This window comes from Pomacea canaliculata, linkage group LG1 (genome assembly GCF_003073045.1).
Source record: "Pomacea canaliculata isolate SZHN2017 linkage group LG1, ASM307304v1, whole genome shotgun sequence".
NCBI lineage: Eukaryota > Metazoa > Mollusca > Gastropoda > Architaenioglossa > Ampullariidae > Pomacea > Pomacea canaliculata.
The window spans coordinates 11,957,112-12,099,000 of record NC_037590.1 but is presented as its reverse complement, the minus strand read 5'-3'; the positions used below and the strand labels follow the sequence as shown (position 1 = coordinate 12,099,000).

At 37.5% G+C, this 141,889-nt stretch overlaps 12 protein-coding genes, 2 non-coding genes and 1 pseudogene across 21 annotated transcripts in view; 8 read left to right on the top strand and 7 right to left on the bottom strand.

The window, feature by feature from the left end:
* The window catches only part of LOC112559105 (ADAM 17-like protease), an 11,091-nt gene extending 4,956 nt beyond the window's left edge, over window positions 1-6,135 (bottom strand). Inside the window, exons 1-7 of the mRNA XM_025230038.1 lie at window positions 5,912-6,135; window positions 3,469-3,560; window positions 2,434-2,555; window positions 2,090-2,238; window positions 1,644-1,745; window positions 1,327-1,389; window positions 218-315 (exon numbers count right to left, since the gene is read on the bottom strand). Coding sequence (XP_025085823.1) covers window positions 218-315; window positions 1,327-1,389; window positions 1,644-1,745; window positions 2,090-2,238; window positions 2,434-2,555; window positions 3,469-3,499 — 565 coding nt within the window. The 5' untranslated portion in view covers window positions 3,500-3,560; window positions 5,912-6,135. The remainder of the gene's footprint in view (window positions 1-217; window positions 316-1,326; window positions 1,390-1,643; window positions 1,746-2,089; window positions 2,239-2,433; window positions 2,556-3,468; window positions 3,561-5,911) is intronic.
* The window catches only part of LOC112559955 (ADAM 17-like protease), a 130,702-nt gene extending 104,792 nt beyond the window's left edge, over window positions 1-25,910 (bottom strand). The window contains exons 1-11 of the mRNA XM_025231511.1: window positions 25,873-25,910; window positions 25,575-25,722; window positions 24,759-24,894; window positions 24,337-24,470; window positions 23,682-23,770; window positions 23,375-23,484; window positions 22,602-22,654; window positions 22,155-22,282; window positions 21,511-21,600; window positions 21,000-21,092; window positions 11,081-11,083 (exon numbers count right to left, since the gene is read on the bottom strand). Coding sequence (XP_025087296.1) covers window positions 11,081-11,083; window positions 21,000-21,092; window positions 21,511-21,600; window positions 22,155-22,282; window positions 22,602-22,654; window positions 23,375-23,484; window positions 23,682-23,770; window positions 24,337-24,470; window positions 24,759-24,894; window positions 25,575-25,668 — 930 coding nt within the window. The 5' untranslated portion in view covers window positions 25,669-25,722; window positions 25,873-25,910. The remainder of the gene's footprint in view (window positions 1-11,080; window positions 11,084-20,999; window positions 21,093-21,510; window positions 21,601-22,154; window positions 22,283-22,601; window positions 22,655-23,374; window positions 23,485-23,681; window positions 23,771-24,336; window positions 24,471-24,758; window positions 24,895-25,574; window positions 25,723-25,872) is intronic.
* A 1,766-nt stretch (window positions 25,911-27,676) lies between these two features.
* LOC112566624 lies at window positions 27,677-30,942 on the bottom strand. Its single transcript, XM_025242890.1, has 6 exons — window positions 30,736-30,942; window positions 30,349-30,439; window positions 29,662-29,874; window positions 29,312-29,530; window positions 28,726-28,935; window positions 27,677-28,374 (listed from the first exon to the last, which is right to left on the bottom strand). The coding sequence occupies exons 2-6, from the start codon at window positions 30,431-30,433 to the stop codon at window positions 28,106-28,108; spliced, it is 996 nt and encodes a 331-aa protein (XP_025098675.1). The 5' UTR covers window positions 30,434-30,439; window positions 30,736-30,942; the 3' UTR covers window positions 27,677-28,105.
* A 2,306-nt stretch (window positions 30,943-33,248) lies between these two features.
* Window positions 33,249-41,630, top strand: LOC112569529 (deoxynucleoside kinase-like). The gene is made up of 10 exons (XM_025247341.1): window positions 33,249-33,675; window positions 33,832-33,878; window positions 34,650-34,724; window positions 35,422-35,475; window positions 36,085-36,174; window positions 37,863-37,936; window positions 38,347-38,435; window positions 39,691-39,770; window positions 40,178-40,258; window positions 40,840-41,630. Exons 1-10 carry the CDS (start codon window positions 33,477-33,479, stop codon window positions 40,870-40,872), a joined length of 822 nt encoding a protein of 273 aa, XP_025103126.1. The 5' UTR covers window positions 33,249-33,476; the 3' UTR covers window positions 40,873-41,630.
* A 769-nt stretch (window positions 41,631-42,399) lies between these two features.
* Window positions 42,400-55,304, bottom strand: LOC112569443 (protein FAM227B-like). 2 transcript variants are annotated; one of them, XM_025247228.1, is made up of 16 exons: window positions 54,900-55,304; window positions 54,296-54,463; window positions 53,585-53,638; window positions 52,420-52,493; window positions 51,935-51,982; window positions 51,680-51,793; window positions 51,065-51,127; window positions 50,444-50,584; window positions 49,500-49,626; window positions 48,988-49,092; window positions 47,574-47,750; window positions 46,881-47,152; window positions 46,452-46,609; window positions 45,741-45,818; window positions 45,203-45,350; window positions 42,400-44,146 (listed from the first exon to the last, which is right to left on the bottom strand). In XM_025247228.1, the coding sequence occupies exons 1-16, from the start codon at window positions 55,018-55,020 to the stop codon at window positions 44,081-44,083; spliced, it is 1,914 nt and encodes a 637-aa protein (XP_025103013.1). In that variant the 5' UTR covers window positions 55,021-55,304; the 3' UTR covers window positions 42,400-44,080. The 2 variants fall into 2 exon arrangements, with proteins under 2 accessions (XP_025103013.1, XP_025103022.1); XM_025247237.1 differs by having other exon boundaries at window positions 46,881-47,092; window positions 54,900-55,085.
* A 4,743-nt stretch (window positions 55,305-60,047) lies between these two features.
* On the bottom strand, window positions 60,048-64,132 carry LOC112569554 (ribonuclease P protein subunit p21-like). The gene is made up of 4 exons (XM_025247368.1): window positions 63,877-64,132; window positions 62,123-62,223; window positions 61,808-61,890; window positions 60,048-61,093 (listed from the first exon to the last, which is right to left on the bottom strand). Exons 1-4 carry the CDS (start codon window positions 63,940-63,942, stop codon window positions 60,975-60,977), a joined length of 369 nt encoding a protein of 122 aa, XP_025103153.1. The 5' UTR covers window positions 63,943-64,132; the 3' UTR covers window positions 60,048-60,974.
* Window positions 64,133-64,275: 143 nt separating this feature from the next.
* Window positions 64,276-73,306, top strand: LOC112569465 (protoheme IX farnesyltransferase, mitochondrial-like). The gene is made up of 7 exons (XM_025247259.1): window positions 64,276-64,696; window positions 64,980-65,267; window positions 68,732-68,930; window positions 69,769-69,893; window positions 70,016-70,086; window positions 70,840-71,072; window positions 71,631-73,306. The coding sequence occupies exons 1-7, from the start codon at window positions 64,577-64,579 to the stop codon at window positions 72,062-72,064; spliced, it is 1,470 nt and encodes a 489-aa protein (XP_025103044.1). The 5' UTR covers window positions 64,276-64,576; the 3' UTR covers window positions 72,065-73,306.
* A 4,492-nt stretch (window positions 73,307-77,798) lies between these two features.
* LOC112569499 (testis-expressed protein 47-like) lies at window positions 77,799-89,290 on the bottom strand. 4 transcript variants are annotated; one of them, XM_025247332.1, is made up of 9 exons: window positions 89,142-89,290; window positions 84,517-84,629; window positions 82,934-83,006; window positions 82,121-82,224; window positions 80,713-80,826; window positions 79,958-80,107; window positions 79,151-79,214; window positions 78,739-78,840; window positions 77,799-78,306 (listed from the first exon to the last, which is right to left on the bottom strand). In XM_025247332.1, the coding sequence occupies exons 2-9, from the start codon at window positions 84,613-84,615 to the stop codon at window positions 78,263-78,265; spliced, it is 750 nt and encodes a 249-aa protein (XP_025103117.1). In that variant the 5' UTR covers window positions 84,616-84,629; window positions 89,142-89,290; the 3' UTR covers window positions 77,799-78,262. The 4 variants fall into 4 exon arrangements, with proteins under 4 accessions (XP_025103117.1, XP_025103109.1, XP_025103101.1 ...); XM_025247324.1 differs by lacking the exon at window positions 89,142-89,290 and adding an exon at window positions 89,042-89,060; XM_025247316.1 differs by lacking the exon at window positions 89,142-89,290 and adding an exon at window positions 88,290-88,344.
* Window positions 84,767-87,492, top strand: LOC112569472 (G patch domain and ankyrin repeat-containing protein 1 homolog). Its single transcript, XM_025247274.1, has 2 exons — window positions 84,767-84,890; window positions 85,345-87,492. Exon 2 carries the CDS (start codon window positions 85,369-85,371, stop codon window positions 86,605-86,607), a length of 1,239 nt encoding a protein of 412 aa, XP_025103059.1. The 5' UTR covers window positions 84,767-84,890; window positions 85,345-85,368; the 3' UTR covers window positions 86,608-87,492.
* Window positions 89,291-89,469: 179 nt separating the features above from the next.
* On the top strand, window positions 89,470-101,122 carry LOC112569456. The gene is given in 8 exon segments (XM_025247248.1): window positions 89,470-90,016; window positions 91,054-91,283; window positions 93,476-93,640; window positions 95,581-95,652; window positions 95,654-95,719; window positions 96,097-96,427; window positions 96,940-97,074; window positions 97,519-101,122. Coding segments are annotated over 8 exon segments (1,695 nt in total). The 5' UTR covers window positions 89,470-89,577; the 3' UTR covers window positions 97,776-101,122.
* Window positions 101,123-101,372: 250 nt separating this feature from the next.
* On the bottom strand, window positions 101,373-106,649 carry LOC112569541 (uncharacterized protein C16orf52 homolog A-like). 2 transcript variants are annotated; one of them, XM_025247352.1, is made up of 4 exons: window positions 106,472-106,649; window positions 105,111-105,218; window positions 104,628-104,840; window positions 101,373-104,089 (listed from the first exon to the last, which is right to left on the bottom strand). In XM_025247352.1, the coding sequence occupies exons 1-4, from the start codon at window positions 106,629-106,631 to the stop codon at window positions 103,902-103,904; spliced, it is 669 nt and encodes a 222-aa protein (XP_025103137.1). In that variant the 5' UTR covers window positions 106,632-106,649; the 3' UTR covers window positions 101,373-103,901. The 2 variants fall into 2 exon arrangements, with proteins under 2 accessions (XP_025103137.1, XP_025103142.1); XM_025247357.1 differs by having other exon boundaries at window positions 105,111-105,234; window positions 106,472-106,610.
* A 154-nt stretch (window positions 106,650-106,803) lies between these two features.
* Window positions 106,804-117,773, top strand: LOC112569480 (peroxisomal membrane protein PMP34-like). 3 transcript variants are annotated; one of them, XM_025247302.1, is made up of 10 exons: window positions 106,825-106,962; window positions 107,706-107,766; window positions 107,987-108,053; window positions 110,663-110,814; window positions 112,996-113,150; window positions 114,766-114,888; window positions 115,378-115,526; window positions 116,169-116,267; window positions 116,459-116,520; window positions 116,669-117,773. In XM_025247302.1, the coding sequence occupies exons 3-10, from the start codon at window positions 108,024-108,026 to the stop codon at window positions 116,817-116,819; spliced, it is 921 nt and encodes a 306-aa protein (XP_025103087.1). In that variant the 5' UTR covers window positions 106,825-106,962; window positions 107,706-107,766; window positions 107,987-108,023; the 3' UTR covers window positions 116,820-117,773. The 3 variants fall into 3 exon arrangements, with proteins under 3 accessions (XP_025103071.1, XP_025103079.1, XP_025103087.1); XM_025247286.1 differs by lacking the exon at window positions 110,663-110,814 and having other exon boundaries at window positions 106,804-106,962; XM_025247294.1 differs by lacking the exon at window positions 112,996-113,150 and having other exon boundaries at window positions 106,804-106,962.
* A 3,434-nt stretch (window positions 117,774-121,207) lies between these two features.
* Trnaa-agc lies at window positions 121,208-121,280 on the top strand. The gene has a single exon. It is a non-coding gene; the product is annotated as a tRNA-Ala (tRNA).
* Window positions 121,281-123,545: 2,265 nt separating this feature from the next.
* On the top strand, window positions 123,546-123,618 carry Trnaa-agc. Its single transcript has one exon. It is a non-coding gene; the product is annotated as a tRNA-Ala (tRNA).
* Window positions 123,619-124,620: 1,002 nt separating this feature from the next.
* Window positions 124,621-139,313, top strand: LOC112564246 (annotated as a pseudogene).
* The last annotated feature ends 2,576 nt before the right edge of the window (window positions 139,314-141,889 follow it).

Here is a 141,889-nt window from a genome sequence, read left to right as displayed (position 1 = left end):
GATTGATGATTGATGATTGATGATGATGATGATGAAGAATGATGATGAAAGAATGAATGAATGATGATTGATGAAGAATGAATTGAATGAAATTGATGATGAAAGAAGAAGAAGAAGAAGAAGAAGAAGAGCACGTATCCCTGTGTAGGCCATGCGATGCCAGGAGGCGAGCTCGGTGTTAACAAAATTAATTGTTAAGGCAGTTTAAAAATCTCACCGTCATGATCACACATGCAGGCTCTGTAGCGCCGATTATCCTTCTCTCCAAGCTCCTTACAGTATGTGGTAATACATCTGCCGTTAATACACTGGCCTCTGAAATAAAAAGAAAAAAATCATATTTTTGCTCACTTGGAATTTTGTGTATATTTGCATTTCATCTTCTCTTCTGTTTTACGTTTTAGTTCGAATATAAATTTTTGTTGGTATTTTTTGTTGTTTTTTTGTTTAGTTGGTTTTTTTGTTTCTTTTTTTTTTTGGCTTTCGTTCCAGTGAAAATGTGAGCAATTAGGACTGACATATCTTACCGTCTCAATATCTGAATCCTTACTTCTTTGCCTAATGTTTCGCACTCACAGAGCGGAATGGAATAGTCAATGCTTCGAAGAAAGTTCATGACATGCCAAAGCCTGGTCATTACTAATGTCACTGTTTCAATTTTTTTTTTGCTGGATTTTTCCAGTGTAGTTGCTATCTTTGATGGCTCCCACGTAATTGCTGCAACTGACCTCCGCTGATTATGGTCCAGGAAGAAGTCTGATTTGCTGTGCAATTTTATTAGTACTGATTAGTCTTTGTTCTTGCTATTGGTGATTTCCATCCAAACACGTAACTCATTTGTCGGTCTGTGAGTAAGGTCTAGAAGAGCGTTGTTAATGCCTATCATGTGGTCGGTTAGACTGAAAAGCGCAAACTCAATAATGTGTTTACAACAAGTAAAGAAAATCATGGAAGGTTTCTTGCATAATGTTCTCCAAGATAAAGTTGAGCAGTACAAACGACAGAGGGCAGCTTTAGCACCGCCAGCAATAGTTTGAAAAGAGGTTTTACTGTGGAGTACAGCATGGTGCTGTATAGCACCTCGGGTACTTGCATCAAGCCGTCTTCTATTGAATAGTCTCATGATGTGTCATCCCTTTATGACAATAAAATGTCATTTTCATGCCAATGACGTTGCAGAAGTCAGGTTTTGACTCCTTCTCTAATTTCAAACATTAATTACATTTATATCAAACTTAATCAAAACATTAAAATTATTTTTAAAAAGAACCCTTAATGAGATAAGAGTTATAGATGCAAAATATTAGAACCAAACATATGACATACTGGCCACGGCAGGCTATTCCATTCTCTTTTGTCACAGCAGACGGACAATCAGTGGAAACACCACTCATCAACCGTCAAGGAATGATTTGCAGAAAATCAAACACAGACGAAAATGCAATCAGAAATAACTGCAAATATACGTTTTGCTGACATTAAGCCACTGCTCAGTCGTAAGGATCAGTGTACAGAGAAAATCAAGCAGACAAATAAATCAGATAAATATATGTTACTAGTACTATAACATAGGCATTTGAGGTGGAAAGCGAGATGCGTTACGCATCATAGATTATTCATTTGATTGAACATCAAAAGGATACTCGCATTTTGCGCTCTCCATACAGGGAAGTTCAAAGTTATCCTCACAAACAGCTCCTTTTGGTACGATTCTGCAGTCTTTACAGCACGGTTTGTTGAAATCGCTGTAAACACAGAATTATTACTTTCAGATGTCCTGTTTATGATTCTTCTTTTTTTTTTCTTTTCAAAAAGTACAAAACGCAAGGGTCGCATGCCATAGTGGTTAACGTCACTGTTCACTGGTATGCAAATAACTGAAGCCAAACCTTTCATTTCTTCTAATATCTTTCGCATTTACTGATACGTGCTACCAGGCACCACTGGGTGACCAGCATAGATTTTTCAGTTACTGGTCCAAGAGAGCTAGAAACTACTGAAATACTAGCGTTGATCGAAAAAAAAGCTTAAATATCATCTGATATGATCAAAATGTCAGCACGTAGTGAAATTTAAAAACCCAGTTTACCTGCATTGCGCAGATTCTCTGAGATGACAAGTTCCGTTACAGCATTTATCTTGGTTTTTCACGACGCTCTTTCCCACGTCGCATTCCTCTCTTTCATCAACGATGCCATTGCCGCAGGGAACATCCTTCTCTGGCACGCACTCTCCTTGCTGCAGATAGAATGGAAACTACACCAGCAGAACCGCGAATATGTTGCGACCTTTACACGCGACTTTTAGTTTAAACGAGATCTCAGGCTTCCGACCCTTGATTGATATTCAGAATTATATATATACATCATCAGTCCAACTGAAGTCATTAAAGAAGTAAAAGAATTTTCCTTACTATAAACTCTTTACACTCACTTCATTGCATACACCTTTGTAGCAGGGTTCTCGAAAGCCAAGCGACGTATTGGTTGGGAAACATTCATCGTTTCTTTCGAAGTACATGACCCTCTTACAGCAGCTTTTGCAGGCAGAAGTATCTGTGTGAAATGACAGACAACACAAGAAGTAAAAAAATTGTTGGCAGGTGCGCCACCTGTCCTTTAAGGGTAAAATTCCATCATCTGAGAACGCCATAGATGTATATTCAATGATTTATTAGCGGGTTATTCCGATTTATATTTTACTGTTATTCGTGCTAGGTTATGTCCCTTTAGTTTTATTGTGAACTGTCATTATTCATATTATTCCTTTGGTAAATATCGGAGATTCTATTATTATTACAATAGCCTCATGGAATATATTTACAAAATGCTTTGATATTCTTGTACCAATTGACAGATTATTCACTAAACATTACTCAGCCCTATAAAATGATATAAAAAAAAGCTAAGCTATTTTCTAGAAAACTCATTCCTTCCGCAAAGAAAAATGTAAAGAGTAGTTGGCGATTACCCTGCGGTGAATTATAGTTACTATAGGCAGAAGATGCAATGCAGCACCAGCAAGTGTGCTCTGTGATGATTGACTACAATTAAAGGTGCTGACTAAAGTGGACCTACATGAGAATCACGAGAAGTTTAGCCCTGCGAGGTGTACATAAAGGCGGAGCTGACACGAGACGTGCTGGAGACATGATCAGTAGCGACACTACAGAACAAAGGAAAGACAGCTTCCGCCCACGACTCCACCCTGTAACCTACTGTAGAGGAGTGCAGCTGTGGTATTTCGTTCAGACCACTTCAGCAAAATACATCTGCCAGCTTTCTTCCTACATCTGCTTGAGTGTGTGGTAGCACGTTTACTACTATCATCATGCAACCGCTACCACTCTGTTACAAACTAAATGCTAAACAATTCCATTTTAATGGAACAATAGTATAATTTAGATCGCAATAGTAATCCATCAGTGAGTGGCAAAAGCCACTTGTTTGCACAATTTTACAGCCTCACCATTTTGGCACTGGCACGGTTCGTAGGTCATCCCGGTCTCTTCTTGAAGCACTTCACATGCAGAAAGACACTTGCCTCGAAAACACACACGACTGACACAAGAAAAAAATCAAAATGATCAAGTTGCTGACTCCTGGGATAAACCGTTTTGTATGCACATAAATCAATTCACATGAAAGATCACAATGACCTTCTATTTTATTTATTTGATAATAAGTCACCTTAACTTCGTCCTTTCTTCCACGCTCTTTCTCTCTAGTGTTTGCTGCTCACTGTCATTATTTGCTTGTTCGTTACTCTTTTCACTATGCTTGACTCGATGTGAGGTCTGATATGATCCTTCTGCAAGTTTTCGTGCCGGGTCACATTCCCATCTTTTTCCCGTCGCTTGGCTGTTGAAAGTAGATTTCTCCTTTACGTTTCGGCAAGCAAAATTCCTGTGTCACATCCGTAGAGCAGGATCGGCACTACCAGCGATTTCTACATACTGAACTTTGTAGTGAACCTTAGATAGATCCTATTCAGCTTAGCCATTATTGATGTTGCTGCTGCGATCCTGATGCGGATATCTGGTGTAGTGCTGGCGTTCTTGGAGAGGGTAAGTCACAAGTACCTAAAAATGCTTGCTTCTTAGTGTTGTCCCCTGTTCATATAGATTTTTGCTTTGCCCAAGCCAATGATCATAACTTTGCTCTCCATTCCATATTCGTTCGAACTGTCTGTCAGTCTGTTGATGAGGTCTTGAAATTGTTTTATTTGTGCCTGCTAACAGTTCTTTACCTGCAAAGCAGAGGTTGTAGATCGCCCTTCCAGCAATGGATTTGGAATCATGTGGTCGTGGAGCGTTTCAATCATGATGTTCCCCAAGAAGATATTAAGCAGCTTCGGTGACAGGAGACGTTCTTGACGTACGCCTATTGTGGTGCAAAAGTAAGCTCCTATTTTGTTATTGAGCAGTGCTGAACTCGTTTAATTAGTATATAGCACTTCGGTGACTTGAACAGTAACTTCCATGTTAACATTGCATCACATGACTAAACATGACCTTGCTTCTATCACTGTTTGCTGTTTCCTTTTACTTTGCAAGGAGTATGACTAGTTACTTGGTCCATTCTGTGGGTCATTCCTTACGTTACCAGTCCCTTTGGCCTTTCTATTTTCTTACCTACACTGCATTAATAGCTCAGATGGCACGTCACCAGTGCCTGGCGACTTTCCCCCTTGAAACTGTGTACAGCACCTTACAACTCTTCCCGTAGGACTGCAGGCTCATTGTTTATAGTCTGGCTGCTTTAAAAGATGTTTGCGTTGGTCTTCAGATGAAAGTTGTACAGGTCCTTGCAGTACTCACTCCATCGGTTGAGTACAGCATTGCTTTCTTGAGAAGGTGCCAGTGCTATTGTCGATGACTGAGGTCTTGTGAGATCTTTCTTAGTAAGATGATTCGTAGTAGTTGGTAGGCCTTTTGTTACCCACTTCAATTCCATCCTCTATGTACCGGCATTTTTCTCCTGATCCAGTTCTTCCAGTTGCCTTCATTCCTTCTTCATGGCATAGTTGACTTCTTTGTATTTGGTATCTGCCTTGGGTTTTTCTTTTTTCTATTCAAGGCCCCGCTTTGGTCACACAGATTTATGAAATTCGAGACCCATGGTTGTTTCTTGTTCGCCCTTAAGTCTCCTGGGCTGTTGAGAGCATCTCCCTTTTGATGTTCCCAGTGAGGTTGTCTACATAACATTCCATCAGGTTCCGTGCTGCTCATCTCCCCCCCAACTTAGGTCTTTCACCTGCAACTACGGTCTTGAATACGTCTGCAACGTTTGCAGTTTCTCCAAATCAAAGCGAATTCGGAAGGTGATTGATAGTCGTTTCGCTTTCAGCTTCGATTTCACATTCATTAGAACAAGACCGTGGTCGCTACCTAAATCAGCGCCTGGATATGTCCTTATCTTGGCCTTGTTGATGCTGGATTTCAAGCGTCTCAGCAGCAGGATAAAGTCGATTTGATTATGAACATATCCGTCTGGTGAGTGCCACTTGGCCGTTGCCGATTTCTTATGTGGGTGTAAGGTATGCTAAGTCGCTGGTTTTGTGCATATTCCTGACCTTGTTCCCCTTCCAGTCCTTTGCTGGTAGTTGTCTGGGTGTATCTTTGAATTTCAGAAGGCCGAGTGCAACGATGACGTTTTTTTTCAGTACTGCCTTCACAACTTTGTCTAGTTGTTTGTAAAATCTTCCACTTCGTTGTATTTATGCGTGGAAGTTAGAGCGTATAATTGGACAAAATAGTGACATTGTGGGACTTAGCTGAGAAACGTATGGAGATCAGCATGCTGGATACGGGTGTACAGCGAGATCTAGACCAGGTGGAATTGATACTAATCCCCAACTGTTTTGTATGTCTATATATATATAACACAACTAATGCCTAGTTTTTACATACTTGTCTTGGCAAGCGGCGCCATTGGCTACAGGGACAGAAGGAGGACAACGAAATGTGAAGCCACTGATCAGCGGTTAAGGTCTTAAAAGAAGAAAGTAGTTTACCCAAGCTCTTTGTCATAATGCTATATATGGAGAGAGATTTATAATTGACAACAGGTTTCTGTGAAATCTTCATACTAATTATATATTTTTTATTTATATCTTTTTGCTGTCTGGTCACCACAAAACATACCTTTCGTGCGTTAGTCTGTTGGTAATGTCATTGTTACTACTTACTATGAGATCTATTTGTAGGTCTACAACCGTTTAAAGGGTCATGGAGAGTTTCTTGCAGAATGTTCTTCAAGATGATGTTGAACAGCACTTACTAGGTCACTTTTGCACTACAGTAGGCGTGCGTCAAGGATCTCGCTTCCACCGGTGCTGTTCAATATCTTCTCGCACAACATCCTGCGTAACACCTCCACTACCTATCAAACTTCCATTTCCATTGATGAAAGGCCTACATATGGTATAACATCTGTTAAATAGACTGACGTGTACCTCTATAAAGAAAAAAAGTAAACTGTCTCACACACAATGTCAATGCTTCGTAATAATATTATTTTCATGATTTACTTGTTAAATAAAACTCATTCGTCCTTAATAATCAAACATTGCTCCTACTTGACTTACGAAGCAACAAACAAAAAATAACAAATAAAAGGATACTCGCACATTTCACTTTCTAAACACGGATTGTCGGGGTCTCTTTTACATTCGGTTCCCGCTGGAGCAGTAGTGCAGTTTCGGCAACACTGACTGTTGAAATCACTAGAAACGTCAAGAAAAACATGAAGAACTATACTGCATATTACATTTTGCACTCGTACTTTTATTATCTTGCTTTCATAAAAAGATCAAGGATGCTGGTACAGATATCGGGTGTTTTGGAAATGGGGAATTGCAAGACACTTCACAAACCAACTTGCCTGCAGCGAGCGTTTTCTCTGAGCAGGCAGATGCTGCTGCAGCATTTGTCTTTGCCCTCCAGACCGTCTGCGCCTGCATCGCATTCTTCTCTAATATCAACGACTCCATTGCCGCATGGAATTTCCTCTTTATCACTTCTGAAACATGCAGTTAGCAAGAATCATTGCTGCTCACTTCTTCTTGTCTTCTTCTGTCGAGTATTTGTCGATTTTAATGCATAACTTAACTTCTCTGGTTTCTCACACCGCAAATCCTTTCAAATGCTCCGGCATCACTATCCCTCAAGGCACCGCAGTGGCCAAAAAAGAACTGCCGTAAGATCGTCAAAGACTAGACCGTTCCTCCTTTACATGATCTGCCTACTATCATCCAAAATAAGCAAGAGTGGCAAGCCCTGTCAGGTGCCGCGTGTATTCATGTAGTCCCCACAACGACAGGTGCCGATATTTGAAAAAGTCGGACTTCTTAAAAGTCTTTATACACTATTCTAGTTCGAGCAGTCACAATATTTCTGGTGCTCAGAACTTCTGCAGACAAAATACAAACAGAAATAAACAGGCAAAACAAATTAAACTGACATCAGACTTAGTCTGGCATTAATAATATTTAATCTCTAACGTTTGGTTACGTTTTCATTTCTTCGTTCATCTCTTTGATACTATCTGACCACCAGTTAAACTTATCCTCAAGTACCATCCATTTGGGAGACCACGTCAGACGCAATGGCTGTCATGTTCGCCACTTGGCACTGTCTTGAAAGGCGCTGAGCAGCTCCTTCGTGAACCGATTAATCTACTACTTTTTGTTTACTAGCCAGTTTTTCCCCCACCTTGGCCCAGCCAGCCAGTCAGTCTGGCATCTGTCATTAAGGATAGCACACAATGACAATGACTATGACAATGACAATGACCAACTTTATTTGTCCCAGCGGGCAATTTGAACATGCGAAGGTGCTCTAGTCACAAAGTAAAAGTCAGAACTAGAAATAAGAAATAAAGTTCGTTGCTAAATAAACTAAATGCTAAATAAAACATGGTGACATTAAAAAATATTAGCTGATGAAAAAATAGGCAATTGACAATTATATATATAAAACAAACTTACATCAAGGATATTCGTGTGCACACCTACAACATCTCTCTCTCTCTCTCTCCCACTCTCACTCACACACACACACACACGCACATACACGCACGCACACATTGACATTTCATCTGAGGTTGAACAGCTGTACAGCAGATGGCACAAACTATTTCAGGTGTCTGTTACTTTTGCATGTAGGCATGGAATAATTTACCTGAGCTTAATAATACAAATGGATGGGTTGGAGACAAAATGTCATTTTTTTTTGTGTTTTCTTATGACATTCAAAGTCCCTCAGGCTCCCTCTATAACCCTGATGTTATGGTTATACCATATTTTATCCATCTTAGCCATCACCATTGTTTCTGTTCCACGGATATTTGTCGTGGAGCTGCCGTCCTTGCAGATGGTTGCTCCCATTTACTTGAAGCTGCTAACCTCTTCAAGCTGTGCCCCATTCAAGCAGATCCCTGCTTTGTCGTTGCCAACGATCACAACTTGCTTTTATCAGTACTGATATACGCATATGCGTATACAGGTAAAATCTTGAGTTCTTTGTGAATACCTGCTAACAGGTATATGTTGGATGCAAAGGGTAGGTTGCAAATCAGCCTCCCACCGATGGCAATGGAAGTGCGCTTGTCGTAGAGAGCATGCTATTTTCCAAGAGGATGGTAAACAGCACCGATTTGCCTACTTCAGAATTAAACTGAGTTCCTATTCAGCTATTCAGCAGTTTAGAGCTCGTTGATCTAGTATACAGCCCTTCGATAACTTGAATGAGGACATCTTCGATGTTGAATTTTTTACATCACATTCCGGAGCTTTTTCGTTGTAGACTCTGCGAAATGCTTTTTTAAGGTTTATAAAATTTTGATAGATGCTGAAGATGATTCTCTATGACCACTCTCCAAGGAACCCTGAATGACGGTTGGTATTAAATAGTCATACCGGGTCACGTGGTCGAACCAGACCAGCTTCGCGTCACTCTTGCATAGATAGGTTTAGGGTGCTCTACGAAGGTGGCGACCGCACTTTGTACAAAGTCGCTTGTCAAGAGTTCAAAGTTGGAAATTTGGAGTAACATCCTCATTAACCTGGATCTCGAGTACCAAAAAGCTCTAGCCTAGTTATTGCCACTGTCGCGGTTACGATCACGATGTAGATGATAAGTCTCTTAGTTGGTTGTTTAGTGCTTACTAAGTTTTCTCACGGCGCTTCTATGACTTTAAATAGGCCCATCCAATGTTGAATTTTAAAATCATGTCACAAGTTCCATGACACAGTGAAAGACTCTGTCAAATGTTTTTAAGTCAATAAAGTTGTGGAAGAGTATTGGAAGAGTCAGTCTTCAAATTTCTGTTTTACTACGTAAGTCAAGCGACGAGCAGACGTTGGCAGTCATCACTACCTCTTAGCCGCAAAGCTGAAACTCGATTTGATACAGGCAAAGATTGGACAGAAAAGAAATCAGCGTTTGGACATGGTCAAGCTCAGGAACCCAGCAATCAAGAAGGCCTTCGGTATTGCGTTACAAAACGATTTTAGCATCCTCCAAAACGAAACAGCATCGATATCCTTTACAAAGGCACAAAAGAAGCAGCAAATGCATTGGCCACAGGAAAAGCCCCAGAACCAAATGGATATCTACTCATACATGGAATATGATCGAAGAAAGGAAATAGATAAAGAAGAAACTCCTTATTGCGAAATCCCCCGAACTGAAAGAGAGGACTGCAGCCCAATGCAGGGAACTAAACAAACAGATCAAGTCCTCCTCAAGGAGAGACAGGAGATAGTATGTAAAACAGCTCTCAGCTGAATCCGAGGCAGCAGCTGGACGGAAAGACATTAAGATGACCTACCAGATCATAAGAAACCTACGAGGTAACCGAAGGCACAACCAGGACCTCCCGGTTAAAAGAGCACATAGCACATACATCACTGAAGAGCAAACCAAACTGATTCTAAACCACCTGAACTCGTCAGCGCTACCTCAAATGACCGAAGACAAAGATTTAGGTATCAACACCTGCCCCATAACATTACAGGAAACTCCATCATTCGACAAGAACAAGCCGGCTTCCGGAAAGGACGATCGTGTATCGACCATATCTTTGTGTTGAGACAGATCCTGAAAAAAAATCACAGGAGTAGACCAGTCCATTGTATATGGCCTTCATTGACTTCGATAAGGAATTTGACAGCCTACACCGTACCTCTCTGTTGAAGATTCTAAGAAACTGGTCTACGTCATTAAGTCTTTATACAAAAACTTTGAGTGCAAAGTCATCCACAACAACAAACTAACAGAACCATTTAGAGTAGAAACAGGTGTCATGCAGGGATGCTTCCTGTCATTGATTCTACTCTCACTGGCCATTGGTTGGCTTATGCGCATTGTCACTCGGGAACATGAACAAGGCCCACAGTGAACTACCAGTGCCTGAGAAAAGAAAAGGAAATGGCACGTGGTAATAACTGCCTACCAACTACATCATAAGCACCAAAAGACCTCCAACAAAACACCGAAAAAACGCAAGACTGCCAGTATGATAAGACTCAGAGTCAACAATCGAAAAACACAAGTCCTAAGGAACAACGCGACAAATAATAACTCTTTCACGATCAGCGGGAGGCCACCCGTTGACGTAACCCTGGCAGAAACAATCCAATTGCGGTGCTAATGATGGCTAGGTCATGTGTGCTGCATTCCTCTAGACTCCATTCCCAGAACAGTCCTGCGATTGACACCGCAAGGAAAGAGTAACAGAGGGCGGTCCACAGTGACATAGAGACATGGAGACGAACCATTTAGAAGGACTATCACTGAAAACGGACCCCACAACAGCAGCAGACAATTAGATGGAGGTCCCTTGTTACCGCCTAAAGGGCCAGACGGCACAGAGAGGATGGATGGATGGATTGATTGATTGTGTTCAAATACTTGAAACTTTCTTTTAGAATTTATTTAGGAGGCTAATTAATTGGTTCTGCAGTTTTCACACTGCATAGTGATTTGTTTTTGACTTTGATGACCAGTGAGTTGGTGCGTTGGACCATTCTTTACGTTGCTATGTTCTTTGGAAAGAATTAAAAAGGTCCAACGCACATACTCACTTTTTCAAACAACATTTTCATTCTCATCCTGCTTGATCAGCTCCACGTGAATATTGTCAATGCTACGTGATTTCTCTCTTCTCTCTCTCTCCCTCTCTCTCTCTATCTTCAGACTATGTAGTCCCTCTCATCCTTGGACTAACAGGTCTGCAGCTTTGCATTCAAGTCGCTGAAATAGTCTATTGGTTTAGTATAATAGTGTTTTCTATGAGAAGGTGGCCATCGTTAACTGAAGTTGTATTGACATGCTTGACCACAGTCCTCAATAGTTGCTATGCTGTTATCACCACGTGCCATCCCTTTTCTAAGTTCGGCAGTGGTACTTGATTCCCTTCTCCTTATGTGCCTTAATCTCATTACTATGCCCTGTTCACAAATTAGTACTCGGTAGCTGCTTCGGAGTTGCTGCTTTTCTTTTGTTTGTAGTCCTTTCTTTAGGCACAAAGCCTAGAACATAATGCATGATCCAGCGTTGTTTCTTCTGCTGCTCTACAGAATTTCTGAAAGAAGCACATTTTTTATATTTCCAGCGAGAATATCTGCATCAAAATCCACCAGGTTTAGCAAGACTTACTCTCATTTTGGACTAAAAAGATGTCGACAAAATTTTCGTCTCGCATATTTTCTCTTAATGAATACGGAAATAGGTCATTCAGATAGTCTTCAAATTCATTTTCAGGCTCGTTAAAACAAGGGCCCTGCAATGTCGACGCCAAAAGATTACTTTGAGATGGATTTAAAGCAGAATGCCATAAACTTGCTTATGGACAAAATTATTTTGAAGCTGCAGAGTGGCCGTCCTTTGTATGTTTGTATGGATGGAGAATATTAGCAAAGGAGAGTTTATGATCCAGTGAAAATCATGTTTCCTTTACCACTTCTTTTTTGCTTCGTCCAGGCCAAATATTCCCACTTTACCTACCCATTGATAGGATATGTCTGTGAATATCTTTGCGTTCTAATCGGTCAGCGAGTATGCCTTCTAGATGGCTGTAGAGCATCTTTACTTCGTCCTCTTCATGTTTGAAAGTGTTTAGCTTCATATTTTTATAACTGTGACATTGTATGGTCTGGTAGAGATGTGACTGGAGATCAGACTACCGAGAAGAGTTCAATCAGCCCACCACTTCTCTACGAACGAGGCTGACGATGTTAAGTTTCCTCCTCACTGCATCAGACCCTATGGCCTTTGTCTGCTGCTGTTTTCTTGAATCCTGATCATCTGACCTTTACCCGTCCCATGTCTCTAGCCGGACAGTGAGTTTTCTCATCTTTCCGCACTGTTGTAATGTGTGTACGCTTTGTTTCAATCTATTTAATTCCAAAATTATAGACTCTATATTCACTAGACAAGAGAACAGTCATCAAAGAGTGTGCTTCAAACAAACAGATAATAATATGCTCGTTTTAACAGCTTACCTATAAAGCATTCCTGGCTTACTTCTCTCAACAGAGGTGAAATAGATTTTATGCTGCATGGCGAAAAGCGCTGAAAATTTGTAAAAACAGATTGTAAATAAAATATTCAGACTCAATCTTAACAAAACATGAATGATTTATCTCCATTATCTAGAATACTAAAATAAATAGTCAAAAAGATAAAAAAAACAAAAAGATTTAGAAAAGGGTCGAAAATGGGATGTATGACGTTTAAACGCATAAAGTAAACAACAAACAAAAAATTTTGAACTTAGATACAGATTATGATCTGAAGACATAGATAATATCCTTTAAATAAATACCACATTCAATAAAAGAACAATCAATGCCATCACATTCGGCAATTTTAACCGAAAACTTTTCATCTCAAACCTTTTGTAAAATACACATTAATCACGGTGATTATAACAAAACAAAGCAAGAAAATACAAATAAAAATAGCTATCCTAGTGAACACATGTGGTATAGGATTCCAAGTGAACACGTAAAAACGGCAGAGATCGAAGTATTGTTCTGTCTTAGCTAAAATTTGAAAAAAGGCGGGTTGCATAGAAGTAGTAGGAAATGAGAAAGGTGCAGAGCAGTTAAAATTTCGAATACCATTAAATATGCTTCTACGTTTAATGATGCTGTCGATCTCAGCATCACAAATAGCGAATGTGTGTGTTGTACAAGTTAATGCAGACAAAGAAAACTGTATTTGGATTGAACTGGATGATATGCAAGCTGTAGTCTTTTGCAGACGATCACTAACATTTCTTTCACTTTTCATTTATAGCCAATGATCTAAGCTAGTGAGAGGATAACAAGTAATAATATTAATAGGATTACTATTGACAGACAAATGTTTACATTAGAATGCTTTAGAATAATTCTCAATAGAAACTGTCAATTAAGCAGATACATTAATATTAGCTGGCTATACATGTAGGCTTGTTTGTCTTCTCTGCTCGTCTGCTACAAATTGTTTTAGCTAGCTTTATGCATATGTCATGTTTTCATTAACGTCTATTACCTTGAATCTGGCAGGAGAATAAAAAGTGAATTTAATGATTGATAAGACTAAAGTGGATAGGAGTCAAGTTGAGATCTTGTTTCTCTCATGATGGTCTTTTAGGGAGAATAACAAGCATATAAAGAGAAAGTGCTGCATGTATTATGTAGTATGTACTAAAAGTTCTGGGCACTTACTGATATTACTAGCAATGATGGTTTAAACATTTTGTGGGAGCTTTCAATACACTAGTGGAAAAGGCATATGCCCCTATTCATACATACCTAATAACAAGATATTTCCCGTTTACCTTTGCTACTAGAGCATGCGCAACACTGGATTATTTATTTATTAGTTATGTCAGCAACATTTAAATAAAGCAATTTCTTGGAAATAGGAGTTTTTCGGCAAACACTGCATTTAAGAAGTGGATATACGACGTCTAGTTAGCTGACTGGTGAACTACAAAATATATAACCAATAATCACGAATTCAAACACACATAAACATAACCTGTATATGTACCCAGTTATTGGGCTGGTTCCTGGTAATACAGACGGGAACATGATGTAACGACCACTTTTTGGGTCGTTAGGAGAACATTCGCCTTCTGGATCGTGTGGAGAACCCCAGTTGTGCCCTGTCGCAGCAGTAAGTAGAAACGTTACCACTCGTATTGTTGTAGGACTGTACTCACTCAGAGCACTATACTTACTTAAATACTACAGTAAAAACCAAAAACAAGTCATAACTGGGAAGGTCTCCAGCGGAGGAAAAATCAGCCAGTCTTCTTTCATTCCACGAACCATGATTCCAACACCTAGAAATTATTAAAGTTCGAAATTATTTAATTGTTGGAAAAAATAATTTTGAAATCCTTATCATAATGATTTTCTTTGTCGTATTTGCGGTCCTGCTTACTTCTTTTACTATTGTTCCGCTTTATTAAAGACTTAGAAGGGTATTAATTTTCTAGGAAAGAGCATTTGATCAATGCGGGTAAACTGGTAGACAACGATGCTCTTTTCAAATGCATTATTTATACTTTAAACGTGTTTTATGCAAAAGTTGTATTGCAACACATACAATCGGTCATCAGAATCGTATTTTTATAATCACGTAACTTCTGCAAAAAGGTCATTAATGAACCACAACAGAGTTGTGTGTTATGGTAAACAAGAGACAACAGTGAAAGTAGGCCGGTCATTTCCGCCACAACCCATATCGCCCCAGCCATATCGACCTCCTGCTTGAGTCAAATGTTCCCAGCCATGACTATAATTATCTTCCCACGTAAGACCACAAAGTCCTAACACTGAAAGTTCAATCGACACAGGCTCAAACTAAATAAAAGCCCAAGTAGCGACACCTTGCTCATATGACTCAAAAGTTTGCATATACATTTCACATAAACTTCCACACTAAAAATGTTTTTAATTGATGAAAGATATGAATGTGAATTGCCAAGCGACTATTTTTGTTAAGTAAGATAAACTCCAAGGCTTTGTCTCTACACACGAAGATCTGCATCTATAACACAAATGTAAAGTCAGTCCTTCTGTATGGATCTGAGACATGGCGGGTGACAAATGCCGTCACCAACAAGATACAGACATTCGTCAACAACTGTCTGCGCCGCATCCTTAACATCAGATGGCCTGAGAAGATCTCCAATACAGACCTGTGGGAGAGAGCCAACCAAAACCCTGCCAGCCAAGACATCAAGAAGCGGAAGTGGGGCTGGATTGGCCACACTTTACGAAAGCCAGCCGACAATTTAACAAGACAAGCTTCTGGGCTGGATCCCACAGGGGAGGCACAGGGTTGGGAGACCCAGACAGACATGAGGAGATCAGTCCAAAGAGGCAGAGACTGTGGCATGACATGGTCCCAGACTGGAAAGGATGCCCAGGACCGGGTCCGATGGCGGGGTGTGGTTGCGGCCCTATGCTCCACTGAGGGCGTATAGGAAAAGAAGAAGAAGATAACATGTGAGCTTCTCGAACAACGCCTGATATTTGACGTTAACAGGTACTTGTGCTATCGGTGATCCAGTGGCCGATTCGGGTGGTCGATTCGGCTCAGGAAGGTTAGAGTGAACTGGAGTTATAATTATGGTTTGGAGTCGAGATGATCAAGGTACAAAGATCCAGCAGTTTTTTAAAATTAAAATGTACTTTATTCATTTTATTATTTCTCCTGAGAGTATTAGTATAAAGGAGTAGTAGGCCACAAGTTTACTGAATACTTTTTAATTCGAGCTTATTTTTATCTGTGCAGCTCATATAGCAAGACTACTCTCAGTCCCGACTGATCGACAGAGCACTAGCTTTTTAATTATGTTCAGTCTGAAGAAAACTTTGAAAGATGACGTTCTCTTCAAAAGCCATGAACCATACAAAAGAAAACGTTCAGAATTTTTTAGTCGCATATCGTTGTAATCTCGCTTCACGAAACTCAAAATTTCCACGACTCAATATTAAAAAAAAAAACTTGTATCATATCATGCCTAAGCATAAGACTATAATATTTGACCTCATTCCAGTTTGTTTGTGTCATGCATCATGCTGCTCACCAAGCTCTTGACAGTCGCAAACCCAGTAGAAGGGTAGAAGGAGACGTCAGCATGAACAGAGAAAATATTCATGATGTACACTCTATCACAAATTGCAATGTGTGCTTAATAACAGAAAGGAGATCGACCAAAAAAACCTGTACGAAATTTTAATCATATAAGAACGTACTTGCTTAAAATCATAACAAAATTCAAACAATTTTATTTAATAGAATGTTGTACTGAAAGATTGTTGTCAATGAGTTACTAAACTTGTTTGAGTTATCATAATATTGTATCTCCTTTTAAAAGGTCGTTTCGACTGACTAACGTCGTCGTGACATATTTGCTGAAACTTTATACCCTAAACGTCAATGTTTGTAAGTGTACGTGCAGCTTGTATAAGTGAATAATATGGTTTATTGTCCCAGTTTTGCTAGCCCCAGACAAAGGAGTTACAACAATTAATATTTATTACCTCCTAGCTCCTCTATACTCGCTTACTCTATTGACAGTACAGTTCTTGTGACACAATCTGTTTCGTTAGTAAAGATGTTTAAACAGGTGCGCGCATGAACATCTTTAATGTAAGTTTGTTGGGTTATATATATATAAATGCGATTTTTAATCGGCCAAAACATTTTTTCATCTGCTAATATTTTTCAATGTTGACATCTTTTAACGCTGCACCTTTCAACCTACTTTATTTCTTTTTTTTTCTGGCCTTTACTTTGTGACTAGAGTACCTTCGCATGTTCAAATTGCCTACAGAGACAACTAAATTGTCATTGTCATTGTCATTGTCATTGTCTTTGTCATTGTCAAGTCTATCAATGGTTTAAATGGAAACCATGTCTCCAAAACAGATTCGTATGATTATTTTGATGCTTCCTGCAAGTCAAAAAATCCACTATCCACAAAATCAGTTGATGTGGAAGATTACAATCAGAAATCAGTCTCCAACCCAGGAAGTATGGTTGGACTGTTTGAATGCAGAGCTAAAATATGCGAAGAGCAGTCTAGCATGCCCCAGAAAGTTTTCTGATCTTCTACACTATTCTTTAGTGTATTTAGATGTTGTGTTTTATGAGCTATTTTCTTGAGTGCAATAAAGTTTTATATTCCTGTCTTTTCTGTATTAGCTCAACCTGTCAACTGAATTATTTACACTGAATCCAGGGAAAAGTTCTACGAAACCGAGCAACAGCCAGGACGTAATACAGGGTGTTGGTGTGTGATACAGGGAATCCTCTGTAAAAATTAGTTCCTTGCCTAGACAAGTTTACAGGAAATATTGTATAGTATCGAAATATGTTTTGAGCCCGAGTGCATTACCTTTCCTTCGGACCCACCCAGTGGTGTTTGCCGTCGTAACGAGTGCCGGAATAGGTGTGATAGCCGTTGTTGACTGGGAAGACCTTAGAGATTTTCGCATGACTAGTGTACGACGATGAATGTTTATAATCTACCTTAGCAAAGTTCTTCAGCTGGGTGTTCAGTGGCTGGGTTAGACTACTTGTATTAGTATTCGAATGTAATAAATGCCACAGTGTTTTTCGAATAATTGGAAGTGTGTGTGAGAGTACTGCTTTTTTGCAACCTCCTATACGAGCTGACTTGTGAGGACTGGTTAACTGACACAAATTCGTCACTGTACACTGTATTTTGTTTCCTCTGACTTGTAAAAGGCTATACCAGACCGAAAGGTAACGAGTGTCAGAGTATACCTTAATTATTTCGTGTACTCCTTGTTGGTTAAACCAGGAAATAACCCTTATATTATGTTATGACCAGTATTCTATGGTTGGGTTTCTTTCGCATCTTGTGAACTATTGGGGGTGGAGTTGATCCGCTTTGAAAAAACACACAAAGCAGGAATGAACATTTGGGCGTAAATAGTAACAAACGAGAAAACATTGACAGGTCGTTGTCTTTTGTATTGAAAGAACGCGCGTGGACGTAAAAAAAAAACGTGTATTTATTTTTCAATCTTTTTTTCACATTTCGAAGTGCTCCGAGCCTTGGTGTCTCCGTTGCAGCCGGACATTCAGAAGGTTGGTTTCGGGAAAACAACTCAAGATCCACAAACCAACTTGTTTCTCTCTTTTTTTTTCCTTTGTGTATTTTTGCGGTGAAGTGGCCCGCGACACGGCTGTCCGAAATGGATATGGCCCGCAGGCCGAAAAAGGTTGGGCATCACTGGTGTAAACCATCCATAAATCTTGATAGCCAGTATTAATATCCTTGGGTATTAACATTTCATAACCTCCTCGGATTTTAAGTTACTGGTAAACCCATTCAGATGTTGGTCATACTATTTATAATTATCAAATTTATATTTTCTATTTTCTAATTTGGAGCAGAATTTGTATTTCGTTTCCAAGGCTAAATACCAACTCTACGGGCTTATGTTTACATTCTATCACAGATCTGACTATAAGTGACAGTACATAGTCTACCAAAACGACTCGACTGCAATCTTATACTGTTGTCAAAGTGTACAACAGTGCATGTATCATAGTATTCGTGTATTTATATACCTGTAAATATTAGTCTAGTTGGGTAAAAGGGAGGGAGTGAGATTGTCGATGTCCGTATTTTCCTTGGGTAATTTAGTTCGTCTACTGACACCCACGTTATTGTCTTTCACTAGTTAGCAGTACCGTGAGCTGTGATCATCTGATGCTGTACCCCAATAATAGTATGTCCTCCTGTGTACACAGAAGACGTCCAGCCGGTTCTAGGATAGTTCCTGAATCCATTCCCTGTAAATAACAAATTAATAGGTGTGAAATTTGCATGTGTTAAACATTTCCGTGTCACTCTTTCTGTTAACAGAAATAACTGTTGACATGAGAAGTGTATGAGCAATTATAAGCACTCAGCTTAAGTAGTAATCAAAGAAGACTAAGACAATGAAAGCAAAACAGAAGAAGCCCAGTATGTAATTTCAAACGGTTTTCTCTCATCGTGCTTACCGCAGATTTCTTTCAAATTTACAATTATTACAGTGTCCTAAAACAAATTAGCGAACTGTTTCGAAGGAAGCAATATAAACTAATGTGCTAAGCAAGCAACAGCATTAACATTTATGTAAGTCCAGGTGGCAGAACCACTCAACACTACGTCTGTTCACGCAGAAAGCAAGCACGTGATCACATGCACACAAATGGCGCACACTGGCACTCGGTACTGCTCTGTTATACACACTGCTACTCACGCATTGAACATATTCCTCCAACCCCATACCAATTGCCTAGGTATGCTAAGCCAACAGTGCCAGGACTGTTCATGAAAAGAGTGTGTGTAAACAAGTGCGCTAAGCAGAACTGCATGATGTCCCTGTGATGACTGAAAGCCTGATAGAAATATGGAGACAAAAGATGTTAAAAAATCACACATTAAAACACATTTCAAAGCGTAAACAAAGTCTGTGTGTTGTGTCTTGTCAGTTAGTGTCAGGATGCGTTACTCAAACGCGTGAAGTTGAGAATGTCTGTCATGTCAATAGAATCTATTCTACTGCCACCATCAGTCATACATGTATAAACTACCTGACATTTTCCACAATTTTTCTACTCCGATGTTCCCCTTTCACCCCATCCTCCAAACAGCTAAGCACGCTTCATTACGTCGTGTGTCAGACGTTTTTCTGTGCCTGCATTTCTCTCACTGCTTGGGACGCACAGTTAGAAAGGCAGCTTACAGCAGACATTTGACTTCCTACTCAGGCTATTTTTATCCGGCTCGCTGACTGTAGCAACGTCTGACGTCATGCCCTTGTTACGTCACGCGTCGTCTGCTGGAGTGCTCAGTTTACTGCTTGTTCTAGCAATAGGTTCGCTGTCCATTGCCCCTCCCAACCCTGTCTGCAGTTTTGGCGCAGAAAGCCTTCACGTGCTATAGCGTGGCGTGGGTGTTGTGGGTGCTGGCCATTGGTTCCAGTTGCTGGGAGACAAAGTAGCGAACCCCAGAGCGTAGCGTCTCTCGGCGCATCTTCCTAAGAGACTGAGAGAAGCGAGTTCTTTATGGAAAGTGGCGAGAGACCGTCTAGGCAAGGTGGCGTGGTTTTGCACAGTAGCCAGGAGTGACCACCAGGAGCTAGTGGATATCGGTGGGGCTGGTGCAGGGAACTGGGTTCAGTAGCCAGTCGGTGACCACAAGGGTCTGTGTGAGACGTAATTAGGTTCCCGGTACAGTTCGTTGTGAGAGGGTAACCGCCGGACACTTCACAAGCCGTGTGGGCTTATTCCCATTCTTCCTATCTTCTTCTTCTTATATTCATCTTATTCTTCGTATCTTCGTGCGATCCTTTTGTCGACCTTGTCCTTCCTCTTCTGTTGTCGTCGCTGCATTTCTTCAACTTCATCATCTCATTCTTCTGCGCCCTTTCCGCCCGTTCTACGTTTCGTCCTCCCTGCATTTCTTCGTTCCGTCGTCTTCGTCGTCCTGGGTTGTGTGGAGTGTGATCAACGAGGCAGCTCGGACTGTGGACCAGCCTTTCACCCCATTTTCCAAACAGCTAAGCACACTTCCTTCTACCAGTCTGTCTGCATGCTTAAGACATACAGACCTTGCTATCGCAAAAGTCAGCCATTCTATCAGTTTTTTATGTCTTATTGTCCTTTCATCAAAATGTAAAAATTCCCAACTTTGAGAAGGCAGCTTTTGCATTTGTCTCATCCTGTTTGTAGGCAGTAGATCATACATGTAAAAGACGCAAAAGAAAAATTAAGATTAGAGAGATCTGTCCTACCAGTTTCTACATCTCTATACCTAACTAAAGACAACAAACAGATGTCTGTCAGTTCCATATTTGCAGAAATCGCAATATTTCGGTAGATAAAAGAAAACAAATCACAAAGAAGCAACTCAAATGATAGAATTACTTGATAGGTTACGTAGTTCAGATATACTTACTACAAGTTTATCTGATGTATTCCAATGATCCACTTCATAATTATAGCTGAATGGTCCTTCGCTTGGCCCGGTTGAGTATTCCGTGTGAACCAGAACCTGAGACATTATACAGGCGTTAGTAGTGTTTAGCGACCGATACGACTGAGTGCATAACTTTTTGTTTACAGTTTAGTCTTATAAAACAGGTGAAAATATGTTGTCACAAAATTAGATAGCATATAAATGAGCTTTTCTCAAATAAGACATGGCTGAATACTTCTGAGCTAGTCGATTGATTCCATCTTTATTTGACCTTTCTGATCAAAGTACGGCCCCAGCTATTGACTTGTCCAAGGCTTTCACTAAGCCTTTAGAGTTAGACCCGGATATTAAACAACTCTTTGGCATCATCTACAACGGAGGATTTTAAAAACCCATAAAGGAACTGTTGATGTGAAAGTCTGCCATATTTTACAGCTTTTATTTTAAATTGTTCATAGATACAACAACGTGTAGAAAATTATGTCATTTAAACCTGTTTGATCACAAAGCCCCAGCCAAGGCTTTCCGCTGTTTTCCACTCTGTATGTTGAAATAATCGGTTCGCCTCTACAATAGAGCTCACCTGCGACAATATTTTGTTTATATATATCAATGTGCGAGCATTTCCTTACAAACACATAAAAATGCACATCAAACCTGCAGAAAAAGCCTGGAAAAGCCTAAAGTGGTTAAACTCGTAGTTTCTTCTTGGGTGATTTTTTTCAGTGTCATTGGTGCAGGTGGTAAAACATTCACGTCCTATGTAGATTTCTACTTATAGTGTGTTGTACTGCTTTATAATGCCTTGGACCATGATATGCGTTTTTCATGCGGCTTTTACGAGACAAAACATACACTAGTGTTTCCTGTTTTTCTATGTATCCAGACAAAATTCGATTGCATATTTAGCTATTCAACCTTTATACTCGTGCATTCAAGTGCCTTCTATAAAATTTAGAAGGTTTCGTATTAAGAACAGTACCTTGTTTCAATAGAAGTTTTAAAGAAAAGCTTCATGAACGAATAGACGACAGAATTAAAAGGACAGTTAAAATTGTTCGTACCACATTTACAACAGTATCACCACCATTCATCCTAATCTGTGCAATCAACAACCAGAGTGTTCAATTTACTTACCATTATCTTTATAGCTTCAGAAGCACTAGACCTGGCATACTGGCTATAAAACGAATAGTCGGCAACCAGTCGTAAGGAACACTTTTTCTTTAAGCCATTATTCTGTCGTTTTTGTCTGATTCTGCTGACTGCAGAAAATTAATGATGTAATTCTCTTAACTGTTTTAATTATGTAGACAAGTTGTGTATTTCTTGATATAGATAGATTATTTTAAAACAATTATAAATATCACAATGATTTGTGTTTGCTATTTTAGCAGCTTATCTAAACTTATTTAAACTAGTTTAAATTAAGATAATGATTACATCCAAAATAGATTACATTCAGAAATATCGTGCGTATTCAGTTCGCTCAACTTAAAACGTACTTGTCGAGAAATATTTTGTCTTAGAAATGGAAATTATTTCCTAAAATGTTTACGAGTAAACTATGATGTCATCACTTACATCTCTGATGCTGCTCATCGCTTGAAACTGACTCGTCTGAAGACGGTCGTTGGCTGTAAGCAAAGATGAAGCAATGGTTTGTCAGAAGTTTAACAAATTATATCTGCAGGACCTTCAATAATAGCTCTCTACATCCGTTTATTATTAATACGAATATGGGCAGCTGATTTGTAAAGCCTTTAAGCAAATTCAGAAAGACTGGTAAACAACATATTACAGGGAAAATATACACAATAGAGGATGAAGAATATGTTTTAGTGTCTAATCTTTGATAGTATTTCTTCTCTTTGCCTTTAGATATAAAAACATTGGCATATTACACAATTTTATTTTATTTCATTTGCTGTTGACGTCAGCATCGGTAGTTTAAATTATTAAATCTGTTGTAACACGTCTTTGGAATAATTTTTTTATTTGTAGATCTGTTAGACGTGAACAGCATTATAGAAAAGAAATTCATTCTTTCCATTCATATGACAAGAGTGCGTGTCTTACTCATCGTCAGATTATCGTATGTGACATAATGCCTGAAATTACAAATCGAAGCCGCACTAGAGCATTTCTATTGAATCTTTTCATCATTAATAAATTAATTATAAATTTTTTAATACAATTACTAATACATTATGAATAAGAAACGTAAATGTAATCTTCTAAAAAAAATGCATGAAAATTAATTCGAAACGCATAATGTGAATCTTTCCACCAAAGTGAAATTAAGGCAAATCATTATTAATCATCTCTGTTAATCATTGTTATAGAAAGCTACATACAGTAATGTTAGAGGATCGGAAAAAGGACCCGTATGATTCCAGTTGACATCAGAAAGCCTGTAACTAATCAGATCCCACCCACTTGATGAAGGGAGGTGTCTCCACGACGGCTGGTGAAAACAAATGAACAAGTAAATAAATGTAATTTTATACTTTACATTTTGGTCATATTTGTGTGAATGTTTCTCGGTTAAAAATGTGTCACTAAAAAGAAAATGTAAGAAAACAAAATGAACAACAGAACAAATGATTAGTCATTTACAGCTGTTAACTTCATTCTTCATCAAATAGTTATTACAAATAGTACCTCGGTAAAGTAAGTTTCATTTGGGAAATAAACTGCTGTGCAGAGAATGTCCTCCTCATAATGAGCATACACATGCATAGATTCATTCTCTGAAGAAAAAAATGGGAAAAAAATTATTGTTCAGTGGTTAAAAAATTTCATGTGACCTTTTTCTGTTTGTAAGATAATTTCCTAATCCCACCAATCATGAATCTCTCACGCATTGTAACAATGAGCAACTTTTTTATTTTTTATTTTCATATGCTCCACATACATAATCCAGACGGGTTTTTTTAAAACTCACCATGCAATATTGTAGCGACACAATACGTGTTCTAAATCAAATCTCTGACAAAGTGTTTATATCCATCTCTCCTCTGAAGAGGGATAGCCATATGGTTCTAAGCATACATTACAAACAAAGAAACTAAAGTATCGCAAGAAACGACGTGAGGGCAGTAAAAAATTCTGTAAACGCTTTATTTTACTTTGTAAAAACAAACTGGAAAAAATATCAAAGGAAACCAACAGACCATATTATATATAGATAGATATTTTACACACTGTGTTTGAGTTTTGTAATGCAAAAGTAGTATAATGCAACCAAACAATATTTACTCTACTACTTTCATAGACGATTCAAGGCAGTTTTACAAATACAACAAAAATAGCAAACCTTGTAAATGCCCTGTGAGGAAATCGTTGGAGTCTACATGAAGGGGCTCATACTTGCCGTTCCTGTCTACAGTATAGGCTCTAAGTCCAGGGGCCACTACAGGAGAGCCTGCCTTTAAAACCATACTGAAGTTTCTGAGAAAAACAGAATTGCTTTCATCTCTGAGCTTAAAAGATTTTCTTAATTTTTTTCTTATTTAGCCAATAATTATAGATAAACTTCATTTGTACGTGCACACATAGAGAGGTCGCTAATAACTCACAGACACGCTAATTTACATCATCAAAATAGATCTTTGAAACTATTAAAAACTACTTCACACATATTCTTCCTTTGATCATAATATTTCTCAGCTTGACAATTTCCTGGCATGTGTTACCTTTTTTTCAAATATAAATATATGTTTGTAACTTGTCTCTCACATTCCTAGTGTGAAGAACGTGATGTAAGTTCTGGCCGTTACGTGTCCAGTGTCAACATCCCGATGGTGGCGGACGTGCAGAGAAATATCCGACTTCTTCAAGGTCTCGTAGTGAAACAGCTGTTTGTGTAGATTATCTGTTGTTGTAGTAGTAGTAGTAGTAATAATAATAATAATAATAATAATAATAATAATAATAATAATAATAATAATACGAAAAACACATAGACACACCAGATAACAAGAACTGAAAATATCACGATAAAGACGAGCAGGGAAGGGTTTAAAAAAGAACTAGCGTGGTAGTAAAGGGTGCTCGGAGCAACGTTAACAACGTTTTCAGTGAACGTTCAAAGGATTCAATAGTAAGTAGGAGGCGGATATCGAAAGGGAGAGAGTTCCATTCAAATGTGTGCGAGTAGTAACAGCAACAGGAAAAGAATCAAACAAGAATTGGCTGCTCCTATCCTACCCCTTAGAACACAAAACATCACATTATTTACAGAGGTTTTATGTTCTACTTTTGAACGTTTCCATGGCAACTCCTTCAGTGATGAGTAAAACCAACATTTTGGGGTCTTTTAAGCAAGGGCAAAACAAATGATATCCAAACAATAGGGATTACCCGAAAATCTTAAATGTGTTTCAACTGAACCGTGTATTTATTCGAAATAGTGAGGTCAGTGACATGAACCCTAGGCCAGAGATTTTAAATCAAAGCACTGATTAAAATTACTTAGATTCTAAGAATAACTGTGTTTGTGTGAGTGAAGTTATAATTAGACAACTAGTGTGTATTCCAAATCGCACAACTTACTTTCTTCTATTTTTAAATCTCTATTTTCCAACGCAATCATTGTATGGGGGACGACGGACTGAAATAAAATCAAAAGTTTCAAAGAGCAAACCATCTTTGACAGCCAGTCGTGTCCTTGAGGCGTTGACAATTTTAGTATAGGTATTCACTGCAACAAAAGAAGAAAACTAGTATTTACAGGCGTGTGAGCTTTTACTTTTTTAACTGCGGTTCTCTGCAAGTAATTAAACCAGGATGCTAGAAACCGAATTCCGCATACAGTTCAAATTCCATAATGGTCTTTGTGAGAAAAACTTACACATACATGTATCGCCGTCTGCTTGCTATGAAATTTCGCAAAGCTTGACGTCATCTATTTATGGAAAATCGAGGTGTGAGTTTTAGTTTCGTACTAATAAAAATAACTGTTAATTTTGGGGAATAAACCCGTTTCTTCTTCTCGTTTATTTAATCTCTCCTTAAACCTGCTGAGCGAAATCATTTTCTTTATTTTACTACAGTCATCACAAAAGTAAATTTAGTCAGGGGCACATTCTTGCCCATTCGATCGCTACCTTAAAATATCCAAGCACTGTCATGTAACTACGTGTCATTCTCCACACTCAGGTTTCTCAGATTCACTTTGTTATACATGTACCTTAGGGTGGGACGACATAAACCGCATTGTACTTTCTCTTTCTTTCTTACTTTCTTTCTTTCTCCCTCATTAAACTAATATAATTTTTCGATGTTATATTTTGCCTCGAGTAATTTTTGTCGTACACTACATAAGGAATACGCATTTACTCGCTTCTATCAATCGCTTTGGTGCTAGTATTACTATGCATATACTCTTTTCGTCACTTTCCATGTTTTGCTTGGTCAAATTTCAGAATGAATGTGTCTCGCTGGGCTATTCTCTGAAAACGAATCAGTGTCTTTACTTACTTCGTCTGGACGGTTGGAGAGTCCACAAAACCGCCGGTCCTTGTGCATGACTATATATGCAAGATAGCATAGACGTGTTACTGAAGCGTCTCTCTGTCTGCTCAGACAGGAAATATAATCCAACAGGAAGTTACTGAATTCATATGCGAGCTACACTTTATTTGAACCTCAGTATTTCGTTGACTGCTCATTTCAGTTTTCGGAAATGTGGCAATTTCATAACTCGTGTCGTCAGCTCATGTCTCAAATTTGAGTTTATTTCCTTTACAAGATGTCAATGTCAGAAAATGTCAAAAAATCTCCTATAATCCGTTACTGCGCATAACTATTGCCAGGCATATCATTTTTCCACAAAAAATCTTAATATTTGAGTTTCCTTTAAAAATGTTTTATTTCCTTTTCTGAGTAAAGATTTTTTTTAATTCATCTAACTATTAAATAATATAAAATATATTGTCAATAAGATAATTTGTATTGAAAAACGTAGTTATGTTATCTGTCTCCAGCAATATATATATATATATACTGTATTCCACGGCGTGTGCTTGTGACATTTTAAAAAGCGATAGGAATATTTGATCCGATAGGAGAAAATATAGACTAAATGTTAGGTCTTATTTAATCTATTGGTGTTATCCCAGACTTTATCATATTTCGTGTTAATATTGTTTCTTAGCAGGGCTGATGCTTTTTTTTTTTTGGTCTTCTGCAGATCGGTCCATTCGTTGGCTGGCCATTGGACCTTTTGGTTTAGCGGGCGGATCGACTGAAGATCCTGCCGGATTCACTTTCCTCTTTTCATACTACTCGGGATCCAGAAAATGCTTTTCCTTTGAGTGGTTTTTGGTGTCCCTTTAAAGAACAAAATATGACCTAGCTCATACAGGCTTACGAGTTTCTTAATATCAAACAGCGAATTCCCTTAACAGAACATTCTATAATTTATTATAATAAAAAAAAGAAAAATATATGTAACAGAACATGCTCTGTTCACAGAAAGCCTTCATCTTATTTCAGGTATAAGATTTTAATTTTAATAAAGTGAAATTTTCAGAACAAAGCAGCTAAAATAGTATTACAGGGTCAAAAATAATTACCGTATTTGATTTCATTTTTTTCTGCGTTTACAATGAAGATAAAAAAGTAAAGTACCCTATCCTATTTTTAGAAAATCTCAATAAGAATGCGTGCAAGTGTACGAAATCTGTTTTTCAATTGTAAGAAGCATTGCTGATCATTTTCAAAGATACCTCCTCTCTCGTTGTAAGCCATTTTTGCAACGTCATAGCTCCACGCATTAAATTCAAGACAGAAAAGAAAAATTAATTAAAATAAAGATATTCAGTAGAAATTGCTATAAGTTGATTTCTGCGACTGTTGCTCCAAAGGTAATTTAAAAACTGTGGCACAGATATAAAATTAGCATATACAGTTTCCAGTCAAACAAATAAAACTTAACGTTAATATGCGTTGAAGCGACGAACTGATTTGCGATAACATAAATAGGTGATGGTGAAAAACTATACAACCTTTAAAACATTCACAGCTCCTAAATAGCTTGATCAGAGTAGACAACACTGTAAAACCATAAAATAAAAAGCAAATTACGAGAAAAAAAGGAAAATTAAAACCGTTGCCATGAACATCAAAAGTTTAGAAGCAAGTCCAACAGCAGGTCTGTTGCTCGCGGAAGATGATACTGTGACGTTACAGCTGTGTCCAGAAGAAACACATGTGCAGCTGGCTATAACGTTATTGACAATGGTCAAGTTTACACCTTGCTGGGGGCAGCAGAAAACAGTGTCACCATGGGGACAAACAAACTGTGAGTTTGTATCTCGGCAGTCGCTTCCACTTCTACATGCGTGAGTACCTTGGAAACGAATGGAGAAAAAGTGTGACAATCAACTGCATATTGCGTGTTGGAGAGGGAGAGTGCGTGCCTGCATGAGTGAGTGTAAGAAAGAGTTAGAAGATATCATGCTTTTTAATACCTGTAACATACTTCATAAACTCTACATAACATGATCTATTTACAAATAATTGAAACATATAATTTATTATATATATATGTGTGTTTTATTTCTGAAGCTCATACCTTTTTTTAATTATACTCTTATTACAGTAGTAAAATATTGTCTCACTCACTCACTCACTCACTCACTCACTCACTCACTCACTCACTCACTCACACGTGCGCGCACGCGTGCTCAGAGCAACATACCAACATCTGTTGTGTTCGGCACCTGGTACGGGTCACTGGCACACTGTGCTCCCACGTAATCGTTAGTGCACGTGCAGCGTGTCACGTTCAGAAAATGGTCGTTGACAGTCTGTATCCCCCGGCTGCCATAGCAACAGAATGTAGCTGTGTCGGCCCGGCACTGGACACTCGGAAAATCCGCACACCCATGATTGTATGTACACATCTCACCTTGTTAACATAACAAACATGTAATAAAACGTACATAAGTGTGTATGTCATCATGTATGCGTACATAGGTAGTTAGATAGGCCAGTGTTTAAATTCCTTGTTCATTCGTTCACTTAAGTTAAAAATCAAGCCCCTTGTCTGTTTTAAAGCTGGGGGGATTTTGAGAATGTATTCGCGACGAAACTAAAGGGAAAGACAACGGATCGCTAAATTTGTTCTGGTCTGAACTCCCCGCCAGACAACACACACACTCTTATTCGACACCTTGACACACGGGACAGTTAAGAACAAGTGATAAACAACGTTTAGCATTCACACCGACAAAGGCAGAAAAACTCACTTAAACGTGGTAACTAGTCATTCTTGCCTGCCTCACCTGAGTTTCTCGCCATGTTGGTAGTCGGAAGAACGTAATCGCCTGGGTCCACAAGAGGAAACGAGCCACTTTGACACCGGCATACCGACTCGTTTCCAAAATGTGTGATACGAGTATGTGGATAGCCTGCTCCCAGACAACAGAAGACAAAGTCGTCGCCTGTCGTTCTGTAATCTTGTGCAGAACAGTCTGCACCCCAGTTGCACGATCGGCCCTGACCTGCAGATCATTGTGGGACAACGTGTAAGCACTGTGCATGCGTTTATGGACTGACAGGAATGTTGATGCTGACTGGCTGAGTGGGAGGGTGGGTGGACGGATGAGAACCCGAGCGAGATTTCGGCTCTTACCCATGGTCTCGTCGGCGTACTCCGCTGCCTTTTGGTTGGCGCTCTTGCACTGGCACGTCACGTTGCCAGAGGAAAGGTAGTTGAGGTCAATGTAGTCCGAGGAGTTTGGGCAGCAGTATGTCGTGTTGTCTACTTGCTTCTTCTCTCTTTTCATCATCACACTCCCCATGTTCCTCAGGCAATCCTCATTGCTGATGCAGGTTGAAATATCCGCTGACCAAAACAGACTGTCCTTCTTATGGATTCTTTCACTTCATTCTTTCCAACAAACCCCGCGAAAATAACAATAATGCCGAAAACAAAGAAATGAAGAGTGGACAGAAGAAGAAACTATTTAGGTCAGCTATTTCCTACTCCTGATCCAAGATTCATAAATGTTAGGGGGGAAAAAAGGTAAAATAAAAAAATTAGCGACTATTTTATGAGCTGTTATTGATATAAGACGTTCGGGAAGCTTAGTTTTAAGAAAGAAAAAAAAATGTGATGTTAAAATGTTGTTTAGACTTTGATACTAATGTCACCAATATTAAGAATGTAAAATGCAATATGTCAGACAGGATAAAATGAATGTATGTGCATGGACTAAGAAGACAGATAGACGTGAAAAAGAATGGGAAGAAAGCAAATAATTGTTCCTTCTTCTGTGATGTCAGGCTCATGAAGATCTTGAAAATCTTTGTCACTCACCAGATGATAAAGGCGATAAGAGTAGCAGCAACAGGAAGATTTGGAGACCCGGACACAGTAAAGCATCCTTCATGGAGTGCGGCATGTCTGTCTGCAAGTAACGTAGTTTGTGATGGCTACACAGCCACAGAACAAAGATGCAGATTTATCATGGTTCACGATAACTAGATGTCTAGCTAGCTATTAGCTGGTTACCCACACAAATACAAATCTCAAATAATTCATCAAATAAAGAATACAGTGGTGGTCATTATGTAATGATAGTCAATTAATAAATCAATCACTTATATACAAACGCGCGCACACATATAAACGCGCGTTCACTTGTATAAAAGCATATGCACACGCATACACTCACACACTCCTTTCACCTTACTTTATCTGTACCTTTCCTTCCCTTTCAACAACCTTTGGCTTTTTTCACAGAGAAGTTTCGTTGACTGTTCTTTGTATCGTGTAATGCGTATCTACTATAAAGAGTCATATCCGAACGTTATCAACTGTTTACAACATTCCGTGGTTACTGGAAGCAACTGAGTCCCACACAATACTCAAGATTCAGGAGTGTACTTCAGTCGCCGCTTCGTGTGGATGGAGAGGGTAGTGTAGATCCTCAACTGCCTATCCTGTACATCGTCCTGCGTGAAAACACCATCACGTGACTCTCCATCCCCCATCGTTAAATGCAGGCGTGCCATCAAATACTGACACATACTCGTACGTTGACAAGTTTGACGAAGCTGATCCTTGACTCTTTCGTTTACTGACTGGATTATTTCAGAAAGAGATCTGCTTCCTACGGTGCTGCAAGATTAGTTTCTTTCAGTGCCGTATCATCGTCTTATGTTCTTATGTAAATAAGGGCAAAGTGGTTAAATGTTAAACAGTTCTTGATTGGCCCAAGGTTTCTAGAAGTCTGTCCTTTGCAAAAACATGGAAACCAAGCTTGTGATTGTGCTTTCAATGTTTTAATACACCACAGCTTAGAAGTTTGGACTATTTAAACGACTATTTTTTGTCATCTATCTGTTTATCTTGTCTTTCGTTTCGTTTTGCTTTTTTCCCGGTCTGTTCATCTCTCTCTCTCTCTGGTTATTTAAAGACGTATATTCACTAATTTTGAACATTACTTTGAGTGATCAATATGAAATCAGCCTGATAGAGGAAGCGTTAATGAACAGTATCCGCTTTTTAAAAGAAACAACTTAACTAGCAATCCTGAAAAGATTATAAACTGTACTTCAGAACATCGCTCAATCTCTTCCTGTCAACTAGCACTTCGCAGTCATCCAAACTTCAGACCGTCAGTAAAACTCACCTGCCTTAGCCAAATATTTGATCTAGTCACCTGTTCAACTTTCAGTCTTGAAAAAGCCTTCGTAGACGAAGATGACCTCAGCCTGTGGCCGATTTGTATTTTTTTAATGTAGCCCGGTGTTTGTCGTCGAGTAACGCACAACCAGTTTTAAATTTAATTAGTTGATGCTCCACTTTGAAGTTGCTTGCATCCGTGGTTTGCGGAGCATATATTAGAAGCCCGCTACCGTGTCTTTTTAGAAGGAAAAGAAAGAATGGCTGTGGTTCTATTAAGTTTGAATGGATTGATACTATCTAGCTGTGCAACAGAGGCAGGATTTTTTTTTTCTTCCTCAAAAACAGTGTGCCTTATGCGATCAGGATGTTTCACAAAATCTTTTGCGACTTTTTTTCTTGAATGTGTTTTAATTATCATTGTCATGACTCGTGCCAGGGATTTATAATTTTGTTTAGTGTTAATATGTGGTTGCTGTCCGACTACCGCTGATCAAGTCCTGTTGTTTGTTGCGGTACAACTCACCTGTACCCACATAGGAAACACATGTACACCTCACGCAGTCATGTTACTTTAATTCGGCTCCCCGAAACTTTAGCTCTGTGCTGCAGACATGAAAGCCATCGCTATTGTCATTTGAAGGAATATTGTGATGTACCCGTCTCTCGGACTGGTATAGCGTAGTGAAAAAAGGTTTGCTTTTAATTGCTGCAGAGGCGATCGCAGGGTCCTGAAATGACGTACCTACTAATGAGGTTGGCCTGCAGGTATTTCCTCCGGGTATTCTGCCCCCACCCACCAACCATGCAAGGCCTGATGAGAAGAAGGGATCTGGAGTATCCTGGCCAGCGGCTGTGAAGGAGGATAATTTTTTCCTTCTTATCTTTTAAAGAAAGGTGGATGACATGTTCCTCCCTCTGTGGATTTTTTTCTATGGAGCGTGGTATTAAAAGTATGAGCCTTTAACATATTTTTTCCTCATTTACTAACCATGCACTGATTCTTTGTAAACAACTATCTATGTTCAATTAGTGATGTAGATCTTATATAGCTTGCACTTGTCCTAATGTTTGCGGTCAATATGCATATACTACGTCACTGAATGAAATAAAGATATTGACAATCGAATTGTAAGTAATTATATACTGGGAAAATACGATTACAATTATAAGGCACCGTAGAGGTCGTCTGCCCCAGGCCTCGTGCTGGCTCTCGGCGGCCCTACTCGCACCCCCTCCTCGATCGACATCCTCATCCTGTCTCTCAAGGAATGAGAAATTACCATCACTTAGTGGAAGCACTTTCCTATCAGATAAACCAATTCTTTCTTTCTCAATACATATATACATGTATATATACTTGCTCACATTTTAAGGAACTGTCACTTTAATTTCCCTCGGCCCATGGCTGAAAGATTCGTTACCTGCTTATATTTCGCGAGTGAAAAAGTACACCATATGTATACTATGCAGTGTGGAGAAAAGGATCTCACAAGATGAAAGTACACAAAATACACTATACTATAGTGACTATACAGTAAAGGGAGAGGATCTCACAAGCGGAAAACGCACGAGGCTGGCAAGGGAAAGAACTCCATCTGGCGGGTTTTGACGCATATAGAAAAAAACCACGAACTGTATCAAACCTTCGCCGCCTGTTTACGATTTCCAGTCCTCTTTGTTGTAGTTTTAACAACAGAAGTTTAGGTAAAGCCTTTCATTTTGTTCCTCAGTTCAGAGGTCTGTCTAATCATGCTCCTGATGAAGAGACGGGATCAAGAGCACATCAAACGGAGTAACCCAGAGATGTCACACTGATGATAGCTATGTCTGTCATTTGGCGGATTTTTCAAGTTACCTCGCAATTTAAATCGCCAGCGGTTTCATCTCTCAGGAAATACTGTTTAAGCTTCAAGACTTTTAACTCCTTCAACGATCAAAACTCATCGACGTGTTTTCCTGACAATCCGTTCAGCATGTTGGGATCTTTTAAATTAAGTGATTTTGGGTTGAAAGGTGAGGAAATAGTAATTCAGCACTACTGTGAATTATTTTTATTGGCCAAGAAATACCATTAGACCATACAGATTAAATTTTGATATTAAATTTTTTTCTAAACCACACTTTTGCTGAGCAAAATGTTTATATGAAGCATTGGTTTTGTATTTTCAGACTCAGATTTTCAGGGTTTGTCATTTAAAGAAAAAGATGCATACACGGTAAATATTATCTTCAGCTTCATGTAATTAATGCTTTTGTGAAAATATGAATATTTATTAGATTAGTAATGTAGTTAGTGCTTTTTGTTAAAAGCAACAGATTTTGTTGAGGTTGTCTTGTTTTCATGTAACAGTACAAAGGGTTAGTTTGAGTAATTTTATGGAGTAACTTATAAAGTTGAGAAACTGATGCCAGCAAGAAAACAGAGAGAGCTGAAAAAACTAGGTGTGCTTTAATTTGTGGTGTCGTGTGTATATATATATAAGAGAGAGAGAATTGGGTGGAAATAAGAGTGTGTACTCTAGCAAATAATGAAAAGGTGTCTTTCTTCTATTAAATTTGGTAGATGACGGTGCAGAAAAAAATGCACATGAATAGTTAATAATGTGCGTAAAACATGCATAGCTCTTTGTGAACCTCAAGTCCATGTACTAAGGTACAGATGTATTGTGAACATTATTCTCTCATCCTATGTTGCTGTAAAATGTTTTTGATTCAGATTTCCTACCTATTTTCATGTTAGTACTTTCTCATGAAAAAAATAGTCTCAGAACTCAGTCTTCTGCATTATTTCATTTCTCCTCTAAAAAGGATTTCTAAAAAAGAAAACATTAAAAACTTTAGTAAAAGAGAAGGTGTTTAATAATTTTTAAACTTAGTACTTGTTTCCTTATGTTTGCATCAGATTTTCGTTCATAATGAAGAAATCCATAGCCGTGGCCAGTCTATATTAATTAGTAATATTAGAGTTACTGTGTTTAATATTGCAGGTATCTATTGAAGGCAACATTGGTAGTGGCAAAACTACTCTAATTGAGTACTTCAAACGTTATTCTTCAGTAGAGGTAAGAAATCTATTGTGTTCCTGTCTCAAGGCACAGCACAATTATCCAGCATGTGAATATTTGGCAGCATTTGATTAGTTATTATTTACTTTTTTATATTTTTAATCACTCTGCAGCAGAAAATCATTTGACCCTATTTGCAAAGTATGCTATAAGACTGTATAGGTGGGCTTGTTGGATACAGAAATCCCTGAATTAGGATGTATAAAAGCATATCAACCACATATAAATGCATTATAGAGTCTGGATTATAGTTTTTCAAATGAATTGTACATACTGGGAGGAGCTTCTGGCTACATACCTTTCATCTCTATGCTTGATGCATGTGTCCATGTATGTCTGTGGATGTGTGACTTTTTTTTAAAGGTCCATGAACCTGCCCGTAGGACTGGGATATGGTGCTTTATAGGTTCACTGTATTATTATGACCTCATCACCTGCCTTTGTGTGCATTTACTGCCCCTTACCCCACCCCCCCAATGAATTCTAAGAAGCTGGCGAACTCTGCATCTTGAACCATTTCACAAGCTTAGTGCACGATATGTCTTCTTGGCCTAACTATGCTTTATGTTTATCATAATTTAGAAAAATAAACATTAGAAAATTTAGTGGAATGTAGCTCTGTCTATAACCTTTAATTTTTGCTGATCTGTATTAAATAAATGCTAATTGTTATAAAATCATTTATCTTTTATAGGCTTTTCCAGAACCTATTGATCAATGGACCAATATTGAGGGACACAATGCTTTGGTAAGCTGAATAGTTTTTCTTTGTGAGAAAACAGTTTCTTCTTATCCTTTAACTGGTACCAGAACTAATGCCAACAGGGCCTGTCTTACATTGAAAACAAAAGCAATGACAGTTTATTAATTTTAAAAAAATTAATAAAACTTTAAAACAGCAAAAATTCAAAGCTTGCAAACCTGAGAAAAGAGGGAACGAGTTGCTTATAAATATTCCGAGAGGCATTCATAGAAGAAATATGTTTTTAATTTGAACGTGAATGCCACTAATTGTTATCTATGGACAATTTTTTAGTATACAAGAGAAAGAAGTTACAAATAATGGAGTCAGAAACTGACAGTAAGAAAACCTTAATTAGTCAAAGTCTAATGTAGAACTAGTATTAGCTTTACAGATGTGAAATAGCATTGTTTTCAGCTTTATTAGGCTTGTCAAGGAAGCAGCTGCTGAGTCTAATGAGTTGTGTTCTACTGTCTGTTTCAACCAGCTGTCAGGAAAAAAACTTCCTTTAAAAAATAAAATTGGATCTTGGTGAGATAGTGTTTTTAAATACCTGCTCTGAAATTTATGTTTAGTGTAGACCATTAGAAATAAGAACAATATTCTTACTTTCAGCAATGCCTCTATGAAGATCCTAAGAGGTGGAGTTTTGCGTTCAACATGTATGCTCAATTAACTCGGGTCCAAATGCATAACAAGAAGCCTGTAAGTTTCCCATTAAAAGCTAGTTACATTGTAGCACTTTGCTCATGTTTTCTGCTACTCTCAGTGCAATTATTCTGAAGCAGTTTTTTTCTTTCATGATTTTATTTTTCTTGTGTGTATTGATATCATTTTATTTAACTTAGTGGAGTTTTGCAACATCTATTCTGGCTATCTGTGGATTCCAGTCACATTCCTGATATTTGGAAACTTTCGCACATTGTGCCTGTTCCTAAAATCACTAGGCCCAGTCAACTCAAAGACTTCAGATCACTCTTATGTCAATCATCATGAATTCGCTTGAGAACATTGTAAGAACCAAAGTTATGACTTCTGTTGATCCACATCTTGACCTGCTGCAACCTGCAGAGCTGGAAGAGGTGTCAATGATGCTAAGCTGTTTATACTAAATACTCTGTACAAACATCTGGAGAAACCCAAAGCTCATGCCAGGCTTCTCTTTGCTGATTTGTCTTCTGCTTTTAACACTGTGCAACCTCACGTGTTGTTGGAAAGTCTAGTTTCAGACTTTCATCTGTCTCACCAACTAACTCTTTGGGTCTTGGACTTTTTTACAAACAGAGAGTTTCTGTTAATGGTCTTCTCTCGGATCTTGTTGTCACCTGTACAGGTTACCCTCAAGGCTGCAGCTTGTCTCTGCTACTGTTCATACTGTATACTAACAGTTGTAGAAGCACTATGGATAGGAGATTTTTTGTAAAATTTGATGATGACATCATTTGTATGATAGTGAACATGATCATAGTGGTTCCCTTCCTGACTTCGTTCGCTGGTGTGATGAACAGTCTCTTGTCTTGAATGCCTCAAAGACTAAGGAAATGATTTTTGACTTTCGGACGAACAGGTGAGGCAGTCATCAGTATTATCTATGATAATGCCATCAGAGTAGTTGATTTTTACAAATATCTAGGTACTATTTTTGATAACAAACTTAAATGGGGCATCAACTCTGACATGATTCTCAGTAAGAGCCATCAGGCCTGTACCTCCTAAGGAAACTCAGATCTTTCTCTCTCAGTTCTGTAATCCTCACTCGGTTCTGTCAGTCTTTCATTGAAAGGCTCATCATTTTTTCTTTCATCTCTTGGCTCCACAAATTCTTCCTGGGGAACAGGAACAGTCTTGTCTCCCTTGTTAATATCTGTTTCAAGATCACCGGAACCAGGCAGCCTTTTGTCATCAGCAAATCTTCAGGAAGGCATCGTGCATCCTCTCTGATCATGTGTTGGCATGTGAGTTTTCACTCACGGTCTGCCTGTAGGTACACGATGCCTGTATGCAGAACCAATCGTCACCGCAACTCATTCATTCCACATGCCATTCACTTTATAAAATCTACTGGTCTTGATCTTGTACTAGCTTAAGATGGCCTGGGGTCACCCACTGTATCTGTTGTTGTTAGGAATGTGTGTGTGTGGGAGAGAGAGAATGTGTTTGTGTGAGAGACACTACTTCAACATGTACATTTATATTATATCTTCCACATCATGTATATGTATATATTATTGTTAGTACAACCACTGTTTTGGATTGCCCCTGGGGATCAATAAAGTTGCATTGTTTTTGCTTTTGTTCTGCAACATGGGAATTATAGAGTCCTCAGTTTAGCAGAGAGGAAAAGGGGTTTTTTATTTAATAAATATGCATGTCAGATGTTCTGTATGCTGTAGGAAAAGCCTATCAAAATGTTGGAGCGGTCACTCTATAGCACAAGACACTGCTTTGTTGAAAATGATTACCGAAAGTAAGTTCATTTTCTAAGATTCTTGTGTGGGTAGAGTCTGTTCTAAGTATTTGATATTTCTGATTGAAAATTTTATTTGGAGTGCCTTTTTTATATATATAAAACCTTTTTTCACGAGCACTCATTCATGCATGCAGTGGGCTATTAGAAATTACAGAACATAAACTTTTGAAACATAAGGTTTATTGTTCCCCTGTCAATAAATATACTGTAACAAATTATCACAGAAGCCATTGATTGTGGATAAATTTGCATTCTGACTACCAGCTGTCTGCTCACTGACAAAACTGTCTCCTTCCATTGACAGGTTGACAGCTAATCTGTACTTTTTTGGAGCAAAGTGTCAAAAAGCATTAGTTCAATGATAAGGTTTTGCATTTGGATAGTATTTGTTTTGTTTTTGTTTTCAGTAATACCATTAATGGAATGGAATATGCAATACTAACAGGCTGGTTTGACTGGCTAGTGAAATCGGAGAAGGCCTCTCTTGATCTCATTGGTAAGTTGCATCTACTTCCAGCAGAGTTAACTTTCTTAATTTAGTTTGCTTATATTTTTATTCACCTTTCAATAAAAATGAAAGACATCTTCTGTATTTCAGTAGTTTATAGACAACCCTAAGAAAAAAATCCTAGATTTCAGAGGATACTCAATAGACGAGGATTTTCTAGTGTAATATTTCCTGTTTTCCTCTTCTGTCATCACTGTGGTATTCAATCTATTAACACTTCAATAAAATTGATGAAATAATATGATAATATGAAATAACAGAAAATCAATAATCGGACAGTATACTATATGAGAGAAATAAAGGTAAAGTGAGATTTTTCTCATTTTTGTTGTTGTTGTTGGTTTTGGTTTTAATATTGTTTTAATCTTGCAATGTCTTACACAACTATGGCAACTTTTGACAGAGACTGTCAGTCTGGCATTAACATTCACAAGTTCACGGGGGGGATTGGTTTTTTTACGCCGTGCCAGCAACAGAGGCTATATTACGGCAAGCAGCCAGCCCTGTAAACAGATGCCAAGTTCACCAGGGACTAAACCATTGATCAAATCAAGTGCATATCGACACAACCGTGAACAAAATTATTAGCTGAAAAAATCTGACACAATCTAAAGGAATTAACATTGCATTAGTCAAAGAACTTTATGGACAACAGTCAAGCACAATTTCCTAAAGTGCAAAAGCTTTTGCCACAAATGTTGAGCAACACTCTGGCACCAACTTCCAAAAAGTGAGGAATTTTCAGCTGGCTGTGGCAATCACAACACTGGAATGCTGATGTTTTAGAAATATAATCAGTTACAGCTGCAGCAAGAAAGGACATTTTACCCCAGTCAGTTCATACCAACACACCTCTTTGACTACAACTTCCCCTAGATAGGAGACCTGATTGACTGGTCATGCAACGCCCTAGCTTTGCTAGAAGGGTGTGGCCGGCATCAGTTTGGTCTATTACTTTGTAAGCCAGAGTATATTCCTTCTGTAGCCCTGCTTGAAATGCCCTTTATGATACCATTTGGTCACATCCCATCGTTGGTTGAAGCAGGAGGAACAGACCCCTCATTCTTACAATATGGCAGAAAAACTCTAAACTGTACAGGCACTATCACTTCTTGCTGGCATGGAGTACAAGTAATCATTGTTAATTTTTGTTTTTCCTGCAACTTTTCTGTTTCCATTTTTATAGATGTACTTGTTTTAACTATAGTAAATTGATATGTTTGTAAATTCCTGTTTCTTTCAGTTTATGTAAAAGCCGACCCAGAAGTCTGTTATGAACGCATCAAAAAGCGATCTCGAAAAGAAGAGGCACTTGTTCCTTTTGTGAGTTTGCAATGATTATAATTTCTTTGATTTTATGTTAACTAAAGAATATTCATTTTCAAATAATAAAGATTTATGAATCATATTTTAAACTCTGCGTTGTCAAACTTCAAATGCTACTATAATGCTGGGGTGTCTGGACTTATTCAGGACATAAGGTTATGCATATTGATTGTTAATGTTTGGGGAGGGGGTACCATTGTGACGGAGTTAAGTCCTGATTGCAATGTAAATTTTTTTCTAGTTAAGCAGAAATAAGTTGTTACAAATGGCAGTTTTTGCTTTTATTCTCCACCACTTCATGTAGAAATAAAACAGTTGGTTTTGTGCCTGATTTTAATTCTCATTTTTTGCACTTTTTCAGTGTAAATATATGTATGGGCTTTTATGTGTTTGTGTGTACATAGTCTTTGCTAGAGAATCTGCACGCACTACATGAGGAGTGGCTGATTGAACAAAAGCATATGGCACCACATGCACCTGTTGTGGTAAGCAGTTTAGAAGTGCAGATTTATTGTATCATCAATCCATTAGATGATGTAGTAATATTTATCACAACTGTGAAAGCTTAATCCTTGTACAGTACTAGAAATCTGTAGTGTGAGTAATATGCTATTCTGTGAGTTGTGTGTGTGTCAGTCCCTGCCTGTGTTTTCATTAAGCTTTGGTAGAATTCAAATCTTAGTTTTTTTATGTAAGGAATCATTCTTATTTAACTTGTGTTATATTTCTCCCATGTCTTAATCTTAATGCTAGCAGTGTACTTGCAATATGTTTTTTAATTTCTTTTCGCTTTTGCAAAAGTTGTCATATTCTACTTTACGAGCTTTACAGCTAGTAAACTGAAAGCAGACCATAAAGCTTGAGCTTTTGTACCTCCATCAATATTGCCTTTCCTCTTGATGTTGCTGGTTAAACCAAAGTATATTGATTTAGAGGCCGCATTCTAGAAGTTAATGTGGAAAATGTTTTCTACAAACACTCCAGAGATATATTTCTGTGGTTCTCAAGTATTTTAAGATAAGACATGCAATATTTGAACATCTTTTTTCAATATTTTGAATCGCAGGTTCTGGATGCCAATAAAATTATGATGGTATGAAAGAGCTGTACGAGGAAAATCGTCGACAGATCCTGTGTGGTTATGCCTAGTTTGATATATAGATTGTATTTGAATGCATGAAAATGTACATGGTATTTTATAAGCATTTTTTTGTGACAGTGTGGCTTTATTACCTTCTTGGGTTTTTCCTACTCTGTATGAAAGTATAAGGTAACCAGCTGCAATATGACTAGCATTTTTTGTAAAACCATCAGTCCCTGCTGAGATTATTTTTGTGTGGTTTGGGAGGGTGGGAACATTTCCTTTTAAGACGATATTTTGAATTTTTCCTACTCGGGTCATTTACATTATTTGCTGAAGACATTTACACTGAGCATGTCATGTTTTTGTTTTTGTTTTTGTTTTTGTTTTTTTTTCTCTAGCACACTGATGTGCTATCAAAACATTTGTTCACCTGTTTTGGCGCTAATAATGACAGATACTATCACAGTTCTGATATTAGTTTATGTACATCCAGTTTTCATTTACCTTCTTTTAAATTGGTTTGTGTTGTACAAACTTGCACTGCCTTGCTTATGGACTGAATACTTTGTTACCGAAAGGGCATTTCAATGACTTGTATATGATAGCCTTATGGAGCATTTACTTTATTACTTATCTTTCTATACTGCCTGTCTCTGTTCAGGTAGGCGATGCTGATGTTCCTTTTGTAACTTCAGCATGTAACTTAGGTTACATAATGTCTGTTGACATGTCTCTTGATGAACATGTTTTCCACATTTGTTATGCTGCATACTATGAGCTCCAGAAGATCAGCTCCATTCGTCATACTCTGTCCATCTTAACCATCAAAATTCTCATCTGCTCATTTGTTCTGTCTAAACTAGACTACTGCAACTCTCTTCTTGCTGGATGTCCACAGTACCTCATTGATTAATTTCAGAAAGTCTAGAACTCAGCTGCTTGTCTCGTTTTCCGGACTCGCAAATGTAAACATGTCACACCACTTCTTCACTCTCTTTATTGGCTACCAGTTAAAGCTAGAATAGACTTCAAGCACTCAACTCTATGCTATGGATTTTTGAAGGCTCCTCTTTCCACTACTTTACTGAAATCTTGTCTGTCCACACTCCTGCCCGAAACCTTCGCTCCACATCAGACTCCTGCATTCTGTCCTCCCTCCCACAAAGACAGTCACGAACAATGAACGCTCTCCCTCTGTGCTGCTCAGCAGTAGAACTCTCTTCCACATCACATTCACCACTCAGACTCCAAGGCTACATTTAAACATTCTCTCAAAACATATCTTTTCTCAAACGTACTATCCCTGAAATACTATCCTTAACTTCCTTTTAATACTGTCATGTTAACCATCAAGTGTGGCTCCAACTGTTTACATTATCCTTTATGCCTTCATCCATTGCTTTACATTCTCTGCCGTTCTTACCATCCACTATCTTTTCAGTTATCATTACTGATCTGTGCAGTGAGCGCGATCTATTTTGGTCATGGTGCTGCGCATTACAAATACCCATTATTATTATACTGGCCACATTTGTACATATCGTGTGTGATGACTGCATAATTTGTTTTTGGTTGAGGGAGGAGAAATTTGTTTTTAGGTTTCAGACCTCTGTATATGCTTGTTACAGGTTAATGTATCATAGATTCCAGAATTATCAATCATTTATAGGGTACTTTAGGCTGGAACATCTGTACACAATGTTGTAAATAACTTCACATCTGTTAGCATTGTCTTCATCACAGAATATCAAGCCAGCAACTTCCAAATTACTGTTAATACTACTAACAAAAGCAATGCCATACTAATTTTAGCATCTTTCTTACATAAGGTCCTTTTCATTTTGGAATTAAATTATTATTAAAATGAAGGTTGTCTCCATTGTCAGATTGCTTCATTGTACTTGCTCCTTTAGAGTGTGATGCTGAAGTTTTTACAATAGTACTTCAGATTTTTTAAAAATATTTAGAATGTGATAATCAAACCACTTGCTCTACAGAAATCATCAAGAATATTTTCATACAATATTTTGAAAAAGTGAAAAAAAAATATGTAAGCAAATATCTAGATTATAGGAAGATTTTTTTCAGCTATACTCAGAAGGAAAATAATGTATCATTGATGTCTTCTGATTTCAAGTTATTCTCTCTTTAGTTCAATGTGACAACTGCCTTTACAGCAAAGTCATTAGGACATGATTGGAAAGGAAAACAATTATTTTCGTAAAGGTGTAAGGATTACTTCACTGTCTTTCCCATTTCATCATAGAAAATGGGACCTTCAAATGAACAAATAACAATTAATGGAAAAAATTAATTTTAAACATGCAACATGACATGAACTCTAAATGGGTATTTGTCAACAATTCAAGGCATACTGAAAACAAAACTGGTAAAGATGTTTTGCTTTTATGTTGTTTATTAAGTGAAATACAAACAATAATCAAATTTAATTTCTACATGGATCAGATAATTTTAATTTATATATGCAAGAAATCATTTTTTATCATTTATCTTAAAAATCGCATTATCTGATTGAAAAAACAAATTAAAGAAACTAAGATTCTAATCATACGCACATTTTTACCTGACCAAATACGAATTGTGAAATTTTTTTTTTTTTTGTTCTTTGTAGTTTGAAATAAATTTTCTAAAAAAAGCGTTTCATTAGGGTAAACACCTGGGTTCAACTATTTAATTCAATTATGACCAGGCATTCTGATTACTGGCTAGACTCAGAAATTTATCAAATGCTGAGACTGGCTACATGGTGGAGCAGGTCAAACATGAGGCCACACTTGCCACTTGCTGACCAAATGCAGCTGGGTGTGTCTCTGACATGATCACAAGCATAGGAATATCAAATGGCACTTGGCACCTACTACAGCCTAGAGCTTAGTTTTATCACCCAGGATGTAAAGCACTTTGAGCATAGCTAGCAGACAGTTTAGGTGGAAAAGGTACAGAGATAGAAGTGGGAGGTGGTAGGCAGATGACATAGAAATATAAGGAAATGCAGAATAACAGAATGGATGAAATGTACACTTCTCAATAGAGTTGACAAGACAATGCAGAAAAAGCCATCCAACAGTATGACATTTGCTATGGTGGTCCATTCAGCAGAAAACATTCTACATGCAGACACTGAGTGGTAAGTGAAAAATAATGTTTTGCAGACGTAAGTTTCCATTACACCACTCAGTTACATAGTCTTAATGTGGTATTATTATTCACCCATGAGTGCTGCTTTAATTGCTTGATGAGCTCCAGCTGATATGGGATCAGATCCTTTCTGTAAAAGAGCAATAATATGTAAAGTGAATATTAAAAGTACCAAATACAGGAACAGGGCTTTTTGCCAAGTCTTTTTTTTTTGGTGGGGGGGTCCTATTCCACCAGCCTCCTGAGAATTTTTTGTAACAGATATGCTCATTGTTTAGTTCCAAAATCTCAGAATTCACCTTTAAACAGGTGTTATTCTTCCCTGCTGAAAATCCAGTGACCTGGCTTTTTCTGAACCATATTCTGTATTTGTGGCCACTACGTCTGCTGGATAAATAAGTCTGGTCTAAAAGACCTCTTTCATCTGCACTTTCTGTATTTTTTTTACTTTTATTTTTGCTGCATTTTGCTTTAAAAAAAAAAAAAGGCAGCATGCTAATCTGTTGTCAGTAGGCAATGCCCTGCGTGGTCCTATAGCCTTCTGGAATCCTATGATGAAGGCCTGGAATCTAGACACTAAGGCTTTATGGATCTGGTGTGCTGCAAGGGTGTTAATCTGTCCTACATGATCAAAACAGAATTTAAGAAGCAACTGACTACTGCTTCTGCAATCTGAGTGCTATAGATATAAAAGTGCTATATAAAAGGTTTGTACAAAGCTTCCTGTTTAGTCACATTCATTGTTTAAGCCCAGCCAAGACTAACAGCAGAGAACTTTGCAAGAGGCTAAGCGTTGGTCTCAGCAGACAGCAATCCTCCTATACACGTCCATGGTTTTACAAAGTTAAAGAGAATAATCCTTTTCCTTGAATCCTTTCTCCTTAGCATTCCTTTCACTTCACTTTTACTCCACTGAACTTTCGTATCATTTTTTAAAAAAAGTAAACATGATGGAATGCAAATGACATGGATTCAAGTATTAATAAGGCTTGCAGTTTTATGCGCTGGAATGCACAGATTTAAGAAAAGTATAATTTTAAGCTTTTTTCCACCAATTTATCCTTGTTTTAAACATGTATCAGTGGCTATGAGCTTTAAAAGAATAATTTTTAGTATTGTTTTCATACAACTTCTACCAAATAGTTCCCATAAAATACAATACATAATCAATATTTCTGATATATACCTTCTGTTCCAAGACAATTAAGTCTGTCAGGCACTTCACCTGAAGACTATTACTAAGCAGGGATGCCTCTCTTTTCTTGTATTCCCTCAAGACTGCTTGATGCTCCTTCATGATTTCAGCCCTCTCATGTTGCTTTCTTGCATACATCCTGCAAATAGTCCGAACAGCTTCAGAGAACTCAATGCTACTGCACTTACTGCTGACCCCGTTAATAACCAAGCATTTTAATGATCTGGCATAATCTAACCTTAAATTTAAATGTCTACTTTTAAAGAAAGACATACTTCACTTTTTCCTCCCTCCATCCACTGACATTTTATTCTTAGAAACCTCTTTCTCAGTCCTCAGCTCTCTTTGTCTCCACCTCATCTTCTCTTTTCTTTTTCTGTTCCTTTCTCAGTATCTGACCATCTATTTGTCTTTTTTTTCCCTAGTTCTCTTTCCTTCTTTCCTTCCCATCTCTCTCAGATTTGCTATGTAAATTTGTTGTATAACAAATTCAGAAATGTTAAACATAGCTGATCTGCACTATGCTTACTCTTGAAATTTCTGTTCGATGGTCCTGATTACCTTCGATGACTGGTGAATAATATCTTTATATGTCGGGGCATTAAGCTTGCTGTAGGTCAAGGCACAATATGTAACTGCATCATGTAGAAAGGCAGGGATTTACTTTTAACCAGAATTTGGGCATGCCTGAGCACTTGGGATTAAAAAAAATACAAACCTCTCCCTGCAAACCTATTACAACAGGATATCTGATTTATTAGGGAATGCAAAGGCACAGGAGAGGGTTGGGCTCAGCTTACCTGAGCAGTGCCCCAGATGTGATGAACTAATATTCATAACCCTAACACCTACTACCCTGTGGGACTATTTACTAATCCCTTTCATATCAGGGTAGATTTCATTTAAATCTGGCTCTTACTTTTATCAGGTTGATTGATACTGGTTTAATAAATACATAACATTATAGCTTATTCAAGCTCTAAAGTATCCTAGAAGACAAATATGAAATAGTACATCTTATGATACTTGTGTCAAGATTGGCAGCCACAAAGTTAACCTTTGCATGGTAAGATTCCAGATAATACAGTCTTAAGGGTAAGCATCAAACTGTGCTCTCTTAATGTTATCCAAAACATCTATATTACAACTCATTACTTAATTCAACATAAAAAAAATAACATGATACCTCTTTTCATAATGCTTTGTAACTACAGTTTGGTATAAACACTGCAAAGGATATGGAGGTAGGTTTTCAATTTCTCTGTGAGGTATATGTATAACTAGGTTGAAAGGTGCAGTTATGTTATGCAGCTGAAGGAAGTGTGCTACAAGAGGACTTTTCCCATTTAAGTTCAATGATGCCTTCACAAAATCTGGTCCCTTGCATGCTGGATGTGACTGTCAACACAGAAGTGCAATATTTCAAGGTTTTAATAGTCTAATCAATACTGACCAACGACTGTTTCTATACACTGGATTCTGAATTAACAGTGTTCTTATAAACTAACATTTATATAAGGAGAAAAAAGATAATTATAAATTGCGATAAAGTTTTATGTGTTACAAACTCTGATAGTCTTTAAATCTCAAAAAGTCAAAAAGTTTTAAGCTTTATGGTCATCGTTCTTCTTTCCCATCCCCATTTACACTAAAATGGAATTCGTATCACCATCATATAGTCTGGCTTCTCCTTCAATGCCAGAAAAGCAGAGGACAAGGCATGTGACTTCTTGACGTCTTCTCCCCATTCCTCATTCAGCTTGGCAGTGGAGGATGGTGCATCTTCCTTATCATCATCTCTGGTTATTTGTTTAACCTGACCATCACTGGTAGTTATGCTATTTTCAGCCACTGACTTGTCACAAATCCTCTGTTCATGTGCTACAACATCAATAAGGTGGTCATCCTGGACTGAGGTTACAATATGTAATTGCCCTCTGCCTGCCAAAAAAAAAAAACAACACATGCATGTGCATGGGCACACAAACACACAGAGGTTTTGAAGTATAAGGGGTGGAATGTCTTAATTTTTCTTGGAAAAATTGATTATGCATATCTTGGTTTCTGATCTTTTTGATCTGAGAACAATTGACCAGATGTTTCAATTTTCATCAGCAACATCAGTGATTAAAAGTGCTTCACAACTGCTTGTGATGACAACAATTCAATGCTTATGGGGGCTGCAGTAGGGATCAGTTAGCCATCCATCTGTGCAACAGGCATCCTAGAGACTATGAATTTAAGAAAATGCTACAAAAACCTGATTGTCACATTCTAAAAATGTTTTGTGAACTGGGTGTTATTAACAAGAAAACAAATGAAAAGAATGTGCACTCAATGCACGCAGTTTTATCTGTTTCACCTTCTTTATCTGCTTCCTTCTGAAATATGGCTTCATGTTTGCCTCTGTTTTTATGTCCAAAACGTACTTGTTTTGGGCTAAAAGAATTGCTGCTAGAGGCTGAAGATTTCATTGACATGGTTGGCACCTGGCTGTTGTTGGGTGAAGTCAGAAAGTCCAGGTAGTCAAAATTCAAAGCTGCATGTACCATAAGAATATCAAGATAATAGTGATGGGTGATGACTGATAAAAGAAATGATGATGCTATCTTCATAACACAGGTTGGTACATGTACTAGTATTTAGGCTCTTTAATGCAATTGTGTTGTCATCTAACATATCTATGTGAAACACGATCTGTTTTACTTTTTCCTCTTGGAAATGAATCTGGCAAAGATACAACTCAAGACTTGTAAAGTTGACCAGACTTCGGGGGCAAATGAATAATTTACTTACACTTAAATCTTCCCGCCTAAAGCGGATCATATAAATATAAATTATATTATTCACAAAGACATATGGTCATACACCATTTAAGAATCAAGTAAACACCTTGTGCAGATTAAAATTGCAATAATAACATTTCTGTAATATACCAAGGTAAAATGCTTCAGAGGTTTATCTGCTAAATTTTTGGGGGTTGTTTTTTTTAAATATAGATTAATGATTAAAGTTTTTCCTCCATTCTGATTCACTGATAAACAGTAAAAATTAATGTACATGTATCTGAGGAAATTCAAAATCATAACAAATATATTTTTTACCAGAAACTACATGGGTATGATTAAACTTAACAATCAAGAAAATATGTTTGTATTCATCAAGTTGTTTACTCTGTTCAATCCTTTATTTTTAAAAAACTTGCCTTTTATATGACAAAATTTTGAGCTGCAAAGCAGTCATATACTTACAACCACATTTAAAACACATGCTAGGGCAGTACAAATAGGCCAAGATGTTTTTTGAGTGACATCACTGAACTCTCTCAGTGTGAGACCTCACTTTCAGTTTGCTAAATAAGGTCATCAAAACTCTGGCATGATGATCTGGGATTTTTGACATACAATTTCAAACTCAAGTACAGAGAAAGAGTGAAGTGAAGAAGAGGATACCTTTCTTGTCAAAATTGTGCTTCCTATATCATAAATTAGGGTCAGTTTTTTTTTTCCTTTAAGAAAGAAAATAAAAACATGGTGATCATCAAAAACTGATCCACAAAATGTACTTTAGACATGATTATAAGTATATGATTCATTTGAAACCCAGAATTTTCAGTAGAAATGGTTCAGAATGTCAGGAACAATTGTTTAAGCCAGAATTGCTATTTTACTTGCCTGTTCCTTTAAGTTAAAACAACACTTTTTATTCCTTTACAGAAAAAAAGGCAATTACTAATTGCAAACATCAAGTGATATGTTGCGTTTTATTCAGGTTACTTTTCTTTTTGCTTCGGTTCATTATCTCTGCCTTTGTCCTGATATTACGTGGTTCCAGTTTTTCAAAATTCCATTCCATCCAACAACGAGGAGGAGGATGGATTCCTGCAATAGGAAAGTATGTATAAGTAGATTATCATAGTCAAGTTAAGAAGCCAATTTCCTCTGATTAGACCACAACAACTAATTTTTGATTCTTTATGAGGATAGTACTAGTAATGTAAAAATATTAACAAAGGTGGACATAAAATGTTAAAACACCTAATTCTGTGTTGTTCTTTATGCCTTGAATCATTTTGCCTTCCTTCCCTTTTCAGCAGGAATGATGCTTATTCATGCAAATCTAGCACCAAACCAAAAAAGTGAAGGAATGTTCACAAATATAGGACACCAATTACAAAACTCTTTCAAATAGAAATGTAGAATATATGCTACAGATGTAAAAACTCAATATTAAAAGGTCTGTAGCTTAAAAAAAATCACAAAAAGGCTACAAAATCTGAATTTCTTGCCTGTTATCCAGCTAAACACTAGGAAGACAATTTCATCTTTAAATTTTTCTCCAAACTGTGTGTAGGAGTCTGGAAAGCAGTGGCAAAATGTGGCATAAACTGCTTGTGATATCAATGTTGGATATTGCTGCAAGTAAAACAATATATTTAGTTGATAACTATCTAAACTGCTTATACAAGTAAATATATTGCAAATATATCATTATTGACCTATATTTCTATATTTTTAATAATTGAAACACAACCTTAAGGACCAAAGAAAATATGTTTACAATTTACAATGTTTTTCACTTAGAACTTGAACCACTTGCACTATGAATAGGTTCTATAAGTGGTTCAAGTTCTAAGTGAAAAACATTGTGAGATTCCAAAATATCTCCTGGCCTTGTACATCCTAAACATTAATACTATGTCCTAGCTTTCACCTTCCACACCATGCCCCCACCCCCCATTCACCCTTTTGTGTAGAATTTCTTTTGTTTAGAAAGTTGTTTCATTGTTTATGTTTTATCAAAGTAAAACTCTGATTTCAAATGAATGAATTAGGTTTTTTAACTCGTTTAAAATGCAAAATGATTTATCCCATGCCCTACAGATACTTCCCTTCCAGCAACAAATTCTCATGATGTGTGGAAAGAGGAAGAGACATTTGGTATCATTGTAGTATATGTGTCACTCGAGAAGCCCCTAATTAGCCCACCCTTAATGTTCCCTGCTCTCAGATGAGCTGCAGCCTCTTTACAGTGTTCTAATGATATAATGCTTGATGTGACATTAAGCCAATTAGTACTTTTTAATAAATAAATAATCAACAGTTACACACTAATGATAGGTAGATTTGATTAACATTTTAGCATTTGCAAATTGTTTTATTGTAAGTCCACTTTAAGTTGCCTACAAATAATGCTAAGCTCACTTATTTATGTTTCATGAAACTGACATACCTTCAAAAAAGTGTCCCTGAAGTAGGGATTGTTTGCATCAAAGAGAAGACTCACATAATTGTGAGCCACACGATTAAAAAGATTTTGCTGTTCAGTAGGACTTTTCTGAAACTTCTCCAAGAAGAAATACCAAAATGTGTCCTGCGTAAACAAAGTCCAAAAGCTGCATGAAGCAGGGCTCAGCAAACTTCAATTAATTTCTACAACTTTAAAAATAATACATCTCCCTTGACTACAGTGCAAAATGTTTCTTGTCAAGCAAAACCTATTCTATCATATTTGTGTCTGTAATCCATTTGTTTATAGCAAGGAAACAAAAAAAGATGTAACTTTCTTATTTATTTTTTAAAAAAAGTTTGACACCAATACTGTTTGCATGTGAAAGATATAAAAATAGTAACAGATATAACTTCTTATGCACAAAGATGACTATCATTTTACAGGAATTTTAACATTGTAAATAATGAACTCTTTATATCATACATACAGATACCACTCTACAGGAAAATTTTTTTAAATGACTTGCCAAGATACCTATCATAAAATCAAAAAATTTCCAGTTGCTGTTCAGCAAAAGCTGATAAGCAAATATCAAAAGATAATACAGTTAAGATGACCTACTTGCAGAATAGCTTGAGAAGCTGTTGAGAACAATAGGCGCTGAAATTCTGGTCGATATGAGTGCTGTAATGAAGATTTTCAAAGATAAAGTTAAAAATTAGATCTGGACCTCATTGCATTTAATACTCTTTCTGTCTTTATTCTTTCCTTCATTTTCATGTCTTTCTTTATTTGTGCTTTATATTTTCTTCTTTCCTGCAGTTTATCTCTCTTTCAAAGCAGGTTTTTGTAAGAGGACAAAATTTATGTTGCTCAATTATTAATTCACACACTCATTATTCATTCTTGGTATATGTATATTCCATACACTGATGATGATGTGTGTGTGCTGGTGGTGGGGGAACATAAACACATGAATGTGTGGGCAATTAGGCACATGATGTACCCTAACTCACACACAGTCAAATATGCATCTCCTAACCCCAAATCCCTCACACAAACACTTGCATATTTACTTATGTTTAGAAATGGGATTTGAAATAAAGAATGATAAGCTAGTTTATAAAAAGGAATAATTAAGAATTTTGCTGTTTAAGTAGGAGCTATTTAACAATTCAAAAGTTAAATCATTCAAAACAATTTTTGTTTCAAATGACGTGTCGGTCTCCAACTCACCATCTTATCTATTCTTACTGAAGCTTGTACAACAACATTCAGTATCTCCTCAGATGTTAGGTGACCAGGTAATGGAGTCAATTTATTGGGGTCATACCCAGGAAACTGATGAAGCTGTAAAAAGTACATTAACAATACAAGACTCCAAAACTGTAACAGAAAAAGTACTTTTGTTTCAGATATAAAAAAGGAAAGAGAAAAAAAGACCGAGACAGTTTGTTTATGGATACCTAGCAAATATTTCTTAAATGTTACCTCAGCAAATTTGGGTTTCCCAGCATCTTTCTCCTTCTTCAAATGGACCTAAAAGTTTTAAAAAAGGTGAGAACAAAAACAAATCAACTAGCGATAATGAAATGATATAAGTATTCTTTAACTGATACCATCACTTTTAATTAGTTTAGTTTGTTATTGACATCAGTTTGATTCTGTAAGCTTATAATCTAAAACCTAAATTTGAAACTATTTCTGCTGATTCTTTAACTTCAAGACAACTAAAATGTCTCTACTGAAGCATTGTAAAAAATACTTTGTTACATCTTTAAAAATGAAATATCTATCATTAAGTGTCAATGTGTCAGAGGAAATTAAAACACAAGATCTTAAGGTATTTGGCATAAAATAAAGATAGAAGCATATATTGTTCAAATGTTCATGTTGAAGATACATTTATAGTGCCACAAATGCTTATAATGGCAGTATCTATTTTATAGTGAGAAGCTGTTTCATAGTTTACTTACTGTTGTTTCTTTCCCAGTCTCTTTACTTATTTTTGATATGTTTTTTACTCTTGTGCTCACTTTTGGAAAAAATGCTGAGAACAAAAAAAAAAAGTATCAGACAACTTACAAATCTCTCCCACTTTACCACCGGTCAGGAACTGACCATTATTGAGCAAAGCCTCTGTACGTGGCATCTAATGAAAGAATTGTGTGTGAAAGGTGTAATAAATAAGTAAGGGGAATGTTTAAATCTCTTTTTTTTTTGGTGGTCTTTGAAATTCACAGGTGATGGACTGTTTACATAGTAATGTTAATGTGCTCAACAAAGCACTGGTGGAGTTTCCATGAATGTTATGCTCAGCACAACTGAACTAATAAACTTATAATTTTCCTTATCTTCCTTATTTTTAATCAACAGGTGTTATCCTATGCAAGACTATAGGTCCCTTTGAAAGGGGTGTACCAAATACAATTACTACAAAATGACTATGCAAAATCAAGCAGCTCCATTCCAGATGAGGGGTGGCAGAATAAATTAAAGTCTCTTGGGAGTAGCATCAAAAACAAATATCATATTTAAAGTCTCTAAGTAAGTTATACAAACATCCATGGCATCAAGCATCCAACAGATTAGCAACATCTGATTGAAATATCAAACAGCAGTAGCACTATCCAAACAAAGCACCAAGCAACATGGGCAATATATGTGACCAAAACATCAAACAGTTTTATTAATAATGTCTAAATCTGAAGGATTTCAACTTGAAGTTCAAATCTCGACCTGTCAAGCAATTATTAAGAATACAGCTCAACTTACTGTTATCAGGTGTTTAGATGCAAATACAAGGTAATCTACACCGGGGTCAGCTACTACACTATTACTTTTTCCAAGTGCACAAAGAACCTTTACGAGGAAAGGATGACACTGAACACAATTATGTAGACAGGATGTTCAACAAATAAAATCCACAGGAGATGGTGATTAGTTTTGCTCATGTATGCTCATGTGCGAACGTGTGCGAACGTGTGGCTGGCATCAAAGAAAACAGAATATTCTCTTTTAAAACTTACAGTATGCTCTTTGGGCATTTTGTGATGACACACTGATTTCATCATACTACCCTTCAAGATCAAAGGATGCTATTTATAAAAATTATCTAGATACACTTAAGCTAACACTCACTTGATTTGAAGGCAAAGAATCCAGCAAATCTCTGTATGTCCTTCTTTTCTTTCTCTGAAAATAAATTATTTTGTTCAATGACCCTTAATTGTTTTCCTGAGTATTCCTGCTATGAACAAACAGACTGAACACATTTCAACCCAAATAATTTTCACTTAAGACAAGGCGACAGATAGAGACTGAATAAGAAAGTTTAAAATGGACAACCCACATTAGCTCCTATAAATGAAAATCTCTTCCACTATTGGCACTAGATATAAGTTGATGCTGATGACATAAAAAGTAAGATCAAAATACACAAAATCTACATTCAAAAAAAATCAATTAAGTTTTAATAGTATATCTACATATCTTCATTTTAAAATGATAGCACTAATTTGTATACATCATGTTGATATAAACATATCTAAAATGTCAGTTTCCAGATGCAGCAGCTCACTTTATTCTGGATCTTTTGCATAACATGAGCTAACAATAGTTTAATTATTCATAGTCCCATCCAGAGGAAGCCCTGCAGAGCTCTGGGTGAGTGTCGATCATATATGGGGCCAAGAGCTCTAAGTGTAGGCTATATACCGTATCACAAGAATCTCCTATTGTGGGGCCCCCCTCAGGTGCAGGGCCTGGGGCGGTGGCCCTGGTTACCAACCCAAAAGGGCACCTCTGGTCCCATCTATAAATCATATATACTGATCTCTGGACTTTTTATACCTCTTTGATGATAACTGTAATTACTGCGAGCACTGCTAGGTGCAAACTCTGGTAGATATTCCTGTTCTGATGCTCGGCTTTCCACTACCAACTGTGTGTGGTTTTGTAGTCTTCGTTCAAGTTTTCCAATTTTCTGGTTTACATCTTCTATGGAACCAATGAAAAATGCTGTTTAAAAAGTCAAGAATCAGATAATATATGTTCAAAAGGACATGGAAATTTTCTGAATATGTCTTTCCTCTACTCACCCACCCCCACCATATCTTCCCCCTATTACACTTTTTCTTCGTAATCCACATGCATACAAGAACTACAATAAATAAATATAGAAATTATGGGTGAGGGGGGCAATATCGAAATTATTGTTATCGTAATTTTTAAAAAAAACATACCACATGATCTTTATACTTTCTACAGTCCATCCTTTCAAGTTTTCCTCTATGAGCTTCTTTACAAATACTGAAAAATCGACAAATCCCTTCACCACTAATAAAACGCACTCGATGTACATGTATTTAACGTGACTTTAAAAAAATATATTAAAACATTTTTAAAACCTTAATTGAGCTTGTTTGAAATAAGTTATTACTTTATAAAAGGATACGGGATTTGGATGTTTGTTTAGCTGTTAATTCGCGCTTTCTTTTTTCCACTTGTTCAGGAGCTTCGTCAAGTCCTTCGTCACAGAGATCCATTGGAGATCCTATTCGATTTATCCCCGCCATGTTGATTTACCACAGCAACGAAAAGCTCATTGGTAGAACTTCCGGTAGTACGCTATGGGTCGATCCTATTAAACAGAGGGGAGTAAGGTTCAGATACCATCCAGTGTTACCAGAGAAGTTCGGGATGGGGCGTCATGCTGTCTGCTGTTAATGAGCTGCCTGTAGTGAACAGAATACATTAATTAGGAGAGAGTTGGGTGGTTGCATCATTTTATATTAGCGGCAGTTGTGGAGCTGCATGACGTTAATGAACTGGGTATTATATAAGGATATTTTAATTTGTTATCGCATTGGTCTTAGAATATAAAAATGCTGTTCAACAGTTCACGGATCGAGATGCAACTATATACGTAGAACGTACATTCCTGAAAGTAAAAGAGATCGAAGTACATCCATTAAACATGGCTCTCAAGATCTTCAAACAAAAGCTGTATATTTTATACAGGTTCACAAGTCCTCTGTCTATTAAAAATGTTAAAGTGCTTTCAGGACCACTTAAATTACTGTCACCTGAAAAAGTGATTCTGATCTATATCCAAGATCTCATATATATTATATACTCTTTCTTCTTAATTGGTACTTCAACTTTTTAAGCTTTTGCAAAATTCTTTTTCTGATGTATAATTAGTAATATCATTTTCTGCATTTTTACGTGTTGGATCACCTTTTTCTATGTAATGGATTCGATCTTAATTGTCTTGCAAAATTTGCCAAACGCGATTGCTAATCATGATATTAAAAGTTTTAAAACACAGTCGTGGCAAAAGCAACTGAAGTGACTACATGTACATCTCATCATGAACCTATCTACGTCCATGATCTCATCAAGTGCACGAATTTTTTCCACACTTTTTCCTTGATGCAGGTCTTACAAAGTTCCAATAAGTCCTCTTATTCGACTGCAAAAGATCCGAGATTAAAGTTCCTACATGAAAATATACAGAGGATATTTTTTTAACACGAGATTATTCTGCATGTCACAATTATAGACTAAAAGTTGTAACACTAATAACGGATATTCTATTTTTCACTTCCAACTTCCAACATTAAATATGAGCCGAATCTAAATGGCTTTAAGAACTCTGGAGGAGACATTCAAAAATTCAAAGATCTGTTTTATAGCTTTAATGAAAAATAAAGGCTCGGATCTAAAATACATTAATAAGAGTCGTAATGAGGGGACACAGAAGTCTACTGCTATTCTGATGAACGCAACCGGAAGTAGGTATTGCCCAGCTTACCTGCAGACGGAAACGGGGCTTCGAAAGAACAGACGAAACACGGAATTTCTATAAGATCTGCCAAATAATAGTGGCTTTTCCTAAGTTCCATAAGAAGCTTTTAGAAGAATTGTTTACGTACTAGTTACCGCATAAACATTAACAAGAAATGTCTTTTTGTGGATGGTTTTCAGGTGAACGTTATAGAGATAATTTTGAGAACGGTAAGAATTTTTTTTTTTAAAGAATGGAGGAAAGTGTACGAAGACGATTGATAAATATACAAATATGAAATAGTATGGCATTACTAAGTGGAATTGAATATAATTTCTGATAGAAACTTTAAAATAATATTGTACTCAAAGCAGATAGTATTAACAGAGCCGTGGCTGATTAGTAAACAGATATACCACAATTTTGAAACTTCTTCTGAGACCTAAGTTAACACATTTTTAACTTTAATTATTATGTCATTTACCCGTAAGTTTTAAATACATGTACACGAGTTTAAGTTATTTTTATTTTTTGCATTTTAATAAGATTTTTATAGATTTTGCTTAAGTGGGTTAAAAAAAATTCATCATTAATCTAGTGAGGTTTTTTCCTGTCTATGATCAGGTATATATGTATGTTCTCAATGTGGCTACGAGCTGTTTCACAGTAAAAGCAAGTATGCACACTCGTCTCCATGGCCAGCCTTCACAGAAACCATACATCCAGACAGTATCAGCAAACGGCCAGAATCAGACAGAGCATTTAAGGTAGTCTGTGTAGTTCTCTCATAACTATTTACAGCTTTTTTGTGATCAATTTATAATTTACTGTGAATAATGTGTAGCCATGTAGCCACATGAGCATTTATTCCTAATATGTAACCACTTTTCAGGTTTCATGTGGAAAATGTGGTAATGGCCTAGGTCATGAATTTATAAATGATGGGCCAAAGAAGGGAATGTCACGCTTCTGAATATTCAGTTCTTCGCTGAAGTTTATACCCAAGGATTAGTAAGTATGCTCATCCCTGAATTTAAAAAAAAAATTAAATTGTAAAATATGTAGACAGAAACCAAAAAAAGTGTAACAAAATAAAAGATGCATTCTGGTTAGTCTTTATCATGGCATAGCAAATCATTTATGTAGTAAATTTTTCCTGAGTTTACCTCATGTAACGATACTTTTATCTGTGAAAATTTAGAAGAATTGAGGAAAGGGGGTTAAAAAGTGTGTGTGTGGTTTTGTCTTGTTTTTGTTTTGTTTTTTGGTGGGGGGGGTCCTTATTTTTGTGGGAGCTTTGTTACTGTGCCACCACTAGTTGGTGCAACTTACTTAGTAGTGGTGTGGTGACTTGTACACCTTGTCAATCCACAGCTATGTTGGCAGGAGCCTTGTGCTCCTGGCAGGTCTAACCAAGCCGAACAGGTCTGTCAGGGGGAGGCCAGACTAAAATGTTGCACCCTGGCCCTCCATGTTGGGGGTTTCGCTTTAGGCTAACAACCTACTCATGTAAAAATAAAAAATAAAAACAAGAAAAAAAACCCAGCTGTTACAGAAACCATAGCAGTGCGGTCCATGCTCCTTGAGGAAAACAAGAACTAAACTAAACTAACTTTGTTACTGTTATTTTGTATTGCTGTTATGTACTTTGACATGAAATATTAAAAAAGTAATTTTTCATAGGTTAACAAAATTCTCCCACTTTTATCCCATCACTAATGGGTTTGAATGTTATTACTCTGAGGACAATCACATAATTCATATAAGTTTCTGTCATTTGTATCTGAATTTTCTTTATAATAGGGAACTTGTTTAAAGTAACAATATAACTATTAAAATAGAGTAAATAATTTATAATAATAACGATCCATTTGCTTTCTTTTCCAGAATATTTGGCTAAGATTGACATTTGAATGAAGTGTTTCACTCTCTCAGTCACACTTTATCACAGCTTATGACTTTTCACATTTGTTCTGCGGCTTTTTCATTCCCAAGCATTAAAGCAATAAAAATCAGAAAAAAATATTTATGGGGTTGAGGAAATTCATTTTGTAATCTTTTCCATATTGCTCATTTATTTCACTGTTTGAAACTTGTGATGACTAATTGAGGAAGCATCGCATTACCTTTACTGCATAGTCTGTTCATATTTTGATCCTTTTTACCCTCTTAAATCTAACATTTGTCAATTTCACCTCATTGTTATGTCTCAGGTCTTTGATGTATGTGTACTTTAGGTGGCATAAGGTTTACTTGTATATGACCTTTACACGCTAGATTCTGTAATAAATGGGCTTGTGCCTGACCAGTGTCAATGCCATAATATATGGAGTCAAGCAATACTGTCCATAGTTTGCAGAACAAATGACTGTCATTTGTGCACAAAAGTCTCACCCTTGCTTTGCCTGCAAAATAATTGTATGCAGCATTTTCAGGTATGTATTCATGTGCCTTCATAATGATACATCAAACTAAGTTTTTCTTTACAACTATTGCTCATTTTTGTCATCATTCTAGGTTAAACTGTTGTGAAACTGAGAGAGTGATTCATCTTTAAGTCAGAAGAAACAACAATTGGCGGATCACAGTGTCCAAGCAGAATTATTGAAGCTTTTGAGCTCAAGCCATTCTGGATGGCTTGAAGGTGGAAGAAACTCTAGTGGAACTGTGAATTTGCTGACTGCTGATTGTCTGTGCTTATCCTTGTTTTTTCTAATTTTATCAGCTGGTTTTGACTGTGTGAGAGAGAGAAGAGAGAGGCCAGGAGGGAGCGTATGTGATTGACGGGGTAAACTTTTGAACCCTCAGTTTGGATCAGCTACCTATTTTTCTCCTCCCAGAATCCCATGGGTTTTTTACCCCTGATTTTTAAATTTTTTATCCATGTGGGCTTTATTAACTTAATATTTTTTTCCTACCGTTCTGAGATTAATTTTTCTGTAGCTCTCTAAATTTTTTTAGTATTTAATAATTGGTCTTTGAGGAAGGACTGTAACCTATGAAAAAAGGTGTTTATCTGTTTGATGAACCTGAATACTATCACTAGGTTTGTTTGGCTAAGGCAGGAAATTTATTATTTATGTGAACATCTATATATTCTATTTGCATTAACAACTTTAGACAGACTTGGTTTAAAAGATATTTCAATTCTTTTTCAGGTTATTGAATATCAACATTATAACCATGCATGCATTGTCATAGTTTAGCATGTACAAGGGTTATTCCACTTTCACCCAGATTTCAGTATTTCACAAGCATGCAGACTTCCTAGTGATTCTTCAGGGTGTTTCCACATTTTTTTTTTATTTTTTCCCCTCCGAGTTTTCCCAGGATGGAGAGGAGAAGCAAGTCGATGTATGCTCCACTGAGTGATCCATTGGAGTTTCTTATGTAATTGGGTGTCAAGGTTTTGAAGCTTCCTTCTGACTCACTAGACCTTGCCCCATGTGATTTTTGGTTATTCCAAAAGCTGAAAGAACTCCTGCATGGAGTGAGCTTTGAAACTCAAGAGGAACTCATTGCTGGAGTAAGGGAACAGCTGAAATTGATGCCAGAATTGGCATTTTTGAAGTGTTTTCAAAAATGAATCCATAGGGCTGAAAAATGTCTTGCAATTGGTGCCGACTATGCTGAAAAAGTTTTAAAAAAGAGTTGAAGAATAAAAGAAAAATGTTTAAAAAATATTTCAAGTTCTTTTATTGCTAAGTTTGAGTGGAAGTGAACATCCCTTGTACTGAGATGATAGTTGTATGCTTAGTTTATACTGTATAGGTCTTAGAATGTTCCATAAAGAAATCTGTTCCAAACTTTGTGAATATTTAAAATATTTTTTATTTAAAATCAGGGATGCTGGTTGTGTATAAATGGCTTTAATTTTTTGTAATATCAGAATTAAAATGGTATTTAAAACTTTTTTTGGGCTGGTTCCAAACATGTTTTGTTACACAGCAACATTTTTATCTTTTGTATAGATGTATGCTTTCTATATAAATATACAATCTAAGAATTGAAGCTTTGTGTATATGAAGCCACTGCACTCTCTCCTACTGCTATTAGTGTCAATAAAGTATATCAAATTCTTAACACTCCATTTATTAATATTGCACGATTTAGCCGCTATGTGGCATGCAGAGATGGATGAACCACAAATGCAATTAAAAATCAAACTATATGAATGTGGCTGTTATGTTTTTCCCACCAGATGCGAGTAATAAATTCCATGTGTAGACATTGAACAAAAGATTACAAATAAACCGACAGTCAACCGTACAAAAATGGAACAAGTATCAGCATACTTATATCCCATCTGCCAAAAGTGCCCTTAAAACTGACACAGCAACCTGCTACTCTCATGTTCATGTACATAAGAATAAACAAACACCTGTTCCAGAATAAATGATGTTTAGGATATGGGCAAGAAAAAAGCTAAGCACTTCTGGGTGAATCAAACAGGTCCAAACAGTGTGCAAACTGACAAAAAGGCTATTTACAAAGGAAAGGCCAAAACCATGTAATTTACATACAATCATCTGCAAATCAATCATACACACCAAACATTATTTACACCCTAGTTTTGTGCAAACGCACATAGTTTCATTCCTCTGAAGTACCAGCTCTGTCTTCTGTAAGAACAGATTAGGTATCAATTAAACTTGACCCAACCAAGTAAAATGGTCTATTTTTACTTAGCTTCCTTCAAGACACTAAATGTATGTCCAACATCTTAAAATTATTTCTGGTCTAAGAGGGCAGCCAAGCATCAGGTTTTTCAATCCATAGTTGGTGGGTCTTTCTCCATGGAAAACGTTTGACATTTCCACATTCTAGGCAGGACACCAAGGTACACTTCTCTCCCTTTTCTGTAATTAAAAAATATATATATATTCAGAATGTAGTTGGCACTGAACTTTTTCTACTTCATCATAAAGCAGTTATTTTAAAGGACAGGTCGCTTTCATGGCAAGAGCATTTAAGCTCTAGTGTGAGGGTCTATTTCAAAAAGTGATAATGTCCTATTAATCTATTTTACTCTGCACCCCTTCATAATTTTTCTCATCTACATACAAATGCACATATATGCAATTAAAACAAAAATAGCATCCTACAGGACTGTAGGAACCTCCGTACCCTGAGGGAAGAGATGTGTCCACAGTCGGAGACCCTGCACAACAAGCTAAGGTGACCAGACGTCCCGCTTTAGGCGGGACAGTCCCGCTTTTGACCTCGTGTCCCGCCTGAATATCGGGCGGGACGCCCAATGTCCCGCTTTCTGGCTTTCTGGCAAGTGCATCAAATGTCCCGCTTGTCTTTAAAAATCACTTTTTTCCGCGTTTTTTGACGGTGACGACACCATCATCGGCACGTGTCCCGCTTTCGCCCCCGAAACGTCTGGTCACCTTACAACAAGCTGTACGGGCCAGTGGAGACTACAGAAGACCACCAATTTCATATCAAGAGCTGGTCTCCAAGTGTGATAAAAGAGGCGAACGACAAAAAAAAAAAAAAAACAAAAGCTGTATATGATGCTAGCCATGTTTTTATTTAAAGTTTCATTATTCTTTGACATAACTTACTTTTACTTCTCACTGTTGCTGTGATACCTGGCAGCAGTAAGATGCAACATTTCTTGCATATAGTTCTTTTCATTTCTGGATGTCTGTTGATGGAAAATATAAAAAATAGTTACTTTGATATACCAGAAAGTGTGATGTATTACCACAGTGTAGTTAATGTGAAATTTCGGTGTGAGTAGACTTTTTTACATCATAACGTTCAAGAGTGTTGTACATCTCTTGGTAAAAATAAACTATAATCAATCTCTGATCCACATTTTTTTCAATCAATAAAATTGAAAGGAATAAAGATTCTTTATGGCCAAGGATACTTACAGTCTAATAACATGTTTTTCTGCCACTGTACGTAAAGTGTTAATGTAAAAGCAGCACAACTGAGGCTGGCTTGGTGTCTGAACCAGGGCAAAATGTGCTGCCTGAAAAATAAAATTAAGTCAAAGATAAATAAATATATAACCTCATCTTGTCATTTTTCTACATATTCACAACTAACTTTTTTGCAGTGTCTTTTCAATACCACATACAACACATGCATGACTACTTTTAATCATTGACTGCAAAAATCTACCAAAAGCAAACTGACATAATAAAACCATCACTGAATAGGAATTATCCCGTGACATATGTACTGCAAATGTCTACACACTCCATGACCAACATGGACCTTATTTATGCAAGTGATGTCTTCAAAACAGGAACAAGACTTCATGAGTGTAGTGGCTACCAAAACTAATTTATGTATCAACGGTCTGTGATACTGGATTCGGAATCCACATTCTACATTTACGAATATCAAAGAACAAACACTTCCAAAAAAATCACCAGACTGAAACTGTATTTTTGTTTCACTTGCAATATGTTTGTGTGCCACTGCTTTGCAATTGGTAGCATGATGCAAATAAGGATTTTTTCTGTGATGTGCTCATACTAATCATGCCTTTCTTAGCAGTTAAAAAAAAGCAAAAGAATATACTATCACATATATTACTATTTTTCATTTTCATTGGCATTTAACTAGTGGTAATCACACTTAGCTGAAAAATGTGATAATACATCCCAGAATATGGTAATTGTAAGAGATATTTTTAAACTTTGAAGATGTAAATAAATGTGAACATTGGAGTCTTGATGTGAACATTCATTTAAAAAAAATACATGAAAGAAAGATCTACTTTTCATATCCAATTTTCCTTGCTATACGCTAAGGTTACTTGTAGAATAATAAAGAAATAAAACTTAATAAAGCAATAAAACTATGTCAGAATCCTCTGCTTTGACTCCACCCTAAGTCGAAACCCTCCTTATATCAAATTGTTAGTTCCCGGCCAAATACCTGCACCTATTACGCAATTTTCCCTAACGCAAACTCCGTAAGTCGAATTTTTTTCGGGTCCCTTTGAGCTCAACTTATCAAGGTTCGACTGTATATTAATAAATAATGAAGTGTTTTTCAAGGTAGTTCTCAGAAAATGAAACTTGACACTTACAATATTTAGATTTACTGTTTACTGACTGCAAGCGTATCATCATGTGTAAATAAATGTCAACAAATGGTAAAGCACATAGGCCTACTTTACCATAATTTTTCATAACCCTGAAGTCCATAAGTCCATAATATCCTATACACGTCCTAGATTAGTCCTCGTTTGGAAAAGACTGAATAATATCCATTGGTACTGCGGTGTAAGCTGAATGCGCTCCCTACTGCTGAATTTCCTATATCAAATCTGAGCTATAACAGGATCTAAGGAAACGATATAGTAAATGAAATATTTCAGGGCTTCTGCTTACGCAAAACATTGCGTACAGTACGCATTAAAAGTTCGGAGGACCCCTTCAATTTTCGTCAATGGGGTCCCCTTCAAATTTGGGCGAAGAACAGGGACCCCTTAAAAATCTGAAGGGTTCCTGGGACCCCAAAGAATTTAGCCTTAGCAGAAGCCCTGGTACACGGGTTCAAGAATCGACGAGACATAAATATAGAAGTAGTTAACATCTACTAGGTTCAAACAATTTTGTAATGTATTATATTGAATGCATTAGGTCTCTGTCATTCTATGGGATCTCACCTGGTATAAAAAGTTAATGCGTTGAAAAACTTCTTTGTTGACGAAACGTGATCCATCTTTACCCATAACCAGGCACCTAAAGCACCTCAGTTTCTTGCACCTAATATTACTGAACCCACAACGTGAAAGATACAAATTAACAATATCGTGAAAAAGAATGTCACTGACAGAACGTCTATAACCACGAACTTTTATCCCCTTAAATACACGTCCATGGTCTACAACCCTCTCCAAACTAAGGGTGATTATCCCAGACTTGCATTATACACGTCGGTGATTATCTGCTCTTTGATTAAAGTTCCTTTACCCTCGGGAAAATTATCCACCACATGTGTGTAAGACTAAGAGATCCTATCCTGAGATATCCCTTAAACTTTATCAGTTATCGATAGTTATCATTCTAAATGTTCTTTAAAATAAACGAAAATCGTACCAAGTTTGTACACTTGTTTCCGTATTATGAAATATTTGTTTTACTTGGGTAAAATATGTGGGTACAAAATGTGTGTTGTCACCGTCCGTACGGTAGCTACCGGCGCACTCAACTTCCGGTGTATGATCGTGTGTGGACGACGTGACTGACATTGTAAAATTACATTTCTTTAACTGACATTTTGTTCTACAATGGCTAGAAATTCGCACCATTATGAATAAGGGATAGTTCATAAAATAAATTTAGCGTCGCTTTTAAACTGACAATATGAATACATATCGTGTGTGTTTCACCTTGAGCCGTGTGTGCAAGGTGCCTGGGCAGCTTCCTCCCACTTTAGCCAAGCCGTTGTACCTCAACGATCCACCGTCTACTTATTGCAGAAGGGTGATTATTATTATTGCGCAAATATAATAAGAAATGTTTTTATTAATATGTTTGTGATCCGACATTGGCATTTCAACAGTAAAATTAAAATGGATATGATTTTGTTTTATTAAAATTTGAGTACGCATACGTTACATAATTACAAAACATCGGCAAAAATAGTTTCATGACAGCATGATATCTATGAGTAAATAATGATTTACCTTTATTTATTCATGACCCGAACATTTAGGTTAAATATTGACAGTGTGACATTCACATTGTTTCTGAATTTACTTTTCAGTATGCCCTAAAAGCAGCGGCAGCATCTAAAGGAACTAAGCCAGTGTCTCAAGATTTTATCAATGGGGATGTCGTTTCAGAACAGATTTCAGCAACCAATACCTCAACTTTACGTCCAGATGTGTCAGTACAGACTGTTGATATTGCAGACTCTGAACCAATATCTTTACATTTCAAGCATGCAGAACAGATAGTGAATGTAAAAGCAGGTAGCATAGCCAGCGGTCTTACTCTGTTCATCCCAAAGCGGAATGAAGTCTTCAGTGTTCATATTCCTCCCTCTGAACAAGTGAGTAGGAAGGAGAATTTGTTATTTTTTTTTAATCTGTCTTTGCTTTTATTCTTTTTTACTGATCATGGTGAACTATAGGAACCACTCAAATGTTCATCGTATGTAGTGTTGTAGATCATAGTTGTGTACATTTTTCCTAATGTTTCAAAGTTAGCAGGGTCCTTACCTATCCTTACGTAGAGAATTTTCACCGTGAGGCCTTATAAGTCCTTATATTTTCCATGTGGTCCTTACAATTCCTCACACACGTCCTTACATTTTCTCTGTGACCCTTACAAGTCCTTATATCGATAAAATATTACCACAGATTTATTTTTCATGCCTCTTATAAATCCACAAATTTATTTTCGGAGTCAACTTTGGCGTAAAATACAGACAATTCTTCCTTGCCGCTATTTTAATCACACGACTGCCAAGTCGCGTTCGCGACCAGAACTTACGTTTCGCAAGATTTTAGTCTTGACAGATGACCACATTTCTTTGTCTTTTTTGATGATTCAACAAATGCCGGGAAAGTGTTCTTTTCAGGAGAACTGGCTAAAGGAAGAAAAATATAAAGACTGGTTGATAAAAGATTCTAAAGATAAACATTGTGCACAATGTGCTGCCTGCGGAGTATCCTTGAATCTTTCATCAATGGGCAAAAGGGTTTTGAAGAAACAAATGCTTACTGATAGACACAAGAAGCGCATGAAAGTATTTCTAGAAGATACACGCGTTTGTGTTATGGATTACTTTGTAATTAAGGACCTCCCCATCTGTACTACACTAGTTGCCCCTCCGTATTTACAAAAAAACAACTCTTCTTTCAAAAGGTCTTTAGAAACTTATCTCTTTCTTGAACCAGAGCCTTGATCTTCTTGTACTGTGCATAGCTCTATTTCTCTCTCTCTCCCCTTTTGACTTTGTGTGTGAGAGAGAAACATGAACTGACTTTGTATTACACCAAAGAATAGCTTTCATGTCTTGCAACTATTATTACTTCAATTTCTAGAAAACTTGGAACATTAACAGTAAGGGTGTATGTTATCAGCACGCTAATGAGACTTAAGTTATCTAAATATGGCAGATACAGACCGTACAGGAGAAAAACTTAAGTATTAACAAAGGAACTATATTCTTACCACCAGGGGCGGGATTGGTTTTTTACGCCATGCCAGCAACTAAGGCTATATTACTGCAAGGCAGCCAGCCTTGTAAATAAATGCCACGTGCAGAGAAAGAACAGCGTGCCCGAGACGAGAAATGAACTCTGGGCAGCCAACCTTTACCACCAGTGTGTGTGGCAAAAGTTGTGAAACAGAAGAAAGAGTTTTGCAAATCATATGATGTCGCATCATCTGCTTCACCAAGCTGATATGTGACACAGTTTATCCAAGAAATCTTAACATCAATCAGGAAAACCCAAGCCCAAACATAAGCTCTAAATAAGTAATTGCTCCAGATGTCACAGGAGTCAATCTGATTGGACAGCTTGTGTGACCTTTTGTTTCATGCTTGAATATAACTCCTTTTTAGCTGTGAACTATTTTCTAATTTGTTCTTTGTATTTTGTTCTCTGAGACAGAATCATTTGGAACCTTTTGAAAATGCTGGTGGCTGTTTAATAAAAGCTTATTTCTATTCATCTTATCTTTTTAAGCACTCTTATTGTAATATAGGCAGCCAAGCCAGTAAGCATAACTAAACTTGTATACCTCCGTCAGAACGAGAGGTCTTGCATCATTAGTACATGAAGAGTTGTGGGTACATGAATGGGGTACATGAAAGTGGGTACAGGTAGTCCTCGGGTTACGACGGTCTCGAGTTACGTCGTTTCGTGGTTACGACACTCATTCCCACTTACATTGACAGTGGTACACGGACTTTTCGCCAACGGACGTTTCGCCGCCGGACGTTTCGGAGCCGGACGTTTTGCCCACCGGACGTTTCGCCACCGGACGTTTCGGAGTCGGACGTTTTGCCGACCGGCCTTTCGCCGCCGGACGTTTCGGCGCGGGGCACTTCATTTCGGCATTTCACGCGGGACCTTTAGCCGAAGTCAAGTGTGTGACGCCCCTTAGCTCACACATTTCTCTCGCCATTGTATCAATGTATCAGTGAACTCTCTCTCACTATCCCTCCTCATGTGAACGTTAGCTCACACATTTCTCTCGCCATTGTATCAATGTATCAGTGAACTCTCTCTCACTATCCCTCCTCATGTGAACCGTTCGCTCACACATTTCTCGCCATTGTATCAATGTTTTTTCTCAAAGCTGTTGCGCATAATCTGTGACAATCAAAGTAAACTGTCTGTGAAGTCTGTGTGTAAAATTTGTTTGAAATAAAGAATTATTGTGTAATCTAGTAGTTACTTTCATTCTTTGAGAAGTAAGTAAGCTCTCGCTCTCTCTCTGACATAATGCGGCGAAACGTCCGGCGGCGAAACGCCGGTCGGCAAAACGTCCGACTCCGAAACGTCCAGCGGCGAAACGTCCAGTCGACAAAACGTCCGGCTCCGAAACGTCCGGCGGCGAAACGTCCGTCGGCAAAACGTCCGCACACGCTTGACAGTGATAACAAAGCAACGTAGTGGACTGATTATTGAGATGGAAAGATTATTGGCGCTGTGGTTGGAAGACCAAAGTCAACGCCGTATCCCTGTGAGTTTTATGGTTATTCAGGAGAAGGCTAGGAGACTGTTTGAGGCGTTGAAAAGAGAAAAGGGGGAAGGAAGTGAAAGTGAAGAATTAGTGGCGAGTGGGGGTTGGTTTATGAGGTTTAAGGATCGTGCCAATTTCCATAACATTAAAGTGCAAGGTGAAGCTGCTAGTGCTGATGAGAAAGCAGCAACTGAGTTTCCTAAAGCATTGGCTAAGATAATTGAGGAGGGTGGTTACTGTGCTCAACAAGTGTTCAACGTGGATGAGACAGGCTTGTGTTGGTAACGTCTGCCTAACCTAACACTGTTTATTACTGTTACAGCACTTACAGTACAGTATTTCATTATTAAACATACTGTACTACAATATTTTATTGTACTTATGTTTATTGATAATTATGTAGGGTACTGTGTTAGGATAAGTGTTTGGACAGGCTAAGTGTTTGCAGTACTATACTGTTATTATGGTACAGTACTGTATGAACGTATGATCCGACTTACGTCGAAATTTGGTTTACGACGTCGCGTTAAGAACGGATCCCCGTCGTAAGTCGAGGACTACCTGTACATGAATGTAGAGTACATGAATGGGTGTGCAAATAGTTGTTTAATGAGGTAATTAGTGTCAGGTCATTTGTCATTTTAACAATCATCTACACTCCTCCCAGATAACAAAAAATACATATGGGTATTACTGTCCTTATTTGGTACACAAATGAAATTGTGTTTATTGTTAATTTTAAAGGTATTCTAGGATATTAACTTTATAAGATATGGAGTAAATGAACTCAAGATCCTTTGCATGCACATGGTATAGGTAATTCATACAGTGCTCCAAGACAACACGATTGTCCCAACAACTGCTCTGCGTGTGACTTCAGGAGTAGTACAGACAGACATGACCAATCCTGCCAAGAGGATTGACTCCATTGAAGAGCATCAGTGGAAGGAGCAGGTACTAGAATTTCGGAAACTTCCAGACTACTACCTGAGGCTATCCAAAATCCGACTTACTAGTAAGTTTTATTAAGTTTACACATGAGCTCCTAATCTTGTTTTTCTGTTTTGATGTGGAATTAGTGTAATAAGAATACATGTTCAGATATGAGTTTATGAGCATAAGGATTGATTTGATGGAGTAGATGTACAGTTGCGCCTCACGATACAAGCATCCCCCATGCTAGAGTTTGGTCATTTTTTTGTCATATGATCACACAAAAACCATTAGTAATAACATGATTCATATTAAATGTAGCTGTAGGTGGTCCAATGGTGCAACTGTTAGTGCCTGTCACCAATACAGTGAGGATTGGCTGTCCTAGGTTCAGATCTCATGTTGGGCACGCTATTCCTTCTCTGCATGTGGCATCTGTTTACAGGGTTTGCTGCTTTGCCGTGATATAGCCTTGGTTGCTGGCTCAGTGTAAAATACCAATTCATCTCCCACCCATAAGTGTAATAATAAAAAAAGACCATGATAATTCACTTGGCACATGAACAATCTGTTTGAAGAGACAGAACATTGTAAATGGAAGCAGACTAATCAAAATAAAGTCAACATTGATGCACATTTTTTCATAACACGGCAGTTCTAGTTGTTCGTGAGGGACATTGTGTGCAAGAAAAACATTAGATTTGTTAAAAAGTCCATTAGACATAAAAAATAATTACATTAACAGTTTCCTATTAATTAGAACTAAATTATGTTGAAGAAGTGTCATATCTAACGTGAAGATACAGGCCTGCCAAGAAAAACAACTTGCTATTTTTAGAAGTTTTTAAATAAACTTGAAATAACCATTGAAAGGTCTTTACAGATTGTGCTTCACAACTGAGCTCTAGCATTTGTGGCAGGTCTTGTTGTCATAACAACTATGGCAGGATATGCAATGGCTCCAGCTGCATTTGAACCGACGACCTTTGTTCTCTGTACCATTGGGACTGGACTGACATCTTGCTGTGCAAACTCTATCAACCAAGTGAGTCAAATTTTAGAGCTTACAAAGCTTAACTATGATTATATTCTTTAAACTGGCACATCATTTAAGAAATTAAGGTGTTTAATACATCTGGTTAAAAGTTTGTCTTGAAATTGTTACAGTTCTTTGAAGTCCCATATGACTCACAAATGAATCGCACGAAGAACAGGGTTCTTGTTCGAGGACAAATCAGGTAAGACTGTTAAAAATCAGTCTTTTTCTTCAAATCATCTTTGTTTGTTCAGACATATTTCAAAGGCTCTTATGAATGATTCTGTACTATGCAGACTGCAACAAGAGCTGAAGAGCTTATCCTTCAGAAAGCCAAGTTATAGTGATAACAAAGAGCTATAGTCATGAAGTTTGGTCATGGGGCATTAATTGAAAAGAAATTATGTGCTAAATGCAAACAGATTAAACAAAATAATGTATGTTTTTAAAAGAAATGTACATAAAAATTCAGATACAACTTTTCTTTAGGTTCTCATTTTTGCTTTTTGTAGTGTAAATCAATATAATAATGAGTGGCTGACCTCTGTCCACATGGCTTTCTTTGCTTAGTTATTTGTTCATGCACTTTATAATGGATTTTGGGATGTGTCCTTTTGTTTAAACACTGATTATTCATTCTACAGGAGATGATTTAATACATATTAAAGCTTAAATTAATAGAAAGAGTCCATATATGTCAGAGTACACACACACACATAAGGTTAATAAGTTTTCATCAAGTCTAAACTGGAGAGTAGGCACTAGTCTTTTGAGCCTTGGAATATTCCTGTGTTCCTTTATGTTGTCAGGGTGATTTAAAGGAAAATATAGACATAGACTCCCAGAAGATGAATGGTTAAATTTTTCTGCAGAAAAAAGATGTTCTGGTGAACTGAATTATAGACAAAGAGAATTTTTTCTTTGGTACTAACAGTATTTTTTGTTCTGTGAACAGTCCTCTTCATGCAGTTACATTTGCTGTGATATGTGGGGCAACTGGTCTGTCCATCTTGGCTGTTGGAGTTAATGGAGTGACAGCTCTACTTGGTGGCTTTAATCTTGTTCTTTACACTCTGGTTTACACTCCTCTTAAGCGCATCAGCATTGTGAACACATGGGTGGGATCTGTGGTGGGGGCCATCCCACCTATGATGGGCTGGGCTGCTGGCACAGGTGGACTTGAAACTGGTATGTACTATATTGTGTGATTATTTTTCATTGTTGTTGGAACATAGGAGCAATTTTCCTCTCGCTTCAACATTTCAAGAGGTTCATATTTGGGGTAGGGGACTTGTTTTTTCTGACAAGGGCCCTATGGATATTTATAGCATCATTCATGAGTCATACAAAATTATCAACTTTTCATTAGTCTGCTATTTTTTGTCAAGCGGTTATTTAACAGAGGGCTTTAACACTTCCGCAACATGTACGCTATCTGGCTACTTGGCACTGTCCTCTGAGTTGCCACAATACAGGCAGATGGGTTGCGTTCATGTCTGTCCCGTAATGAATTTTCTTTGCTTGTCCCTTAAAATTTACTTTATTTTTATGATTCACTTTATATAAATTTATGTTGCTGTGAAAAATGCTTTTATTTAATTTTAACGGTGGAATCTTTTTAGGTGCCTGCAAAGTCACCAAACCTATGTCTTATTTAGCAGTTTTCAGATTTGACAAATTTGTAATTTTCATTATATGAGCTGAGAAATACCTTTTTTATGTTTGATTTTTCTGAAATACTTGCAGGAGCATGGATCTTAGCAGGTATACTGTATGCATGGCAGTTCCCTCACTTCAATGCTTTAAGCTGGAACTTACGTCCAGAATACTCGCGGGCTGGCTATCGCATGATGTCTGTTGTCAATCCTGGACTGTGTAAGCGAGTGGCTCTGCGCTACAGCGTGGTCTCCACAGGAATTTGCCTGGTTGCCCCTTTACTAGACCTTACCACCTGGACCTTTGCAGTGGACTCCCTACCTCTTAATCTGTACCTGACCTATCTGGGCTGGCAGTTTTATCGACATGGAGACAGTAAAAGTTCCAGAAAGTTGTTTCGCTTCAGCCTAATACATTTGCCAGCATTACTGCTCTTGATGTGGATAAGCAGGAAGCAGTGGAAGTCTAAATCTAACGATGATGAAAGTTTAAAGGTGGGATCAAAAGCAACTGCAGCATCATAACCCATTTCATTTAGTATTGAGTTTATGCTTGTTAGATATAGCAATATCTTTGCAATGACAGGAAACATGAAAGGTTTAAAATAGATATGAAGAAAATAGTTTAAACTCTTGACTAAAGCAAAACTGATGCAGAATCTCTGATTCAGGAAAATATAGGAAAGTGTTATTTATATCTCATGCAATAAAACTGCAAGTCTATGCAGCAGTGATGATGAGTTTTGCTCAATGTTGATACAATCTATATTGTACAATAAAAACCATGTGGATGCAATGTATTAGCAGAGTAACAAGATCTCTTCTATTCATACTCATGACAATGCAGAGTTTATAATTGATGGTTTGAATTATCAGTTGTGGATTAGCACATTAGCTTTTGTTAAGAGTGTATGCTATATTCTTCTCTTTGCTGGCAGTATTTTGAATCATTTTAAATTGTACCTAATTCAACATATTAAGGGCAGTCCTGGGTGCTGCCAGAATGTAGTGTTTGGTAAGTCTATTCTTTTAAGCAGGGGGAATTGCACCAACCACCTAGAAGTAGGAAGCTAAATGCTTTGCTGGAAATGACAACATGGATGTGTGTGATAAGCGTGCTTGATGTATCTCCAGATGAAACAAAAGTCAGCAGATCGAGGGTGAAGATCACACCAACTTCCCCAGATCGTAAAATATGTTGAAGTGGTGAGGTTAGATAGGTTTGGCGTTTCATGCTAATCAGGTAATCAAAGAAATATGCCAAAGTAAATGGGGCTGTAAACGGGCAAAAGCATAATTCTGCAACCAAGCAACAAATGTTATTGCAGTTCTTAAAAACTTACCTCATTTGTGACAAAAATTGCTCCTGTTCTATGGGTGTGTTTTGCAAGTTTGTAGAGTTTATTTGATGTGAAACTAATGAGAATGCATAAAAAAATGTATTTTTTTCTCACAAATATACAGCATGCTAAGCTTGGTAAGAACTTGATATCTAACATGTTATTGAAACTATGCAATAGGATGCATACTTAGTCACACCACATCCATGATAGCTTCCTTGAACTTCTCTCCATTTTTCTTGTTTCATTCATCATAGCTCAGATTTCAAATTAATGTATTTTAAAATTTGGCTGGCATGTTTAAGCCATATTATGAGATATACAAGAGACAGAAATGTTCACTTTTTTAATGTATAAAAAAAAAGTTTTAGATTTTTTTTCATAAGGCAGAAAATGTATGAAAGAATAAACTGTTCCATCAAAGGAATATATTCTTAAACTCTTCCTATAGTTTGCATCCATGAATGTGAATGTCTTTGTAGCTGTAGCTTAATTGCATCAAAACACCGATATTGAATGAGCTAAAGGTCCTAGTAGAATCAAACTGTTTATCTGCTTAGTGAAATGCTGACATATTTTTTTATTATATCAAATACAATTTATTATGTTCAGACGCTTCCACATTACTACAGTAACGATTTAACGAATAGGCCCAGATACCTTATTAACGAAAAAAGCTACTTGAACAAATAAAAAGAAAATGAAGTAAAACATTTATGGACATAAACATTTGAAAGAAATTGTGATGTGCGAAAAGATGCAATAAAAATACACCAACAATTATTTATAAAATCAAAACTGACTCACATAGTTATTTAAATGAGGCTGACTTAAACAGTGCATGGAATTCACAAAGTTTCAATGTTGTCAAAGTAGAATGGAGAGTAAAACAAATTGAAAATGTGAACACATTATGTGGCAAACTCACAAAAATGTTTAAAAATGTTCTTAAAACTACCTCTAATGAAGTGAAATAACATGCAAATACCATCACACTTAGCAGACACAGTTTACTTTTATCTATGTACATGTTAACTTCTTAGAGTGATAAAATTACAGATCACCTTGCTAACATTGTTTACTTTATCATACATGGTACTTCAAACGAAAAATTGTGACCAAACCTATGACACTCCAGCAATTTCTATGCTTAACAGCAAGCATTTGTGGGGAGCAAATGCAGACAGATCAAAAGAACCAGAAAATTGTTCAGTAAAGGAATTACAGAGTAAGGTATCAAAGTCTCTTAAAACAAATATCTTCTAACAATTTTTAGAAATATTTTTATCCCACAATACATGTGCAACACATACAATCATAGAATAATTACAAAATTTAAGCTACATAAGATAATAGAAATAAACAAGGTAAAGATCTTGATGTTTCTTTGTTGGTGATCATAAGGGACAGAAAAGCAAAAGTTAAAAACTATGTTATCAGAGAAAAGTTCACAAGACTAACCAGTTAAAAACTATAAAAATCAAAGGTATAATTACTATTGAGTTATCAGATTGCTCTTAGACATACTGTAAAAATACCATACAGTAATAAAGAGTAGCAGCACTATTCAATCTCAGCTTGAATTTCAAGGCATCTGTCAGTTATGATCTGTCCCGTGCTAAAATGTTTGAATAGGTCTACTCTTTGATGAGTAGTTTTTGCATTCCCTTTCCCTCTGCCTTCTTTCATGGAGTTTTGCAGTGTTATCATGGCATGACTTGTAGAATATCAAATAACCAAACCGGGACTTATGTAAGCTGTAGAAAATGAAAGGTTCGTCCTAAGATGAACAGCGTAGCACAGAACTGGTGAGTAATGGAGTGTCAGTACGTACCATCCCTTTGTCTCTGCCTAAGAAGATGCAGGCTTACAACTTGAGCCACAACAGCATTAACCTAGCAGTCATTCAGTTTCAGTTTATTTCTGAGAACACTATGCATAAATTTGTTAAATTAAAAATTGTTTTTGACTTGTTCCTTAACAGGGCAATCACCTATAGGCTTTTTATGTATCTTGGTATGTGAGTGGAATATGTTTCTGACATACTTATCGAGAAATCATTATACCACCCACACTCTTGGAAACAGGATTTGATGAAGCATAGTTTAGTCATGTGATATCGTGCCGATTTGCTCAAGTCTCTTGCTATGTTCCTTGTTACGTTCAGCCTGCGATCGTAGGTCAATGAACGTGACTCCCACGCGCGGATACAAGTGTGACGTACCCTGGCGACGAACGGTCACTTCCGGTGCTATGAGGGCGGTCTGTACCTCGACCAGTTCTGACAGAAGGCGGCGAGGGTCGTAGGTGCTGTCGTTTTCCTGAGGCGACCTGCTGGCCATTTGGGACGCACAGCTAGAAGAACAACCCATGTCTCAACTACAGTGACTGCTAGACCTTGGTCTGATGCTGTATAATTAACTGCGGCGCCTGGAAAATTTGTTGTCAACACTCCTGCTTTCCTCAGTACTGACAGGGTAACGGATGGCAAGTGAATTTCAAAACCCACGCAGAAAAGTCGGCGAAAAATATCAATGTATATACACCTCAAATAACTAGCATTGCCGCAGAACAGTTTGTCAGTTTAGTCGTTGCCAAACACCAACATCAGAGCTGTCACTTCTTGAACCTGGGAAGGCAGCTGTTTGGTCCGTATTCATCGTAGTTCTGATGGAGAACAGTTTAAACGTTTCCTTTTTTTAAACACCTTTTTATTGTTTCTCCTGACTGCTTAGCAAATATACTTTCTAATTTACTAGAATTTAAAGTAAAACATACTTCAAAGAAAGGTGATCAATGCTTCTTAATCGATACGATGGCATTGCAGCAATGAACCTTTAAGATAATTGGTGTTCCTGACGTCAGAGAGGAAAAAAAAAACAGTAGGTAGAACTGGAAAGTCTGGTAAATCGATACCACACTGACGAGTCCAGGCTGAGAGGTGGGGTTGGGATTTTTTTTTAACAGGTAAACCACCCTCACAAAAAAAGTTAGCAATGTCACTTAACGCAATCAAAACCAGGTGTTTTTAAAGCTATATGTTGTACATCACCTGTACCGCATGAGAATTGTTCATTGAATAGGAATTGAACTTATACCACCAGCATCTGGAAAACAGGACCAAATGTGTTTTTTTTTTAAAGTCCTCGCGTTAGCAAGACAAAAGAGTAACAGATTCTCCATGTAAAAGAACTGCAAATTAAAATCGGAACATTTTACTCCGCACAGTAATAATTATAAGACATTCGCAAGAACTGTGAAACATATAACAGCGTAAGAGACATCATGATGTTAAATCGCATCGGTAAAGCATTCATTTGCAGTATATGGTATAGATCGATGTCACGATTCTAGTCAAACCTCTAGATGAATAATAATAATAAACTGTGTGATTTCTATTGCTCTCAGACATTATCGATGGTACAAAGCCACGGCACGTCCATGATAACGTCTGTGATGGAGTCAGCCTCCAGCCTGCTGGAGCACGGATGTATATTATAGTCATATATATATATAGTATATCATGCTTGCGACAGGCGATCCTTCGTTATCAAAGAAGTCGACAGATCCCGGAATGTTACCATGGGGACAATTTTCTTAACGTTGACCGACTCAACAAAACAGAAGGAATGGATCATCGGGTGTTTTTTTTTTCCTTCCCTCACTTGTGTGTGTGTAACAGAGACAGTTAACAGGACGTCGGTGATCAACGATTCGTTGTTGCTTGGCCATAGTTTCATAACAGGTCTTTTATGACAAATCGTAAGCCTGACGTTCGCCAGTAATTCATTCTAATAATCTGTGACAAGACTTCGGAAAAATGACAGTTGAAAAGGCTAGCTGTTCCTTCTACATATGGCTTGCGGTGTATGTGTGGGAGCGCACTTGAGTGCGTAAAGGAGGAAGGGAAAGGCATATAATTGTGACCTTTTTCTTCTAATCAACTTAAATTCGCAGGAAATTTTTAATTTTCAATGCATGTCATTCATTAATTGCTGCTTTGCTTTCATAAAAATGTAATATTTGCTGCAACTAATTATTTATTTATCTTTTGGGCAACATAGGCCACTGTACAGATTCATGGAGAAATGTCAGTTTGTAGGTCGATCATTTTACAGAAAACTTAACACCATTGAGAAGGTTAAAGGTCCTGAAAGTAAAGCCAAGACCTTGCATTATTCTATAAACTTGCAGGAAGGCTATAGTACTGTAGCACAATTTGTGCATATTACTGTCACTTTTCTCCTTTTTATTTAAAGTCTGTTCCTCCTGGATAATATTTAATATTAAAATAGCCTTTGATAATAACTAGAAAGTATAATATATGAATTTTCACTGCTTTTTACCATACTACACGTGACACAGAGACAATTAAAGCACTGACATGCAAACAGGCAACTTGACCAAAATAAATGATTAGCAAAATGCTTGCCATCAAATTATAGGAACTGATTTATGGGATCAGTGAGTATGCAAGTAAGCAGGTTAAGTATAGCTTGGTAATGGGTGGATTGGCTTGGAGGACTTGGTTATATGCTCTGGAAGAGGGAGAAGGAAAAAGAGTCTACCATTGCTAAAGTTGCTAATGTTAGTATAGAATTTCATTTCATGTACCACTAATTCAAAAGTCATTCATTCATTCACCATCACTCCCAACAGTACATATACTCCTTCAGTTAACTGGAACTTGCTGATAGTTACCTGTAGCTTAGACTTTAAGACCTGGATAGTGCATGGATGTTGAAAACAAGTGGTTGAGAGGAAGGAAGGTATATATGCGCCTGTGTGTGTTTATGTATTATGTAATTTGATGTCTAAATACAACTATCTTTATTTTTTTTAATTATTTTTTTTTTAGTATGATCAATACATCAATAGACATAAACACTCATTCATGAAAGGAGCCCCAAAAGCAGCCAGCGTAGTTATAATTATTTATACTTATGATGAGTTTCAGAAAACAAACAGAAAGAACTATATCACAGTATGGTGTATTTGTCAATCTGATTGTTCTTTTTATATCTGTTAAAGGGCATAGACCGCCCCTCCCTTTTTTTTTTGGCTAAATTATCAAAAGTCATTTAAAATTTATAGGAAACTTCACACAAAAGGTAAATGATACTTAAAGTTTCTATAAAAATAAATATTGGGACATGAATAGAAAACACACGGGAGGAGGAAAATATTGCAAAAATGTAAAATGCTCTCTACTGCAAAATTACTCTTAATCTATATTGAAATATCATGCACCAAAACACTGAAAGTTCAGAAGAATACTATGATCAAATCTGCCTCTGTTAGGGTTGGTTTCATTGATAAATTGATTCTGTTGATTGGCCAAAGTAAATGTCCAACAGCAGTGAGAATCTGGCAAACAATTTCTTCAGTTGTATGGAAATAGTCTCGTGGGGAGTGGCCAGACAAGATCTGAAAATATCATTTTGACCAGATTAAAATTATGTCTTTTTACTCTGAATACAACTTAGTGCTCTCTCTTTTATTCTTGCTCTCATTTACACACACACAATACATACTTGCATCATACATGCATATATTCATAGATATATATATATACGTAATTTATGTCCACTTGCTGCCATGTACCATGGTCCATGAAAAATGGAAAACTGGTAAAGTTCCACTTTTCTAGGTTTTTAACTGAATGACATGCATAGCTTTTTGATCAATGCCAACTTTTACTGCAATCCCACAAGTATGCTAATTTTCAGCTAGACACCATTTCCTATCACACAAATGAAGCCTCTTTTTGTACTTAGTTTCTTTTTGTTAACCTTTTCTGAAGAAAAAATTAAAGTGTCAGTTTGATACTGATAAAGAGAAAAAAGCATCCATGCATACCACTGTCAAGAATGATGTCAAATGGACTTGTGTGCATTTCAACATATTCACTTGGTGTCATCATACATGGATCATTCTCCTCCAGCAAAAAGTGTACCACAGCTATATAAAATAACATTGTAGCATTATGAAAAGTTGACAAGGTGCCCCAAAGTATACTTAAAGCATTTTTGTAAGTGAAGACAAAACACAACAATTAAGTTGGTCACAACTTAGGTTTTTTTTCATGAAAAAAGATATACTTCATAGAAGCTCCATTAGGAAAGTGCTCACTTTCCCACCTTCTCATTATGTTTAACTTTAAAGTTTAAAATAACCAATTGCACATACTATATGTCAACAAAGAACAACAAAGCACTTCCATTATAATGCTAAAGCAAATGCTTTGTGAAATTCAGCTATTTGTACAAACCTTGCTGTGGAAGAAGTTCTGGAACTTTATCATGCAAAGAATCCATTGCATTCTTTAAGTTAAGCTGGCAAGAAGACAGAAAATGGTGGTAATATTAAAAGCCAGTTGCTGGCCTTTTTCAATCTCTAGCAATCCCCATGAATATCACTGCTGGCAAAAGTGTTTCTGTAGCACTTGTAAGACTTAACATTTGTTGATTTATCACTTTACCAGGATCCTGATAATATATATATATTGTCATAATTCACTGTGTGGCTGTGCATGCTTCCCCTTAATGCTCACAATCACCATAAAGTGACAAAATCATTCGCACCAGATTTCCATTACTTTTTTTAATTGTAAACTTGTGTACACATTATAAAAATAAAGTAATGAGCAAAACCAATCATTAATTAAGAAGCTTAATTTGCAAATCAACTATAGGCATTGTGGGACTTTTCTTTACGACAGTGTTATTTTTCACAAATGCAAAACAAAGAATTTGAGTTTGATACTACTTAATTTTATATTAGGTATCCTGTTATCCCTTATCAATTAGAATTTATGTAGGTATAATAAATATAAATAATTTAATCAGAATATAGTGAGGGGTGCAAGTTTATAATGCTTTTTTTGCCTATAAAAAATAATTCAAAATCAACCTAAAGAGTTACCAAAACAAAAACAAAAAGACCCACTGTAAAATAAACAAAATTCAAGAATACTCTCTTTAAAAAAAAAAAGACAGAAGGAAAAATGTATTCTGAGTAAATGACTGTTAATTATCAACAATTATACAACAGAAATATGACACTAAAATGCATATACCTTTGGTTGTTTGGCCAAAAAGTTTCCTAATCTCAGTAGCTGGGTAAGAAGTTCTATAACAAGATTTTCTGTACTTTCTCCTGGCTCATAGGCTTCTATCCCTGGTTCCACAATGTCCAACGTGCGGAAATTCCAGGACTGATATTGTCTCTAAAAAAAAAAAAAAAAACCTAGAAAGGTTTGCAGCCAACCACAAATACACACATCTGTACACTTCCAAATATTTGCATATCTGCATTTGTGTACATTGTTATTACTATTCACACACACTATTTCTCTCTCACACACACACACACAAATACAAACACAGACCACTGGATCTCCTTTTTAAAAATATTAAAAACCTTGTTAAGAATAAATCTCAGATATGACACAATAAAGACTAAGAAAAGCCCATCAACTCATAGGCGTTCGTCAAGTATGTACCTCTTAGTATTGTTGAGCCTGACAACCTTTTCGTTGAGCGATTTGCAAAAATGATGCAGGCCTTTTTTAAATATTGAGTATCTTTTACCAAAAAATGAAAACTCATCAGATGCTAAATTATGTTGAAGTGTTGTATGGGATAGAAGCTCATTATAATTCCTGACTGTCACCATCCACCTTTTATTATGTATAACTTGGGGTTAGTCATGTTTATCTTAATGTTGCACATGTCTTTGTCAGTGATTGTGACATTAAACCAGAAGAGTCCAGCAGGCATAATGAAAGATTATATTCATAGTGTTTTATTTTTTTAAATAGCCTCTAGTTACCACAGTTATGTCATGAGAGATGATCAGGATCTTAGACTTCATAAAGTGGCCTTTTGGTCGCTTTTCTTCTTCAGCCATTTCCTTTGCTAGCTCAAGAATCATGTCTGCTGATGACTGTGAGAACAAAAAAGCAGCATGATATGCCAGATGAGTTTGAAACAAGTGAAATATGGTGATTAATGGTTAATGCATTTATTTATTTCACTTCTCATGGTTGGGGAGCTTGCATCTCAACAACTCCTAAAGCTATGATGGAAAGGGCCAACTGCCATGCATCTTCCTCTTCAGCATGTGCACTCTTGAATGCTCTACCACTTGGACATAAGTGCTCATATATTCTTGCTCTCTCTCTTGCAAAAAGTTTCTCAGACAGTTCAAATACATACGGAATGGAGACAAAGACTGACAAGACCAAAGTTAGGGCCAACAGCAAGAACAAAGCAGAGATCTACATGAACAAGGTACAGTTTGAGGAAGTGAATAGCTTTAAGTACTTGGGAGTCACTCATTCCAAAGTCACAGCTCCATCTTGGTAGCAACAATGACAGCTACAATGGCCAGAATGGAGAAGTTTATACTGTGCAGCAACATCAGTAAGTTTGCTTAAAAGTACTGATTGTACAAGTTCTTCATAATTCCTAACCCTGCAGTACAGATTTGTAACATGAACTCTGCTTTCCAATACAGAAAAGAAAAGCCAGAAATATGAGAAAGTGCCTGAGAAGGCTGCTCCAGATCACATACAAGTACATAAAACCATGCATGACTGTACACAGTCTCCACCCTTGAAGGATATCAGAAACCCCTTCTTGCACCAGTCAAGCAGCACAGTCTGGTCTGATCTGGCCAAGTGGTTCTGTCTAAAACTATTCTTCAAACTATCTTGGAAAGGGATCAATGCTGAGGTGAACAGAAGAAGAACTGCCTTGTTGTTCCCGTATAGTACTGGCTCACCATCGCCTAACAGGTATCAGTGGTGAGTCAACTGTTACTAGTCAAGGGATGAGTGAATTAATGCACATATTTGTGCTCCCTCTTTCACAGGATGTATTCTAAATGATGCCCTTGTCACATACATTGTCGATTCTTATTTTTAGTTAAGATAGTTAAGTTATAGGTAAAGAATTATAAAGAATTAATACATCTTAAAATAAAGATGCTGTAAAGCAATGAAGTACACAAACAAAACATACCCTATGACCTTACCATAGACAAAAGAAGAATTCCTGTAAAAATTCAATCAGAATCTAAGAAAGGGCAGTTACTTGTATTGTACTCAAGTGTGCATGCGAATGCAAGCACACACACCCACAGGGAGACAATCTGCATGCACGTGAAGGTGTGTTTTATAAAAGCATGTAATTCATGCTTATCGATATGTACAGCAATGATGCAAATGCTTACTGACCTCCATAACATGAACAACATACTTCATGTAGATGAGCATAAGTCCTGTTATTGGCTCTGTCTGAAAATCATTTTTCAGCCGCTTGATGAAAAGTTCATAATAATCTGAAAAAAATACATTAATGCAATTTAAAACTTTCCAGAAATGATAAAAATAAACTGTGGTAAGGTCCCAAACTATTCACCATTATCAAAATTATCTTATCAGCATAATCAGTATCAATAAAAACCTCCAGTCATAATAGTTAAACAGTGTGTCAAATTTTGAGCAGTACAAGACTGTATATTTTCCTACTAATGTCACCACCAAGCTGGGAACAATAATGAAAAAAATTAATAAAGATTTATACAGACATACCTCCAGCTTCCCCTGATAGGAAAGCCTATAATATTTAGGGTAAGAAACCCACAAAAAATACTTTTGTCCACCCAAACAGCTCATACAGTCAAATGTACACAGCAAATGGAAATAAAAGTTTTATACTTAAAACACTTATGTCATCCAATCAGCCCATCTATTCCTTCAACCCTGACAATTTGGAAAGAAAAAAAAACCAGAAAAAGTGCATGCATGTGTGGAGAGGGTGTGACTGTTTGAATTTGTATACAGATCAGAGAAGATGGATTTTTCAAGATTTTTTGAAATAGTATACATTATCTTAATGTCAGATAAAGAAAATTAATGTGCTCCAGACTACAGGGTCAAGATGAGAGAAAGTGTACTGTCACTGAATTTTCTTTATTTGAAAATAAGGTAAAGACCGTAGAAATCTAGAAGAACATAGAACAAAATAATACCAAAATTTTAACTGACTTCCAACATCTGTTCTGTTAATGACACTCTCTCCAAGTCGGGAAATGAAGAACACACGGTGTATTAGATTTTTCTGCAACAAGACAGCAAATTAAAAAACCAAAATCAAATCATAGCTTAGTGAAATGACCACTCAGAAACTGAAACTTTAGAGGAATAAAAAGTAAAGATTTCATCTAGCTGAAAGCTCAGCTTCAATCAAATTTATATAACATGGGAAAGATTGGAAGCAAAAATATCAAAAGCTTCGAAGTAAACAGCAACGCACCTGAGTTTCACTGACTGAATCAACCCAATGTGCTTCATAAAGGCTTTTCTTGGGCCAGTCAAACACCTTTTCATGGCCTTTAGTGCTCTGGATCTTTTGTCTGTTTTTGTATTTAACCCCTGCACCAGCTTCTGCATTCCCTTCTCCTAAAGTTTGTTTTGTGCTTTCTGCCTCTACAGTTTGAAGTGATGTCATTCCAGCAGACTTAAATTCTCACAGTACTAAAAGCAATGACTCATTAAGGTAGCAATAAAACCACAGGTTTTATGAACTGCTGATAAGCCTTACCCTATTTGACAGAATGGGTACACACAGTAAATGTAGTGTAAATAGTAAACTAATTGTCTCTTCAGAATGATCGTAAAGAGTTTAGCGACCATAAGATCTTTTCTCTCAATTCTGCAGTTACACATTACTGAAATATTCATTATACTTTGCATAAAATTTGAGATTGTCCAAGCTGTCTCACACACTTTTTGACCATATATGTGTTTTCCCCCTCTTTCCTACCCTACCTCGTCCTCTGTTGTGTGTTGGAGCAGGGATGGGGGTAGGGATATGCATGCATATACATGTTTCATGTGTTTGAACCCTCAGTTCAGCACTTGATAAGATTTGTTTCAGAGCAGATGTGATAAGCCTTACCGTGTGGTCAATGTGTTTCTTTTCGCTGATTTCCAACCTGGCTAAGTGTCAATAATTCTCATCAGACTTAAGAGATAAATGTAATCTGCTTTACCAAATGTACATGTTCAGCTTACAGTGTAGGCTAGATCTCAAAATACCTGTCACATAAAGCGGTAAGTGTGTACGGGCACTTCTCATATACATACTATTTTGATGTACTTCTTGTTACATGCTCAGCTGTTTAACATTTAAAGAAAAAGCAAGCATTCAGTTATAAAACACTGGGCTTCTTTCCAGTTTTATATAAGCTGATCTATCTTACTACACCTAGTTTAAACCCTCTGCATTTTATAAATGCTTTACAGACACACACCCAAAAAGGATTTATCATGAAGGGTGCATGTATATGATTATACTAGGAATTACTATTTGTATGATCGAGAAATGGAGGTGTAAATAAGAAGCTTTCGTCCACAGACGAATGCATTTGACTGATACGCATTGTGATGGGGTTTATTCTGACGACACTGATAAATTGTTTAAAGTTATTATATTTTAAAACTGTGGAATAATCAGAAAAAAGGATCGAGATAATGTGTATTAGTTTAAACGAATTTATCGTGATTTTGTGTGTGCATTGTTATGGATATACTTGGATCTATATAAAGTTTCTTCATTTTTCTTTTACCTTACTTAAAGATCTGTTTCTTTCTTCAATAACTTCAAGAAGGGACGTGCGTTCAGATTCAAACAATGGATCATCGAGTGCTCCTTCTTCGTTCGCCATTTTGAGGCTATCACCTAAGCAACGTAAACTAAAGTATGTAAAATATCGGTAACAAAAATCTTCAAATGTAATGAATAAATGAATTAATTATAGAAATGTATGGTTATTTTTCTACATCTTGCATTTATTATTAATTTTTATGATCAGCCAAAAGGATGAAAATTCCGCAAGTAAGGAAGAAACGTATCGAGATTGGTTGGAGCACGAACCAGTATTACATGTCCGTGGTTGGAACACCGAAACAAGCTAGTGGCTGGAGCAATAACTAAATGAATGTAAGCTTTTAAGTTTTGTAAAACATTGTTTCTTATTAGACACCGAATTTGTCGAAAACTGAGAAAGGCTTTTCAATTGACAAACTACAATAATATGTATTTGTTAAATATGTTGCTACAATGATGATAGATGAAAATGGTCCTAAAACTTTATCAACATGCCTTCGCTAATGATCTTTATGTGACCGCTTGCTATTAATATTATTAATAAATGAATTTATTGCAGCTATGAAAGCTGCAGCGATTCATTAATAAATTATATACGATGAACGGAGTTTTGACTGCTTCCTAGGAGCAGGAGAAAATATCCATGAACAACTCAAAATGAAGTTTGAGTTATAAATTGCTGTCCAAATCAATTATCAATTATTAGTCAGGGTCAGAAACAAGTTCACATTTACAATAGTTAAAAAATAGAAATTGACATAACTAAAGGCGTCATATTTTTTTTCAGATTGTACAGATGACATGAACAAATATGGCCTTTTCTGCAACAAACAGAGAGCATGCACATTTAATAGAATTTGTAAAACCTGAAGATAACCCAAATGGTCACAGAGAAAGATCACTGAGGCAGAATCCAGCGCTTGTGAAACAGATTTCACTTGGTGGGGATGAGGCGAGGTCCTTCTATGAAGAACTCCTATCATTACCTGCCTCAGTGTCTTTAAAAACAGCAAAAGCATGTGAAACTGAACAGCAGGGGAACCAATGGCAGCAAGAATGTGAGGATAAAAGACTTAAAAAATCTAAAAATGAACGATCAAAATATGTCAAAAATGATTGTGACAATAATAAAGCTATGAAATTATGTGCTACTGGAATTATAGAAGTAGGCAAGACTTCATCTAAAGATGCCAAAGCCAAATTGCAGACAAGTATGTCACCGAGACCTTGGATGAAAGTGACTGCAAATTGTCAGAAACATCACAGTCTACAACTTCTTACTCAGAAAGAGGCAAAGTTTCTTTGGTGTTCTCAGAATGGTGAGGTGGAGCCGATTCAGAATCTGATTAGCCTCGGGATTAATATAAATGTCTCAGACATGTTTGGGTGGACAGCAGCAATGTGTGCTGCATTTGAAGGCCACTCAGAAGTGCTGAAATGTCTTGTTGACTCAGGAGCTGATTTATCTCAGACCAACAATGCTGGGCAAACAGCAGTGCAGTTGGCACAAAGCCGGGGTCATAGTTCTGTAGTACATTTCATCGAGAAGATTCAAAGGGAAAGAAGAGATGGCACACTCCAGCCCCATATCAACACACCAGTCTTGCCAAATGTAAAATTTTACTGTGATGTGTGCCAGATACAATGTGATAATAAAAAGACTCATTTGACATCCACTGTACATCTTTTTAATGTAGGTCTCAAACCAAGAGACCATGCATTTTTGATTCCTCCATCAAATGTAGGCTATCGTATGTTGTTGAAGAGTGGTTGGGAGGATAACAGAGGATTAGGACCTTATGGACAGGGTCAGAAATATCCTGTGAAAACATGCCTAAAGAGGGATAGAAAAGGTCTTGGAAACAAAAATGGCGAAAGTAAGATAACTCATTTTCAACCGTATGATACATCAGCTGTCCATAGTGTTCACAGTATTCAGAAAAGCAGTCAGAGGAAACCAAATGTGAGAACACTTTCTAGAAAAGAACAGAGAAGGAAAGAGAGAAAGGAGAGATTGTGGGAGATGGAAATGAGGAGGGCTCTTACTTGAAAGATAAAGACGGGCATTGAATAATTCATGTGCTGTGTGTAGTATGTGTGTGTTCATGAAGGTACATAATGCCTAATCTAAAATGTGTTTCTACACCTGTCTATAAATGCATTGTATAGTTATAATATTACTATATTGTAAATTGGCTGACAGACTTATCCTCTGTGAGTAAAGTGTTTGTTGAATATTGTTGGGGGAGGGGGGGTTTGTGTAGATTATTAAAGTATAATGCTTTAGATATTTAAATGGTAGTGTAGTTATTAATTTACTGATGTAGACTTTTGATAAATGTCAGCGACCGCCATGTCATTCAACATTGATGGTGGTGCCCATCTTGGTTACTCTTGGAGACCATCTTTCAATATGAAACTGGCAGTCAACTATAAAGCAGCAACAGTCCTGTATAGTCTGATGTCCACGGCCTCTGGTGTTCCTGGAGGAACCTATTAAATATTATGAAAAGCTTTAATTCTGATGACATCTGTTCACTCAAATACTGACAGTATATATTAATTCCAGCATTATAATTTTGTTTTAAATGGTTTAAGTGAACACCATACTACATTATGATTGAGCTTGTCAGAATTAATAGCTACTGGAGACTGCATATGTAGTAGAGGCTTGCTTAGACTCTAGCTGTGGGGACAAATGAATGTGAAAGACATAAAGTTTCATTGTCTGAATTCCTGTGAATGATGAAAATAAGAATGGAAACTTTAGAAGAGAAAGGTTTGTTAAAGAAAGTAGCTGTGAAAGAGAGAAGAGCAACTATCACAACCTCAACCAGCAGTTGGTAGAGGACTAAAACAGAGGCAAAAGGTTTGGTTTGGCGGTTGCTGTAGTAGAAAAAGCAAGCGATCACCACAATAAAGGTACAACAACTTACAACTGTGTATTAGTGTTATTTTTCACCAGGTGTGCTGTATTAGGTGATCTGGCAACACATATTGAAGCACTACTCTGTTCTCTTGTTCTATAGAAAAAGGTGTTCATATTGCAAACCAAAAATACAATGCTTATAATTTACAATCTTCACAATTAGTTGGAACAACAAATTCGATTTTGATAATCTGATTTGTTGGAGTGTTTGGGACTGAGGGTGCAATTATTGGTGTATTGCATGGAACTTGAGCATCGCCTATTTTTTTCATAATTCTTGGTGATTTCTTTTGAAAAACTGTTCTTCTGCATATCAATGTTCAAAGCTACAAGCTTTCACAGAGTATTCAAAATGCTGAGTGACAGCCTAAGTATGGTTGGATGTGTATTATTTTCTTCTCAACTAGCCCGTGCTTATCAGTTTGTGCACCCTGGACATGAACAGATGCAAAGGGTATTAATAAGTACAAGAGTTTTTTGTAGAGGCCATTAGTTTCACTCACTTTTAAGGATTTGGAAAATTATTTTAGCCCTTTCATACACTGTGTTGTAAAAATGAGCTTATATACTGACACTCCAATCTAGGATTTTATAAAATTTTAAAGTACATCAAACACAAACTCTAAATATATAAAGTATTATATTTGCCTGAAAATGTGGCTTTGTCACATTTTATAAATTGACTCTTGAGTATGTGGTGTGTGAATCCAAATGGAACACTTTAATGTAGCAAATGACAATCACAAAGTGTGAAGAAATTTATTGGGTAAAGCTGTGATAGCCTTCACCAGTTGGCAACTTACTTTGTAGAGGTGTGGTGGCTTGTGTGCCTTGTCGATCCATAGAGCTAAGTTGGCAGGAGCCTTGTGCTCCTGGCAGATCTAACCAAGCTGAACAGGTCTGTCAATGGAGAGGCCACACTAAAATTTGCACCCTGGCCCTCTAGGTTGGGGGTTTTGCTTTGGACTAACGACCCACTCATATAAAAAAAAAAATGGGTTATGCAAAACCAGATGGGAAAGAAGAGGCCAGACCAGACTAACATCAGGAGAAACCATTATTTACTTGAGCCACAAAGACCTGGACCACGATCATAACCAAGGAGTAGCACTACTGATGTCAACAAAGGCACTGATGGCCTGGGAACCAGTCTTGGCACGGCTCATGTCAACAAGATTCAATGCTAAAGGAAGGAAGATCACTATCATCCAATACCATGCAGTAGATGAAGAGGAAAAAGAAGACTTCTACAGTTCCCTGCAGTCTCTGCTTGACCGCACATCAAAAAGAGACCTGAAGATCATTAAGGGAGACCTAAATGCCAAAGTGGGAGATGATAACACAAACAAGGAACTTATCATGGGAAGACATGGCGTTGGCACCTGCAATCAAAACGGGAGCTCTTCGCAGACTTCTGCGCTTTAAATGACCACATCATATGTCACTGTTCCCACACAAAAATATACACAAGACCGCTTGGCCTGACGGAAAATCAGATTGACCATACAACAGTTGCTCGAAAGTGGAGGAGATGATCATCTGTTCTCTCTCTAACCCATAAAGTGAGTCGACAAATCGATGTAGCTGGAATGGTGTCCGAGCCATCTTTTCTGTTGTTTGGCTTTAATTATTGTTTTGACTTAAGTAAAGCTGACCTGAAGGAGTATGTCTGTTGAATCAGTTTCCCTTCCTTCTTTACCAGCATGTCAACTGTTTCATTGCCAGGGTATTTCAATGAGAAGGCATCCACTGTAAGACCGTTTTGTGAATTGTTACAGGTTTGTGGAATCATAGTTTATTGTGGAGACTGTTGATCATAAAAAGAACGAAACTATTTTGATAAATAACTTAATAAATGATCTCTAAAAGTAAAGGTGAAATTGGCAGCAACATTCTGTGGTCGATCGTCTGACAAACATGTACATGTATTTCAAAATTTACATTCTGAGTTTACCAAGTTTCAACAGGGGAGAGCACTCAAATATAAAAATTTGAGACAAGGGAAGTTAGTGAAGGAAAGATGGCGGCAAGTATTTGTTGCTTCTTTTTACTTTTTTAGGTGGTGATTTTGTCAATAAACGTAAAGTGTTGATGCTTGACACTATAAGGGAAAGTGCCCAAAAATTATTTGTTAGAGCTGTTTATACTAAATACATCAAAGTGGCGGTTCATCACCACCCGGGCATGATGGAGCCCATGATGATGATGGGCATGATTGATAATTCTGCGGTGGGACTGAATTATTCCACAAATCGAACGGCGTTCCCACCACCCCAAGCCCACGCTGTGGTCCCCAATGCAATGTCTAATCACTTACCACCACAACCCAATCCACCTCAAAATCCACAGCCGATGACGTCGGTTCCTGCATCATCGTCAAGCAATTCGAAACCTAAAAAGCAGCGAAAGAAGAAATCTGCCGATGGCATGATCACGCTGAAACCAGACGACGAAGCCAGTAGGCTGAAAAAGAAGAAAAGTTGTAAGCCTAAGCAGAAAAATAAACCCAGGATCAAGCCAGTTGACGGAAGTGAGTGTTCCTAAACTGATGTTCTTATTCGGAACATACATAATCTATCATCGATAACAAAATAGAACGTTAATTTTTCTGTGTTAAATCTTGACTGCATCACTTCCATCATTTATGCATGTCACCATAAAAAGCTTAACAAATTAACATTATTAAGTACTTATTACGTGTAGGAATTTTTGTTGTTGTTTGCATCTATAAAAAAAAATCATGTTTGACAGATATAAAATCAGCTGCATATTAAGCAATGCTGAGTGCATCATGGTGAAACTACAAAATTGCTTTTTTTCCACTTATTCAAACTCTAAGATATCACACACTAAAGATGGCATAATGTTGTGTTCACTAGTCAGAAACAGCTGTACCTTAAAGTCGACTTGAGTAGTGTATAGGTGTAAAATTTTGTTTGTAGACTATAAGTTAATGATTAACTAAAACTTTTGTTCATTACTTACAATCATTTAATTCTAGCTGTAGCTATTTTGATTCTGTAGCAGGTAAGATTTGCATTTTTTAAGATCAAGTTGTTGAAATTCACATAGCTTTGCAAAGGCATAAAATTACAGAATATTGAATCTTGATAAATGTATGAATATATGCAGTTTAAAAAAGAAGATTCCTTAGACCTAAGGTTATTGTGCTGGAATGTGAAGCAGCAGGTGACAGGCTTGAGGCCTGCTGCTTGGGTCTGTGGCTAGAACACTTTCCCCGCTCACCCTGCAGCTGCATTAGTAGAAATGGGTACCCGATTTTTCAGGGAAGGTAAAAGTTTCAGAAGGAGAGGGTTGGGCTCTGCCTTCTACTTACATTTGTTATTACGTCTATTGTGGCCACTAAGCTATGGAACTCTGTACCTTTACCTCATTTACAATTTAATAGGGCATAGACCAAAAAAAAAAACCCAAAACCTTCAATGCATAATTTTTTGGTTTACTTTATACAAGGTAAATCATTATGAAATAACACTAAAATATTTTTCTTATCAGTATGCTTTAGAATTTAAACACTAACTTCCAAAATATAATTTTATGTTGCAGCTGTTTCACTGTTAGGGAAAAAAGGAAAAACACTTGATGCCCAAGCTCGTGAAATAGCTCTAAATGTGGCTGAATACTTTAAACGCGAAGCAGAATTAGGACGAACTTTGATGCCGCTGCACAGTTATCAGAAAAGAGCTGCTGCAGCAACTGGTGTGTCCACAGCAACATTACGCAAGCTGGAAGGAGCAAGACGGGAAATCAGATCTGAAAAAGTAGCAGCAGAATGTGTAAGATCCTCACACTTTGCTTGGAAACGTGCATGCAGCTGGCGGTGTTTACAGCTCATAGTGTATAACTGCACGTCTCCAGTATTTCACTTCACTGTAGATGTAATCCATCACAGCTATTGGACTCAGTCGCAAATAATTCTGACCTAGTTGTGCATAACTACTTGTTCTTGGAAAATTTTCCCAAATACACTGATGATTTTAGATGCTGTCTGCAGAGAGAACTGACATGGAATATTTTAAATCAATGAAATATGGTCATAGTAGAGATAATTTAATGTTATAAAGTTAAAATATGTTTTTCACAAGTTGAAACTAGATGTGCCTACAGCTAGGATTAGGTGACTCAAAAACCTGGAAAAAAACCTGTTAATTGGTTTAACCACACACCTGTATAGGTGGACTGCTGTCTGTCTGCCAAGACCAACACTTAGTCTCTTGCGAAGTTCTCCGCTGTTAGTCTGCGAGCCTAAACAGTGAATGCAACTAAACCAGAAGCTTAGTATACACCAGCCTTGTCATGATAGTTAACTGGAAAAAATCGTCTGCAAGTAGTCCAGTAATACAAGTTCAAGGTTTAACAGAACTTACCACGACCTGGGGTGGCATTTTTGAACCTAGCAGAAGAAAAAGAAAAAGAAATGACATTGGGAAAGATGGTAACTGAGTGGTAGACATCTTTATTTAACCACAACTTTGTACTTATATATCACAATACCATTTTTTATGTAGCTACCCATGCACCTGAGGTTATGTTTATCAGGAGGTCGTAACTAAGTGAAATTAATTTCTCTGAGAGTTATTTGGCTGATGTATAATTCATGGCCAGCTTTACTGTGGAACTACAAAGAAGTGAATGAAATAGAGTAATGTGTGTTACATATGCATTATTTGCTTTGAGTGTTTACATTAAGCATTACTTGTTTTACGTAATCTGTAGTCATTTCAAATGTAATTTTAAAAAAGTCTTTAGTGATTATTTTCAGCATTATCACAAACTTGATCTTGGAAATAGTGAAAATAGTCTGTCATTGTAAAGACATGAATTTTTTCTTTTGTTACTCTCTTGTGTAAAGTTAATTGATCAAATCAGATTTTTATCTGTTTTCATATTTGTAGTTGTTGTGTTGACTGGAAAAAAAAAAAAAAAAAACTTAAAAGGAATAAAAGAGTCGTGTTGTGGTCATGTTATTGGACCAGAGAGTGTATTTTTTTTTCTTCTTTCATTTTGCCTGGAGTGGATTTTAAATGGATTACAAAATATTTTCTGCTAAGTATAGGATTTCTTTGTGGCATCCTTTGGTCCCTGGGATGGCTTAAATGATGCTCATTGACTTATAAACAGTAAGATGTAAATTGAAACCAGTATTCAGCATCATTGTTTATTATTAATTATTTTTGTACCAGCCAGTCAAAGGCAGATTTGAAAGTCTAATGTTAAATATTTTGATAAAGATATCTGTTTCTAAAAGAAATATTTGTTCTAAATTTTGGGGGTCTTTTGCAAAATGACTTTTTGTTTTTTAGATTGTGAGTTTCGGAGATTTAACAAATTTTCTCTTAAGTCATTTACTAGCAGTTATTGTTTTGAGTTTCATCTAGGAATGTTGACATTTTTATAATATTAAAATTATGTAATTTAAGCTCCAACCCATCTTAAAATGATTTTCTCGTGATTCAATATCAAGTGCTTGTGAATCATGACACTTGAATGCGAGATATTTGTTATGTGCATATTATGGGACATTTATAGTGAACAAGATGATATCATTAACTTTGTGCGGCATTACTTAATCAAAATCAGTACTACCATTGGTCTATCTTCCCTATTATTTTTCTTCGCCACACAAAGTTCTTGTAATTTCTTGATTATCTGGCTTTGAAAAAACAAATCTTCAGAAACTCACAAGAGTGTTGCCTTAGCCTTTGGCTATAGTCTGAGTACTAGAGAGAACAGTTAAGTAGAGATTATCAGGAAATCATTAATGCTGTTAATAAAAAAAAATTATGAGACTAGTGTTTATTTAATTCATCATTCTTCTGGTACAATCTGAACAAAAGGATGCATACCTGGGTTTCATTTTGCTTGAGATAAATTTAAAAACTGTTTTTTCATATTGAATGTTACTGTAGATCTCCATACTATAGATCTTACAAGAAAAATGTGAAATTGAACTTTTTTTTTCTTCCAGATGGTTGATGACCCATTTCCAGATCTCCATATTGCTGACACCAGTTTTCTTGACACAACAGAGTCAAGGCATAAATGTCGGAAGTGTACAAAATCACGCAAATACTTCTGCTATTCATGCTGTGAACCCATGCCTCAGATTAAAGATAAAATTCCAAGGGTCAAGGTGAGATTGCATTGTACTGTTTTTATTGATTCTGCAATAGTATAATTAAGGTGACCAGACGTCCCGCTTTAGGCGGGACAGTCCCGCTTTTGACCTCGTGTCCCGCCTGCTCATCGGGCTGGACGCCCAATGTCCCGCTTTCTGGCTTTCTGGCAAGTCCATCAAAATTTCCCGGTTGTCTTTAAAAATCACTTTTTTCGGCGTTCTTTGACGGTGACGACATTATCATCGGCACATGTCCCGCTTTCGCCCCCGAAACGTCTGGTCACCTTAGTATAATACTGTTATTATTAAATGCTTCAGCATGACAAAATGATTCTACTGGTTTTTTTGCATCCAGAAATTTAGGGAACGGTAGGTTAATTGGATCATGCATGCTGTATTGGTGACTATTTATCCCAGTTCTTATGCTTTGGTTTTGAGAAGGAGTAATGCTATTTTTTTTCTCTTGCTTTATTATGTCTTGTTACTTTGTTTCTTTTTTGTCTTAAGTTAGCAGTTTTCAAAAGTTTTAAAGGTGATATAAACATTGTATAGATCACATTCAGAGAAACGAATAGCCAAGTGGTTAGAGCACTGGCATCTGAACTGAGAGGTGCACCGATTTGATACCCATATAGAGCAAATTTCTCCCAGTTGAACCAGCTGAGAATATGTACCTAACTTCATACAGGGTACCAACAGACTGGAAACTAGGCCACCTGGTCAAATTACCGAAGAAAGGAGACCTCTCTCAGTGCAACAGTTGGCAGGGGATCATGCTGCTGTCCATCCCCAGTAAAGTTCTAACAAGGGTAATTCTAGAGACTGAAGATGGCGCTAGACAAGAGACTGAGACCAGAACAAGCAGGGTTTTGCTAGGATAGGTCATGCACTGATCACATTGCCACCCTCCGTATCATCATTGAACAATTTATTGAGTGGCAGTCCTCCCATTATGTAACTTTTGTGGACTTTGAGAAGGCATTCGACAGAGTAGACAGGGACATCATCTGGAGGCTGATGATCTACTATGGCATTCCACCTAAGCTTATAAACATTATTCAGGTGTTGTACAAAGACGCGTCCTGGCAACAGCATACGCATTAAACCTTTCATAATGAAGGCTGGCATAAGACAGGGTTGCATATTATCACTAACAATCTTCCTGATGGTCATAGACTGGATTGTGCGCAAGATAACCCAAGACAACAACACCGGTATCCAGTGGACCTTTACCAAACAGCTAGAGGACCTGGACTTTGCACATGACATTAGTCTCCTATCTCATCAGCAACAACATGCAAAAACCAAACTGAGTAAGCTAGCAGATGAAGCAGAGAAGACCTGGCTTAAAGGTCAACAGAAGGAAGACTGAAGTGATGAGAATCAACAACAAGCAGGAACTCCCAATCCAATTTCAAGGAGAGAACATCCTGAAAACAGACCGCTTCACATATCTGGGGAGCATTGTTAACAAGGATGGTGAAACTGGCGATGACATCAAAAGCCTCATCACCAGCCTATGTCCCATCTGGAATTCCCGAGCAATATATTCTGCGGTAAGGCCCGCATCTTCAACACCAATGTGAAGGCAGTCCTACTGTATGGTTCTGAAACACCATCAACAACAAGCTCCAGACCTTTACCAACCGATGCCTATGCCATATTCTGGGAATAAGATGGCCTGAAAAGATCTCCAACAGCAGCCTTTGTAAAAGAACCAACCAGAATGCCACTAGCCAAGACATCAAAAAGTGCAAAAATGGGTGGAACAGCTGCACACATTGAGTGTTTATATAAAACATTTTATATAACATAATGTTATTGTTGTTCTCATTCACCGATTTTTTGTCAGACTTGAAGGCCAACTCTCGAGATAAAACTGGCTGTCATCTGCAAAGTGTTTACAGATCTATAAAGCAGTAAAAAATAATAATAAGTTAACTTTTTTATTGCAGTTGCCAGTAAAAATAGATATTATAAAACATCAGAGTGAATCTGATGGTAAAAGCACCTGCCCTCATGCTGTATGTCCTGGCACCCGATGATGTCACAGTCTACACATTTCCATGCATACCTGACTATGACAGAGACAAGGTAAAGCTTATCTACAATGAAAATGAAACAGAAATATTCACACGTACAAAAATTTGCTTTGGTCTGTTGGACGTGAAGTCTTATTTTAAGCTGGGGTTTTTTATGATCACTAATGTGTTAGCTATATCCATTGTTTGATGGATGTAAATGGCTGGAGTAAAGATGTTTACCACCTAATTACCACCTACAGAGTAAATGTGGTTTTTCAGCTACAATATTCAACCAAACTGTAAAGGGTTAACTTCTGTGCTATTGTCACATGATTTATGTATTTAAAAGATGGATTTAAGGATCTGTTTCTAACTGGGCTTGTTTGCTGACCTGCTTCTGTGCCTTACTGATAACAAGATTGGACCTATCCTTTACAATTAAACCAGGTGGTGCTAGTGTTTCCCTGCTCAGAGGCCAAGACCTTGAAAGACGTGATGCAGTCTGCCTCCAGCAGCACATTAGTCTCCCTCTCAGCCAGCATGCCTCTAACTCAGACTGACTCGGGACTGCATACGCCTCATCCGCAAGACCAGGGCCTACACACCCCAGGTGGATATGCTGACATCACAACTTCCTCTACATATGCCGATCTCCAGACTATCTGGACCAGTGCTTACTTCCAGTCTACAGGCCCCACCCCAGGCATGCAGCCAGCTGCTACCTACACCTACCTGCAGACCACACCAATGTATCCCAGTACACCAGATTTCAGTACAGGTTTGTTGCAATTCAGAGTGTTTTAATCTTGTCAGCCCACAGAATGTAATATTTTACCCCTTACCTATCAGTCCTCAGTTTTGCTGTCATATTTTTTATTTGTATGAGCATCTGTCCATTTTGGGGACTAAGACTTAACAACTCACATAAATATTTGCATTAAAGAATTATCTAATATATAGAAGGTATACTTATTTTTAAACACTCAATTCAGTTATTTTTGTTGCAGTTTGTATTCTGGTTCATTGTTTCTGTTATTAATAGTGTTAAAATAATTTAATACGAAATTTTAGGTGCTAGTAGCATCTTAAACTAGTCTGAGAAATATAGAATAATATGAAAGATTAAAAGTAAAGTTAAAATGAATCTTTGGAAGCGTTTTTGGGCAATGTTATTGAAAAACAAGAGCAGGTGAATGACAAGGGCTTTATGGGTTTATTTAGCCTGGATCAGATGCATGTTAAAATATAATCAGTGTTGTAATCTAATTTCCAGTTTAACTTTTCTTCCAGGAAAACCAGTGGCAGAATCCCACATTCAGCGAGAAGACAAGCCAGTAAGGCTATCTGTGCCTTTTGAGCGTGCTGTGTTCATTGATTGCACATGGAACCAAACTAAGAATATCATTCAAGACGAGAGATTAAAAGGTAAGGGGAACAGTTACTGCACATGTTGAGGTAGCTTAGAATTCGTTAAAATGGAGAGAGAATTAGGTTCAGTCGGGATGCCTCTTGTACCTAAGATTCACCATGCGGATAAGAGACAGAATGAGTATGGGGCAAATGATAATAGACAACAAGTGCTCGATTCCAAAGGATGTAGAAAGACAATTTTAGTTTCCTGTCAGCATTATGTCAAGTAGTGAGACTGACTAAATTTTCTTTAAATAAGTAAACAGCTCAATTTTGCAAATTCTGTTTATTCATTTGCTGCCTTAACCACAAGGGAAATTTTCAAATCTTCTGGGAAGTTTTTGGCCTGTTTGTTGGTTAGCAGATATGCTGCATGCATTAGGGATTTAGCATTTAAAAGTCCACTATTAAATTTATTTTAGTAATGCCATAATGAAGATCCAGAAATGTCTGTTACAGATCTTCGGCGAGTAGCAATAATGAACTACAACACACAATTCTGGCGCTGCCAAGAGGGTTTACCAACCACTTTCTTGTCCACCATTGAGGCAATTTACTACTTTGTGCGAGAGTATCATGAAGAAGTGCTGAGCAGCCCATACATGAATGAATATGATAACCTTCTGTTTTTCTTCCTCTACTTCTACAGAAAAATTCGTGAGAAGTATCAAGGTGGAAAGGAACTAAAAGCATATAACAGGAAACCTTCAGTATGATTCACATGCCAAACTTATATCACCAACTTAAGTTTTTTTCTTTTTTTTTTTTTTTTTTGTGCTAGCTTTTTGTGAACTTGGGCAAGGTAATTGTGGAGAGGTGTGGATAAGTGGACATAAAAACTACTTGAAAAGAAAAAAGCTGAAGTTTCAAAGATCTGCACCCTTAGGCCCAAGAATGGAATTGTGTTTGTATGACAACCCATGACTGTTAACAAGCACTTCCATTATTAGGATTCAAAAATGACAAGCTGAAATCAGGATTCTCTTAGGATTAAATTATGAGCAAGAGACAAAACTTGACAGGTGTTTATTACAAAAAAATGAACTACCAGTAAGCAAGGTAAACATGAGATTTGTTGGCTGCCATAATTTTCTCAACTTATAAATTTCTTTTTAACTGCCAGAAACACTTTGGAGTATGAATGTTTGGGATGAGTGTTGGGAAGAAGTGTTAGAAGAATATCAGCTTTTTAAAACATATTTTACAGTGCATCATGTTTTTTAGAATTTCTGTTGTAAAAATCTCTAAGGCCGGTAACTTTTTCTTCTGTACTTAAGGTGTCTTCTCAAGTTACAGTCACTGGATCTATCTTAATGCCAAAAGTTTGGATGTGTCACATCTTACTGTTAAAACTGACAGATCTTTCTAACTAGTTATTACTACTACTAGATGTAAAATTATGTTTTAGTGTTATTGCCCTTTGGGTCATTCTTCTCTGAAGCATATTCTGCAAAAATTTTCTCCCTCCTTCTGATCTTAGTAACATTGACAAGATTTATGACCTACTGCTTTCGAAGTTTCAAGTCAGCTGAACTGTTGTTATAAAGCATGAAATGAACACATTAAAACTACCTGTACATTTAAACAATATTTTTAATCAACGGCACCACATGATTGAATGCATGAGCAGCAGGCTGCCAATAACACATGCACTTGAATAGTTATACATCTTAAAATGTGTAAACATTTGCTCATTGATGTTTATATTGTTTTTCTGTAGGCACATTTATCTTTGGGTTGTATCTTCTCCCCCAGTCTTTGTTCAGATCAAAGATTATTTTATTGTTTAATTTCAAATTTATTTACTAAATTTTAGTAGAGAAAGGTACCATTGTCTTTGAATTTGTTTTTTTTACTTGGCTGGCCATACAGATAACTTTTGTTTTAACATTTAAAAAAATAGTTTTAAGAGGATTATTTAAAGATGTAAATAAAACCCTTGTTTACAGTGGTGTTAAATGAAGAGGTCAGGAAGTTTACATTTGTTTTGAAGAGACAAATTGAAGATCATAGTGGACATTTCTTCTTACAAGACTAAACTTCAGAAAGTGCATTCATATTTTTACAGCTGTTTTCCAGCCTTTGATTCAAATGCATCAATGATAAGGCTTGCCATTAAATATTTTTAAATTTTGCCAATGAGCTGTCTTTTTATCCTTATGTCTAGGGTAAACAAAATTGGTGATAATTGGATGAACAGAATATTTGCAAAAAAAGCTGTTGTTAACACTTTATTATAAAACAGTAGCTAGTAGTCCTAAACTACTGTGAAAAATGGGAAGATTGGGGATAATCAGTAAAGAGTCGAACAATGTATGGTAAGAAAATATTTTAGTTCACATTCCAATAGCTGAAAGTAATTAAATACCAGATTAAAAATTTTGATTATTTGAAGGGGAAACAGCTATTCAAGTTGTAAATCATTGGTTTCATTTTCAAAATTATTTTAACACCTTTTACGCAGGCAGACAACTTAAACTTGATAAATTTTTGTTTACAATAAGCAAACCACAGTATTTTATGATTTTGTTTTTTTGTTTGTATACATATTTAGAATTACATGTACTGAGTATTGCCAAGCTGGGGATTGTAAACTACTGAAATGGAGTGCAGTACTTTATTTTGGTTTATAATAACATCTTACAGACTGTAGGCCTTTGATAACTGAGCATAAACAGTTGCTTTTATGACAATTCTTTTTCCATTCCTGTTAGCCCACAACTGATCATTAGTCTACATTGTATGTAAAAACATAAATGTTAGATTGTCTTAATCTGTTTCTTATATCACTGAGTTATGTGTTATGTAAGAGGATGTCTTTCTTTGCAGCCTGTCTACCTCAGGACTAAAGGTGTGTAATGGTTATTTTAAGTAAACAGTTTGTGCGACTGAGGATGAATGGAGGAGTTAAAAATTACACTAAAGAGTGAATATGCAAATGTTATGTTGCTGTCTGGATTATGTAAACAACAAAGTACTGGGAGTGTCACCATTTGAACATGAAACAACTAGGCACCAGTTTTCATACTTAGACACTAAGCACCACCTAAAGATGTCTGGGTAAAAATATTGCTGTCTTGATTCCTCGGAATCTGAATCATCAGTAATGTTCCTTTGGATTTGAAATGATAAATGCTGAATTTTAAAGTCTTTCATTCTGTCTGCACAAATATTGTGACCACTCTGCTGCCTTATGCAGTGCATGTACATCAATTTCCAAAACGTGTCAGATTTACGTGCTGTTTAGCAGTGATGTACATGCATGTCTAAGATTAATCAAATCCTTGATGGATAAAAAGGGGAGGGCACTCTGTCATCAGCATGATAGCAAACAAAAACATATTTGCTTCAAAATAATTAATACATTTCTTGAACTGCTGAATGTTTGAGACAGAGGTGAGCCCACACATCGTGAAACCACATGTAGTGTTACATACCAGTTGTAACATAAATATAGATCACCTGAAAGATTAATGCTAAAAAAGGACCTAATATTTGCTTAATTCAGTTTTGTACCCATTCCAAGAATGCAGGTGTCACTTTTTCCCTTTTTTATTTAAAGGATGATCTTACTGGAAGCTTTCTTTATGTATGGTGAATTGTAAAATGAATGATTGTAAAAATAAAAATGTAGTTGATACATGAGAAATTTGATATATTTGGAATATTCAAATTTTAGTCATGCCTTGCAATATGGTAGATTAATTTTTTTCAGAGTTTATACTGATGATTTATGCAATATATAAAAGGTAAATTATTGTAGCTGCTTGTCCAAAAAAAAATATCGAACCATAGTAGGTGGTTTTGTCTTAAAATGATTTCAGGATTTTGTCGAGCAGTTTCTTACATATATAAAAAAATTTAGTGTTTTATTTTGGAAACACCTAACTACATATATGAATGTATGTTTTTTTTTTTTAAATACAGTAAAAAAATGAAATGGGTACCACACAAGAGTTTCTTTTTATGGCATTGTCTTTGTAACTATTATGCCATTGAAGCTTTGGACAACTGAAAACATTGCTGACAATAAATCATACACATATCTTTTTGAAACAAAAAATGTTTCAACCATTTATTCTGTTACGCTTATCACTGTCATCAGATTATCAGAGTGTTTGTGTGTGTGTATATATATGGTCAGTTCCAGTGGTTCAGCCAAACACTTCAAAAGGACCATATTTTTAGTTAGATACAGTTAACGGTAATGTAATTTTACTTCTTACCAAATGTAATGTTTAAAAATAAAATCAAAAACCAAAATTGCGCTAAGGATGACATGCCTTCATCCTTCAACAAGAATTACAAAGTAATTCATTTCAACCTTTACTCAATAAATGCAGTTTTCAAACACAGTAGCCCTCATCAATATTGTACAGATTTAATATTTTTCAATAGCCAAGAGAATAGCGATCATAAACTTACTGTAATTAATCATCAAATTGTGGGAGCTGTACGTTACAGTATACACAGTAGATAAGTCTTTAAAAGGTCCCATCTTAACTTACATCCATAATTCTGTTTCAATGTTACAAGCATTCTTACAATTTTTTTCTCCCAATGCCTCTCACAATGGGTGGATTTTATCCCTTCACTTCTCTTCGTCCTGCATGCTTGTAAGCAAAGTATTCGTCCCACTCACACACCAGAAATGAATGTGGCCTTGGCTGGTCAGCAAGCACTTGACCAACATGGGACTGCTAAATAAGGCTTGAGCAGGGAGCAGGGACCTTGCTATCCACCTGAACGCGTCTTTTTTTTAAAGTAAAGTATCATTAGGATTGATCAGCTGACCTGCAGGCCCTCTGCATTATCTGTGAGAACAAATGTGTTCAGTCAAAGGACTTTCTGCTCCCTGATTTTACATGCCTGCTTGCAGGACAAACAGGAAACTGTTCTTTGCTGATTCAGCTGTAGGGCTATGAATGTGTGTATTTAATTACCCTCTGGGACAGTTGTAAGGAAAGCAAGTAGTCTTTCGCAAAGGAAAATGTGCACATGGTAAAGGGTTGAGGGGTATAGAAGGAACTCTAAGAAAGTCTTTCAACATATTCTTTTGTGTCAAGCAGCAAGGCAACAAGTGATGACAGTGGTTACAAAAGTAGACTTACCGTAAATGCAAATGAAATTAATAATTGTAAAAAACACTCTTTTTTGTGTTTTGCTGTCATTTGTGTGGGCAGAAACAAAATGTGCTACAACATTCAAGTTTTTTTCAGCTTTCAATAACGCCCCTTTTTAAAAATAAAGCACAGAGTAACATTTCAAATTTCTGCATTAAGTGCAGTGTCGGATTTTGAACATAATTACAGTTTACCTTGCCATACAAGTAAAACTTTCATCACTGCCAGCTTCCATCATTTGCCCACAACACTGTAACTAATTTAACACTCTTTAAACTTGTGAATGTCTATGTAACCCATTTCATCTTGGCCTGATACCTACTAGTTAAGGTCAAACATAGCAGGAAGGCCAGTGATACACTGAATTACTTGCCAGTTTAAAACAGCATTCATTAGATGCAAAACTTTTTACTGGCAGATTTCCTAATAACCTAATGGTTAATGCAATTTGCAGCATTCTTGTGGAGAACATAGCAAACAAGCAAGCAATCACTGACAAATCGCACATAAAGGAATTCTCAAGACTTAAATCGTCTTAACAACAAATAAATACGTGATGATTAAGTAATTAGAAAAAATGTTAAATATGTAAGTTGTACTTTCATGGATATTGTCCCTTTGTCTGTCTGTTGAATAAATCCACCAGGAAAATATCAAATTACAACTATAAGGAATGCACCTAAAAACAAAGAATGCCATTCTTGAAATAAATTCAAATAAAGGGGCACAAAGCCTTAGATCTATTGGGACAGTGAAGAGTGTGACATGTTTTACAGGGCACTGCATATAGAAGGAAGCCAGCCCTCTCTTTCTGCTGTCATTTACCTTCACTAATACTCCAGTTTCCCATCTAGAAATAAACTAGAAAACTAGCATTTGTCAATGGCACATGAATGTTTTGGGGATCATACCAAAACACACTAACAACTGTTTGGTATTGCCGCAATTAATGCTGAACCCAACAAAAGTACATCATTCAAGCAGCACCCATCTCTTAAAACCTGGCAAACCTGCATATATGTTGATGAAAAATGTTATTTTTGCAACAAAAAGTTTATGCCGAGGACCCTGAAGTACCATATAAAGGTTTAATATTTGGCAGCTAGGTTCTCTGTAGGTTTGTTCCTACACTGACACAATTTATTTTTGAACAAATCACACACTGCCAGATTCATCACTGTAATCTTTGTCTTCCTCAGCTGCGTGGGTGGGTGGAGTCTGGGTTGAGGGAGAGCGACAAGAAAATGAATGTGAATTCATGTATCTGTTTGAATGCATGGACATGTCCCAAATGTGATCAAAGGGAGAGAATAGAGAAACACTTCTTAACACAGGGAGTTCCACCTCTAAACTACACAAGTTTGTGTAGTTGTTATGCAATTCATGCTATTTCCAACAAATAGGATAATTGAAACACGTATTTCTGAGTGCCTTCAATGGTCTGATAGCAGTATTGTCTGTGCTGATTTCTAACAATACAGCCTCTGCAAGCAGAGTGACTATAGTCACATGCTTTGCTACAACACACTATTAGTGACAGTCATGAGCCTTTGTGAGAGCAAACTTTGTTGCATTAACTTGTCTTCACATATGTAAGCCGCATTTGATTCCTGTTTTGCTCTTGTAACATATCTAGTTCAAATATATTTCATGTGAACTCCAATGGTAGATGTCTGTAACACTGTCTCCAGTCAAGAATACCTTCAGGCATGGGCTGAATCACAGGACTGGCAGACACACACGACTTGAGAAAAGTTCGGAAATAACAGTGAAGAAAATGGCCATGATGAACAGGACATAAGCTGAGCCAACCTGAGTGTGATGTGGCAGTTTGTAAGGCTGACCTCCAATGGCTGCAATATGAAACCCAATCGGAAACACCACAGCAGCAAGGCAGAACTGCGTCACTGAAACAAAAGTTATTAACAGCAGTAATTTTTTTTATTACATGCATTTGTTTGCAATCAGTGATGAAACCATTTTTAATTTTTAACCCAAACCACTGACAACAACTTTACAATTCAGGTCCATTACTAATGGTTGATTATCTGGCCATAAATTGTTCTTATTTTTTGTTCCTATAGCACAAAGCATGAAGACTTTTTAACCATACTTTTCTTTTAAAAAATAGTTATTCTAAATAGAATCTAGCTTTCTCTTATCTACTGCTGGTTAATTTTTTTATATGCATCCAAGTCTTTTTTCATCTTTATGGTGAAGCCCAGTAGATATATATATGTATAAAAACACATACATACATATTCTCATTATCAATCACATTGATACTGCTTAGTTGCAGAGAAATAAAATCCTACTACCATCATTGCTATTTCCAACAAGAAGAGTACTGACATATCATACGGATTAACTTTAATTATCATGGCTAAATGTTGCAGAAAATTTGACTACAACCATGAAAACTAAACTATAGTAGAAAAAACTCACTTCCAAAAAAGGCAACCCATCGAACATATTTTGCTGCCTGACGATGCCAGTGGGAAAGGAGGAGGAGAATGCAGGTGGCGGTAAGACAGAGAATGCCTCCAACAATGCACAGAAATGCTAGAGTCCATTCTGCTGGTAGCTGTGGCCAAGTGCATACTTCAGGCCGACCATGTATTATCTGACAATGCTGTGTCAGACCCAGTCTCATATTACCTGCAAATAAAATGCTGGAGTGTGAGTATATTATCCATCATGATCTACTGAAGTTGCTGTGAAACTGTTCAAACCAAAACCTATATAAATACTTTATTTTACAGGTAGAATGTTTGATGAAATTCCAAAGTTACATAGAATGATGGTACAAACCACCCGAACAGAGCATTCACCTCTAGCTTATACAGGATACATTTACTAAAGCAATCACAGAAAATATTGCTTTATTGTAGGAAATTTATGTAGTCTAAAATTTAGCTTTTGAAGTACCTGCTTCACTGGTAACTATCCAATCAGGATTTGCTAAGCTTCCAATGGCAAAGATATCAGCAGTGAAGAAAAGAATCCCTGACAAAGCTGTCAATTTATCCATGTTATCTGTTGCACAGACAAGCTGAAATATATATTACCAATTAATAATAACAACAATAAATGTTTATTTACATAGTGCCAAGAAAGATGGACTCAAGCCACTTATACACACGGAGCTGCAGAAGCACACACTTATCAGAAGTCATCAAATGCATCCTAGAAATTCATTTATCATCATTCAAATTAACTGCTCACTCAGTCTCTGTTTCATACACCTGCATCAAAAAACCATTGATGATCAGCCCTGTAAACAGATTTCACATTCAAAGAAAGATATGTTAGAGATCCCAACCAATGACACCGGATTCCCACTATCATGGTGACAGGCACTTTAGCTACTATGCAACCAACCATAAACCATCAACCACCTGTCCACCCATCAGATAGGAAATGAATGTTGGAACATATCAGACAGAAACTAGAGATCTTTCAAACCAAATGACTGAGGAAAATCTTCAAGATATTCTGGCCAAGCATAACCGACAACAATAAAACCCTTATAGGATCAAGCTGTAGAAACATGGCAACCATAATATAAAAAAGATGGAGATAGTTGCGGGATGTGTGCAGCATGAAACCAGTGGCACTACCCAAAATAACTCTTTATTTTACTTATAGGCAGTTGATGGCAAGAGGAAAAGTGGTCAATCAAGATGAACATTGCAAAGGTCAGCACAGAGAGAGAAAACTAAAGCTTCAGTAAATGACCGAGAATAATGTAGCTAAACTTGCAGCTGACAGACAAAAATGGAGGTCTCTAATAGATGAGTTATGTATCACAATGAGGCCTAAGTAAATAAGTAATTATGTTATATTGATGAACATGTCTATGTCTAATATTCATATGTCATATAATGATATCACCAAGAACTAATTATTTTGTGCTTCGATCTTACTTTTAATAAATACAATTTCAGTCCAAAATGATGATTGTCACCACGAATTAATATCCCTATACAAGTCCTTGTCACAAATATCACCCTAGATTTCTGATCACAGTAATCGGATATATCTTTACTTTTAGGTTTTAAAACTGTAATTAAGACACGTATGCGTCTTTTAAGACACATATGCTAGAACTGATAAAATCAGACCAACAGAGGCAGCAACTTACTATTAGCAAAGACAGTAAATATAATCTACCGTCTTTGATATTATTATCAGTCTAAACGCAATGATGGTCGTCTGCTCTACAGCAGTCTTATATACTACTAAGGATAATAATTGATTAGAATGAAGATAAAAACTTTGTGACTTACATAACAATAGAAAGAACGTTTTCAACGTATATATTCTATAATAAACAGTGGAATAATATTCACTAGGTCTTGGACACTCATAAATGCTGAAGGAGTAATATTGTATTGCACTCTCTTTACCATCACTGCCTCCAAACTTCCGGTCTCCAGAATTCTGCATCCGGTTAATTCCCGAAAATATTTTAGCAGGAATGTAGACTCTGTGTGGTATTAATATCCGAGAAAAGTAAGATCCTTAAATGTCTGAAAGTCTCAAAGCTTACCGATCACTTTTTCTTGTATGTTTATACCATACAGGTTAGAAAACGTGTCTTCTTGCTTTTGATTAATATTCGCTTCGGCGCTTTTTTTGACGGCTTGCTGTAATGCTGAGCGCGAGCAGCGTTTTGAATAACATCTCTGCTGTTCTGACTGGAACCGATCAAGACTACAGTATGACGCATTCGGTGTTTTCTTACTCCAATCTCGTCCACGCCGTATCTGGTGCTGTGGTAGGTCTACTGTCTGCTTATTTGTTTTTTAGTGGCGGAGTCAGGCACATCTGATGCCGTGAAGGCTGCTAAACAGTTCGAAGAAATAATTAGGCAGTCTAATCTGTGGGATACTTATACAGTGATACACAGTGGCGTTGAAAGCGGTGGGTCAAGGGGTTGCCCACAGAAAAGATACTGAGGAGGCAAGAATATGAACTGTCAGCATGGTGCACCCGCAAAAGCTGAGCATCTTTACGTCGCCACTGATATTGAAATCAATCTTTGATTATTGTATGACTGATCCAGGGCAGCAAATCACCGTTTACTAAGACTTCAGTCACTGTTTTGAAAGTGATTTGATTGATTTGATACAAATTTGTGCTGTCACTAGTGACAGCTTGAAATTGAGGTATTTTCCCTTCCTAGTCAGATGCAAAGTGTAAACTTTATTGAAGGACCTTTACACTTTCGTTTTCCAGTATTTTCTCACTTGAATTTAGTAAAAGTGAAAACTGAAATCTTTGTTTTGTCATGTAGAGTTATTAATACTACATCGAGTATTCAAATCAATAGAAATAGATTATAATTATTACAAATTATCATAAATTATTAAGAAAAAAGCTGTTAAGTTTGTAATAGTTTTACAAATGCATAAAATAAATAATTCTGACTATTTGTCATGGGCTGATCATTTATTATTAATGTAAGGACTGTGATGATTTTTGATCCTGAAAAATAGATTTTTCTTCTTTTTCTTTCAGGGCAGTGTAGTAGCAATTACAGTCTTCTATCCTCTAGACACAGTTCGTACTCGGCTACAGAGTAAGTACATATTTCTTTAAAAATTCCAGCATCACAAGATATGCTAGCAGTGTAGTACTGATCTTTAAACTGTCAAAAAGAAAGTCTAGATATTTACCCAGACAAGCAGAGAGTTGAGGTCTATAACTTTGGAAAAACTAAATACAATTCACCTACAATATTTGATGGGATGTGTACACGTTTTAAAAGTGAAAACATAACAGTTTTCTATTTTATGCAGTTGATGATCACAGAAAAGCAAAGCACACACACCAGATATGTGCAGATATCATCAAAGAGGAGGGAATGTAAGTAAACTGAGCATGCCAGAAGTGTGAAGTTAAATAATTTGCATTTGCTTTATTTTCTGTCACTAATAATGTAGTCAGTGCTCAGAATTTGCTGGCTTTACTTTTGTGCTTTGATTATTTGCAGGTCTTCCTTCAATGATTATCTTCATGCCACTGACTTCTCTTCCTTCTGACCACTCTGTTGTCTTCTGCACACTTGATCTCATCCCCACTTGTACCTATTGACGAATCATCATATGTAGCATCACAAGTACTGACTCTCATGACTTGTTTCTGAGGAATCATGCCTCCTCTCTGCACCCTCTTTGGATTGCATTGCACACTTCTATTCTACACTCCATCAGTAACTTTATACCTATGCTTTTGCAGTAATCTATTTTCTTCTAGACCATCCACAATCCCTGGGCACACTCTGGAAATTACTTAGGTCAAGTGTGCACGCTTTCAAGCTGAGCATTGTTGGCGCTCCAAAAAGCACACAGAGAAATTTTAGTGAAAAGCAAATATTTTTAGGGAGAAAGCTCTTGAATACACTTCTTAAGAACAGTAGTTTATCTTAAAGGACCTTCACACCACCAAAATCTTTCCACTTTCAGCCGACTGTAATTGGAAAGAGTTACCTTTTTCCTCCCTTCTAATTTCTTTTTCTCAAAAATCAAAACTTTCTGTGAGATATTAGATGTAGGTATATCTTTCCCTTGTCCAATGATTTTATTTAGTACTCCACTTTTCTCCTTCCACTCCATGACTGAGGATGAAATCCTCAACACCATCTGCTCCATGTCCAATAGGATCTGTGAACTTGTCTCTCTTTCTGCTTCTCTCTACTCTGATTATCTTCCATTACATCCTTCCTTCATCACAGACATAACATTTCTTTTCTCACCATCTACCACATCTTCTGCCTTCATTCACCTTCTGTTGAAAAAAAAATCTTTCCCCGATGCACTCAGAATTATTGTCCAGCTTTTAGTTTGTCTGTCTGTCTTGTCTGAACTCATCTCTTTGCTAACCACCTACTCAATCCATTTCAGCCTTTCTCTTCTTAAGATTTTCATTTAACTGAATTAGGAAGTCTCCCTACTCACTTTCCTGGATGTTGCAGCTGCTTTTGACACCATTGACCATACCATCCTTTTCATCAGACTTAATCATTTGTTTGGCATCACTGACAGGGCTTTTTCTATTGGTTCTTTTATATCTTTCCAGTAGATTGCAGAGTGTTCTCATCAGTCTGACCTGACCTGTAGTGTTACTTAGAGCAGTGGTTCTCAAAGTTTTTCGGACGGCGGACCACCAAGGCCTAAGTAAAAAATTATGGCGGACCACCAAGGCCTAAAACTCACTCTGTACTATGTATTTCAAATTTAAATTGCAGCATTTGTTTCATTACAATTCAAAACTAAATGTCCTTTTATAAAAGTAATATAGTAATAAGTTGACATAAAACTAGTTATACCTCGTTATTTGTAATTAAAATGTTAATGCGAGGAATACATTACTTTAAACATCACTTTGATGTCAGCCGTGGACCACCTGACTTATGCCGGCGGACCACTAGTGGTCCGCAGACCACACTTTGAGAACCACTGACTTAGAGGTCTGTTCTTGGCCCAGTACATCTCTCTTTTGTCTGCCGTTATCACTTTGCATCACATCAAACCTCCTGTGCATGAATGACCCTCAACTCCAAGACAGTGACACACCTGCCAACATACAGATGCTTTTGACTTGAACATTCACCTGCTACAATGACATCAAGAACTGAATAAAAGACAATAAACTTCTTAATGATGATAAGACTGAAGCCTTTCTTATTGGCACACGCCAAAAGCTTTCTCAGTTCTTGCTTCCTATCTCTTCAACTACCATTCTTATTTCTGACTGCCAAGAAGCTGAGAGCCATTTTCAACAACAGTCTGTGCATCACTTTGTCTCCAAGTCTGCCAAGTCATGCTAATATCATCAAACTGCGATTTTTATTTTTTTCTGGTCCACTCACCTGTAACAAACTGCCACTCCATGTACACAAGAAACCCTCTTTTTCTTCTTTCAAAACATCTCAGAAATAATATCTTTTTCTCTTACACCATAAATTACTTTAGCAAGCATGCACACATTGTAAATTTTAAGCATGCATAAAATACATGTATTATTAATTTGTTGTATTTTTTTACTATCATAACAGTTTGCATAAACTTAATATAAAAAGTTAAATTTTGTAAAATTTTCAGTGCCTGAAAGAACTGCAGGCTGCACAATGGAGATTCTCAAAAATTATTTTGAATTTATAAAACATACTGTTGCAGTATATTGTTTTACTTTTATGTTTTTATGGGTTAAATATGGTCCACATTATTAAAAGTTAAGGTTTTGGGGATAGGGACCCTAGAGATATTCATGGATTTTCACTTTGCAGGGGTCCTGCACACCTAACTACTACCAATATCAAGGGCTGACTGTACTTCTAGAGGTACAGACCAGTTGATTTGTGGCTAATGCTAAAGATATTTGGATTGGTCAAAGCAGCATATCATTTATTGTCAACAAAACTGATCATTTTCTAGATGCTTAGCTATGCAAAAAATATTTGATGTAAATTTCAGAATGGGACTCTATCTTGGGTGGTTTCCAGTGGTGACTGCATTGTGCTGTTCGAACTTTGTGTACTTTTACACATACAACAGTCTCAAGACCAAATTTATCCAGGGCAAAAAGTCATCTGCTCTTACAGACCTTTCTCTTGCATTTATATCAGGTAGCTGATGGCGCCCAGTATTTTGGCTGATGGCTTTATTTCTTTTTTTTTCACTTCTTCTAATTTGTTATTTTTATTGCTTTTGATGTGTGCATGCATACAATATTTTTGAAAGACACTTAAGCAGCACAATTTGTTTCTATTTGTGTGAAACCTTACAGCAGCGGTTCTCAACCTTTTACATGTGACGACCCCCCTGACGAACACCGGTACGTCCGCGACCCCCTTAGCCAGCTAGGTCGGTGGAAGAGCGGGGGGGGGCCTTAGCTAACCTCGAACGCCGCGTCGAGGAAATCAACAACGGAAGAACAAAGTTCGTATCTGCAAGAAGTATAACTGTTAATGAAATTTTACTTAAGCAAATTCTGTGGTGCTAATAAATATTATTTTATTAGTTTTATTAGACACTCACTTTGATTAATGAGAAGGTTGAGCCTGTTTGCTGTTGCCTAGAGAAGCGAACCTGGGTGCGATGTTCGTACCCACTGCTATTCGCAGCTCAGCCTCTGCGTCCACACGATTTCTGTATTTCGACTTCAGTGCTGCCAATGCTGAAAATCCTTGCTCACACATGTATGAAGTTGAAAATGTTAGAAAAACTTTCATTGCTTTCTCAGAAAGGAGAGGATATTCACCGTTGACGCTAATCCATAATTTTGGCACTGGTGTTGTTTGGAAGACCATTTTCAGGGATTGGTCACTCGAAAGGTCGATGAGCTGCTCTTCTTCTGTGGACAACCCGCTTGTGCTAGGATCCGCCAGAAATGGATTAGGAATCCAATCGTATTTAGTCACATCAATTTCAGCGAAATAATGCTGAAACCTTTCTTGCAGTCCGTTTAGATGGGCAATAATTACATTCTTCACCTGATCAAGATTCAAGTTGTCAGCCTTGCACTTACACAAGCACGGAAACATATCAAAAATATTTTCTTGGCGTATCTTTTGCGTCCAAAACGAAATTTTTCGGACGAAAGCATTCATCTTGTCAGTTGTTTGTAATATGGTGGTGTCCTTCCCTTGTCTGGTCATGGCCTTCTGTCAGGGACCTATAGAGTACTAGGACTGAGCACGTGCGAATGAAAGGGTGTGAATGATGGACGTTTCCTGAATGCCTGCCTTTTAGATGTTTAAAAAAAAAAGAGAGGTGTGACTGGAGAGGGAGAGGGGAGTCAGCGATGAGAGATTGGGGGAGAGAGAGGGCAAAGAGGAGGGAGATTGGAGGCTTAATTGTTGAGAGGGGGATTGTGTTTTGAGTTTTGGAAGTGAGAAGTCACTGCATGCCGAGACAGTGTACTTGAATAGGGAGAAGAGATTTGGAGTTTGAGCCCCCGCACCACTCGGTTACACAATGTAAACTAATTTCACTAATACCAGTATAAGAAACTTTTTAAAAAAATGACCACCTTCGCGACCCCCTTGTAGGCACGTCGCGACCCCCCAGGGGGTCGCGCCCCACAGGTTGAGAACCGCTGCCTTACAGGCATTTTCTCCTTAGCATAACAGTGTAGTGATAATTTGTGTTTGCTAGAGGTGTTCAAATGTTTCCTTAAATGACTTCACTATTACATGCTGATTTTTGCTTGTCTTGATATAAACAAAAATATAAAAATATTTGTCTTGGTTTTTTGTAATTTTTCTGGTTTGCTTATTCTGCATAGTTTCTCTGCCATTGAAGTTTGGACATGTAGTAATATATGGAGACTGGTCATTCATATGCCAAAGGTGACAGGTCACTTGGCATTGCAAAATTTCCTTAAGTATTATTGATATGGCCAGGAAATGAGTGATTGCTAGTGGAGTAGCAGTTGAAGGTCATAAATGCCCGGTAAAAGTGAGGGGAAACAGATTTTGGCACATCACTGAGTATAACTAATTTGTAGTTGTTTCCATGACGAAAAATGTAGCATCTGATCTTTTATCTAATCATATATAGTTTACGCTCACAAATGCAAAAATCTTAATAGCCACAGCTTAGTTGCGTCAATACACCTGTACTGAATGAGTTATAGGTGTTGTACTCTTCATATCCCTTTAACCCTATATAAAGGGTTCAAGGATTAGTTTTATGTTCACATCGTGGGATTTTTGCCTTAAAAAAATTTCAGCATAATATCTTAGTAGCAGAAAGTGGAAAAGAAGAAAAAGAAATCATTGGCATTTTCTTTATTTGATACAAAGCTCAGGAATCTACCGTGGGTGGCAGTCCTTGGCTTTTACACAGTGGATCTCAAATTTTGTCTATTTCTACATCTACCACATCCTACAGTCCAGTCTTCTCATTCTTGGTTTTTCTCCTGGCCCAGTCACTGATCTGCACCTTGCATTTGTGGCAGGTACTCCCAGACAAACACTGCACTGCTTTTTCTTGCCTGCAGGCTTGGCTACTTTCTGACCTCCATAACTTCTGTCATTATTAAATATTAAAAGCTGATATGTTTTATTAGATTTTTACAACTTGTTTTTAATTGGTACTGCTTATATAAGAGTCATTTCATGTAAATCTCATTGGGTCTGATATTTTTAATATTTATGTTTGTATGGCATTGACTAATAATTTCACTTGAAGATCCTGAGAGATGTTATTGTAATGAGATGGTTGCTATTCCTTGTGAAATTAACCTGTGAAAGATTTGGATTAGTCATTCACACAAAAAAGTTTAAACAAAAAAGCATGTAGGAAAGCTTAGTGGTTAGCATGATTTTGGCTAAAGATTCTTTGCCCATCAGCAGCTGTCGACTTGCCGACCTGATTTATCAGAGGCAGGGTTAGGGCAGTTTTCCACATGCAGTGTCCTATACACAGTCAACCACCTATGTTCATTTCCTACAGCCATTAGGCTATGGAATTCTTGCTTACTTTATGTTACCTCCATGTGTGAGCGCTTCTTTTTTGTGTGTTTTGGTTTTCACTTACTGTGAAATTGGGGGGTTTAGATAATTGGTTTTTTATGCAGCTAAGGCTATATCGTGGCAGTTCACTATAAAGGGACAGATTGAACCAATAGTGATCTGTTATCCAGTGTGCATCTTTGTCAGATCTATCATTCACTTCTAATAGTTTACTTTTAGAAGCAGCTGTTTGTATTTCTAGCTTTTGTCCAAACTTCAAATCGACAATATAATCTTTAACGAAAACTGACTATTTCTGCCATTCTCAAGTAAATTATTTTTAGTCTTTCTTTTTTAAAGCATGCTGTTTTATGTCAGAAATTCTTTTTAGTGATCTAATTTTTGTCTTTAACCAGTTTTGTAAGGTGGCCAAAAAATCTTGCTAACATTCTATATATTTAATTATTTTAAAATTTTGTGTCAGATTTAATAGTAGTGGTAGCACTTAACAGTACTGAGTTGGAAACAAAGAATCTCTGTTGCGAGAATGTCAGTTGACTTACTATTATCACGTTTGGGAGTTAACAAAAGTTTGTGGCCACCTTATGCTGATTGGTTCAGTTTGTGTATGTGTAATTATTATTGACTATTGTGAGACAATTATTTTCTTATGAATTTTTGTCAATATTGTGCATAATATGTTTATTAAAAAACTGGATTTTTAAAATGTTTTTTCATTCGGTTATAATAAATATGCATTAATTTCAAGTTGAACTTTGCTAAAAATTTGATGTAAGAAGTACTTGTATCCTTTGTCCATAGGCAGTAAAACCACCTCTGGGCACTGATAGATGTAGGGAAATTACATTTACCTTTCTTATGAACAGATCAGTACTTGAATCAAATACCTTAAAGACCCCATTAAAAACATTTACAGCTAAAGAAGATTCTAATAATCCCTTCTGGAAATCATTATCTTTGACTGGTGACAAGTGAAGGAGGAATCTCTGAAAAAGAAAGCTTTAATTTTTTTTCTTATTACTGGAAGTTGAATGCATATAGATTTAGTAAATTAGCTTGAGGTTTATTCGATGTTGTGATTCAAGAGTTTTGTTGCAGGTGTAGTGAATGTTCTGACAACCACACCACTGTGGGTGGCCAACACCCGTCTCAAACTTCAGGGTGCCAAACTTCATACAAAGGTCTATGAGGAGGCGGAAAGGAAATATGATGGTATTCTTGGTATGTTAACAAAGTGCAGCATTTTACAGTTGTATTTAATGTTGAGAAAGTAGGAAATGGGATGATTTTCTTTTGTAAAAAAAAAATGTTAGTAAGGATAATATGCCATGCCTGGGTTGATTTGGAGCAGACTATTTCAAGGAAGAGATCACATTGTCATTATTATTGTGACTTAGGGTTACATGTGGGGTGGCTTTGGAACCTTCACGAAAATTAAATTGAAAAGATCAAAGTACATGAACCTGACATTAACTATGAACTTAATGAAATGGGCTTTATGTCTCAGAATTTTGTTAGGATTAGACAAATGGTGGGGTTTTGCGTAGAATAAATAGTGTAAAATTATCAAAGAGGACAGACATTGCTACTTTTCCTTATTAAATGAGATGAACATTTTCTACTTGTCAATGGGAAGTTGGTTTAAATTTTCACTGACTTTTTACTTGACTTCTCTTATTTATTTTAAAAGACATGATTTTGATGCTGCAGACTGCCTGATGAAAATTGTAAAACAGGAAGGATTCTGGTCTCTCTGGAATGGCACGGCACCATCTATCTTGCTGGCTGCCAATCCTGCAATACACTTCATGGTGTATGAGTCACTTAAACGATATTTCCAGCGCATCTTCAATACCTCTGTGAGTACTCCAAATACAAGACTTGGTTTCTTTTCCACAGAAGACAATAACAGGAACACTGCTTCTGTACTTTTGCTTTCCTGAGTAGATTCAGCAAAATTTCTTTTTATCATTTTTGCTTATTAGGAATTCTTTTATACCCCAATCTTCCACATGTGCATTGTTTTCTCAAGACTATAAATAGTAATTCTCTGACATTTAGTCTGTTCATGTCAACATTTTTTGAACATTAGACTTTTTAAATGATGCCTGTTATAATTCTGCAGACTGGAAATTCAGTGGAGGCATGTATAAAAAGCTCAGAGTTGGGGCATAATGTGAATTAGAAACAGTAATTTTAGAATTTGTAATCTTAACACTTAAATGCTAAATATAAATTGTACCTACAATACACAATAGATACATCAAAAACATTTTTTTAAATATGTAGAAAAGTATAGATTAATGGAAAGAAATTAAATGTTAAAGATGTTCAACAGCAAGCTAGACTATACTTACTCAGCTTTTAAAAATGAGCGAATTTCTTTCTTATTTTGACTTTTATATTCAAATCAGCATGCATTCCTATCTGTCAATGTTACATAAAGTGTTATGATGTTGATTTAAACCTGACAATTTTTTTTTTCCATTTATTTTAAACAGGAGCTGAGTGGATTACTTTACTTTGTGATTGGTGCCATCGCAAAGAGTATAGCTACATCCTCTACATATCCCCTTCAAGTAATCCAAAGCCGCCTAAGGGTAAGCATATGGTGAGAGAGTGTGTGTTTTGTCTATGCATATTTATATGGAAAAATTTTTAAAAGAAACTTTTTACACAAAGTTACAGTCTAGATTAAACTGTTATATTGTACATATGGACACCATGTATATCAATGATATTCCAACAGTAAACTATTTATTTTTTTAAATTGTCTTTGGTGATGTTTCAGGCTGGGCTTTCAAAAGCAGAGAAGGCTCAATCCATGATACAAAACATTTTATATCTTGTAAAGTGAGTAAATATTCTGCATCATATGAGCCCCTTTATAATATAATCCCTTTAACACAAACTGGATACTGCCCCTAAGTAGCCGTCGTAGAACCATAAATAGCCATTTTTGTTTAAAGCATATTTTTAAAACATCCTTCTTATTTTGCAGGCAACAAGGAATAGGAGCACTATACAAAGGCATGGAGGCAAAGCTGCTACAAACAGTCCTAACAGCAGCTCTTATGTTCCTTGCCTATGAAAAGATAGCTGCTTTCACATTCAGGCTCATGGGCATGCAAATCCCCATTGCAAAACCTTAGTCTCCAAGCTATCTTCTTCCACCAAAGTGTTTGTTGTCCAAATCTTTGTTGACTGAGGTCGTGGGTCACACAGCCTTTAACTCATTCGCATTGCAAAGATGAGAAAGGGCTTATTACTATGGAATGCACAAAATACCTTTAAAAAAAAAAAACCAACAATATAGGACAAAGCAAAATGTAAGAAAAGAATAACAAAAATCAACTGTTCCTACCTTACACTATCTTTAAAGTGTACATTTTTAGATTCAAAGGGAAGGAACGACCATAATTTTAAAAAGAGGGTTTTGATATGAAATTTTGAAAATTTCCTGTGAGACCCACTTTCCTTGTAGTCAAAGGGATGTAACCATGGTTGGAAATAATTTCTGATTTTTTCCAAATTTCATATTGCTAATACTTGTACAAACAATGATAGCATGTTGTGGAGATATGTGCAACAGAGCTGCCATGTTGGCACAGAAAATTGGCTGTGTGTGTGTGAAAGAGTGAGAATCAATTAAACCTGGATTGATTTTATCCTGAAAGTGTAAAAGGATTACATGGCTTGTTGCATTGTCTTGGATTGTTTTAAATGGCGGGTGCCTGGTAATTGGGTGTATGCATCAGGAAGTTTTTGACTACTCTGATGTTAATCTTGCTATCACAGTTGTGTTCCTTTAATAAGTTACATTCCTGTATATTGTAACAAAGGATGCTTATTGCTGTTGAGAAGTGCAGTGACACTGATTTTCATGTAGAATATTTATTTGGCGTTTAATGCCAGTAAGCAAAGACTTGAGGATTTGGTCTGTTGCAAATAATGTCTATTTACTCATGAATGCTTGTGCTTGTGTGAATATGAAATTCTGGTTGCTGTTTTATATAAAATTGCCAATTTCAGGCTGAAGAGTATCATTGCAACTGATGTGAGACAATGACAATTCTTTATTAAAGAGAGGTAAAGGAAGCAAAAAATGCTTTTTTTCCATTCAATTCTTGCCGATTATAGGGAAAGAATAAGTAATTAAGTACTAAAAGAATGAATAGTAATAAGGTAAGATATCAAAGGAGAGTGGAAGGTGAATATGTACATAAGTGGTGGTTAAAACATTTACAAGAATCCTGACATTGGGAAGTATCTCTTTTTCCTTCATGTATTTTGGTAATTGGTGTTAAAGGCAGTTATTTGCTTAAGATGTAGAGGGAGGCTATTCCACAGCACACTCCCTGAGCATTTCAGACTTGATTTGAAAAGGTCTATTCTAGGGATGGGAATATTAAATTTTAGAGAAGTTCGAGTGTTATTTGAGGAAAATAATAAAGAGAGTCTGGGGGACAGTTTACCTGTTAGTATTTTATAGATGAAGATGCATCTGTTAAATTTTAGTCTGGTTTTCAAAAGAAGGAGAAAGCGAGCGGGGTATAGCAGACATCAACATTCATTAAAAATATATTAGCTGGGATAGCAGATTTCACCAGAACTGATTTATGTTGCCAGCTCTTCCAGCTATGATTTTCTTGGTCAACTTTTGACTTTTTTAAATATTGAATGCATTGCCCATAACGTGACAGCTCATGTTGAGCAATGGGTGCATGATAATTTGCGATTTTGAACCACTTTAGAATGCAGGAAGTACATCAAAAATAAAAATGCCCAATATCAACATACACCAGCTAAATTTTGCTAATAACCGAGCCATAACTGATAGGAACATTCTGCTTAATTTGACGAAATGGATGAACGGTGTAAATTTGCATGTCTTGAGAGCCACACTAGTTGATATTCTAATAAAAACATACACTAAAAGTCAAATCTTTGTGAAGCCTGATTTTTTTCTTTTAAGTTATCCTTGTTGATAAAACCCCCAAATCAGCAAATACATGACATACCAGCATTTGTACCAGCTATTAAAATCAAGTCATGGCTTATCTTGAGGATGGCTTTTGTTATGCAGAAAGAAATAACATTATACTGCAGGTATATAATAATCAGAAATACATGGCACCCTTCTCTTGCAATGCAAATGCCCACCCTTTGTAGTGTAACATTATTTAGGAATGGAGAGGACATGAGTGTTTTTGTTCACATTTAAGTAGAAGTAGGCACTGGCAATTATTTTCTTGGCCTTGCAGTCTATTTAATGTCTGTTCGCATTTAGCTGTACGCTTGTTAAAAATCTTGTCCTTCAGTTAATGTTACTTTGTAGTGAGGAGCAAAAATAAATGCATATCAGTGCCATCGCATCCATTTAATATCTTGAACATCTGAATAAGGTCTCCACTGATTTTCTTTCCTTTTAGAAAGTGGAGTTCTTCAATATATCAGAATAAGACATACCTCTACAGTCTAACAATTTAGAAACATGTCTGTGTACACTTTAGACTGATATTGATTGACATTTGTGAATGGGCACCTGATGACATAGGCATATTCAAAATTTACATGCACAGTTTTGTACAATTTTTAAAATGTCTCTAAATATTCAAAAGTCCTCTTTATAATGCCAACTATTTAATTTGTCTTGCCTACCACTCTTTGGATGCATAAGATAAAAGACAGCTCAAATTAAACTTGACCAAAGAAACACGCTTTTATTTTCTGAACTTTATCATCTATTTTTATTCTGTACATGCATCTTGGGGATTATTTTTATCTTTATGTATAATTCCACACTTTAATATATTTAAATATATAATTACCATCTTTCACACTACTCTTGTGATTTTTCAGTGTCACTTTGAATCAGTGTGCTATTTCACACATTTTTATTTATTTTTGTGTCATCTGCAAACAACTTACAAGTACTGAATAATGTATCTGGTAAATCATTGATGAGTATCGTAAACAATACCAGACCTAAAATACCTGAGAAATTCCACTCATATAAATTTGGCTTTACCTGGTTCTACAGATCCTACTCTAACATATTTCCCTCTTTATTAAAAAAAAAAAGCATCTAAGCCATTTTTAAAAATCTCCACAAATTCCATAATTTGATGAACAGTCTCTTATGTGGGGCAGAAGCAAAAGCCTGTTTAAAATCAGAGCATCTGGACGACATTCTTGTTCTCATCCATTGAAGCTTCTATAGTAACTGTCACACAGAATCTTTTATCCCTAAAACCATTGCTAGTATAGTGTACATTCTATTATCAGCACCCAATGAGCATCTCTGATCACACTCTGCAAAAACTTTGTGGGCCTTTTCCCTCATGGAACTGATACCCATTCTTATCTTTGTTCTGTCACAAATACAGTGAAGGTTGGCTGTCCGGTTCAGCTCTCATCTCGGGCACACTGTTCTTTCTCTGCATGTGGCATCTGTTTACAGGCCTGGCTGCCTTGCCATGATATAGCCTTACTTGCATAAAACACCAATTCCAACCCCCACCCCCTTCCTGGACATATTTTTCATTTTCATAGGGTTTACCTTAGTACTATCCTTATCTACTTGTTTTTACTAATCTGTTTGAATGAACCTTCAAATGAAATCAAACTTTATTGTCTGTTCAAGTAAGTCGAAGACAAATTATTTTTTTGTGTGCTCACAATCACAGCCAAACATACAAACATATAACACGAGCACATATATATATACACAACATATAATGGGCAGACATACCCATAGAAGACATTCAACAGAAATCACTTATCTACACCTTCTCACACATACATGTAAACCTCCTATAAGAAGAATGCCAGGTAATATCGCAGACCTATCTAGGAGTCCTTGTGCCTTTTATTTAGGATGGTTACAGCTGCTGGCACAAGGGACCTCTGGTAGGGAGTTTTTAGCATACGTGGCGCTTTTTAGCGCCTGCCTGAGGTCAACAACTGAAATTTGGGATGGAGAGGGTGTTTGGTCTAAAATTATGTTATTTATGGCAATATGCCATATTTCTGACTGCGTGAAGCTACGAGTCAAAAACCTTTTACAACAATTTTTCATCTTTATATATTGACTAATCATGTCCAGATTTTAAATGTAATTATCTTTGATAAAGTTTTTTTTTTTTACGACTTTTAAACCCGGCCTGTTCATTCACTCTGTTTTAATTTTCTTTTTGTTTTAACTCTACCGTTGATACGCTCTTTCTTGTCACTGTACATGAAGCACGCTTTTCCTATGCTGCAGTTGACAGACATTTTTTTCTGCCACAGACCAGTCATTACAGTTTCTTTATCTTACAATTATACCTTTACCTAAATTATACACATACTGTACTTCCCTTACTAAACTCAAAGTATAATGGCAAGTCTTCAAGAGTTTGGTTTAAATCACAACGGCGAGTGGAAATCCAAAGTATAAAAATGTAAGTTGTCCACAATTCAAGAGACTAAATGACTTTTACTAGGAAATACAAAAACATTTAGAATATATTCAAAAATGTCTCCAGTCTAGATACAAGGGGATGTAGCTCAAATGGTAGAGCGCTCGCTTAGCATGCGAGAGGTACGGGGATCGATACCCCGCATCTCCACAGACCAACTCTTTTGTCTGTAGGTTTAATGATGGAACAGGGGTTCTATGTATACTAATATATTCTGTACGCATAAAACAGTTACCGCAATAAAAATAATGGGGGGAAGAACCGTGTCTGTAACTTGACCGGACAAAATTAATAAGCCATCTGCAGGAATGACCATAACTATAAGACGTTTTTAGCGGGGACTACATGTAACGCGGGTGTCAGATTAAAATTAATGTTCTTTTACGTGTATGTGCTGCCGATCGAGGGAACAGACACACATCTACACACACTAGAAGATATGTTGATCCGGGATGCGTGCACTTACAATAAAATCCACGTATTTGCATACATATTTAGGTAAGTGCATTTACCAAGCATCAGAGTACTTCAAAGAAAATAAAAAGCAAAGAGACCTTGACTAAATTTTCAAAGACTATATTATTGACTTTTAAATTATTAATTATTTTTTTCGGCTCTCACGCCCAGCCGAGGTGAGCAGTTTTAATCCTAGCTCTCGCCCAGCATGGAAACAAACACATCACCGAATCCTCGCCAGCCTGCAGCAGACACAGAGAAAGAAATGGCAAAGGAAAGGAAGGGAGGCTTTCAGAAACTCGACACCCGGGACAAGGGACAGGAACATGCGGCAGTGTTTACTGGCGAGCCGTCTGGAATAATCTGCACCAGGTCGTGAGAAAGTGCCAACCGCGTGACACGTGCTATGTAAGTACATGGATAATATTCCATCTTGTTGAGTTCTAATACTGTTTCTTAGGTGAAGAAATCATTGTTATTAAAGTTAGTGCACTTTCTCCTTTCTCGAACCACTGTGTCTGAACATTTCATGCGATCCTGTGAACAGGTTGCGGAACTTGGCTATTATTCTTTTGCCCGTAGTGACCTACTTTTAGGCGCGTGTGAGAATTAAAATGGATGGGAGAGGAGGTGTTTTGTATTGGATGTTTTCCAACATATCATAAGAATATAGCGTACTTTTGAACTAGTGATTGATAAAATCCTTTGTTTTTCATTCTCTATATTTGGCGGGAAACATTCCAACCATCTAACCCTGTCTGGAGGCATCCATGGGAAAATTAAACAATTAAACTAGGGGAAATATTTTGTTCAGTTAAAATATTCACTTTAAATATAATGGGTGACTAAAAGTTTTTTCCCTTTCCTTTTATTTGGTAAATTAAATTAGTAAATTTGTGAATTAAAAAAAAAATATCAAAAGCTTGAACCATTCGATCAGCTTCGACACAAATGCTCTTTGGCTACAGATTATAGTCACGATGCAAAAGTCAAACTTTCATATAATACATGCATGCAGCTTCCTCTCTAGTAAGTTACAGTAAGTTTTTGTTCTTTTAATTTTGTCTTTGAAAGAACCTTTCCATCATTGCTTAATTTCGCACAGATACTCTTGGTTTAATACTCGCCTAAATATATATTGGTTGAGATAAACGCTCGATCTTTGTATATATATTCAAAATAAGCCTCATACGTCTTTATTGACTAAAATCTAACTCACTATATGCTGCCTATATCTATTATGTAATGTTAGTAAATGCTGGTTACACTTAACAGTCTTTTTTCCATGGATTGGTTGTGTATTTGTATATCTCTGACCGTCTGTGAATTCGCAAGTTCTCACCAACCACACCCCTTTTGTCATCTTATGCGGTCTCTCACTCTGTGTTTACTGACCACTGGGAGTTCACCAAGGTTGGAAATTGTTTTGAAGATGGAGCAGACGTAAACAAGAAAACTGTAAAAAGAAGTCTCAAATTAAAGCTGTTTGACAGCTATTTATTAATTTTGTATTTTGTGATGTAATGACGGTTACACCCTAAAGGGAAACAACTAAGGCACAACATTTATAACATAGTCGCTGGTGTTATATCCCTTACTGCGCTTCACCGTGAGCTTGGTGGAAAAACAATTTTGTATATGATGCAGGTCATAGAAGTTTTGTTTAATAAGTTTATTCTTGAATTAAATAGTTCATCCTATCATTCTAGTTTCGTAAGACTGTTAAAAATTAAAGGTAAAGGACAACAGCGATATAGATCTCTCCACTTCATGAAGTATTCATATCGTTTACATACAGCGTACAGAAATCTGATGTCTTAATTACTTCACGTGGTTTGGACAATAGAAGGGAAACCTTTAAAAACCCTAAACAATTTCCCGAACTTCTGACATGATCACAAATAGTTGTAATCGCTAGTTTGATTATAAGATATTACTATAGCGCTCTTACGTTACAACGGGGATGTAGCTCAAATGGTAGAGCGCTCGCTTAGCATGCGAGAGGTACGGGGATCGATACCCCGCATCTCCATGGGGTTATGTTTTTTGCTTTTCTTCCGGTCTTTGTGTTTTAATTACATATCTTAAAAGAGGTTTCTTACGCACATAACATGTTAAAGCAAATAGGACGAGTTATTGCTCGAATCATTCTCTTATCGTGGCTATATTAATTGTTGCATTCACTTTAAAAAAACAAACCCAAAAACTACCATTTAACAATTAACGGATTCCATCATCATTTTAAGAAGGCGCGTATTAAACTGCAAAACGATCGAAAAATCAAAACCCATGAGATTAACATGACAATGTACAGACTGGTTTGCTGTTTTGCTGTCCATTTCTGTCCATCTTTCGTTTAAATGGCATGTGATGGGTAGTAAAACCATTCTAACCACCTCACCCATTTTTATTTTCTAAACTCTGCTCGACAGTCGAGTTTTTATGTTAGCTTTACAGCAGAACAACACATCTGCAGGATTTCATCATTCTGCCGTTATTCTCCAAGGCGGGCCGCAGTTTTCTTTGTTTACTGATTGCTTAAAAAATGAGCTTAGACGTGTTTCCATGAAGTTAAGTATGCTTTGATCCGACTCAGAAGTTCTTTCTTTAGAACATTGTTGGATTTATGGTTTTCATTGACCATCCACATCGTCAGGTAAAAACACCATCATCACTGCACAACGACTTTCAAACGTCCGTTGATTGGCTGAGACTTTTAGCAAACGTTAGTGCGACAGTTGACGATGGTAGGGCCCTGGTAGGGATGAAGGTAGCTACATTATTATTTTTTTTCTTTAAGAAAAAGAGAAGCAGAAAATAAGATGACATTGACAGAGACAGTTCAAAAATATGTATCATGTAATCATAGATATCTTTGTAGAGGAAGATAAAGTTTGCAGTATAAACATTATTTTTTAGAGAATAATTCATACTATGTCGAACAGAGCCCCAAGGAATTCCCACTCCCAAAATATGTGACGAATTAGTTCTGTCAGTTACCTGATTAATCTCTGAGGGTGGTCAGTCTAAAAACCTACTTACTAATCGAGAAAAGACTACCGACTAAATTTAAGGACTGCAGCTGGACAATGGGCAGACTTCCGTACGCATGCGTTCTAAATTTGGGTGACACACGTGTTCCCCTTCTGTGACGAGGGCTCACTTCAGGCTCAAATCGAGGCTGTTGTGGACTGTCACGTTGGGCGGTGAAGATCGGTGAAGCAAGTTAGCAAACTTTTTGTTTCAAAGAAACTTTTCGAGAAGATCAGCGATAAGAAGTAGGCGGAAACCAAAATGTAAGTATACTATCCTACTATTGTACAACACTTTGTCTTTGTGACCTGTTATTTTGTGTACAATGTAGTTACTATTTAGGTTGTGTACAGAATGGCTGCCTCGTAACTCAGAGGCCCTTACCGCCGTTACTGCTAGTACATGTAGTCCTGCTAGTGGGAGACCACATTCTGAATGTAACGGTACAGATTATAGTGATCACAGTAATATTGTTACATGTCTCAAATTTTAAATTGAAATGTATGCTTCTAAAGGCAAAATACTTTTAAAGGACAGTTTCTGGAAATTTCGTATATACGGTACTTCACATTGATATCAGTAGCTGCGTACATCACAATCACGATTACACAAGATGAGTAGAATTGTATCCGTTTATAGTTATAAGATATCAGTCAGACATGCAGAGAACATTTCAACAGCCTTACATATCGGAAATTTTAATCTCACTGTGGTCCTTGTGGCATATCAAGAAATCAAAGGATAAGCAATGATAATGGCATAGATATTATATTTAATGTAAATATCTGCCTAGAGTATGTAGTGCCTGTATTTACAGCATCTAACAGTAGCGTTAAATTAAGTGTTAGGTTAGTGAAGCTTATGTGACCATGAACAGAGAAGTAAAACAGTGTCGCAACAGTATTAACAGTCAATAGTTTACATCTAGGTAATACTGAGAGACCAGTTTTTATGAAAAATCAGATGATTCTTTTCTCATCTCTGTTGCCTTACAATTGCAAAGTAAGATATTACCATGCATTTCTCAGATTTAACTTTTGCCAAAGTGTTTTAAAATGATTATTGAAGGTTCTGCCTTGAAACTACAAAAAGTTTTAAGATTCTACATGATTATTTTAATAATTTTTCTTTGAAGATTTTTATTTTACTTCTCAGACCTGCGTCTAATGTTCAGTTGACCATTGTATTATTTTTAAAGACTTATTTGAATTATTATCTGTGTTGTTGTTACCTTTCTTGCTATCTGCTCTCATGCAAATTCAGTTGGATCATAGTGCTGTCTTGAACTTTCTACAAGCTAACAGTTTTTCATTTGTGAACAACTGTCTTATTAGGTCTTAAGATGATTTTTAGAAGCTGGATGTTTTTGAGAAGTAACAGTGGTATCATTTTAGCTAATAAGACTTTTACTCCTAGTGAGGTTGAGTGAAGCTAAAAATGGTCAGTTTTCACATAATTATCGCAGTGATGGTCATACATCGAAAAAGCAAATGAGCAATTTATCAACATTATGATTTGCTCTCTTACTGATTAGGAAAATTTTTAGGTTCATGGTTTTAAGCAAGTTTCTATCAGTAAACAAGGTGGCAAATAAGAAATAGAAAAACATTTAGACAAATAAGGTTTTCCCAACTGCAAACTGTTTCAAACAAACAAACAGTGTTAGAAAGTGCTAATATTCAAAGTCTTAGTGTTTAAACCTGCTAGTTAGTGAGATTATATTATTATTATAGAAACGCCTTGGAATGTCAACTCTTGGGGATGGGTAAATGTATCAATAAATAACAACACGAGGAAAAGTGTTCTTGATCCCCAAACCTTGTCCGTCCCAAATTAAACCCCAGCTGAGATGTAGAGAATCAACTGATATTTTCATCACCCCTCAAGGAGGAGGCAGGATTGCTTTAAGCTAGCATTAGCATTGTTGATTCACATGAGGACACAACAATTTTTTTCCTTCTGACCACTTTTGTAAAATTTGACTTGAAAACAAGACAAGAATGAATATTAATGAAATAAGTAGAGATGGACTTTTAAGATTAACTGGAGAAGTGTGGATGTTGGGTGACAAAGGTGGTGAGTGTGATATAGTTGTCTGGATAACTGTTTATTTCCGATGAATTTGAGGATGATGGAGATGTGTGTGATTTGTGGTAAAGGATTGCTCAGTTTACATACTAAGGTCCTGTGTGTAACAATTGATGTTGATTCCAGTTTGTAGGCCTGTGCTTCATGATGCATTAGTGTCAGGGGGTGTAATGAAAATAGACCCCCATTGTTGCCTTTGTCCTCAACTTTGGGTCATAATGTTTGAAAATCAGTTTTTAGATATCAGTGTGGACTCATTTTTTACCTTTGAGAAATAGCTTTGTTGTTAATAAGCTCAGTACCAGCAGTCAATAAAGTTTCAGACACTGTAGCTGTGCCCTTGACCTGTGAACCAAGGTATGATTGCTAAGGAGGTACAGTGTTGTAACAGTTGAAACTGGACCCAGCCGGTCCACCGTGCATAAAGGCCAGACAGAAGAAAGTAGTTGACCCTGACCCCACCCCTCTAATCAAATAGGTTAGCGGTGACCATGATGGACCAGCAAAGTAAACAAAGTTCTAGTGCTGTTGTTGTTGTTGATAAGCATGTCGCGAGTCTGGGATAGCGAGCACAAACATTTGTAGATGATCTTGCTGTCTGTGAATGTGAAGGGGACTGGAACAGCATTACAGTGAATAAAGTGTTAGTAGTGCTAGCGGCCCCTTACTGTGCAATACAACTCGGCCTTCCTGCTTACTTCTCAGTGGTTTCCGTTGCCCTGACTCATGTTCTTAACAGAAGCTGTCATCGCTGTTCGCTTCTTCGTGATCTTTTGTCTTTCGCTGATATTGTGATCGGGGTGCTTAGTGAACAATGGTGTGTCATCTTAACCCTGTTGTTACACACAGTGTTGCGTAAGACGCACGTGGTGTACAATGAGCATGGGCTTTGTTATGACCACCTGCAGCTGTGAAACGCCCCGAGGGTTCCTGGCGAACTCCCGCTTCGGCATCCAAGGGGTGCTGTCGAAGTTACCGATCTTCGACCGAAGAGAGGATATGCTAGCAGCTTTTCTCAGTTTGTTTCTGCCAACCAATCCCCTTCCTCATCCACGCCCCTGGTGTGCCGATTCTTATTGAGGTTCTCTAGCTGCTGCTAAAGCAGAGTCGCCCACAGTTACAAAGAATTTCCGTAGGCTTTAACCTCGTGCTTCCTGTATACCGTCCTCATCATAGAAATCCAGCGCGTGGATGAACTTATGACATCAACAACACAGCTCAGAGGGCACACAAGCGGGAAATGATGGTTGAGAGCGATTGCTAGTAGTAGTAACACACCGTAGTCTGATTTCGCGGAATCTGAAGCAAATTGTTATTACAGTAGTCATGAGATTGTGCACCCTGGAAATGATATGTGTATGCTTAGGTTACATCGCTAGGTCCCTTGGTTGCAATGTTTGCCGATGTGTGCAAACTGCGAAGCAAATAAAAAATTTACTTATTTGACTGCTGGTTAGAGTGAGCTTTTAGAAGAACCTTACGATACGTGGACTACGCTGATAGTGATTAATTCCTTGAACCCGTCTCTCGTGCTTCTTTTGCCTTATCTAATTTTCTTAGCACTAGGGAGAATCCGAACTGTTCCATCTTGTGTCCTTCAAAAAGATAAAAGGTCGTCTCAAAACATTAAGGTCATTAGTGGGGAGAGATGTTTTAGAGACTAGCTGCGTGTATCTCTTTTCCCTTCTATTCCTTCCCACAACCATATAGAATGACAGCTAGATTGTCGGGGTTGGTGGTGGTCTGTGTGTGTGTGGGTAAATTCTCCTTGCCACACGGGTATTGAACCGGCGGGCCTTCGAGTTTGGACGTCAGTGCTGTAGTCACTTGGCAGTCGGCTCCTCCAGCTTGGCCTTTGCTGTTCATCAGACTCGAAGAGTTTATTATGATAACCACTTCGCCTCTTCAAATACTCGTGATGCTGTTTATACCCACTACCACTGGCAGGGCCGAGTAATTGTTTTGTTTATCAAAGTGTGTTGTGCAAATATGCAGCTTTTTCTTAGTCCTTGAAGCTATGGTGTAACCAATTGTGCGAATGAGTTTAACAAATATTTTAGAGAATGTTTACTAACAGTTAACTGTAGGTAGAGGTTGGCATAAACAAGCTTATCTTAATCTGTTCTACCCATAGTACGTAGCAGCTTCATCTTTTTGGTGTAGTAAACAAAGCAGATAGGTCAGATGCGTGTTGTGCTCGTTTGTGACTGTAAAATGTGCACTAAAATGGTTTGCTCGTGTCGGGGGGAGGGTAATCTTGAGGGTAGGGTGTGTACTTCTTGCAAATTTAGATCAGTTGCACACACTGCTATCAGGTAAATTTTGAGAGAACAAGAAATGATTTTCCTAATTCTGGAAAGACCTTAAACAACGCAGAAGCAATTTCTGTGCGCATGTCGTCGTCGGGAAATGAATAGTAAAAAGAAAATAATAACTGCAGGATATCTAAGCGGATCTCTCCTACCCCACCCGCTCTTTTGAGTGTTTGTGTGTGTGTGTGGGGAATCAGACGCGGACGAGACAAAATGAACCTGGTAGCTCCTGCGTTGGCCTTGCTGTATATTGTGTACAATACTTGCCTCGGAGAGGAGTGACCCAGGTGACCTTTGCGTCTAGATGACAACGTGTTCAAGTGACCTGGTCCCACGCTCGTTGCGCTTTCGAGGTTGAAGACCTTGTAACGATGGCAGCATGTCCTTTGTACCAGTCTCCATCATTTCTCTCTTGCCCATCACTTGATGTTTGTCACAGACACTCACGCAGTCGCCTCGACATTTACGAGTTCTTTTCTTCATTTGTTAATTATATCAACTAAATCTGCCTCATTGGGTAAAGAAATATGGTACAACACATAATAAAATTATGCTTAATTGTTGACGAAAAACTAATTCTTAAAGCACAGCCTCAAAGTTACTAATTTAATCAACTAATTATCAAATATCCCAATAGGAAGTTTCTTTTCCCGAGTGTCAACAGATGAATGATAACAAACGCTATTACAGTCACTGGAGCTTGATGTTTGACAGACTCAAGAAAATATATATTCCACGGATTATCTGAAAAGAAAATCACTGACGCCTTTCAGGTCCGCACTAAGACGTGGCCGCCATGGAACGTGACTCGTTGTAAGCTGCACGTTGTTCTCTCAAGATACTGGGTGCATCCCCCTACCCCTGAACAGCTGACTAAATCAGTTATCTGATTTTATAAGCTTGGTCTATTTCTGAATTTAATCAGATTTTCACATTTATGTTTAAGAAACAGACGCAACACGGCCATAAAGCTTGAGGTTTGCTTTTCTCACCTACTCCGCCGCCAGCATTTTATTTACAGGTTCTCAGGCTAGAGGTCCGGTGATCGCCGGATGTGTTGTCGGAGACTCCCTGTCACTAGAACCAGATCCCCATTGGTGAAAAGTTCAAAAGCAATAATTAATATTCTGCTTATTTTCTGCCCTTAGTGTGTCACCAAACACCTAACCCTGTATTGCGGGTTTTTATTATTATTTTTTTTAATCGAGGCGCCTCAGCCTTGCAGTGTATTTTTGTCTGCCACCGACAGTTTGTCAAGCATGCGTCATTGAACTCAAGAGCCTGAACTCGAGCCAGTTTATTTTCGCTCCGTAATAAACTTGATATAAAAAGAAAAACAACTCAAGACTGTCGTACCTCTCCTCATCCCTCCTGTAGGAGTCGTATTTGCTGGTGTAAGGGATCCTTAGACCTGACGCAATAATACGTCACGTGATCAGTTTTATTTAAAAAAGGACAGGAGTGGGAAGCTCGGCGTTTCGCTGTCGCCGCGTATTTTCCGGTGCTGACTGAGCACGGCGGTGGGAGTTTCGGTACCACCCTGTCAGTCGTCGTTAACGCAATATCACTACACATCTTTAAACCCCATCCTCTCTCACTTCATTCAAGGCTGGCGAGAACGGGAAGTCGCTGTACACATGTGGTAGTGGCAACAGTCCCACGTGTAACGAGTGGCCTCACTTTCTGCCGGTGGCTAGTCAGTTGGGGAACAAGCCATTCTGCTGTGCACAAGGCTTTAGAATGTGTTTACAGCTCAGTGACTAATCACTATAACCACTAGAGGTATTGCCTCACCGTCCACCACAATTATGTGATTTAGACTAGACAGGCATGGTTGTATGCTCATTTGGTATCATGGTGCACATTGGATACTCGGTAGATAGGTGTACATTTTACACTCGAGTTGTTGGAATACTGTTGATACACCGGTGAATAGTTTATACTTGGTTCACTAAATCACAATGTACACTTGGTACACTGATGAATACTGGGTGTATTGCTGTACGTACCCGCTAAAGCGTATATGTGGAATCCTATGTATGGCACCCACATGAACAGCGCTTAGCTTGTTGGTGAGGACGAGGACAGGTGGGAGAACTCTTTAAGTGGACAAGACCTGGAGATTTGGACAGTGCCAACAGTCGTCGGTCGATCGTACTTTCGGCACTTTCATAGAAGCTTCGTCACCTGCCCATCGCTGTCAAGTCTCGTGGTGACAATGTTCAACATCCTGGGCCTTGTTTCGATTTGATGACAACTCTAAAAAGGAACATGTTTTTGTGTTTCGTTTCAGCTGTTGAGGATATATGTTTTTTTAAATTTAATTGGCACGTCGTTAAAGTGTTTATTGGAGGGAAAAAAACAACTGTATGTATGTATAACTGCTGCGAAACATCGATCAGTAAGCTGATTGGTTCTAATTATAATCGTGACACGACTATGAAATCACCATTAGTACAGGTAACTGATGTGTCTCCCAATACAGGCAGTAGCGGCTACCTATCCAGGAAAGGGTAACTTACAATACAAATCACGTGATCTCACCCAATACTACTACTGTCAAGCAACACACGCGCACACTTCAGATCCACTAGTGGACACTGCAAGGGACTGGGTAGACAATGTCCTATGTATAGGTGCTCAATAAAGTCTCCACACCGATGAAATTATGTGGAAACATTTACTGAAATCTTTAGTGCATCTCAGTGTTACAATACTACCACCACTGCCACGATGATCTGTCCCCCATCCTGGCTCACTTTCCCTGTATACCCACCGAAACCATCCAGTTGCATAAACTCTCCGGCAACAGCCGAAACTGCTCGCCTCAAGCTGAGTAACATCCCGAGTGTGTAAAGTGTTACCAAGATGCAGTTGATTCCACTGAAAAGGCACCACACCAGCCCCCCGCGTGTTTACACAGGGTAAAGCTGATGACGCAATCATGGGGGGAAGCCAAAGACTATCTTGCTTATTTTTTGTTGTTGTTTTGTCTGATAGGTAAACATTTCTGGCGTGCATGTCATTGTTGAAGAAATCGATCTCATAGGTCACCGTCTAGTGCACGTTTAGTCAGCTCGTTGATTACTAAAACTTGCTTTGTGAGGAGAACGTGAGAACAAGTCGTAAACTCGGTCCGTGATAAATAAGATTTCTTAAAAAGTTTACCTCAGGATATTCAAGGGAAACACATTCAGAACAATCCTTTCGGTGTTGGTTTGTTCGCCATTATTCTTCACAGGAAAAGTATCTTCTAATCTAAGAAAGGCAAATTTCCACTCTGTATAAACCCTCCTAGAAATCACGAAATGGTTCTTTGTGGTAGAAGTCGTGTACGAAAGCTCTCGAAATAACCAATACCTGTTTATTCGAGACATCTGGATTCAGTCCCGAAGACCCTTAAAGGCCTACTACTACTACGACTTGTTACAGAAAGAACGATGCAATACCACGACTTCGCTAAGTCAATGGTTCATTTATATTTTGAACAGACTATCACTGATGCAAAACGTTTTACTTTAAAACTACTTACTCACCTGCCTGTCAAAACAGAGTTCTCTCGTAAAGGGAGACAACGCAAGTTTCGCGTAGATTACAGTTATGCAGTATTAACCGATTTAATAACCCCCTCACAGACGCAAACATCTGTTGAGATGTTGTCAGTCTGCAAAGGCACATGCTTGTATAGGTATATACATTTGTATAGACACGATCTACTACGTGATGACGTCCTAGGAGGCGGGAGGGGCGAACGTGCGGTGAAGCACGCGCCACGTAAAGCGATTCGTTTCCCCCCTCCCGCGCAATTTCCTGCCTTGTTGACCAGGTGGAGGATTGTTTACATTATTTGCGACCCTTGTTTACGGATCATAGATTACTGTAGACTGTAGAGTGTAGACTAGGCAGAGAAATTTGCTGCGATGGGAACTCTCGCACTTCCACGAAGAGGGTTGTAAAACTTGTGTGGGTTTTCTGTGGGTTTTTTTTTTTTCCCGGACATCATAGTGACAGAACTAAAACTACGGGAGGACTCATGAATAATTCCTTTGTGCTTCTTGAAGTGGTGGTCTTCGAAAGTATGTAACGTCTGTTTCTTGTGCATAGATGCGCGTGGTGTGAGCGTGTGTATACAGTGCCTGTCCCTCCATGCATGCTCGTTCTGATGAAAGCAAGGGCTCTGGGTTCCCTGGGGACGGACGAGGTGCACAAGTGCGGTGACCTTTGTACCGTGACGCTACCTACCTCGGTCTCAGGTCGTTTGTGTTATCCTCCCTATTGCACCCAACACACACACACAAGCAACCATGAACAGGTCTTTCACTTGCTCGCTCACTGATCGGGTCAACTGGTGATTTCTATTAATAGAATCAGTCACGACCAAATGTAAGACATAAAAGCGGCCAATAAAGATGGATGAAGGGAAGACATGCAGATGCAGGATGTTTATTAGAAATGTCAGCTCCAGTGAAAATAGAAAAATGCTGGCTGATGTCCTGTGCTTGACAGTCGTCCGTTTTATTGCGTGTATTCCTGACTATTGCTGTTGCCGCATTACAACCCTCTCTGCTGACATATCTTTAAAATAGCCATTTAAAGTATCATTCAAGAGCCCTAAAAATGTAAGCTTTTATAAACAGTTCAACATTTATACACCCAAGTTTTGTCCACAGAAATAGAAAAGTGTAAAATCAAAATCTTTCAAATAATTCTGTAATTTTGCGAGATCCTCCCAGTTCAACTTGTCAGCTGTCTTTATCACCGAACGACTCGGGATATGTACAGACATTTGAATGGATCGAGCTATGTACAGCCATAAACATGTTGTCGGCTATCAAATTATATTTCTCCTGATTTCTTTGACAAATCAACGCTGCCTGTCACGAAAGCACCCGATTGTGTATTCTACATATATATATATACTTTGTCAGTTTATGTCACATAATTTATTATCGCCCCGCAGAGCAACGATTTGTACAGTATGCTGAAAATTAGAAAACAAACAAATGGTAGATTTGTAAGAACTGGCTTAGTTGATATCCGCAAGTGTCATTACCTAAACCATGGGCGTGTATAGGTGGATTGCTGTCTGTCTGCCAACCGGAAGCTTTGTAGCCTAATGCCTCGTTTTAGGAGTTAGCTGGGAAAAAAATCGTCTGCCAGCAGTCCAGTAATACAAGTTCGTGCCTAAACAGACCTTGGCGTCGGCTCGAGATATGTAATCAAATGAATAATCTTCAACAGAACATACGCAAGGTCCTTGTTATCGGCCATTTGTCACGGCGTCTGGCTACTACTAGGGTCGTCACGCTCTGGCTGCGGTCTGTGGTCAAGATTGCAAGGGACGCGGGTGTTGCCTGTAGAAATAAAGATTGCTAGGTAAGGACTGTCGACGGGGATGATAAAGACCTTTTTTTAAATTTAATTTAAACCCTATCCACCACCTTCTACGAGATAGGCGATGTACGCACACACGTTTGAGGAGGAGACGGGGGACATAGTCAGTTATCCTTTCTCTCTCTCTTAAACCCCGCCTTACACCGATATACGACTTTAGCGCATTTCGCAATTCAAACTAATTCGAACAAAAATTAATGAGAAGACCGTAGAAAACCTTTAAACATTGTTAAAGCGTGTGTTTAATGATCCTGGTCGCTAGTCACATGGCGATATTACCGGGGTCACAAGGCTCACGCGTGCGCAGGTCACGAGCGGAGGTACATGGCGGGCGAATGTCGAGCGGAGCAAGCAAGCTTTGAAAGGATTCCCAGCCTTGTTGAGAAGGAAGGGGGTGTGTAGTGGGGAAGGGGATGTGTTGGGAGGGGACGTGTACACGGTTGCTAGCCTTGAGGGGGATGCAGCGTGTTGGAGCCACTGTGACCCTGACATGTCACACGTGTCTCGCTCTCTGTGTGCGCGCGAGAACACCGCGATCCACGGCATGTTTCCTCCTCCCTCTATCCCCTTCTCTCTCTCTCTTTTTTGCACTCTAAGGGATAAACGTCTGCCGTGGATTGATGCGTGCTTCTGTCTTCGTGCGAATAGGAAATTGGCTAGCGGCAGACCAACTGATGCTTTTGTAAACATGTGTCTGCACATTTTGTTGTTGTTTTTTGCATGCACGTCTATTTAAATCGTATTGTCTGCCCGTTACATCACGTCAGAGGGGTTTAATAGTTTAAGATCATTAGCAAAGTTCATGTCTCTATGCAACATCTATACGTATAATTAATATACAGTACGATGTCTTCGCCTGTATAAAGTCATAAAGTGTTAATACCAGGTATCGCTTCACCGTAAACAGAGCTGTTGTTAGAAATTTTACACCAGTTCTCACTAGTCAGTCACCTTCACCCGCCATTTCCCCTGTCGTAGGCGCCAGCACTTATCACAAGCAGTGTGATCAGATTTCACTAACGGTTTCTCAGTTCTACGTGGACTCCTGACTAGGCTGGGAGAACGCGGGGTGTCCATAGAAAGGAATGGATTGTGAATACTGGAGGACGATAAAGGGTGGCACTGGACGTTAGGTTGTGATGCAGGTGGTGCTTTGTTTACTGCATACACAAGAGGTGCCTTGTCCACATGATCCTTCGCCCTCCCTAAGTAGCTCGGCATCACGAGATCGGTACTGCAAGACTAAACAAAGCCAGGCTATGCGAGGTCCTTAGTATTCGCGATTCCCACAGGCATCACAGCCAGTTGTTCATTTACTGTTTTCGTCTACTCTGTGCATGTAGCCATGATCTGCTGAGCTCCTCTATCCCCACTCCCCAATTCTCCGACACTTGCCCAGAAAAAAAGCGTGCAAATAAATGGTTGAAAATAGCGTCCCGCGTGCGATCTCGCCCTTTTGCAGGTTGAAAGAACGCGCTGACCTTGCTAATTCTACAGGGTTGTGACGAATGTTGTGGTCTTGAGTATGTCCACGCAATGTCGAGGGTGTACGCCCATTCCAGCATTCTTTTGAAATGCCATCCGGTGCCACTTAGAACGCTGGGTGATGTCTCATTACTTGCTTCATCGTAGTCAGTCCTCATAGGATGTCAACATTACATTAAGGCAAACATCTATTTCACACAGAATACCCGGACCTGCACGGCTGGGTGCAGAGTTGATTCTTAGCAATGCACGTAGCTAAAAAGTACGGAATCAATCCCATATTCCTACTTGTTTGGTGACAAACTTTGTTGTTTTACACTACTAGGATGGAGAACGAATATCAAGTTTCTACAAAGATTTTTTTATTATTATTATTGAGAAGTTTTGTGAATCATCATGACCTTTTCAATGCTTATAATGGGCAAGACGTTTGCTCGACATGGGAGGCAGTGGGTATTGGCATGGTTCAGTTTGCTTTGTGAACGTGCACAGCTGCTTAGGTCGGAGGTTAAGGGAGTGGCTTATCGTCAGTTGTTGACGACAGAAAGCAGGAGCGAGGGGGAATTGCACTGAAGCTATTGATAAATGTTTTCTGATTGGTAGACTACACTTGGAACTTTTATGACGAATATTAGTAATTTAAAACACAATCTTCGTACGCTCACCTGTTTTCGATTAAAAATTGGAAGAAAATTGTTCATCGTCAGGTGAATAAACGTGTCTGGTAAATGTTTATTGCGGTGAAGTGTGTACGAGTAGAACTCGAGCAATGAAAGTGGGGTGGAGGTGGGCTTCGAAGACGATTTACAAATGGAGTTTGTGTAGTGCACTACCTGTTGTAGTTCTAACACAATGTGCATTTGCATAGACGGATTCTACTCTCAACAACTAACATTCCTTTAAAGAATAAAGTACTGTTAGGTATTTAATAGTTCATTTGTCACCAGCTGTGCATTTTTAGCTGTTGGCGCCACACAAAAGACTTTTTCTAGCTATAAACCGAATGAACTGCATTAGAAGTAACATGAAAATGAGACTTGCTAAGTAAAGAACGGATCTCACAAAAAAATCACCTCGAGAAACTAGGAGCTTCTCTCCTCCTACCAACTACAGACATGTAGAATTCGTTCTCCTTTGTGTAGGCTGTAAATTATGATATGTAAATCTTATTCCAGACAGCTTCTCACTTCCTTTTTTTCTTGCTGTCAGAAAATTGAAATCTGTATTTCTTGTTATCGTTGGGCAGAACTAAACTATTAACTTAAAGCTGTTGGGAAATAGTGCTGATGGGACACTGTTCATCAGAAAACATCTTGTCTGTCCTCAGGTCGATAGGAGCAGTCATCGGCGGCGTCCCGTCGCTGAAGAAGTTGCAGGGAGCCAGTAACGACGACTGGACAGACCGTTTGAATCATGTGTGGACGGTGTTTCTTTTCGCTATGTTTGCAGTCATCGTGTCCACGGGGCAGTTTGTGGGCGACCCCATTCACTGCTGGTGTCCTGCCGAAGTGAGTAGATGTGGCATGGTATTGGTTTATATATTATTTGTTTTGAAGCGGCGAGGAGGACGTGGATTGACAAACGTTTTCAGTTAGTCAAATGATGTTTTTTTCATAACTTATACATTTTATTGTTTTTATTTTATGGTTGCTTATGACAGACACCTTGTTATCCATCTCGCACGTTAACTAAACCATTATTTCAGTTCACCGGTGCCTATGTCGACTACACCAAAAGTTACTGCTGGATTAAAAACACTTATTACATTGCCATGGACGAAGCCATTCCATTGGACGTGATCAAACGAGAAAATGAAGAGTTGACTTACTACCAGTGGGTGCCACTCATTCTTCTCCTGCAGGCAAGTACTTTCTGTTAATTCTTTCTTGCTTCGCTGTCGTCAGCTGCATTTGGATAATCGATGTCAGAACAACACGAGTAACACTTTTTATATGCATTTCTTACATGCTTGGTTTTCATTTTAATATCAGCTTTCCGTTGTTGTACTTGAAAATATCGGTTGGATGTGTTGCTTTTATTTAGTTAAATTTAATCGTCGTCTGTGGAACGAGGAAAGTGGATGAGGTTTTGATCTTCCAGATTAACTATTGATCGAGGCTGCTTTCTGTTTGATATAAAGGTATCCTCTCCCAAATAACCCTCAGAAAATTTGAAAAGCGTTTGACTTATGTCCACAGGCATTTATGTTCAAATTTCCAAACATCATATGGCGTCTGTTCAACGGCGGCTCTGGCATCAACCTGGACAAAGTGGTGGAGATGGCAGAGAAGACCCAGCTGGGCTCGCCGGAGGACCGTGACAAGACCATCGACCACATCGCCAAGTACCTGGACCGCTGGCTGGAAACACACCGCCAGTACCACTGGAACGTGCTAGTGCGTGCCAAGCAGAAGATGGCGCGTTTCTGCTGTTTCTTCTGCAACAAACGTGCCGGCACCTACCTCACCGCTTTCTACCTTTTCGTCAAGGTGTGTACGATGATCAAGCCTGTGGACTAGGCAAAAGTCACCCTTATAAGCTACTTAAGGTAGTAAAGGTGAAGATTTGTCACATTTGCTTATATAATGGGTTTGTATAAAGCTACAGAACGCTACTTTGAGAATCACTTATTAGCCATACTTAAGTACGCCAAACATTTTTTAAAGGGATTTTTTTTTTTTTTGCACAGGTTTTGTATGCAGCCAACGTTATATCACAGTTCTTCATACTCAATGCCTTTCTGGCTACCGACTACAACCTGTACGGCTTCGAGGTGCTGGCAAAGCTGGGGTCTGACGAAACGTGGAAGGAGTCTCCACGTTTCCCGCGCGTGACGCTGTGCGACTTCCGTATCCGGCAGCTGGCCAACATCCAGACTTGGACCGTGCAGTGCGTGTTGCCCATCAACCTTTTCAACGAGAAGATCTTTATCTTCCTCTGGTTCTGGCTGGTGTTGGTGGCCACTCTCACGTGCATCAACCTGTTGGCCTGGCTGTACCGCGTGGTGGTGAAGCGCAACCGCGCCGCCTACATCAAGAAGTACCTGAAGATTAACAATCAGCTGCAGACGGGCTTCGACAAGAAGCTGTGCCACAAGTTCGCCGACTCCTACCTGCGTGACGACGGCGTCTTCGTCATGCGTGTCATCGCCAAGAACTCCACCGACCTGGTGGTGACGACCTGGTGGACAAGATGTGGCAGCTGTACCGCAGCAAGAAGGCGCGCGACGAAGATGATGTGGTGCCTCCTACGTTGGCGGTGGACCCAAGCGATAAGGAGAAGCAACCCCTGGCCTCTCCGTGAGACGACGACACCCTTTTACCCCACTTTGTCCCTTTTCTCACCCTCTTTTCAAGGATTTCACCGCTTACCCCATTACAGTGAAGGTATAGAATGGGGGAGTACTAAAGTCAAAATTGTTTTATTTCAAGCTGAGGGACAGGAGCAAAGGGACAGGGGTGGGTAGTTTATAAGGACGAGGCAAGAGCATCCACGGTTTCGGTTTATTTTAAAAACCCTCCCACCTACCCGTGCAGATATCTTGAAAAGAACATTTTCACATGAAAGTTATTTGCATTGCTGCCCACGGAGAACTGTCTCGTGCACGGCCGAAGCTACACTTGTATAACCATGGCCTTGCGAGATGGTTTTGTTGTTGTTAGCACGTGACACGAGTCACCAAGCAACACTAGCGGAAGTCCAGCCCATGTTGTGTGCTTTGAAGGTATGCTGAAGGACGGAACACTTTAATCTTGTGATCTACGGATTTTTTTAATTATTATTATTGAACTTTTTGTTAATATGCATTGGCTCGATAGAGAAAGAGAGGAGAAACTGAGAAAGAGAAGAGTGCGAGGGGCATGAGTGAAATTGTAGACCGTTTTGCCCAGTCAAGTCATTGCAAAACAGGGTGGTGGCACTTGTGATGATAATACAGGTAACCGATAGGTATCAAGTAAAACAAGAGTTGATTAAGAGCTGAGTTAACCGTAGGTACCTTTCTGATCCTTAAAAGCACTGCAAAGGTCAGGGTTTGTCAAGAAAAAGCTGCATTGTATATTTTGAGAGTGATTTTTTTTTCCTTTTTCTTTCCTTTTTTTTTTTTGGTTTGTTTTGCACGTTATTAGCAAAATATCTCAGTCCGTGGGAGGAATGCTAGTGGAGTTTTTAGAAAGTCGCTTCAGAGGTGTCTTGTAGTTGAATCCTGATTTTAAATATCAGTAGTATGTATATGTAGTATCTTCAAGCGGTTGATTGTGAAGGAGAACTTGTAAGAGCAACTTGATCAAACAAGTAAAAGTAAACGCACAATCAGTCTATAAATATTATAAGTCGGTTCGTTTATATATATATGTTTATTAGCGTGCCTTACCGTAGGCATAAAATGAAGTCATGATGTTAATAGCAGTCTTAAAATGTCGTACATTGCATATTTGCAAGCCCGATGACTGTTCTAGGATGTCAGCAGTAGGTAAAGCAGCGCCATCTTGCCCACAGTGACCTGCGGAATGCCAGCCGCGACGGGTGAGAAAACCCGATTGAATGTTGATTTTATTTTCATTTTTTGAAGTTATTATGAGTCGGGGGTGGAGGGTACGGAGGTGCTATGAGGTGTGCGTTTTCTTTTCGACAGAAAATAACTGGCTAAGCAACACACCACTGATCAAAATGTACAATGTCTTCCATTTGTGTGTTGTCTAGCTCTACCGTCTTAGTATGCAGTTTCCCAGATGTCCTGTTTTCATTTTAATAGTTTGGCAATTTTATTTTCTTGCTAACCCTGGGCAATTTTAGAACATACTAACTCTGTTTATAAGTAATTTTATGTCTCCCCTCTTCCCCCCCCCTCTCTCTCTATCTGCTGTTAGCAGATTTCACTGTCGTTTTAATTCTTTAATACAACAAGAAAAGCGATGTCATCTGTTCATCTGGCTTCTTTTTTTGTGGGGGTGGAGGGAGTATTATGAATGTAATATATCATTGGTGCTAATAGAATTGCTTTTTAAGCTTCAAATAATGTAAATAACATGGCAACCATAGGCTAGTCATTATGTTGTGTTAGTGTTATGTTTCTCCATTGACTATTGCTTCACCAATTTATCAAAGTGATTGGCTGTCAGATAAGGGCCGTGCATTTGTAGCCTTTATGTTGGCATTGAAAATGGCTTATGTTTTGGAAATAGAACTAATCTTTGTCTACTGCACGAGAAACTATTTCTGCCCTGGCAATTTGCACAGAGGTGGTTGGGGGAAAGCACTGAACCGAGGTGAACATTTCTCCCATTCTTTTCATGTCTCATTTGATTTAGAGTGTGAGTTTCGCGGATTTTTTCATCCATTTTGAAACACTTGCAGTTGTTTTTATGTCATTGTACAAACGGCTGTAAACTGCAGTTTTATACGATGCAGTCATAGAAGTTATTTTTGAAATCTTTGTTCCGGTCTACAGTCTCGTATTTTCATTGGTAAAACAGAACTGTGCAAGGAGTTGTTATCTGTGGTCATATCACAGGCTGCAAACGTGACCTATGGTCATTATTTCAAATTCATATATATTTGAAGCTAGTACCAGTTGGCACAGACATTCGTCTTGAGGTCAGTAACTGTTGGGATTCAGTAATCAGCCAGTTGCCTTAAGTTTCTTTAACAGCTTTGCGGGCAGTAAAAACTGCTAAAGTTTACCGGAAGGACAGGAAAGGAGCGCAATATTAGGGCGTTGTTTGTCTTCTGTGCACGGGTACATGCATGTGAATATGAGTGAATGTGTGTGCTGATCTCTGTAACTTGTATTCTTAGTGTGGGGCAAATGTAACCCTAATGTTAATGTTTTAAGGGAATGCGGGGAATTGGAAAAATAGTGTACTTAATCATCGAGGACCACTTACCAGTAAAGCACAAATATCTTTCTTATCTACCCTGACCAGTTTCTAACATTCCGTTTCCATAAAGGGCGTCAGTTCTTAAACTTCAATATTTTGAATAGCTACAGCC

Coding starts and splice junctions, on each gene's coding strand:
- LOC112566624 (XM_025242890.1), bottom strand. CDS start 30,433: ATGCCGCACTCCATGAAGGATGCTTTACTGTGTCCGGGTCTCCAAATC. Junction 29,531..29,661: donor GTACGCCGACGAGACCATGG/GTAAGAGCCGAA, acceptor AATGATCTGCAG/GTCAGGGCCGATCGTGCAAC. Junction 28,375..28,725: donor GCCGAACACAACAGATGTTG/GTATGTTGCTCT, acceptor TTCGTTTCCAAG/GTACTCACGCATGTAGAAGT.
- LOC112569443 (XM_025247228.1), bottom strand. CDS start 55,020: ATGGCGGGGATAAATCGAATAGGATCTCCAATGGATCTCTGTGACGAA. Junction 54,464..54,899: donor TAAACAAACATCCAAATCCC/GTATCCTTTTAT, acceptor CTTTTTAAACAG/CATTTTTCATTGGTTCCATA. Junction 47,751..48,987: donor GAACCGAAGCAAAAAGAAAA/GTAACCTGAATA, acceptor TGGTACATGCAG/CTTTGAATTTTGACTACCTG.
- LOC112569465 (XM_025247259.1), top strand. CDS start 64,577: ATGAATACATATCGTGTGTGTTTCACCTTGAGCCGTGTGTGCAAGGTG. Junction 65,268..68,731: donor ATATTCCTCCCTCTGAACAA/GTGAGTAGGAAG, acceptor CACATGGTATAG/GTAATTCATACAGTGCTCCA. Junction 68,931..69,768: donor ATCCAAAATCCGACTTACTA/GTAAGTTTTATT, acceptor CATTTGTGGCAG/GTCTTGTTGTCATAACAACT.
- LOC112569541 (XM_025247352.1), bottom strand. CDS start 106,631: ATGCAGAATTCTGGAGACCGGAAGTTTGGAGGCAGTGATGGTAAAGAG. Junction 104,841..105,110: donor GATAGTTACCAGTGAAGCAG/GTACTTCAAAAG, acceptor TTTTATTTGCAG/GTAATATGAGACTGGGTCTG. Junction 104,090..104,627: donor ATGGGTTGCCTTTTTTGGAA/GTGAGTTTTTTC, acceptor CTTTTGTTTCAG/TGACGCAGTTCTGCCTTGCT.
- LOC112569529 (XM_025247341.1), top strand. CDS start 33,477: ATGATAGCTATGTCTGTCATTTGGCGGATTTTTCAAGTTACCTCGCAA. Junction 38,436..39,690: donor GGCCTCTCTTGATCTCATTG/GTAAGTTGCATC, acceptor TGTTTCTTTCAG/TTTATGTAAAAGCCGACCCA. Junction 40,259..40,839: donor CACCACATGCACCTGTTGTG/GTAAGCAGTTTA, acceptor TTTGAATCGCAG/GTTCTGGATGCCAATAAAAT.
- LOC112569480 (XM_025247286.1), top strand. CDS start 106,837: ATGCTGAGCGCGAGCAGCGTTTTGAATAACATCTCTGCTGTTCTGACT. Junction 116,268..116,458: donor TAATCCAAAGCCGCCTAAGG/GTAAGCATATGG, acceptor GTGATGTTTCAG/GCTGGGCTTTCAAAAGCAGA. Junction 116,521..116,668: donor AACATTTTATATCTTGTAAA/GTGAGTAAATAT, acceptor CTTATTTTGCAG/GCAACAAGGAATAGGAGCAC.
- LOC112569472 (XM_025247274.1), top strand. CDS start 85,369: ATGGCCTTTTCTGCAACAAACAGAGAGCATGCACATTTAATAGAATTT.
- LOC112569499 (XM_025247310.1), bottom strand. CDS start 83,396: ATGACATCACTTCAAACTGTAGAGGCAGAAAGCACAAAACAAACTTTA. Junction 82,225..82,933: donor TAACAGAACAGATGTTGGAA/GTCAGTTAAAAT, acceptor TATTTTTTTCAG/ATTATTATGAACTTTTCATC. Junction 80,827..82,120: donor ATGTTGTTCATGTTATGGAG/GTCAGTAAGCAT, acceptor TTGTTCTCACAG/TCATCAGCAGACATGATTCT.
- LOC112569554 (XM_025247368.1), bottom strand. CDS start 63,942: ATGGGTAAAGATGGATCACGTTTCGTCAACAAAGAAGTTTTTCAACGC. Junction 62,224..63,876: donor GCATTAACTTTTTATACCAG/GTGAGATCCCAT, acceptor TTTATTTTTCAG/GCAGCACATTTTGCCCTGGT. Junction 61,891..62,122: donor GAAAAACATGTTATTAGACT/GTAAGTATCCTT, acceptor TTCCATCAACAG/ACATCCAGAAATGAAAAGAA.